The 121,896-nt window shown below is 35.8% G+C and overlaps 3 protein-coding genes and 1 non-coding gene across 6 annotated transcripts in view; 2 read left to right on the plus strand and 2 right to left on the minus strand.

Annotated features, from left to right (window-relative positions):
• Miga (mitoguardin) overlaps positions 1–22,718 on the minus strand; it is a 30,492-nt gene extending 7,774 nt beyond the window's left edge. The window contains exon 1 of one of the 3 annotated variants that reach the window (XM_089091433.1): positions 22,681–22,718. The gene's annotated coding sequence lies outside the window, so the exon portion shown is untranslated. Of the gene's footprint in view, positions 1–6,716; positions 6,731–6,811; positions 6,912–22,680 lie in introns of those variants that run through there. The other 2 variants (XM_089091434.1, XM_089091435.1) reach the window with 2 other exon arrangements.
• The window catches only part of Naxd (NAD(P)HX dehydratase), a 45,038-nt gene extending 22,264 nt beyond the window's left edge, over positions 1–22,774 (minus strand). The window contains exon 1 of the mRNA XM_089091436.1: positions 22,681–22,774. The gene's annotated coding sequence lies outside the window, so the exon portion shown is untranslated. The remainder of the gene's footprint in view (positions 1–22,680) is intronic.
• An 11,840-nt stretch (positions 22,775–34,614) lies between these two features.
• On the plus strand, positions 34,615–121,404 carry LOC148950069 (apoptosis-resistant E3 ubiquitin protein ligase 1-like). The gene is made up of 15 exons (XM_089091438.1): positions 34,615–34,679; positions 39,961–40,131; positions 47,547–47,764; positions 56,793–57,033; positions 61,831–61,994; positions 66,041–66,203; positions 70,858–71,066; positions 77,801–77,942; positions 88,665–88,786; positions 101,056–101,125; positions 102,286–102,569; positions 106,609–106,734; positions 116,737–116,970; positions 118,625–118,842; positions 121,150–121,404. The coding sequence occupies exons 2-15, from the start codon at positions 40,038–40,040 to the stop codon at positions 121,250–121,252; spliced, it is 2,388 nt and encodes a 795-aa protein (XP_088947564.1). The 5' UTR covers positions 34,615–34,679; positions 39,961–40,037; the 3' UTR covers positions 121,253–121,404.
• LOC148950070 (U6 spliceosomal RNA) lies at positions 74,571–74,673 on the plus strand. The gene has a single exon (XR_016142060.1). It is a non-coding gene; the product is annotated as a U6 spliceosomal RNA (small nuclear RNA).
• Positions 121,405–121,896: the final 492 nt, after the last annotated feature.

Genomic DNA, 121,896 nt, shown 5'->3' on the forward strand with positions numbered 1-121,896 from the left:
GCATAAAGTGTCTTTGAATTTAATTCCATCTTAGTGTTCCCTGAAAATTTCAACTCAATACCTGTAGCTGTTCCAGATATTAATATAGATGCACCCAGATATGTCCTTTTGACAACATGAATGCACCTAGTGTTTTATTTTTATTTTTATTTAGTGCTGCATCACTCTCACCATTCTTGGATAATTTTAACTTAATATCCTTAGCAGTTGCTGAGATATTGTAAATATGCCCTAGTGATCACGTAGATGCATGTAGTATTTTGGTTTTTGAATATCCCTCATCATTCCCATAAATTTCCAGCTTAATAACCTTAGCCAATCCTGGAATATTCCAGATAAACAATTTTAACAACCCGGATACACTTAAATTCTTTTGGTTAGTTCAATAATAGTAGCAGTCATGGTAGTATTACCAATAGTAGTAGCAGCAGTAATACCAGTCACAGTCGTAGTCGCAATCGGAGTAGAAGTAGTCACAATCACAGTCAGACTTAGTGAAGTCACAGTCGTAGTCTCTTAATTGCTCACAAAAGTAGTCGCAGTTACAAGTTGTTGCAGCAGCAAGTAATTGCAGTTGCAAGTTGCAACAGCCACTAATAGTTTTAGTCCTATTCGTCAATAGTCGAAGTCACAAGTAGTCGTCATTGCGGTCACAGTGATAGTAGTAGTGGCCCTGAAAGTTTCAAGTTAAAACCACTAACTGTTGGTAAGATATTTCAGATGAACCCTTTTGATAATCTGGATGCACATACTGTCTTCTGATTTAGTTCAAAATCCCCCCTAAAATTCCCTGAAGTTTCACTTTAATATCCTTAGTCTCTGCTGACACACCCAGGATCAAACACTCAGTCCTTTTACCAATAACACATCCTATATGTAGACAATGGGCAAACTGCAAAATTTACAACCACTGCCCTGGGAGTTGTGAGGGGTCGTGTCTTCCCTGGAGCCATAGGTATTGGACTTTTTAACTATTTTAAACGAAATGTCTATCTCAAAATTTTGATCAGTGTTGATCAATTTTGATTATTTCATTCCTAGAAGCATATTTATTTGACCTTTAGACTATTTTGAACAAAATGGCTATCTAAAAATTTTTAATAGATGTCTTTGGAGGCATGGCTGTTAAAAGGGGAAGGGGGCTGTTTACACTTTAATCACTTTTGACTTGTAAAAGAGAACCAGGACTTTCAATTTCCAATCAAATGAGCCCCTCCAAAATTTATAAGATCACCCATTCAATATAAAGTGGCTCTAGAAAAAAAAATAAAACATTAAAGCCTTATGGCTCTTTACTATGGGCTATGCTAGAGCACTGTCTCTGGCGAATAAAAAAACTAGTAATGTCTAATAATGATGCATATATTGTATTTTAATTTAATTTAGCATAACACCTTAGCATTCCTTGAAAATTTCAACTCAATACTTGTAGCTGTTCCTGAGATCAAAAAAAATACTTCCAGATACATCCTCTTGACAACCTGAATGCACCTAGCGTTTTTTTATTTAGTACAGTGTCCCTCTAAAAATTCTTGGAAATTCTTAACTTATTAGTCACACTCACAGTCACAATTACAGACGCAGTCACAGCTGCAAGTGGTTGCAGTCGCATCCACAAGCAGTTGCAGTCACAACCACAAGTAGTTGCAGTTGCAGTCACAAGTGGTCACATTCACAAGTACTTGCACTCATAAGTAGTCACATTTGCAGTAGCAAATAGTCTGAGTTGCAAGGAGCCACAGTCACAAGTAGGCGTAGCCACAAGCATTTGCATTTGCAAGTTGTTGCAGTTGCAAGCAGCTACAGTCGCAGTTACAAACAGTCTTAGTCACTATCACAAGTAGTCTTAGTCACATTCTCAAGAAGTCACAGTCGCAAGCCGTCGCAGCTGTAAGTAGTCGCATTCACAAGTAGTCAGAGTCACAAGCAATTGCAATCACAATAGCAATCACTAATTGTCAAAGTCGCAGTCACAAATAGTTGCAGTCACATCCACAATTAGTTGAAACCGCTCGCAATTGTAGCCTCAGTCACAAGTAGTCACGGTTGCAAGTTGTCGCAGCTACAAGTAGTTGCAGTTGCAAGCAGTCACAGATGCAAGTTGCCGCAGCCACAAGCAGTTGCAGTCCTAGTCTCAAGTAGTCGTCATTGCAGTCAGTGGTAGTAGTAGTAGTAATGGCCCTTAAAGTTTTAAACTAAAACACTTAGCTGTTCATAAGATATTGCATATAGGTTATTTTGATAACCTGACTGCACATAGTGTCTTTTTAGTTCAAGATCACCCTTATAATTCCCTAAAGCTTTACCTAAATATTCTTAGCCTTTCTTGACACACCAGGATCAAACAGTCCTTCCTTTCCCAATAATACATTCTTCTTGTAGGCTATTAGCAAATTGCAAAATTTACAACCCCTAAACTGGCGGCTGTGGGGGTCATGTCTTCCCAGGAGCCAGAGTTATTGGATCTTTTAATTATTTCAAACAGAATGGTCATGTCAAAGTTTTGATCAGTATTATTCAATTTTGATCAGTTCATCCCTGAAGGCATAGTTGTTTTTTTTTTTTACCTTAAGACTATTTTTAACAATTTGGCTATCTTAAAATATTGATTTGATTCTTTGGAGGGATGGCAGCTAAAAGGGGGACTGGTTGCCCTCTGATCACTTTTGACTTATAAAAAGGGCACTAGAACTTTCAATTGTCAGTCAAATGAGCCCCCTCCAAAATTTCCAAGACCACTGAATCCATTTGAAGTGACTCTAGGAAAAAAATAAATCGAAGCCTTATGGCTCTTTACTACAGGGGCAATTCTCTGAGCATTGCCCTGGCAAAAAAAAAACTAATGAAGTACACATTTTTCTGTGCAGAGTATGAAAGATACACTCTCAAACTGCACTTAAACACAAACCATTTTCCAACTGAAACAAGTATCATAGGCAGCGCGATTGCGCTGCCTAAGTAAAGAACGATGTTGGCACAATGTATTATCTGTTGTTTTTTTTTGGTTTTAGACCAGGGCACTTCGTATCGAAGGAATTGTCTTAGAAACTTCGAAAAGGGCTCAATCGATTGGAAATTGAAGTTATCAAGTATTTTGCAATAGGTTGCATCAAGACGCTGGGTAATTGTATACAGAGAAAATCCAAGACAGATAGTCCAAGTAATTGAGAGGCAAATGTTTAAATGGCTGGGTAATCAGACGCTCTAATGCTCTTTTTAAGAGTCAAAGTGATCAGAGAGCAGCTACCCTCTCACCCCTACACACACGTCATATTGTCCCAAAATGCATCAAATAGAAATTTTGAGATAGCCATTCTATTCAAAATAGTCTTAATATCATATAACAAGGCTTTTGGGGTTGAAACAAACTCCAGAGATTAGAGGAAAGGGTTGTAAGTTATGCCCAAGGGTATTAAAGGTTTTTATGGAAGGAATGGCTGTTTAACTTCAGAAGAGACTCAGTCTTTCTCCCTTAAAAATACTATGTCAACGAACAGAAATTAATCCGAGCAGAGCTCTAAATCCTATTCTTTCTTAAAGCAACTATGTCATTTTCACTTTACTGAAAAAATTATTTTAAGTGTTCTCACTTTTTTAACTTTAATAAATCAAAAAAGAATTCAAAATTTTAGAAATAAATATCAGCATATGTATATTAAACTGAAAATGCACTTTTTTTCAGTAGATTCATTTGAATTTTTTCAGTCCTGTACAAGTCATATTCTGGCTTTTAGGAAGCATAGAGTTTAGAACCCTACTCAGATTAATTTCTGCTCGTTTTGAGTTTCTTTTATTTTAATTTCTGTTTGTTTCGGGTTTCATTCATTTATTGACACTGACCTATGGTAGTTGTATGCTTGGTAGATTATTTGATTCTATTTTTGTTCATTTTTGGTTTAATAGAGTTCTTTACTTTTTTTTGAAAAACTTATTTTACAGAAAAAGTTTTTTGATTAATAACAATAAAGCAACCTCTTATTGATTCTTATGTTGAGCTTATTTGATCAAACTTTTAATGTTTGTATGTTGCAAATTAACCAACTTACTTCTCCCATAATATCTAAATAATATATTCTAGCATAAAAATTAAAATATCTTAGCAAATTTTATTTGGAAGAGAGAGGAAGTAGTCTGAAAAAAATCTGTAACTGGCCAAATAAGGACTTTGCTGAATTATAAATTCAGAGTATAGCTTTATAGCAGCAATAACATTAAAAACATTCCTTTAATTGTTCATTTTTATTTTACAATACCAAGCTACTTTCTGAGTAAACTTTGCAGTATAAATATTCTTGCAAAATCTTTAAATCACATAATTCAAACTAGCAGAAAATTGTAAAATCTTAGAAAAATGAAACAGATGTAACAGTAAAAAACAAGTTTTCAAATAGAAAGGTATCTCAGATCTAGGTTAAGAAGACGCAAATCAGGACTAATAAAATGTGGTTAAAGAAAACCACATCTATAGCTGGTGTTAAATATAAAGAAGCCATTTAACTTCTTTTACCACCATTTCTTTTACCGCTTCTTTTTACATTATTTCATGTAGCAATACCACTACATGAAATACAGCTCAAACATCTTGCTTTAAGTTTTGTTTCCTTTTTTTACTTGTCAAATCATTTTGAAAAAAATGACAAATGTTTTTGGATAGTTGGACCAAGTTTAAACAACAAACTTTTTTGATCTTCCATTCTTAATATAAATGGAGACAAAAAAGGAAAGAACTCTTTCTAAGACCAAAAAATAGAAGAAAAATGAATGTTTTTATATTCAGTTACTACTTCTCTTCAGAGACAACATAAAAATCCTTTAACATTTAATTTATTTCTATTTTTTCCACTAGGCCAAAGCAGCTAAGATTTCATTTCATTCATTAGTTACAATAGAGCTGATAGAGCTTTGTTACAATACATTGGAATGCCTTTGTTACCAATTAGACCCTCTTGCCATATACTTTGCAAGCTCCTTTCTTGAAACAGCTTGCCCAGTGCACTGTTTGCTGGTTCAGCCATATCCTTTGTCTACCACATAATGCACCAGCACAGGTTGTTTTGGCTTTGATCACACCCTGCACAGATGAAAACGTCCCAGAGAACACCCCTCTACTAGGTGGAAAGGCAAAGCCAACAAACTTCCTGCTCAAGCCCATATCTCAGTGGAAGAAGCTGCAAGCATGGCAAGCAATAGATCAACCTGGAGGCACCTGGTATCATTGTTCTCTATGACTTCGTGGCAAGAGCCATAAGTCAAGCCAGTTGAGTAAGAATAAAAAAAAATTTATTCCATCTACTACTGATCCATGTCCATAAATATATAGCTTAAGTGAAATATTCAGTTTCAGAGTTTGGTGTAGTTTTATTTCTTTGTCTTGAAAATCAAATATGTTAAAATGTATTGTTTATTGAGAACCCATGAATGTAATAGTGAAAAGAGAGAGCAAAAAAAAGAAAGACAAAACAACATACAAAATATGACGCACTAGATAACACAATACAAACAAATTTAAAAAGAAAATAAATGCATAATATCATCCCCAAATGTAGATAACTGGCGTTAAAAAAAAGTGAAGCATAATAGGGATACCAATTTCACTCACTTTTCTTATTATGCTTAACTATGAATTGAGCAATAGATCAGAACTAGTAACTTTCAATTTCCAAACCATCTAGTGCTCCAGTGCCATGGGAGGGGGGGGGGCAAACAAAGTATCCTAAATATTTTGCAAAATGGAGAAATAGGATCCAAATATTGAAATGGACAGCTTTGATCAAGGTCTTCCAGAAGAGTACAGCATGCAAAACGCCATGGATGGTCTGGCACATACACGAGCACATACACGTGGTCCAGGCCGAAGGCCTCGACCGAGTCCGTTGATTTTGAATTGAAGTTATCAAGTATTTTGGGCAATAGGTTGCATCAAGACTGGGCTGGGTAATTGTAGACAAAGAAAAGCCAAGACAGATAGTCCAAGTAATTGAGAGGCAAATGTTTAAATAGCTAGGGCACGGGTAAATGGCAGGAGTATGAATGACTCTCTTATTGCACACATACTTGTCAGGTTAGTTTTTGGAAAGGCATGCCTGCCTAGAATCTTAGGCATGCTGATCAAGAATTTAAAAAAGAGGCAAACAAGGAACACCCACCTATGGTCTTAAGAAGGTTGACCAAGAATTTAAAATTGACATAGGACCATAAATTTGCTTGAAATAACAGGCAAAACAATCGTTTAAGGGTTTTTTTTTAGGGGGAAGGTTTTTTTTCCTTGCACAATAACAAAAATTAGACTGTATTTAACAATTTGAGCAAGAGCTGCTCAGAAATTCTGGACAACATAGGAGCGGGGGGGGGGGGCGTCCATGCCACAAGGCTCTTTCCCTATATATGTCCCTAGAGAGGCCTGTTTAAACTATCTAAGAGCAGGTAATCGAAAAAAGCTTTTACATGGCAATGAATGTGCAAAAAGCTGAAATTCAACATGTGTGGTATTCAATTAGAGTGAACACATGGGACAAAAGGAAGATCTGCTTGGAAGATGTAATATGCAAGGTGATCTGCAGGTTGAGTGTCAACATTGAATTCAAGGTCAGGCTTATACTGCCCTGACTGGATTGTGCAAAATATTACCAGAGACTTGCAAAGGGTACTAATATTGTATTTGTGTAGGAAACAATATACATTAAAATCAGAAAGAACACAGATCATCTGACACTAACCTTGAGCTTCGAAGCTTCATAAAGAAGGGAAAGGCACTACATATTTAGTCAATATATCTGAAACAAATTAACACTATTGAAAAATTTGGTTTTACCTTATATAAGTTGCCTTGTATAACAAATCTAAATAGAGATACTATTTTTTAAATGTCATTTATTACCAAAGATGGAGCAGCACCTGGTCACCAGTGATCCTTGAATACAACTAGTCATCATTCCGGAGCTCTACAAGGAGAAATCCTTAGAGCCGCAATTTAAGGTAATTACTTTTTTAGGCTAATATTAATTAGTTCTTAATTTTTCCTCCAGAGAAACTCACATATTATATCTGCCCCCTCTTTTCCATTAATTTGGTTTCTGCTTTTGTCCTTTAAACTTGCATTAATACTTTTTTCCACAATCCTTTCAACAAATTTTGATGTCAAGTTGTTCAGGCTATCTTCATGAATACCACTTTTTATTGTTGATGCTATGTACCTAGATGGGGGCCAGCACTGATGAACTTAAAATAAGCCTAGATAGTTGCTGAAAAAATCCAGGTTGTGAAAAAACAAGGTTTCTATAACAATTTTTAGCTAGTTCTAGGGAAAATATAAATGTGATAACACCATGTAACAAAACTAATCTACAACCTCAAATTTTCTTCTTCTTCTATTTCACAGCAGGCGGGTTTTTCAGTAATATTATTTAGCCCTTTTCCTTTTGCTTCACTCTGTGGGCTACAGAGGTACTGGATTGATTGCCTCTTATTTATTAGATATTTTCAGATATCTTTCAGTAGATCTTTCGACTCAAGGAGTTCAAATATAAGATGATAGATTTCGATTTCTATGCTCTGTGTGCAGGTATGGTTAGCTAGGCTCTTGGCTGATAGTGAGATTTTGTGATGTTTGAAGTATTTTAACAGTTTACAAAGCAAGGTATGTTGTGCAGACGTCAGCATATTACATTCAAATAGGCAGTGGTCAATTGTTTCAATATTCATATTACAATACCTGCAAAGAGGGGACAGGGAAACTGAACCACTTGAATTAGGAAACTGGTACGAGAATGCAAGAAAGTTTAGTCCATTTGTTCCAGAACGAATTCTATGATACATTTTAGAAAAATACTCACTCGGAAAGGGGAAAAGGCTAGGATTATTTTTATTAAATGTAGTATCTGATAGTCTCCATCGGTAAATATCTCTAATGGGGATTGGTCTCCCACTTAGCTGGTCAATATTTTTAGCATTTTTTACTATTTCATCAACCTGATGATTACCACTTGTACCAGAGTGGCTAGGAATATACTGGAGATGAGATCTAATGCCACTTGAAGCAAGATTATCTATAATACAAAAGACAATGATAAGTGTCTATGTCCAACTTATACTGAGGAGCTGAAGACAGCAACTCAAGGCTTAATAAAGAGTCGGAATAAACTTTAATATTATTTGAATTAGCAATCAAAGGTTGGTTTTCCATAAGGTGTTCTAATGCAATGATTATGGCATTTAACTCACCAGACATTATGTATACATTCTTATACAATCTCTCACCCATTGCAATTTTCAGGTGAGGAAGGAAAGCACCACTTGCTACCTTCTCATTCATTTTTGACCCATCAACAAATATTCGAAAGTGTTTTTTATAAGTAAATGTATTAGTTTCAGCAAATTTTTTCTGGACAAAAGCAATTGGGGTTAAATCTTTATTCCACTTAGAGAAATCAGTATTTATTATGGGGATTGATCAATTCAATGGGAGGGGATTGGGGGAAAATAGGTGTAATAGACTTTGCAAGTACAAGGAACTTCTTATTGCCATACTCATCTGCAATGCCTCTATACATGGCTGGATTTCTTAGCCAATTATGTATGGTGTGTGAGCTATTTGATTCAATTTTTGTAAGATGTTTTGTCAAGAGAAAGCTACGTCTCTCCCTTATTGTTGTTAATCCACTCTCGATAAGCAGAAACTTGGTGCTTGTGGGTTTCCTAAGACCAAATATGAGACGTATTATATCATTTTGTATTGTTTCAATTTTTTGCATCTGGGTCTTTGCACATGCACCATAGACGATGAGCCCATAGTCAATGTGGGGTCTTATATGTGATTTATAAAACCGGATTAAGGTTTTCTCCTTACAGCCCCGTGGTGTGGAAAGAAGTCATTTTAGTATATTTGTTTTTCTATAGCATATTTTTATTGTGTTTGAAATGTGGAGGTGGAAATTAAGTTTTTGGTCAAGCATGAGACCTAGGTAATTAATATGATTATCTTCTGGAATAGTTGTTCCATTTAAAGTTAATCTTGCATTAGCATGATTTCGCTTTCAGTGAAATTGGATTATTTTTGACTTGGTAGGTGCAATGGGTAAACCTTAATGTTGAGAGAATTTTTCAAATTGGAAAATTGACTTTTGCAGCTTTGACTGTGCTATCTCAAAGGTGTTGCCAGATAACCATAGCACCAGATCATCAGCATATTGTAGATTCGTGTGGGGGAGGTTCATGTTGCAGAGATATAGGGCGAAGAGGAGGCAGCTGAGGACTGCTCCCTGAGGACGGCCTTTGGTTATTGTCTTTTGGGGTGAAGAGGCTGAACCTACACAAACAATGAAACTTCGCAATTCTATGAAAGATTTTATGAAAGATACTAGCTTGGGAGGTAGTCCAAGGTTCGCAAGTTTGTTTAAAAGGATTTGGTGGTTCACATTGTCATATGCCCCTTCAAAATCTAGGAAAGCTGCAACTAGGACATTTTTTTTGAGAATGATTCATTTATTGCATCTGTTAACAAAATGAAAGCATCTGTTGAGGAGTGGCGTTTCCTGAATCCAGTTTGAGTGTGAGGTATCATATTATTTTTTTCAACAAATCAGAGGAGTCGATGATAGATCATTTTCTCTATTATTTTCCCCATCACAGGAGTAATCATTATAGGCCTATAAGACTCATGGTTATTTTTGGGTTTATTTTTCTTTAGGATTGGTAGGAGCGACGAACATTTCCATATATTGGGGAACATAGAAGATGCCCAAGCATGATTATAACAATTTAGAAGTTCCTGTTTGTATGAAGGGGTAAGATTCTTTATCCATGTAGGGTGTATATTGTCATAGCTGCCACTAGTCTTGGTCCTAATATGATGTATTGCATTATTCATTTCCTGGATTGAAAATGGGCTAGTTATATACGCGGATCCTGGGCGTGGTTGGTAACTTGGGTTCATAGGAATAGGGGACATTTTGCTGCAATTATTTGATGTTAGCTTATTAACAAAAAGAGTGGCAAATAGCTTAGCTTTTTCATTATCATTGTCATAATGGGTATTATTATGTATAAGCTCATACAGAAGTGGGTTGGGGGAAGTCTTTTCCCCACAGATGTGGCTTATGACTTTGTGTATAATTGGCTCATGTGTTTCTCTGGAGATATTATTTGCAAAATTATTCCAGTAGTTATATTTAGCATTTATTATTGCCCTTTTCAGAATACATTCTGTTTGTATTTTTTTTATATATGTAGTAGGTGATGGTTTTTTTAGGAATGCTCTCCTAACTGCCTTTTTAATGGGCTGGTTATATACTCGGATCCTGGGCGAGGTTGGTAACTTGGGTTCATAGGAATTGGGGACATTTTGCTACAATTATTTAATGTTAGCTTATTAACAAAAAGAGTGGCAAATAGCTTAGCATTTTCATTGTCATTGTCATAATGGGTATTATTATGTATAAGCTCATACAGGAGTGGATTGGGGGAAGTCTTTTTCCCACAGATGTGGCTTATGACTTTATGTATAATTGACTCATGTGTTTCTTTGGAGAGACTATTTGAAAAATTATTCCAGTAGTTATATTTAGCATTTATTATAAATTAAGAATGTTCTCCTAGCTGCCTTTTTGTTCTCCATTTATTTTGGCACTCATTTGTCCACCATGCTTTGGGAATGTGTTTAGGGAAGGTTTTCCTGGGTGTTGTCCTGGGGATAGCATGATTAGCTTTATTTATTAATAAAGAGGCCAAAGCTTTAGCATGTGTGTCCAGCTGTTGTGTTTGAAATGCATGAATTTTTGGTGAAACTTGTAATTTCATCATTTAGCTTATTTTGGAACATAGGCCAATTTGCTTTAGTGTTGATATACTTGGAGGTATATGATAGGGTTTCAGCAGGTTCGTTTAGGGAGCAAACTACGGCAAAGTGGTCAGCACATAGACTATCAATCTTATTTATATAAATTTTATTCAAAATATTTAAAGACACAATTTGTAGGTCAATTGTAGAGAAACTGCCCCTTTTGGGGTTAAAATATGTATTCAGGTTTGGAAGGGTAGCAACAGCTAATTCAGTATTATTTGAAGTCATACACTCAGTGAACTTACCAGCTTTGTTTTCTGGTTTATTCCCCCACAAAAGGCTGTGGGTATTAAAGTCTCCACAAATAATGATATTTTTCAACATATTAGAATTATTTATATAGCTGAAGAAATCCATGGCATCTGTAGTTTGGCCAATAGGGTTAAAAAAGCTTAATATGTAAGTTTTTGTATTATTCAGCCAAACACTGATACCAATTGCATCAACATCATTCACAAAATCTGCAAATTTGATGCCATGGGATTTTATATTATTTTTAACTATTAAAGCTACTCCACCTCCTTTTCTCTCTGATGATCTATCCTTTCTCAGGATAGTATATCCCAGAGACTCAATTTGTTGATTTTGGGTTAAATGAGTTTCCTGGAGGCAAGCAATATTGATGGAATTATATTCATAAAAGATATTAGTTCATTTAGCTTATTTTCTGTAAGTGATCTTATATTCCACTGGAGTATTGATATGTGTTGTGTTGTTGACTTAATTTTTATTTGACTGTGTATCAATGTTCAGCTTTTTTAATAATAGAGCAAGATCTTTTTTCGCTTGAATGAGCATATGATTAGGGATATAGATTTTTGCCAATTCTGCAATGATTTTTGTTTTCTGTAGTTGATGTATATTCATGGCCTGAACTGCATTACAGTTTAGAATGAATAAGCATATATTTGGGGATTGCATGTTTAGTTGTGCATCCTGTTTGTCAGTTAAGGGATTGATTCTTGGTAGTGTTTCTGGTTTGTTTCTTCTTGGGAGAGGGTGCCAGGCCAACCTCATCTCACTAGACAAGGAGGCTTGTTGACTTGGTGGTTCATTCTGATAGAGATGTGAGCTAGGGGGCTTAAAGGATGGTGTTTTGTAAGGGGTGCTTGTCTTGTAAGGGGTATTTGTAAGGGGTACTCAAGTTTTATTTGATTTCATTATAGGTTTTATTTGGTGTTGTTGGACAGCATTTGGTTCCATAGCTGCAAAAGGGTATGGAATGGCCTTCTCTATTGCTATTTTAAGTGTTAGTGTTCTTTTCTAATATGCAGGGCATTATGATTTATTGGTAGATTCACGTGGGCCTTTACAATTGATACATGTAGGCTGAGTGTTGTTGCAAGTTGTCAACCCTTTAGGATGGGAGCCTTTACAATTACTACAGGCTAGGAGAATTTCATTGCATTTATTTGTTGTGTGTCCCAGTTTCAGACACTTCTGACACTGGATAGCCTTTGTCTTGTATTCCTTGTGCAGTTTGATTTGCCCAAATAGGAATAACTTTTCTGGGAAATTAATTTTTTCCTTCAGTGTAAATAAAAAAGATCTACTTGTTTTTAATCCATTAGAGTTTGGTTTACCCAGTTGAGTGACATCTTCTACAGGGATTGCGTTACCAGCCCTATCTGAGAGCCCTTCTTTTAACTCCTGAATTAGTATTTCTAGGGGAACATTATAAACTACTATTATTGTTGGGGATTCTTTTGGGTTCCATTTAGATGAATTAAATGGGGTGTTCAGAAGGGATTTTAGATTTAATATTTGATCTGCTGATTTCTGATCTTGGACAGCTATTAGCAAGGATCCATCACAGTGAATGTTAAGAGAAAACATTGATTTTAACATTTTGAAAATTGCAACCCTTATTGTAGTAATTGTTGTTATTTTGAAGGGGGTATTAGGAGAAATTTTTAGGTAAATTCCTAAGTTTTGGGAAGGAGAATCTTGGACTGGGGTAGGGGAAATACTTTTGATTGGGGACGTTTTTTTACTTTTTTTGAGCTCCTAGAAAGGACCTCTTGAAACCCATTATCATCAATTGTGACATTAGCTCCAACACTGATCATTGTCTTATTCTCAGAATTTGAGCTTTCATGTGAGCTTTGTGATAGAGAGCTTGACCAGGGCAAAAATGGATCAATTTCATTAGTATTTGGGGTGGGATCCAGAGGGACTTTTTTTTAGGGGGAGTTCTTTGCATTGCCTATTGGAATAAGCTATAAGCTAAACAGGAAAGGATAATACTATGATACCAGGCCGTCTGCATTCTACTGTGGGGAAAACTTCACCATCCACAAAAGATACACCACAGTATGGCCCTGAGGAGGATTTTGAGCACGATTGGCTCAGTACAACTACTGATAAATCAAGACAATAATTCACAAGAAATTTATTTGTAAATTTCTTAAAGTGTTGCTGTTGTTGTAATCTGTTGCTGAAGCTTCAACTAATTCTCCTTCTTCTGAAATTCATTCCTAAGTCACTTTTTTTCTAAGGAATCTATCTGATTCTTGGAAAACTATATTACTAAAAACTACTGTACACATGTAAATAAGTGCTGATTATTGATTTGTGGCTAGAGCTTTACCGATTTCTTCTTTTCCTACAAATCCTTTTTATGTTCAATTTTCTGCAGAATCTATGTAACTAAACATGGAGACAGAATTTTTACAGTTGAAATAAGATGAATAAAGTTGAACCATACATATCTTTGCTACAAAAATTATAAACATTTGCATTGATGCTCTTTGCATACCAGTTATGCCTTAACTTTGTTTTAATATATCTAGGTATTCAAGCATAGAGACACTTTAACATAACTTGCAAAATATTTGCAACTATCTTTGAAATAAAAATGTTTATTTAAATAGGTCTTTCAGTTATTCAGCTTAATTGAAAAATATTTCAGATGATTAATAACATGCTTGTTTTTTAAGTGACCTTAGCCACAATTAGCTGTAAAGTAGATTTTTTTTTTTTTTTTATAGTCTTGCACTACAGTACTGTTCTTTTGGTTAAGAAGAAACAATTTAGAAGCATCAGATTTCTTAAGAGCTATCTTGAAGGAGCAGAATTTCCAAATCTTTTAATTCTTGAAATACATATCTGCCCCAAAAAATTAGGAATAAAAACAATAATTGTGTTGTATTAGAACAGTAAGCTCTAGAATCATGGTACTGATCTTAACTAAAATAGCAAGAGGAAAGACCCTTCCATCTTTATTTTTGGTTAAGCTTGTATTTTGAAAATTTGTACTTAGCCACATAAATATTGACAATTTTATAGTTTAAGGTATAAAACTGTCATCATATAATCATTTAAGTCTTACCAGCAGGGAAGGTGAGAGTATAGGCACTCAAAGCACATTTTATGGCCCTAATTTTGGAAACAGACCTGTTTGTGGAAGATTCATTGTGTTACATAGCCCTTTTTGAGACAATGAAACTCAAATAATTTCTTAGACCATATTGCCTTTCCATCTAGTTAAAATGACACAAAAATACTGAAAACTGGTAAAACCTCAAATAAGACAGTGAACTTGAACAAAAAACTCTAAATAGGCCTAGTAATAATAATATTATTAATGCTCATTTACTAATGGAAAATGGGAGAAAATAAGAAGAAAAAAACTAGCTAAAATAAATCAGCACAAACATAAAAAGACAAGAAAAAACATAAACTTAATAAAAAAGAAAAACAGAAATAAAGTTTAAAACCAAATGGTTAAACAAAGATGATTAGCTTTTCTTTCTTCTTGTTTTTTCCCAGTGGTAAAGGCATCTGGAAGTGAAGCCAAAATATTCAGACTTTTAATATTATTTGCACAATAAGTTTTTTTTTTTTTTTCCTTTAAAAGTTCACTGTCTTATTACAGCTTTTACCTGCTTTTAATATTTTTCCCTTCATTTTAGCTATACTGAAAAGCAGTTAAACCATGATTTTACCCAAATCTCAATAAGCAGAATTAATGTAGAAACAAAAGCATAAAACCATACTGAAAACAAATTTGGATTTTATTTCAGTTTTTACAGTCTAAATTTATCCAGGAAGGACTTTCCAAGCCCTTATATCTAATCATTATTTTATATTATTTCTTACACACTATAGGTCTTGGGTGGTTCTTAGCATTTGAGGTGGATTCTTGGCCAAATTCAGATTTTTGTTGAAAATTTTCTCAAACCATACCTGCAGGGATGGAGTGAAAGTCCATCACTAAAACATAGTGTTGCACATAAGTGAGGTACAGATACAATATTTCCAAAGGGGAATTTTCTGCAGGGGGTGGGGGATTTCCCACATTAAAATGAATTTAATTCACCTATCCTTTTCCAACTCTTTGCATATTTAATGGCAAAAAAAATTAAATAGGTAATTTACAGAAATATAGCATAAAGGAGGCATGAGGATTTGGCATGGGGGAGAATTTTCTACAGGGTAGGTTTTCCTTAAATTTCCTTTTTTTAGGTTGCAGCAACACACAAGAGGTAAGCTAGTCTCAAAATATGATTTATATAGTAGGGATTGGGAAGTTAGGATTGACTGACTACAGTCCAAGGGAAAAAAATTAACATTCAAATTAAACAAAGTTACCCTTGGTAAAATTCTACTTTAGCTACTTTTGGCTATCTTGGAAAGGGGTTAGGCTAGGAAAATGAAAATTTCAGGGATGGGTCTACAGGCTAAAGTATGTCTGGGAAGTTATTTTGAAGTACCTATCTCGACTCCTTCTCACTCTAGAGGATCCTGAAATTTGCCTATGTGACAGTTCTATACCTTTTGAAATTTTGACAAAAAACATTTTTCCTTAATTTTCAGTTATCAGTTTCTTTTTCTCTGGCTTTAGTTCTGAAAATATGATTCCTGTTATTTGAGTAGAATTTTAAGCCATATCTGTTTTGTTTTCAAAATATAGAAGATGTATTTGCATTAATACATCACCATTGATGTATTAATGGCATAAAACCACCATTGATTACGTTGGCTCGTCCGTTCTCGCGAATTTTTTGGTGGATAATTTGTGCAGAAGGGAGCAATAGCAAACAAACAAGAGGCCGAATTGGTACCAGCGGGATTTTATTCCTTAAACTGCTGGGAATAGGTGATTTGAGTATTGCAATTCCCACATTCTTTCTACCTCAAAGATTGTCAAGGCAATAATGGCACCAAAAAAGAGACACCGTGAGAGCCCCGTAAAAGGACAAGATAAGTGCCCGGGATGTGCAAAAGGCCTGGACGAGAACTCGCAAGCCGTCAACTGTGACAAATGTCCTAACTGGTTTTGTATTGAGTGCCTAGGATTAAGTGATGAACAGTACGTCCTGCTAGAGAAAATGAATCGTACTATGAAATGTGAATGGAGCTGTCCCCGGTGCATCTTGAACAAGCCTGTGCGCGACGCCGACACTCTAACCAAAGCCATCGAATCTTTCAAATCAGAGGTGCGAGAGGACATTGCTAGCATAACGACCACAGTCAACAAGGGTCTCAGAGAGATTCACAATGAACTTGCCACAAAATGCAATATTGTCAAGGTAAAAGCAATTGTTGAATCGGCACTTACTGCTCAAGTGACGGGGCATGCACCAGATGCACTTAACGAACATATACGGCGTACAGTCAGAAGTGAGCAAGACAGGCAGAGACGCAAACTTAACGTCGTCGGATACGGGATTCCGATCCAAGCAAGTGACGAAGACTTCCTTGCTAAATACTTCAAGGACAACTACAAACTAGCGACCAAAGTCTTCAACGTGAAAAGACTACCAGCCTCGGCCCCCACGGCCGGACAACCACTGCGACACCCACCAGTCCTGTTCACGGTAGCCAGCTTCACAGACAAGAAGCATATCCTGGATGCGTCCTACCAGCGTAAAGACCCGATTCGATTCTATGGCGATAGCTCCAAAGAAGATCGCAACGCTAGAAAAGCCTTGTTGGAAGAAATGAGGAAAAGACAGGCAAACGGAGGAACAGACCTAGTAATAAGAAAGGGCAAAATCACAAAAAACGGCCAAACTCAAGCAATTCCGATGGAGAGATGCTCGAGTATGCAAAAATAACCACTATCTCCAACCGTCTCGTCCCCCTTGTAAATAGTTCATGTGTGAGTGATAATAACAATGTAAACGCAAGTTTGTGTAAATGTATAAACAGTGAATTAACAGTTACGTCCCCATGCCATTCTGCCTCGTCCCTCATTAGCAGCTCTGTGTACCTAAGCTGCAATTCACCCACTTCAACCGAAAGCGAGAATATTAGTGAGCAAAATAAAAACTCGCCCAGACACACCCAAAAACTTGTGAACATTATGACGGCAAACACTGATGTTATTACCAACAAGATGCCGGAACTGGCAACAGTGCTCCAACTAAGTCAGATAGACATTGCAACTCTGACAGAAATTTGCCCCAAGAACTCAAGATTTCAAATGACAGAAGACTCAATCTGCCCCTCTGGATACAACATCTTCAGCAATCTGTCTGATCCAAACTGCAGAAGAGGAGTGGCTGTTTTAGCTTCCAAGGAATTCCAGGTAAAAGAAATTTCTGTCCCAAATTCTTACTTACCTTGGGTTGAAGCTACATGGGTCTCCCTGTCCCTACCTAACGAAATTTTTGTCCTAAGCTCAATTTACAGGAGCCCCAGCAGCCCTTGCCAGCTGTCCTCTGAAAGAGCAATTGCCGAAATGATGCAATTCATACTATGCAATTACCCAAAGGCAACCTTGCTCATGACAGGGGACTTTAACCTCCCAAACGTATCTTGGGTAGATGGCCAAGGTATGACCAAGTCAAGCCTTGAACAAAACCCATTAGTACAAGCCCTCTCTGACAACTTTCTATACCAAACAGTAACTATGCCCACAAGAATGCGCCCAGGACAAAATCCCTCCATACTCGACCTAGTCATAACGAATGACCCAGAAAAGGTGAACAACACACACACTCTCAGTCCAATTGGCTCAAGTGACCACATGCCAGTTCTCTCATCTATTCAACTCAACTCCAAACCATCAAAATATACCAAGCAATCCTTTACAAATTACAAGATGATGGTGAAAGAGCTGTTCGATGCTAACCTGGAAACACTTATATCAGAAGATGTCGAAGCCTCATGGCTAACTCTAAAAAAGACCTTACTAGAGAGCCAAGCCAAACACACTAGCGTAACATGGAAAAAGAAACCCAAAACTCTACCTTTCCTCACCCCAAAAATCAAGAAACTCTACAACATGAAGAAAAAATTTTGTGAGAAGTAAACGAAACAGAAGACTACAGCTATGTACAATCATTACAAAACTGCAAGGAACCTCATCATAAAATAACCCCGAACACTGACCAAACACTCCAAAGAACAACTGGCCAAAACCGTCAAGAACTACCCACAATTATTCTGGAAATACATCTCCTATAAGAAGCCAGGCAGACACACCGTACCAGACCTGGTAAGCAACACCTCTATATCCTCTTGCCCCTCTGAAAAAGCAAACCTGCTTAATCAGCAGTTTGCCTCAGTGTTCTCCATGGATGACCCCCAATCAACCCCCCACCAGCAGAACAGGCTCACACTCTCTTCCCGATGGTACACTCACCAGTCACAATCAAAGAAGTAACCAACCAGCTTAAGGACCTCAATCCCAATAAATCGACGGGACATGATGGTCTCAGCCCACAACTGATGAACGAATTAAGCCCTGCAATATCAGCCCCACTGGTAAAACTATTCAATCTGTTACTGGCACAAGGAAAGCTTCCTGGGGACTGGAAAAAGGGAATAGTCATCCCAATTCACAAGAAGGGTAGCAAAACTTCTGCAGCAAACTACAGACCTATCAGCCTTACATGTTTGGCATGCAAGGTCATGGAGAGAATCATAAACAAGCGTATCATTAACCATCTTGAGGCCAACTCACTTATCAGCAGTAGTCAGCATGGTTTTCGCTCAAAGAGATCGGTGGACAAAAACCTTCTTGAGTCATATAGTCTTGTAACTGACCTACTAGAGAGAGGATTACCTGTGGATATTATATTGTTAGACTTAGCCAAAGCATTTGACAAGGTTTGTCACCGATACCTCATTCACAGGCTACTTACTCTATCTGTTAGTCCACAAGTGGTCAGTTGGACAGAGGACTTTCTGAGGGACAGAACACAGCAAGTGAAAGTGATAACTGGACCAAACAGCCATGTCCTTTCTGACGAAATCAAAGTCACTAGTGGGGTTCCCCAGGGCAGCGTCCTGGGCCCCACCCTGTTTAACATCTACATAAATGAGCTACCCCTCATCACCAGCAACAAAACCACCCTATATGCGGATGATTTGAAACTCATAGGTCCTGCCAACACCTCTTCTTCCATCCAATCCCTCCAAACTGATCTCAACCACATGTGCTCCTGGGTCAAAAGATGGCTGCTGGAATTCAACGCAGAAAAATGCAAGGTCATACACTTCGGACACAAAAACCCCAAACCTCAGTACCTCATGACCCAAAATTCTGGAAGTCACCACACAATTGAGCCTGTCCAGGAGGAGAGTGACCTTGGCATCATTGTTGACTCCCAGTTGAAATTCAGCTCCCACTCACAGAAAATCTCAGCCAAAGCTAGTAGAGCCCTAGGCATCATCAAACACAGCATCACCAGTAGGAGTAAACACGTACTCACCAAACTCTACAAAGGATTAGTAAGACCTAGACTGGAGGTGGGGATGATACTGGCCACCCCTCGATTCAAAAAGGACAAGGCAGTTCTTGAGCAAATCCAACGAAGGGCCACTAAGATGATTGTCGGCATGGAAAACAAGACATACAGTGAACGGCTGAAGGAACTCAACCTCCCTCCTTAGTATACAGACGGAAACGGGGAGACATGATCCAGGCGCACAAACTCCTCTCAACCAATCGAGAAAATGAGATCCTGGAGATCGACACCTCCCACAAAACACGAGGACACCTTAGACGAATCCGCAAACATCACGCTACAACTGGAGCAAGATGCAATTTTTTCTCGAATCGGATTGAGAACCTCTGGAATAACCTCAAGGAGGAAACTGTTGCTGCTGAATCAACAGATGCTTTCAAACGCCATCTGGATGCTGAGTGGAAAGATACACCATGGAAGTTTGACTGGGAAGCACCAGAACTTAACCAACTACAACAGTCATCATAAGGAGTGATTCAACAGGATTAAAAGTCCTTATTTCACTCCAAGCTGTGATTTAAGGTAATTTAAGGTAATGTCTTTTAAACCTTATAAATTGGGATTGAGCAAAGTTGCGAAGTTGACATTTTTAAAGTTCATCAAAGATCAGAACCCTCTAGAGGGAGAAGTTGTAGAGGTGGGTACTTCAAAATACCTAACCAGAACATACTTTAGCCTGTATATCCATCCCTGAAAGTTTTATTTTCACAACCTAACCCCTTTCCAAGATAGCCAAAAGTAGCAAAAGTAGAATTTTGCTATTACCCTTGTATGTTACCTATTTATATGTAATTCTCCTTCTTTATTTGAGTTTTCTGTCAATTAGACATATTTTCCAACTTTAAGATCTCACATCTAAGATTGAGTGACATTGCTAAGTTAAAGCTCAAGCTTAGTTTATGTCTCTGATTCAGCTCTACTGTTTACTCTCAGTGTATTTAAAATTGCTAGTATTGTAGAAGATGCCTAGTTGGAATTACCTTAAATTAACTTAAGTCACACTTGTCAGCATTAGGATCATGGGTGCCCATAAGGGCGAGGGGGGCAGGAGGGGTGCCAGCCCTCTCCTGGCTGAATGATGCTGCCCTATTTTTATATTTTGTTTTGAGATTTCTATTATATAGTATGAAAAGTGCCAACTATACCAGGTAAGGCCCCCCCTCCTGGAATTCAGCTTATGGACACCCATAAATAAGATGATGATTTTGCAATTATCTCTAATCTCCACTAATGTGCAAATATATAGCCCAAATCATATATTTCTGGTGTTTCCTTTTCTTGAGTTGACTGACTATATTTTTGCATATTAGGAGAGGTTGGTGGGTAATTATAGTGGAAGCTCCTTCAAAATGTGCTAACTACAAGGTTCTTTTCATATTATAAAGTAAGAATTATTTTCTTAACGTTTTTCCTTCTCAATAGCCTAAACAGTAGATTAATACTTAGCATGTTCCTCTAATGTTTTTTCAGTAAATCTTACCATTACTATTGTCTTACTGTAAGAGAATTGACATCAGGTCAATAAATAAATTACTTATACAAGATTTTAAAATGAAGATGACAGTCAAAACCTCATTAATAGAAAAATACTACAAATTATAGGCTAAAGTAGACATTTCCTAGGCCAGGTTTTTTTTATGGTATAAATTTACAACTGCAACTAATGATAAGGAGACATGTTAAGAAAACAATTCTTACTTCAAAATATGTATAATGATCCTAGTTAACATATTATCCAAGGAGAGAACCTTTATCCTCAAATCTTTCCTTTTTTTCTTTCTTCTTCCAACTTAAAAGAAAAAAATTAAAATTTTTGCAATGCTTTCAAGAAAATGTTTTTATATGTTTTGATATTTCTGCTATACATTTTTTTATAGATGGCATTCATACCAGTCATTGTTAGTTCTGTTTTAAAAAAAATTAAATACAGTTGTAAGACATTCACAAATATCTTAGAACCTATATATTAACAGAGTATATACCCCCACCCCCCTAATGTGCAAATATATACCCAAAATTGCATTCTGAATGTAAATATAACCAAATAAACTTTACCATGACCTCTAAATATATTCAGAATGCAATTCTGGGTATATGCCTATATTTTGACATTAGGGAGGTGGGGGTATTTGCTCTTTTAATATATTGTTGCTATGATATTCATGAATGTCTTAGAACCATATTTAAAAAAAAAAAAAAAAAAAAAAGAACTAATGACCAGGATGAATGCCATCTATAACAAAAGGTAATTTTTTTGCATTTCCTATTATTGACTTACAAGTAAAGTAAACATATCACCCAATGCCTTTTTTATGCTCTTTCCTAATATAATAATCATTTTTGTTGAAGATGAATTTTACCCCTGCCCCTATATAGGCTATACCAATTCAGGATATATATTTGCAGATTAGGGGGGGGGGGGTTAAATTTTATTTCTGATGTAAACGAGAGGTAAGTTTAAACTTTACCCCACCCCCTTAATGCGCAAGTATATACCCTGAATTGGTATATAGGCTATAGGGGTGGGGGTAAAATTCATTTCTGACAAAACTGATTATTAAATTTGTAAAGAGCATAAAAAAGGCATCAACTGGTATGTTTACTTGATTTGTAAGTCAATAATATGAACTGCAAAAAATTATCAAAAAAAAATATAGCAGAAATTTCAAGACATATAATCATTTTCTTGAAAGCATGGCAAAAATTGTAATTTTTTCTTTTAAGCTGGAAAAAGGAAAAGAGGAAATATTTGAGGATAAAGGTTCTCCCCTCGGATAATATGTTAACTAGGATCATTATACATATTATAAAGTAAGAATTGTTTTCTGAACATGTCCCCTTATCATTAGTCACAGTTGTAAATTTATACCATGGCCTAGTAATCTTCTTTATTTTACTTAATTGTTACCTTCAGAAGAACTTCTCTCCCAGACTGTTGTCTACCAATAGCCAAAGAACATGCTTTATAAAGTATACAAACTAAAATTAGGAAAATTCAAAATTTCCTCTTGGTCTACAGCATTAGGTTAACTGGCAAATTAGCTTATGTTTATTTCAGAAACTCACATTTTCGTGCCAGTGTTTAAGCTTAATTATGAGCATTAAGTAGCCAATGTAATACTTATTAATAAATAACTTTACCTTCCTTAACTTCACTTTAGATATTTTCAGCCAGTCAATATTTAATTCTTCTACTTCTTCACTTAAACATGGTATTGCACCAGGCCACTCACGCCAGAATCATTGAATAGCAAATCCAATTCAACGACCCTCTCAAGTCAGATAAAAAACTAAACATGAGTTTTATCCTTGTTTTACATCCTTGTTGAATTTCCCCTTAGTTTACAAAATTCCTTAATGGAATATAATTATTTCATTTTATGCAATGATTTTATTTTGCGCCACAAAATTGTACATAAGCAAATTAAAAAGATGGAGGCTAAACCTTTCAGTACTTCACCTTGTAACCTTTTTTTGGGAATAAAAACCTACCATATTCATATAGTACATTTGCAGAAGGTTTTTATATTCTTTGAAGTTTTCGCGCTTGTCTAGATTTTTACAACTCAAACTTTAATAAGCTGTGTTTTCATTTGACGTTTAACGATGGGCCTAATTTCAGTATTTTGATTGGAGGGGGGGGGGGCAATATCTGAGGGGTTTGGTACCCTTCAAGGGAAATGGACATACCTTACTAGGGGATATCCCCGGAATTTATTTTGTAAAAAGCCAATGGTCTGCAAACTTGTTTTTGGAATGGATAGATACCAGTTTAAAATAGACACCAAGTAGTAAAAAAAAATAAGGTCGAGTATACCTGGCTTAAGTCTTCAATTGCACCTTTGTATTCATGCGGTAACGAAAAAAGTTACTATTTAGCAGCGACACTGCATGGTTAACATCAAAAATATTACACATTACATGATAAAAATACACACACATTAAACAAACATAAAATTAAGTTGTCAGTCCTGCTTTCACGCTCGTCCGGTGGTAAAGACCCACTGGTGGACTCTTGGCACACGACAAGCATGGTGTGCACAAGCCAACGGGGATCCCTTTGTCTCTAGTCCCGTGACGTTGGGCGTTCAAAAACCGAGTAACACCACACTGGAACAAGCTCCCCTTCGAAGTTGTTAATGCCAACTCATTAAACTCATTCAAGCAGGAATTGGACAAATACTACGGTGAAAGTGCCTACAATATTTTTCAATTTAAAAGATTTTTTTAGAGGCCCTGTGGCCCATTTGTTTCGCATTGTATTATTATTATTATCAACAAGAAATCCAGCTGCGTGGCCTCACCTTGGAAGAAGGGTGGCAGCTGTTTTGTCAACCTATCCTTTGACAGATGCCAGCTAACACTCATACGTGGAGCTTTCTCAGATTAGGAACCAGACGGTTAAACATATCCGCATGAATTGTGTGGAAATGACATATAATGGTTATAAAGATATCACGTCTATGGCATCCCGTGCAAGCGATGCGGCAGAGGCTCCACCAACACCAGCAAAAAGTCAATGAGCTGATCCTCTATTTAAATGATGGCAATCAGGATAAGATGCTAGACTTTTTACTTAATGTTGAACAACAAGAACATTTACTGGTCTAGAATCCAAACGCTACTACTTGGACATTCTTTGCCTATTTGAAACCAGAGTAAACAAAACCACGCAAAATGAACTCGTCTTTACTCCAGATGAACATGACTCTTTCTACTTCTTTAATTCGGTCCAAACGATGTTTTGGGTCAAGCCAGTGTAGAACTCCTCCTGAATATCAAAGCCAAAATTAGCCTCCTTGAATAACAATTTTTTTTCCTCGCGATTGGACGTGGTTGGTCTTAAGAGCCACTTATTCAATATTACCGTTATTTTCACACAGGCTCCCATGAAAATCTCTGAAAAATTCATAATAGACGAGTTCTTTGATATTCTAACAGATTTAGTTGGATCCATACCGACTTATGACCTTCTGATCATTGCAGGCGATTTCAATGCCTATGTCGTAGCTGTCAAGCCGACAATGAATGAGCTATAGATAAATTTAGATGCAATGATAGATGCGAACGAGGGAGAAGACTCGTGGATGTGACTGAACTACACAACCAAATCATATTATATACCCTGTTTTAAGCAGAAACCTTTGCATGGGATTTCCTGGATATGCGAAGATGGGAGAACATGATCTCAACTCCAGTATATTCTAATATCTGGGTATTGGGTGAAGTCTAGTATGAATTACATAGCCTTTAGAAGCGTTGCTACTGGATCCAAAACGGGTCCAGTCACAAACTAGTGAAGTCTATCCTAGCCATCGAACTAGCAGTAAAGAGTTTTTCCCTCTCCCTCAATGGAATAAGTAGGGCACCTCGAAGACAAACAAATCCTGGAGCAATTCTGCTTAAAACTATCTATTTGGTTCATCATCCTGGTTATGCATCCTGGTTCTGGGTCAACGAGCAATATCGAGGACGAATGGAGGTCAATCAAAGAAAACATGGAAGAGGCAGTGGAAAATATTCTTTGGAAAAGAAAACGAAAATACAAAAACTGAATCTTTGATGGGATCATCAAACTGGCATCGAAGAAGCAGCTACTAAGCAGCAAAAGAGCGTCAGCCAACTTTGAGTACTTCAGAAAGGACTGCCACAAATCAAGCCTCCATTACAGCTAGAGATATCGGATTCAAATGGCAACAGATATTGAATCTTATCAACGCAATTTAAACGCAGTAATTACTGAATTGAGTAATTGAAAGCAATTGTATTGAAGGCAATGCTGCGAAATGGAATAAGGCATGCCACACATACAGACCCGCATCCAAGTCAACGTGGAACTGTCGTCTTGGTTCGATACTTATTTCAGTGTGAGACAAGGTTGTATCCTCTTAGAACATTTTATTTTTGTAACGGACTGGACTTTGAAAAATCTCTGCAAGCCTGCGCTGGAATTGACTCACATTTCGTTAGTTCGGATTTCAAAGTCACCGATTTGGACCATGTGGAAGATGTTCCGCTACCGGGTAGTTCTTCCCTTGAAACATCAGACCTGCACCAGAGAGTATTTGTTGCAGCTGCCTCGATGGGATTGAATATCTTGTATTGACAAGACAAAAACGGTGACAAACGATGATTCTTACCCATCCCTTTTACTGAGACACCGGAAGATTAAGCTTGTCAACAGATTTAAATGCCTATGTTCAATCAAAGACATTGGTAGTGGATGCAGAGATGAAATCGGCTCCATAAAATCAGTAGCATCCGCTGTCTTTTCACAACTACGTAGACTGTTCTGTAAAAAGAGGGGGACCCGTATTAAGCCTGAAAGCTGAGTGTTTAAATCCCTTGTTTGCCCCATCCTTCTATAAGGATGCAAAGCATGGCCAATAAAAATATTCGAAACTCCGGCTCTGAATTTATTTGATTGTAGGTGCATAAAGCACATACTCAGACTAAATATACATGACCACGTCCCGAATAGAATAGTAAGACAACATATTTAACAAAAGATTGACATAGAAACCATCATTTTCACCACTGTTTCTCCTGGTTTGGTCATACTTTTTGCAGGACTTATAAATGCTTTGGTTCTGGGCACATAGGTACAAACTACTCCTAGTCAAAATCCTGGAAGAACACCATCACATCCAACATTGAATCAATTAGGGGATTTAAGTTACACGGCTGCCAATGGGACCCTTCCTGGCTGAAAATTATTAACCCTCTAATCCTTAAGAACACCAAATGGATTGTGACCGTCCGCCACCTCCTAGTGTAAGAAGAACTGCATAACTTATGTTCTGATTCAAGTCCAAGCATCAGTATTTGCCTTACCCTGTCAAACTTTGAATAAAACTAGCATCATCGGAATTTTGCCGCATCAACACTAATTTAATAGAACGCTAATTTAAAATGTACATCTTAAATTTCTAAATTTCAGCCCATCTCATACATTGGTTTACCATCCCAGACCCCAGTTTGCCCCCCCCCACCAGCCGAAATTTAGTTTCTTCAAAAATCCTGTCAAAACTAAGATAAGCCTGTATAATTCAAACATCCACAGAAACAGGTGTGTTTTCATTAGTATATCTTTACCTTTATGGTAGTATATGGCTCATTTTTCATTATTTACTGTAGTTATCAATTGACTTATGAAAATTGGCTCCAGCTCCCCCTCCCCCTACACTCCCCCAGGATTTTGAAGAATTTACACCACTGCTTGTGAGGAAGGTAAGCTGTAATCAAACATAGTAAGTCAGTTAAAAACGGGAGGCACCAAACACTTACACGTTTTGAAGGCCGTAAAGGCTTTCGGTTCGAATCAAAACCAGAAGGAACCACCTATTTACAATTTGTAGTGACCTTCTAGCGCTTCATCTTGTTCAATGAGAGAAACACAAAAGCAAAAACATACTTTCATTAAACGAGTCAAGTAGGAAATCACAAGTTCACGCGGAAGGATGAACTTTGTTTAGAATCAAATGTTGAACTTGATGGGAAACGCAAAAATAGTTGATTTGACAGAAAACGCAGTTGTATCAACCTTAGGCTAATATTTTTCCTTTGGCTAGGTAGGTTTGTTTTCCTGCAAAAGTAATAAACTTTGGCTAGGGAAACATACCTTTAAAAATAATGTAATTTTAGATCATAATCGTTATTTTTAATCATCTTTAGCACCATTTTGGAAGTTAAATGCAATCTATTATTCTCTACTTTTCCCTGAAGATCACAGTCAATTTCAATAAAAATTACAACATGGGGTAAAGCTTATTTAGACAGTAGCTGCAAGAAAAATGCTAACAGGTTAGATCATGAAATTAAATATTTCAGCAAAGCTTTTATTTCACGGAGCAAACATTTTAGTTATCATGCTTCACTTTCCCCTAAGATACTGGCAATAGTGGGGAAGGGGCTGTGTAAGAAACCAAGGCATATCTGACTACAGTCTGAAAATTCCTACCTTTATGCTAAAATCTTGCTGGTTTGGATCGATAGTGGTGGGTTGGCGACTGGTCTCTTTCCTCTTTAGGATCGTACATTTTAATCAATCGTTATGTTTTTCTGGTTCAAGCAAAATGAAAAGTACCTGTTTTTTCTACTACACAGCTGGTGATGTGAGGAACAGGTGGTTGGGAAACTCATGGGCCTATTTGCTGCCTCCCAAAATTTAGAAGGAAAATAATTGCGTAATTTTGTTTCCAAGAAAGTCCAAAATGCTTACCTTTTCTTTAAAAACTTGATGGTAAGAATAGAGAGGTACTTAGTGGCCACCTACTCTGTGCCCCCGTCACACAAAATGAAAATAATGTTATGTTTTTAGTTTTAACAAGATTCTACCTGCGAACATTTATGCTAAAAAGTTGACAGTGGTTGAGGACAAAGCACAGCTTGGACTTGCCAAATTTTTATAGTGGTTTAGGACTTATTTCTTTTTTTCACCGATTCAGCAATTGGTTGATTTTTCGCCGCTTGAAGAATTAGCTCGTTCTTATGCCTAAACAAGAACTAGCTAATTTTTGGCGCCAATGTGAGACTTTTGCGCCGAGTCGGTCTGCTGACATGTCTTGAAATTCCACAGTTTGGACTTTGCTTCTTTTGTGACGTGACATCTATGCCACCCATGGTTGTGAAGCGTTATCTATTGCCACTAGATGTAGTGAAGTTAATAGATGATAGTTAGCTCAAGGTAGTGCCTTCGAAGCTAACAAGTACAACCAGAACAGTTATAACTAGGCGAATAACCTGCTGAGTCTTAGAGAGGAAGAAGTAGACTAATTATTGATAACATTCGTTGGTTCTAAGCATACAGACGGTAATAGGGCTGGATTAAAAAGTTTAGAGTTGAGAGCATCAAAAAGTAGTTAGTGCATAAAATAATAATAAAACAAATAACACTTACCATACCAAAAAAAAACTGGTTAGTCCGATTTTCGGTTATCATTAAAAAGCTCAAGGCTGAAGAAGAGCAGCTTATGTTAAGAAATGGGATATATGCCTGATCCCCTGGCAGCACTCCCCGCATTATATCAGGGAAGTGCATATTCCAAATTTTCGTGTCTAAACTACACATCCTGTACGCTCTCAGTAAAGTGGTAATTTCAAAACTCCGTATCTGAGTAGAGTGGTTATTTCGAAACCTTGTTATTAGAGCAATTTGTATTTTTTGTATTTTAATTTGTTTAATTACAATCAGTTTGTTACTCTCGATATGGTCAGCTTCACTGCACTTGCTATCGTATTGAATCTGTCTTCAGATTATAGCACGAAGTTACACATAAGCTATATGATAGCATTAAGTTGGGACATATCTAGTTTCAGCTCCTAGTTTATGTGGGTTTCATTTTTGATCTCCAAAGTTAAAGGTTTAATTTTCTTACTTAATAATAGGTTAAATGAGAAGCACTACTCCGTCCTTTCTGCTGAAACTTTGGCACTGGAGGAATTTTGAAGTGGCATCGGGCTCAATTTCCGTCTACAATAATGCACGTTTAAATTTCGGTGGCAAATTCAAAGTGTGACCTATACATTTTTGATGCTAAAACACTTTTTCAAAGACCAAAAGTTTTTTATTTCAATCAGGGCCCTTGCCACGGGTGCTTTATAGATGAAGCCATTCTCTTGGACTCATTTCCTTTAACCTTGATAATTCAAAATATAGACCCAACGCTTTTGGGGGCTATAGGGATAAAAAAAAGTTCAAAAGGGAGGGTGGTTGACCTCCAAACAGTTTTAAATTTTAAATATAGCATTTAAAATTTCAATTTCCAACGAAACAAGACCTCCGCTATATTTTTATGACTTTGTATTTTTATGATGTATTTTTTATGAAAAAATAGGACACATACCTTTTCTGACTTATCCCACACTCAATAGAGCCTGTTGCAGTTAATTAGATTTACCTACAGAATACTCTCAATGATTTTGCTCTATTGAATACAGTTCTCATGCTTCTTCTTACTTCAATTATTACGGATAGGCTTTCGCATTGTCCTATAACTGGAAGAAAATTATAGACCCTGTGGGAGGTTGCAGGAGTTGTGATCCAGCTTTGGATTCCGTATTACCCAGCAGAGATCTGTCCCATTGTGCCACCACATGACTCGCATAGTTCTAGTAGACTATTACGCAAAAAAAGTTTCGATTTTTAAAAAAAAGACCCTATTAAATATGAAGCACCCTATTAAATATAATAAACTCTAATTAGTCGCGACAAGGGCTTTTGGACACAAGCCAAATAATTAAAATTTATTATCGAACACCATAAATTATTGAAAATTAATTGAAATAAGGAATATTTAAATTATGGTAAATCTACATTAACATACAGACTATAAAAAGGCATACTCAAGCTCATTTCATATTTTGCTGTTCTTTTGTTTCGACAAAATCACATGAGTGCATGCCGCGTCGGTTAATCAGAGGCAACGCTGTAGCTTTGCCTATAGTAAAGGCCATACGGCTCCAATATTTTATTACTATTATTATTATTTATTATTTTTCCCCAGAGGCACTTCATATGGAAGGGGTCGCCGTAGAAGCTTCAGAGGGGGATCATTCGATTGGAAATCGAGAGTTCTAGTGCCCTTTTTAATATTCAAAAATGATTGGTGGGCAACTAGCCCCCCCTCCCCCCACCCGCCCCACATTCCCCCCAGCACATCCAATCAAAATTATGAAATGGCCATTCTGTTCAGCGTAGTTGGTTTCCAGATAGAAAATATGTTTTTGAGGAGGATTCTCCCCCACAACTCTCAGGGCAAGGGTTTTAAGTTATTCCCTGGGGGCAAATAAGGTTATTATAGAAGGTGTTGTCGTAGAAACTTCAAAAAAGGCTAGGCTCATTCGATTGGAAATTCAAAGGGCTAGTGCCCTTTTTAATAGTCGAAAGTGATTTTAGGGCAACTAAACCCCCTCTCATGCCCAACTTTTCCCCAAACACATTCAATCAAAATTTTGAGACAGCCATTTTATTAAACGTAGTTTTAAGTTCTGGAAATTAGGTCTTTGAGGATGACAACTCCCCCACAGCCCTCAGGGCAAGAGTTGTAATTTAAGGATTCATTTCCCCAAACACATCCAATAAAAATATTGAGATTGCCATTTTGTTCAGCGTAGTTGATTTCCAGATAGAATATATTTTTGAGGAGGACACTCCCCCTCAACCTTCCGGGGAAGGGTTTTTAGTTATACCCTGGGGGCATATAAGGTTTTTATAGAAGGCGTTGTCGTAGAAACTTCACAAAAAGGCTCATTCGATTGGAAATTCAAAAAGCTGGCGCCCTTTTTAATAGTCGAAAGTGATTGAAGGGCCACTAGCCCCCCCACCCCATTATTCCCCCAAACGCATCCAATCAAAATTTTGAGAGAGCCATTTTGTTCAGCGTAGTTGATTTCCAGATAGAAATTTTATTTCTGTGGAGGACACTCCCCCACAAGCCTCAGGGCAAGGGTTTCAAGTTATGCCCTGGGGGCATTTAAGGTTTTTATATAAGGCGTTGTCGTAGAAACTTCAAACAGGCTCATTCGATTGGACATTGAAGGGCTAGTGCCCTTTTAATAGTCGAAAGTGATTGGAGGGCAGCTAGGCCCCCCCCCACGCCCATCATTTCCCCAAACACATCCAATCAAAATTTTGAGATAGCTATTTTGTTCAGCGTAGTTGATTCTCAGATAGAAAATATGTTTTTGAGGAGTACACTCCCCCATAACCATCAGGGCAAGGGTTTTAAGATATGCCCTGGGGTCATATAAGGTTTTTATAGAAGGCGTTGTCGCAGAAACTTAAAAAAAGGCTCATTCGATTGGAAATTCAAAGGGATAGTGCCCTTTTTAATAGTCGAAAGTGATTGGAGGGACCCTAGCCCCCCCCCCACGCCCATCATTCCCCCAAACAGATCCAATCAAAATTTTGAGATAGCCATTTTGTTCAGCATACTTGATTTCCAGATGGAAAATATATTTTTGAGGAGGACAATTCCCCACAACCCTCGGGGCAAGGGTTTTAAGTTATGCCCTGGGGACATATGAGGTTTTTATAGAAGGCGGTGTCGTAGAAACTTCAAAAAAGGCTCATTCGATTGGAAATTCAAAGGGCTAGTGCCCTTTTTATTAGTCGAAAGTGATTTGAGAGCAACTAACCCCCACCTCTCACGCCCACCTTTTCCCCACACACAGCCACTCAAAATTTTGAGACAGCTATTGTATAAAACGTAGTCTTAAGTTCTGGAAATTTGGTCTTTGAGGATGACAACTCCCCAACAGCCCTCAGGGTAAGGGTTTTAATGTAAGGATTCTCCGAATCCTTCCCATTATTTCTTATGGAAGGGATGGTTGCATAAACTTCGAAGAGGTCTCATTTGACTGAAAATTGAAAGTTCTTGTTCTCTTTTTAAGAGTCAAATGAGATTGGAGGGTGATTTACCTCCCCCCCCCGTCCTCCACGCCCTAAATGCATCAGATAAAAATTTTGAAGACTGACATGTTGTTAAAATAGTTCAAAGTTCTGATGACAAAAAACTCCGGTGTCGACACAGCCCACCAGGGCCCGGGGGTAGGCGTTGTAAGTTATGCCCTGGGGCATAACTTATTAAAGGGGGTTTTTAACTTATGGGAAGGGGTTTTGTGCGGGAAGAATACTTAGGAAATCTATTATAATTATCCAATTATAAGGTTAAAATACATACTCTGAGATAGATGTAAAATTGCTTTGGCACACAAAATCCTGTTAAGGTCAATTCCAAACAGTCGTGATCCCTTTGTGTCAGCAAGTTAAATGGTCTAAACCTTTTTTTCAATCCATTCATTGTTGTCAATTCAACATGTCCACAAGTTATGCAAGCTGTTTATTGTTCATATATAAGGTTTTCGTCAAAGAGGTAATCGTATAGACTTTGAAAAAAGCCTCATTCGATTTAAATTGAAAGTTCTAGATCCGTTTTTTAAAGTCAAGAATAATCGGAATCAAGTTTTAGGCTTCTGCAGTGAGGCAATACCCAAACTCTTGTTTGTAGTTATTTTTATTCGATTCAAACTTGATTTGCATATTCAATTTAAGTTTCACTCGTTTTAAGATTTATTTATTCATTTACATTAATATATATTGTATGTTTGTTCACATTGATTGTTATTTAATTTCTGTTCGTTTTAACACATCCAGGACAAGAATCAGGCTTGATTCTTGTCCTGGTAATGTCTTCAATACGTCTAAGCCTTGATTCTCGCTCCTGTGTTTTCATAGGCAGCGCGATAGCGCTGCCTAAGTAAAGAACGATGTGGGCACAATGTGTTTTTTCTCCACCCGGGCACTTTTTATCGAAGGAGTTGTCGTAGAAACTTCGAAAAGGGCTCATTCGATTGGAAATTGGAGTGGCTAGTGCCCTTTTTAATAGTCGAAAAATATTTGAGGGCAACTAGCCCCCCCCACGCCCATCATTCCCCCAAATACATCCAATCAAAATTTTGAGATAGCCATTTTGTTCAGAGTAGTTGATTTCCAGATTGAAAATATGTTTTTTTAGGAGGACACTCCCCCACAACCTTCAGGGCAAGGGTTTTAAGTTATGCCCTTGGGGCATATAAGGTTTTTATAGAAGGTGTTGTCGTAGAAACTTCAAAACATGCTCATTCAATTGGAAATTCAAAGGGCAAGAACCCTTTTTAATAGTCAGAAGTGAATGGAGGGCAACAAGCCCACCCCCCACGCCCATCATTCCCCCAAACACATCCAATCAAAATTTTGAAATAGCCATTTTGTTCAGCGGAGTTGATTTCCAGAGAGAAAATATGTTTTTGAGGAGGACACTCCCCCGCAACCCTTAGGGCAAGGGTTTTATGTTATGCCCTGGGGGCATATAAGGTTTTTATGGAAGGCGTTGTCGTAGAAACTTCAAACAGGCTCATTCGAATGAAAATTCAAAGGGCTAGTGGGCAGCTCTATAACAGGTTTACCGAGGAGCTTACACCACAAACGTCAAGTGAGCAAAAAACTTAACTGGAGCTGTTTTTTTTTTTAATTCAAGAATCTGTAAAGATAAAGGTGCAGACTAGTTCCCCCTGACGAAAACAACTTATTTTTAACTGTAAATTGGGCTGTAAAGTTGCATAGATACTTTTCAGTAGAAGCAGAATACAAATGACTCACTTTTTACTGTTTATCCTAGTTGTGTTGGAGGGTCTCTGCACCCTCCCTCTAGAGGGGGAACAGTAAAAGTTCAGATTAGCTACCCTTGATAAAAACAACCTATTTCTTACTGTATATTATCCAGTAAAATAGGCTGTAAAGTTGCACAGATACTGTCCAGTAGATGCACAACGTAAATAAATTGATAATGGTGTGGAATGGCTACCCCTGTAGTGTAGGGTGCAGAGGCTCTACCAATAGAATCAGGATATACAGTTGGAACTGATTTGTTTAAATTGTGCTTATACTGGACAATATCAGTGCAAGTTTACAGGCCAATTGTCTGAATAACATACAGTAGGAAATAGGTTGTTTTCATTAAGGGTAGCTAATCTGCACCTTTACCAACAAATCAGTTCCTATTGTATATCCTGATTCTATTGGTAGAGCCTCTGTACCCTACACTACAGGGATGCCTAATCTGCACCTTTACTGGGGGAAATAATCTGCAATAATTCACCAAAAAGTCTAGCTAGGCTAGACTTGCCTAGTAGAATTTTCTTTTTTATCTTTTAAACCAGCTTCCACAGCAACTTTTCTCCAAGCTTTTGTCAGCAAATGGCGCTTACGGTAGTCAGGATGCTTTTTATCATAGATAATTGGCTTGCATCTTACTGCTAAGATAAGTTTCTCAGTGAATTCTATCTTTGAAACTTTGTAACTTTGCCGTTTGCGTTTTGCCAGATGAGTTGAATTATTTTAATGCATGCGTCAAGCCGTCATAACGCAGAAATGGGCATTGGACAACGCATGAAACTTGACGGGTCGCGCAAAAAATCGCATGTTTTAGTAAAAACTCAAATGTGTGAAACTAGGGATATTTTTGGATTTGTCTATTTCTTTCTGGACCATGCCGAGTAAAAACACTGTTTCTATGGGCATAGCGTGAGATTCAAATTTTAAGAACCTTGTTGTTGTTGAAAAAAATATGTTGATACTCCACAAAAGGAAGTTTCTAATAGTAGGCTTAAACTATTTAAAATTTTCAGATGTCTGAACCTGGTTTGACTCAATAGGCTAGGCCTATATTAGATTAGTCAACAACAAAAAAGGGTAAAATTCTACTTTATCTATTTTTTGCTATCTTGGAAAGAGGCTAGGTTAGGAAAACAAAACTTTTAGGCATGGGTCTACAGGCTAAAGCATGTCCCAGGAAGGTATTTTGAAGTAGCCTACTGGTAAATATATACCAAATCATATTGTTGAGTTAGGAATAAAGTGAATACACCATTTGATGCCTTTTTTGTAAATTTCTACCAAATCATATTAGGCTATTGAGTTAAGAAAAAAGTGAATACACCATTCAATGCCTTTTTTATGCTGATTACAAATATAATAATCATTTCTATCAGAAATGAATTTCAGCCCCCCCCCTATATATGCCAATTCAGGGTATATATTTCTACATTAGGGAGGGGTAAAGTTTAAACTTACCTCCCATTTACATCAGCAACAAAATTTGCCCCCACTCCCCTAATGTAGAAATATATACCCTGAATTGGCATATATAGGGGGGTTGGGGCTGAAACTCATTTCTGATAGAAATGATTATTATATTTGTAATCAGCATAAAAAAAGGCATCAAGTGGTATATTCACTTTATGCATAAGTCAATAATATGATTTGGTAGAAATTTACCACCTTTTTTATGCTTATTACAAATATAATAATCATTTCTATTGGAAATGATTTTCAGCCCCCCCCCCCCTCGAACCTAACCCCCACCCCCATATGTGCAAATATATATCCTGAATTGACATATATATAGGGGGCAGGGCTAAAGTTCATTTCTGATAGAAATGGTTGTTATAGGCCTATTCATAATTAGCATAAAAAAGGTATCAAATGGTATATTCACTTTATTTGAAACTCAATGATATGATTTGGTATATGTTTACCAGCCTACCTACCTCCACTCTGCTCTCTAGACAGTCCTGAAATTTGCCTACATGACAGGTCTATACCTATTGAAATTTTGACAGAACAATATTTTACCTTGATTTTCAGTTATCAGTTTCTTTTTCTCTGGCTTTAGTTCTGAAAATGCAATTCCTGTTATTTGAAAATAATTTTAAGCCATATCAATGTTTTTTTTTCAAAATTTAGGAAATCTATTTACATATATTTAAAGCCTTATAAATTGGGATTGAGCAAAGTTGTGAGGCTGAAAACAGAGTCAATATATACCAAATCATATTATTGAGTTTGAACTAAATTTAACACACCAGTCGTTGCCTTTTTTTTATGGTTTTTGAGAATATTAAAATAAATTCTATTGGTAATGACTTTCAGCCCCCCCCCCTCGGAAGGCCCAGGCTGGGGGAGGTTAGGGTGGGTATAGCCTGTATAGGGGGGGGGGGCTGAAATTCATTTCCGATAAAAATGCATATTATATTTGTAATCAGCATAAAAAAAGGCATTGAATGGTGTATTCACTTTATTTGAAACTCAATAATATGATTTATATAATAATATGATTAATATGATTGGTATATATTGACCGAAAACAGTTTTGTTTTGTTTAAGCAGAAGATTTATTTTGCAAAGTTTCACTTTTATAACACACAAATTTCTAACGGTCATCAGAGGTCAGGACCCTCTAGAGGGAGAAAGAGTGGAGGTAGGTACTTCAAAATACCTTCCCATGACATACTTTAGCCTGTAGACATATCCCTGAAAGTTTCATTTTCCTAACCTTACCCCTATCCAAGATAGCCAAAAGTGGCTAAAGTAGAATTTTACCTGGAATTTAATAGGCTAATAATTCATAGGCTAGCCTGCTTAAAAAAATAAATCAGATTTTAATGTAGACTACAAAATATAAGGTAAAGGCTAAGAATAGTGGATCTCTAGATGGATACATGCTGGAATAGAAAGAGAGATAGGCTTATTTTTAGGCTGCTAGTTTTATGTTCTTGTGTGTATTTTTATTTACATTGTAGACAATTCACCCCCCCCCCCTAATGGTCTCATATAGGCATAGCCCTAGGCTACATTTAAAGCTAACATAAAAGCAATGAAGTTCTGACTTTATAATATACAGCATGTTTAGGCTACATTAATCAGAATAGCCTAGGACCTATCATGTTTCCTTCCATTTTTATTCATATTTTAACTCATTTAATGTGCAGTAGTATGTTTTTATCCAATATTTAGCCAAATCACTGAAGCTAAACCAAGGATCTCTGAGTCCACACACAGTAATGATTTATACAATGCATCAATCAATAGAAAGAACATGTAAACAAATATAGCCTATTATTAGAGTCATATATATGTCCACTTCACTAGGAGGGAGGGTACATTATCAGGGTAATTACTATTATGGTGAAAGGGAGTATAAAGTAAGAAATCTAATGGTAGGCCTATAATTTTATTTTAAGTTTGTTTTGTATATAGCCTACAGCTATTTAGAGGAGGCCAAAAATGGTTTGTTAAAAAACTCAAACAAAACCATGAAAAAAAAGCATAAAACTAGCAATATAAAAATTTCTATTTTTGCTCTAGCATGTCATCTTCTAGGGAGCTGCTATTCTTAACTTTTACAATATATAAAGTTTGCCAAGTTTAATGTTACCCATCAAATGCTATGAGCCCATGAAAATTTGCCTGATTTTTGAAAAAGCAGCAAACCACCCTTTAAACAGTCAAGTCATCTTAATAAAAATCATACTGTTAAATTGGCTATATCAGAACATTCTTCCAAAGTTTAGAAGCTCTAATGTACAAAAAAGTAGATTTTTTTTTTGAAGAAGTCATAGAATCTTAATGAAAATCACACCATCAGATTCAGCATATCAGAGAACTCTACTGTAGAGGTTTCAAGCACCTATCTTCAAAAATTTGGAATATTGAATTTTTTGCCAGAAGAAAGATCATGGATACATGTTTATTTGTTTTTTTCCCAGGCTTGATTGTGTCAACCCAGTGGTCCTAGAATATTGTGAGAGGGCTCATTCATATGGAAATTAAAAGTTCTAATGCCCTTTTTGAGTTACCAAAAATTGGAGGGCAACTAGGCCCCCTTCCATGCTCATTTTTTCCCCCAAAGTCACCAGGTCAAAAGTTTTGAGATAGCCATTTTGTTCAGCATAGACGCAAAATTAAATAACTATGCCTTTGAAGATGGCTTAGTCCCCCATAGATCATCTTTTGTTGGATGCTTTCTTTCTGATGGATATCCTGACTATAAGAACTTAGAGCCTCCCACTTGGAACCACAGAGGAAGGACTAGCTCAAAAGACTCCCAGAAACCCAATTATTACATATATTTTTAGTTTTCACAAAGTTTGACAGAGATTCAAAGATCATCTAATGCTAGATGCTTTCTTTCTGATGGATATCCTGACTATAAGAACTTAGAGCCTCCCACTTGGAACCACAGAGGAAGGACTAGCTCAAAAGACTCCCAGAAACCCAATTATTACATATATTTTTAGTTTTCACAAAGTTTGACAGAGATTCAAAAATCATCTTTTGCTGGATGCTTTCTTTCCGATGGATATCCTGACTATAAGAACTTAGATCCTCCCACTTGGAACCACAGATGAAAGATTAGCTCAAAAGACTCCCAGAAACCCAATTATTACATATATTTTTAGTTTTCACAAAGTTTGACAGGGATTCAAAATGATCTTTTGCTGTATGCTTTCTTTCTGATAGATATCCTGACTAATTAGAGCCTCCCACTTGGAACCAAAGTGGAAGGACTAGCTCAAAAAACTCCCAGAAACCCAATTATTACATATATTTTTAGTTTTCACAAAGTTTGACATAGATTAAAAAATCATCTTTTGCTGGATGCTTTGTTTTCGATGGATATTCTGACTATAAGAATTTAGAGCCTCCCACTTCAAACCACAGAGGAAAGACTAGCTGAAACGACTCCCAGAAACCCAATTTTTACATATATTTTTAGTTTTCACAAAGTTTGACCGAGATTCAAAGATCATCTTTTGCTAGATGCTTTCTTTCTGATGGATATCCTGACTATAAGAACTTAGAGCCTCCCACTTGGAACCACAGAGGAAGGACTAGCTCAAAAGACTCCCAGAAACCCAATTATTACATATATTTTTAGTTTTCACAAAGTTTGACAGAGATTCAAAGATCATCTTTTGCTAGATGCTTTCTTTCTGATGGATATCCTGACTATGAGAACTTAGAGCCTCCCGCTTGGAACCACAGAGGAAGGACTAGCTCAGAAGATTCCCAGAAACCCAATTATTACATATATGTTTAGTTTTCACAAAGTTTGACAGAGATTCAAAAATCATCTTTTGCTAGATGCTTTCTTTCTAATGAATATTCTGAATGTAAGAACTTAGAGCCTCCCACTTGGAACTGCAGAGGAAGGAGTAGCTCGAAAAGACTCCCAGAAAACCCAAGTATTGCATGTATTCTTAGTTTTCACAAAGTTTGACAGAGATTCAAAAATCATCTTTTGCTAGATGCTTTCTTTCTAATGAATATCCTGAATATAAGAACTTAGAGCCTCCCACTTGGAACCACAGAGGAAGGAGTAGCTCAAAGACTCCCAGAAAACCCAAGTATTGCATGTATTTTTAGTTTTCACAAAGTTTGACAGAGATTCAAAAATCATCTTTTGCTAGATGCTTTCTTTCTAATGAATATCCTGAATATAAGAACTTAGAGCCTCCCACTTGGAACCACAGAGGAAGGAGTAGCTCAAAAGACTCCCAGAAAACCCAAGTATTGCATGTATTCTTAGTTTGCACAAAGTTTGACTAAGATTCAATAATCATCTGTTGCTGGATGCGCCGATGAGTTACTACTATTGAACTAAAGACAGCTGATCAGAAAGAGAAAACTCCATTTGCAACGATGTTTCCCTGCAACATAGATATCACTGTTCTATATATAATTCAATTATAATATAATTTGTTCTATATTGTAGAATAATTTAAATTATCAAGTCTAATTAATAAGTTTATATGTAATTTTCTGAAAAGAGGTGTGGTCAGCTCTTTAGTTGATGACCTTTTAAGTAGCAATTCAACCTTTTAGGCAACAGAGGAATCAGTTGGGAAAGCAATTTACATAGGCTTCTTATTCTAAGGTCTATAAAGTCATCTTTTAAGTGACAATCCTATGTTTTAGAATCTAGCCATTATGCACTTTTGGAGAATTGGTCAATTGCCCGTAATTTAGGCAATAATTGTTCGTTTCTTTTTTTTTTTTCTTGCTGTTTTAAGCTTTTAGTAACACTTTGAATTTTTCAGACTTGGTAAAAAAAAAACCTGTTATTTTAATGCTCAAAGATTTCTTTGGTGTCTAAAACGTCTGAAAGAATCAACCTATGATGCTACAAGAATTGGGAAATATGAATAGAGCTCTATTGGGAGAAATTGTTCAAGCAGTGGAGACTAGAAGTTGGCTCTATATCCGAATCTGTATGTAAACCATTTCACATCTTTATATTTTTCTTTGTCTTTTGCCTGTTGTAATATTCTAAGTTAATTTTTAAGGCCTTGCCAATGCTGGAAAAAAGTTGATTATTTTTGTATTTTAGTTTTATATCTCGTTTTTCATTATTTCCCCTTTTTGTTCATTCTTCCATCCTTCTCTTTAATTGTGATGCGTTTTTGAAATAAATTAAGTTCAATTCATTCAATATTTACAGAGTTCGTAGGAATTTTAAAATAGCTTCCATATATTATTTGCTTTTTAAATATAACCTTGCTTGAAAAGATAACCCTCTTTTGAATCAAATTTAAAGGGTTCTATTTTCATAGGGTCTATCAATGAAGCTTCTGTTTTAACATCTTTCTCTCTCTTGGAGACAGAGTCTGTATTTATTCTTAATTAAATCTGGGCAGTGTATTTTGTCAATAAAGTAAGCTTCTTGTCAATGGTATTTGTGTTGTGAATAGTTAACCAATGTTTTCGGTCAACTAATAATCGAAAAACCAGAAACGGAACGCCCAGAGTCAGGTCCAGATGTTGCTAACAGCAAAGATTTGTTTAAATTTTAAACAAGAGACGAAAAAAGGGTTACTGTGATAGCTGCCCTCCACAGGGTGAAGGATAGAAACTGATTTTTAGAAGTCAGGCACACATATGTATACAAATCAGGTAAGGGGTCGTGGTGCATACATTAACCATTTGTTTTAAATGGAAAAGGCAGCGACTGAAAATCTATTTTAAATAGTTAGCATCATCTAATAGGACAAGCTTGTTGGCATTTAAGAAAAGAAAATCTACATAGTTGTGTTTTTCTTTTACAAAGTTGCTCTTTTCATAACCTTATCTCGGGTAAAGTAACAAAATTTTACTTTGCCATAATTTTTACTTTGCCATAAACTTCGCCATAATGGGTAAAGTAGCATTTAGTAATAAAAAACAACTAGATTAAATTACGATTAAAACTAGATTAAAGTAAGGACAATTAGATTGAAAGGGGATGGAATAAATTTAGGACGAACACCTTACCAGACTGTTCTCTGGCTTGTTCCAGACTTGCTATTTGCTAAGACTGTAAAATCTTCATTCAAGGTCTCAGAAAAGGTTTGTAATTCCTTTGGTTTTCAAGTTGAAACATTCAGCATTTCTTAACAGGCGTTTGGAAGGCTGGATAGGTTAGTAAAGGCACTGATTTTTGCTGAAGTTTTTGTGGAAGCCTATAAGACATGTCTTACGACAGTGTTTCTCCACCGATGAAAAATTGTGTATCTTAAAACCCCTCCCCTCCCTTAAAGAGAATCACAGCTATGTCCATGAATTAAAGTATATTAGTTCTTTTGAGAAATTTTTTTTCTTTTTCAGGGTAATAAAAGAAGAGTAGTCTCCTTGAGATGAGTCTAGAGGAGAGTTGAGTGACTTGAGTTGAGAGTTGAGTCTAGTTGAGATGAGTCTGGGAGAAAATTAACAGTTGGGGTCAAGAAATACTTTTCTAAGTAAAAAAGGCAACAAGTGAAATCAATTTTCAAATGACTAATATTTATTAAGTAATAATTTACTAATATTTAAAGTAACATTTGCTTTAACGACAATCCAAGGGTTCGAGTATTTTCTTAGGTCTGCACTGGTGTGGACTTTCTTAGAGTTGGCCGAATTTTGCCTTGAGGAGTAATAAAAAAAGAAACTGACAATCATAGGCAGCACAATAGCGCTGCCTAAGTAAAGAGCGATTTTGGCACAATGTATTATTTATTTTTTCCTTTATACCAGGGCACTTAGTATCGAAGGAGTTGTCGTAGAAACTTCAAAAAAGGGCTCACTCGATTGAAAATTGGAGTGGCTTGTGCCCTTTTTAATGGTCGAAAATGCTTGGAAGGCAACTAACACCCCTTCCACGACCACTATTTCCCCAAACATATCCAATCAAAATTTTGAGATAGCCATTTTGTTCAGCGTAGTTGATTTCCAGATAGAAAATATGTTTTTGAGGAGGACACTCCCCCACCGCCCTCAGGGCAAGGGTTTTAAGGTATGCCCTGGGGGCATATAAGACCGACGTTGGCACAATGTATTATTTATTATTTTTTTTCCTTTAGACCAGGGCACTTCGTATCGAAGAAATTGTCGTAGAAACTTCGAAAAGGGCTCATTCAATTCTAAATTGGAGTGGCTTGTGCCTTTTTTAATAGTCAAAAGTGATTGGAAGGCAACTAAGATCCCTTCCACAACCACCATTTCCCGAAACACATCCAATCAAAATTTTGAGATGGCCGTTTTGTTCAGTGAAGTTGATTTTCAGATAGAAATTATGTTTTTGAGGAGGAAGCTCCCCCACAGCCCTCAGTGCAAGGGTTTTAAGTTATGCCCTGGGTGCATAGAAGGTTTTTATAGAAAGTGTTGTCGTAGAACCTTCAAAAAAGGGCTCATTCGATTTGAAATTCAAAGGGCTAGTGCCCTTTTCAATGGTCGAAAGCGTGTGAAGAGCAACTAACCCACCTGCCATACTCATTATTTCCCCACTCGCATCCACTATTAATTTTGAGATTACTCTTTTCTTAACAGCAGCTAACAGTTTTGAACTTGAGGTGGTTAAGGATGACAACCCCCCGCAGCCCTCAGGACGTGAGTTATAAGTTATGTCCTGTGGGCATATAAGTTTTTTATAGAAAGTGTTGTCGTAGAAACTTCAAAAAGGGCTCATTCGATCGGAAATTGAAATGGCTAGTGCTCCTTTTAATAGTCAAAAGTGATTAGAAGGCAACTAACACTCCTTTGACACCCACCATTTCCCCAAACACATCCAATCAAAATTTTGAGATAGCCATTTTGTTCAGCGTAGTTGATTTCTAGATAGAAATTTTGTTTTTGAGGATGACACTGCCCCACAGCCCTCAGGGCAAGGGTTGTAAGTTATGCCCTGGGGGCATATAAGGTTTTTAGAGAAAGTATTGTCGTAGAAACTTGCATAAAAGGCTCATTCGATTGGAAATTCAAAGGACTAGTGCCCTTTTTAATAGTTGAAAGTGATTGGAGAGCAACTAACGCCCCTCCAACGCCCACCATTTCCCCAAACACATCCAATCAAAATTTTGAGATAGCCATTTTGTTTAACGTAGTTGAAAGTTCTGGAAACTAGGTCTTTGAGGATGACAACCCCCCTCACAGCCCTTAGGGTATGGGTTGTAATTTATGCCCATGGGGTATATAACGTGTTTATAGAAATCGTTGTCGTAGAAACTCAAAAAGGGCTCATTTGATTGGAAATCGAAAGGCCTAATGCCTTTTTTAAGAGTCGAAAGTGATTGGAAGGCTTGACATTTTTATAATAAAGATCGATCTGGGTACAATGTATTATTTTTTTTTATTTTTGTTGTTGTTTAGACCAGGGCACTTCGTATCGAAGGAGTTGTCGTAGGAACTTCGAAAAGAGCTCATTCGATTGAAAATAGAAAGGGCTGATGCTCTCTTTAATAGTCGAAAGTGAGGGGATGGCAACTAATCCCCCTCCCACCCCACCCTCTCATTTACCCATTATGTTTAAAAACTAAATGTTGTCTGTCTAAATGTAACCAAATTAAAATAGTGTAAGTGTATCTAAGCTATCAAAGAAAGTAAACAGATTTTTTTGGCGAATGGTATCAAGTTTTCCATTTCAGGTCAACTAGAGGAGGTATGAAACTAAATTAAACACTAGTTTTTGTGTCCAGATTTTTAAAAGGGTGTAGGCCTATGTTGTTAAAATTTGCTGAAAAATTTTTCCAGCTTACAAATAGCAGGCCAAACTATAAAGTCTTAAAAAACGAAAAGATTTAAAGTATTATCTTCTTTTTCCCTGAAAAGACTATGTCAATATAAAACGAACAGAAATTAATTAAAAAAAACTTTTTACACTAAATAAGTTTTTCAAAGAAAAGTAAAGAACTCCATAAAAACCTTATATGCCCCCAGGGCATAACTTACAACCTTTGCCCTGGGGTTTCTGGGGGGTTTGTCATCCTCAAATACATAATTTCCAGAACTTTCATCTACGTTGAACAAAATGGCTATCTTTGAACTTTGATTAATTAAAAAACTTTTTCCACAAAATAAGTTTTCAAAGAAAAGTAAAGAACTCCATTAAAAAAATAAACAAAAATAAAATCAAACAATCTACCAATCTTGAAACAACCACAAATCAGCACCGGTAAAAAAATGAAACCTAAAACGAACAGAAATTACAATAAATAACCGAGTCAAACTCAAAACGAGCAGAAATTAACATGTTGGGCGCAAAACCCCTATGCCTTCCCAAGGTCGGAACAAAATTTGCACTTTACTGAAAAAAATTTAGTCTTTTTACTTTTATAACTTTAATAAATCAAATAATATTAACTTTTTGATTACTAAATATCAGTATATGTATATTAAACTGACAAAGCACATTCATTTGTATTTTTTCAGTAAAGTGTAAATTATGTTCTGACAATCAGCCCCTTTCGAAGTTCCCACGACAACTCCTTCGATACGAAGTGCCCTGCTCTAAACAACAACAACAGAAAATATCACTAACACTTTCGACAATTAAAAAGGGCGCTAGCCCTTTGAATTTCAAATCGAATGAGCCCTTTTTTGAAGCTTCTGCAACAACGCCTTCTATAAAAACCTTACATGCCCCCAGGGCATAACTTAAAACCCTTGCACTGAGGGCTGTGGTGGAGCTTCCTCCTCAAAAACATATTTTCTATCTGGAAATCAACTATGCTGAACAAAATGGCTATCTCAAAATTTTTATTGGATGCGTTTGGGGGAGTGATGGGCGTGGGAGGGCTAGTTGCCCTCCAATCACTTTCGACTATTATAAAGGGCACTAGCCCTTTGAATTTCCAATCGAATGAGCCTTTTTTGAAGTTTCTACAGCAACGCCTTCTATAAAAACCTTATATGCCCCCAGGGCATATAATAACATATTTTCTATCTGGAAATCAACTACGCTGAACAAAATGGCTGTCTCGATGTTTTGATAGAATGTGTTTGGGGGAATGATGGGTGTGGGGGGGCGAGCTGCCCTCCAATCACTTTTGACTATTAAAACGGTCACTAGCCCTTTGAATTTCCATTCGAATGAGCCTGTTTTGAAGTTTCTACGACAACGCCTTCAATGAAAACCTTATATGCCCCCAGGGCATAACTTAAAACCCTTGCCCTGAGGGTTGTGAGGGAGTGTCCTCCTCAAAAACATGTTTTCTATCTGGAAATCAACTACGCTGAACAAAATGGCTATCCCAAAATTTTGATTGGATGTGTTAAGGGGAATGATAGGCGTGGGGGGGGAGGGGTAGGTAGTTGCCCCCCAATCACTTTCGACTATTCAAAAGGGCACTAGAACTCTCGATTTCCAATCGAATTTCTAATCTCGATTTCTTTTTGAAGTTTCTACGACGACCTATTCCATATAAAGGGCCCTGCTCTAAAGGAAAAAAATAATAAATTATACATATGTGCCAACATCGTTCTTATATGCCCTCAGGGCATAACTTAAAACCCTTGCCCTGAGGGTTTTGGGGAAGTGTTTTCCTCAAAAAGACATTTTCTATCTGGAAATCAACTACGCTGAACAATATGGTTATCTCAAATTTTGATTGGATGTGTTTGAGGGAATGATGGGCCTGGGGGGGGGGCTAGTTGCACTCCAACCACTTTCGACTATTAAAAAGGGCACTAGAACTCTCGATTTCTAATCGAATTTCCAATCTCGATTTCCTTTTGAAGTTTCTACGACGACCTATTACATATGAAGTGCCCTGCTCTAAAGGAAAAAATAATAAATGATACATATGTGCCAACATCGTTCTTATATGCCCTCAGGGCATAACTTAATACCCTTGCCCCGAGGGTTTTGGGGGAGAGTTCTCCTGAAAAAGATATTTTCTATCTTCACGCTTGGTAGATTATTTGATTTTACTTAAAGAGTAGGGGGTTCACAAGATTCTTGGGATTGGGATACTTGTACACAGATAAACCTGAGTCTCTAATACCTGAAAACTTTGGTTGAAAGAAAAGAAATTAACTTTACTAGAAGCGGCAGTATTCATTAAGAAGGAAGTTCCGATAAAATTTTTTAACTAAAGGTTGTGTGCCCTGTACCAAGAAGAGGGAGATTGGTGTAGGTAGAAAATAGGCTTAGATAAAGGTGCTCTCACTTTTGCTTCTCAATCTTTCTAATGAGACAGGGGGGATTCTTGTGGTTATCTCTATGATGCACTTCCCCCCCCCCCCCTATTCACAGGTATGGTTATAAAAAAAAATGAATGTAACTTTGCTTAATTCTTTACGTGCCCTGTTGTGAGAGTATCTGCAAATATATTTCATTTTTGTTACCTTTTATACGGAAAAGAGATCTATTTTCATCGTCACACATATTTTTTCTGTCGAGGAGGCAATGAGGAGACTCTAAAAGAAAGAAAACAAAAGCTTACTATGGTAATAAAACTAACGTTCTATGTTAATAATGGAAGATAATTAAGCAACAATGGGGTTTGTATTCTTCTCTATTTTGCGTGGATATAGTGAGACAGATTTGCATATAGCGGGCTTTACATTGCTTTGAAAATTAATTTATGCTTCGAAACTATCACATTCTAGAACATTGTCTTCATTATTCAGCATGAGTTTGGGTGGTCTCATTTGGCTCGTATCCAGTTATCCACAGGGGGAATCCTGTAAAGAAGCATCCTTGTGCTGAAGCTACTTTGTTTTATACAGGCGAAATATCCGCGTTGTTTTACATTTTTCGTCTTTTTACTCCACTGGCCGCAGTCTCGTTTGTTGTTGTTTTTTTCATTGTTATTTTTCTCTCTGTTGGTTTTTTGTCATGGCTGGCGGGTTCGGCTTAAGATCTTTCAGAAGTTCTTAAGAGTGGGGCGGAGAAAGAATTCGCGCAGCTACTTTGCCCTCAAGAGGGTTGGTAGTACGATAAGTTGCCTGTAGCAATACTTATAGTAAAGCTAATCGTAGTCGTTTAGATCATGAATAAACAAAAAAATATTTATGTTTTAAATATCTAATGTTTTAAATTGTTCAAATATTTAATGTTTAAATTGTTTAAAATTTAAATATCTAAAATATTAAAATATTTCATGGCCAAAAATTCCATTGCTACCCAGTTGTCTTTTCTTTTTCTTTTATAATCTCTATTCAGCGCTAAGTCCTAAAACTGCTCTCGCTTGTAGTAATGGACATTTGTCTGGGCTTTTTTTTTTTTTTTTTTTTTTTTTTTTTTTTTTTTTTTACTGAGAGAGGAATGATTTTGAATAAAAAGGGACTTGTTCGACTTTTTGTCGAACTCTCCGTATTTTAATTCATCGATTAATAGAAGCACTATAAAATAATGACTCGTTGACAAAATCATTTCATTTTTTTGGATTTCTAGGTGGTGGAGTATTGCTAATTTTTGGAGTTCGATGGCTTTATACAAAATTTTTACATCTAAACCGTTTTAACCCAGAAAATTCGCTTTCCGCTTTGGATGTCTGTCGTGCATTTGCCCGTTATTTAAATCCCAGTGGAAGTCTAGCTGAATCAGCAAAAGTTCAGTTCACCTGGAATGACCCCCATCCTGTTGGAAATTCCATGAAGTTACATGTTAAGGTATGTTCCTACTTAAATATTCACCCCATCCCTCCTAGGTTTTCAAAAATATATTTTTTTTGGTATTTCTGTTCAAAGAATCGAAAAAACAACATGATTTCCCCGTCCCCGATTTTCAAAAATATATCTTTCCCCTCGTCCCACTCCCAAATTTTCATTAATTGACGCCCCTGTATGTCAAAAATTAATTAGGTCATATCCAAAGATGCATGCCTTAATAAAGTGAACTCGGTCATGCCATCTATCATGTGCATCACTGAGACCAACCTAAACCTAGAAATTCAGAGCAGCGAGGTTGCCATACAGGGATACACGCTCCTCAGGCGGGATCGAGAGCGTACTGACGGCGCTAAATACGGAGGAGGAGGTGTCACTGTTTATATACAGAGCCATATACCTTATTCACGCCTGAACATACCAGATTCAGCAGGCAAAGAAGCTCTGTGGGTCAGGGTGACCCTCCCAGATAAATCCGTGATTGTCGGTACCGTGTATAACCCTCCAACTTACCAGATTACCAGCTACCTTGAAACCTCCCTTGAATATATTCGGGGCAAGTACACTAAGTCTGCCATTATCCTTCATGGAGACTTCAGCGTCCATCATAGCGTGTGGCTTCGCAGCAAAAATACTGATAAGGAAGGGTCGGACTTGTATGATCTATCTCTCTCTTACAGACTGGAACAACTTGTCGATTTTGACACGTATCACGGCCCAAACGGATCATCTCGTCTTGACCTATTCCTTGCAGATCACCCTGACTCCTTTAAGGTTGACTCTCATGCTTTCACCAGTGACCATGCTGCCGTCGTTGCACGTGGAAACCTACGTATTCCGCCTCCAGTAAAGCATGAACGAACAATCTGGCTATACATAAGAGGTGATTTGGACGGTTTGAGAAACACTTTTTTTTCTCTGCAGTGGAGAGCCTTCCTCCTGGAAGGCCTAGAGAAAGCTGCAGATAAGTACCAGCAGCCCAGAGTTGACTCTGTCGAAAAGCATATCCCTTCAAAGCTGATCGAGGTGTCTAGTAAGGACAAACCTTGGTTCAACGCCCAGTGTAAGAAGACAATCCGAGCAAAGCAAAAGGCACACAAGCAATGGCTACTTTCGAATAGCGAAGAGGACAGAATTGCATCCTTAAATGCACGCAAAGATGCAGTTCGAGCGATTCGGCAGTACCGGGTTCAGTATAAGGAGAAATTCGCCACCAAGCTTCAACTTGCTTCGGCAAAGAATTGGTGGAAAATTGTCAAGGAGGCTTTACCGTCGTCCAAGGGGACCGCAATTCCTTCTCTCCAGAGTAACGGGACACTGGTACAAGATCCACAGGCAAAGGTTGAAGCTGTTGCTAAGGCTTTTGCCGAATTCTCCAATCTAGACGATGACGGTAGAGAAGTGCCAAAATTCTCCGACCGAACCGACACTGTCTTGGAACGCGTGAATTTTTCTGCTCCCAAGATCCTTCGCATTCTGCAACATCTGGATGTGACGAAAGCCACGGGTCCTGACAACATACCAAATGTTGTCCTCAAGTCCTGCAGTGCCGAACTAGCTGGACCCTTGTCATTGCTTTTCCGGCTGTGCTTTTGCTCCGGTACCTTCCCATGAACATGGAAGTTGCCCTTGTTATACCTACTCTAAAGCCAGAAGGCGAACCAACGAGCTTGGGCTCCTACATACCTAAACGCTCAACATTAGACTGCCTAGTGGCCCAGTATCAGGAGTGGATAGAACTACTGGCAATGGGATACGACATCCGGCTACTATTTTTCGACATTGCGAAAGCTTTTGACAGAGTATGGCAGCGTGGCCTGCTAAAGAAACTCTATGTGTAGGGTGTTCGTGAATATCTGTTAAAAGTGATTGAGAGCTTTCTTTCCGATCGTTCACTGTGGGTTGTTCTTGACGGGTTTATTTCCCGCGAATATCCAGTGAAAGCAGGGGTACCCCAGGGCAGTGTCTTGGGACCTACGCTTTTCCTTATCAGAGGCAACGCTGTAGCGTTGCCTATAGTAAAGGCCATACGGCTCCAATGTTTTATCATTTATTATTATTTATTATAATTTTTTTTCCAAGAGGCACTTCATATGGAAGGGGTGGTCGTAGAAACTTAAAAGGGGGCTCATTCGATGGGAAATCGTGAGTTCTAGGGCCCTTTTAATTATTCTAATGGTATTTGTTGGAATCAAGCCCCCCCCCCCCCCCACGCTCATTATTCCCCGAAATACATCCAATAAAAATTTTTGGATAGCCATTTCGTTCAGCTTAGTTAATTTTCGGATAGAAAATATATTTTTGAGGAGGATAATCCCCCACAACCCTCAGACAAGGGTTTTAAGTTATACCCTGGGGGCATATAAGGTTTTTATAGAAGGCGGTGTCGCAGAAACTTCAAAACAGGCTCAATTGATTGGAAATTAAAGAGCTAGTGCCCTTTTCAATACTCGAAAGTGATTGGAGTGTAACTAGCCCCCCTCCCCCCCCCCTACGCCCATCACTTCCCCAAACACATCCAATCAAAATTTTGAAATAGCCATTTTGTTTAGCGTAGTTGATTTCCAGATAGAAAATATGTTTTTGAGGAGGACACTCCCACACAACCCTCAGGGCAAGGGTTTTAAGTTATGCCCTGGGGGCAAGTACAAAAGAAATCATTTTTAATATAATTCGTTTTCAGTAAAGTGCCAATGACGCAGTAGGTTTTAGGCTTCTGCAGTGAGACGATACCCATACTCTTGTTTGTAGTTATTTTTATTCGATTCCAACTTGATTTGCATATTCAATTTAAGTTTCCCTCGTTTTAAGATTTATTTATTCATTTACATTAATATATATTGTATGTTTGTTCGCATTGATTGTTTATTTAATTTCTGTTCGTTTTAAGTTTCATTTATACTTTAATAGCAGAATATTTGTTTTCGTCTTAGGCTTGATTTTCATATTCAATCTAAGCATTACTCGCTTTAAGATCTATTTATTCATTTATATAATTACTTGTTGTATGTTTTTTCCTATGATTGTTTATCTAATTTCTGTTTTTTTTGGGTTTCATCTCTTCTTTCATAGTAATCTCTGATCGTTTTGAGTTTGAATTCTAACAGGTATTTGTATCTGCTGACCTTAAGTTTAAAATGCCCTCTACTTTTTTTTGAAAAACTTATTTTTCAGAAAGTTTTTTTTTAATTAATCTACATAAACGACATGGGAGACAATCTTGCAAACCCTCTGCATCACTTTGCCGACGATACCACGACACACTCAGCCGTCCCTAAACACGAAGACCCAACACAAGCCTCCCTTTCCCTACAGATGGATCTTTTGAAAATTGAAAAGTAGTCTGATGCATGGATGATCAACTTCAATGCATCGAAAACAAAGGAGCTTCTAATTACCCGATCAAAGGTGCCACGTGAATACCCCAGTTTCGTCTTCAAAAATGAAGCTATAAAGAGAGTCGACGAACTTCGTCTACCGGGGATTCATTTCTCCACCGATATCTCTTGGAACAACCACCTTGATAGTGTGAGAACCTCCTGCGCAAGAAAGCTGGGAGTTACTCTTCTCTGCAAAAACCTTCTTCCATCAAGCTCGATCATCCCACTCTACAAGTCTTGCATCAGACCCATAGCTGAATATGGATGCCCGCTATATGCTGGTGCTCAGAAAACGCTGTTGGCACCACTTCAGAAGATCCAGAATAGGGCAAATAGGGCAGGCTGCGCCTCTACACAAGAATCGCTCCAGCCTCTAAATGAAAGGTTTGATGTAACGTCAATGGCTGTTTTCTACAAGTACATGAATTTGCCTCCCTCAGACGAGCTCTCTCGAATTGTGCCCCCCCCCCTTTGTCCAGCCGACAAGGCAGACACGAAGGCACATTGCTCGGTCCAATTATCTAAAGGAGGATACGCTGAAAACCAAGTACTTGAGGAACAGCTTCATCCGGCGTTGCACTTCTATCTGGAACGATCTTCCTGGGGATATTACCCTGCAAATCCCTCTGTTGACACCTTCAAAAGAAGGTTCAATAGACATTTAAAACTTCGAGGCCATTGAACGAGGTAATTGAATAGCGGCATATAAGATACTTTGAAGTATCTGGCGCCGTGAATATTGGAATAAAAAAAAAAAATAAAAAAAAATATAACGATACTAAAATTTTACAAAGTAATTTTTGTTTTTGTCTCCTCAGGCTCATAAATCTTAGAATTCTATCTAATTTTCACGTTTTATATCTACTTTATTTCACGTTTTATATTTCACGTTTTATATCTACGTTTTATATCTACTTTACCCTACTTTTGCCTTTCTCTCTTACTCTCTTTCTTCATCTCACTTTCTCTTTATCATTCTATCACCTTTTGAGCATTTCTTTCTGTTTCTGTCTCTACATTATGAAACACTCCCTGACGGTACTCGTATGATATAGCGCCGACCTAAGTTACAATCCAGAAAAAAGCTTATTCCACCTTTACCTCTCTCTCTGACTATCTGTCTAGCTTATGCAAAGCTGGCATAAGCCTTTTCAGGATTGTATTAAAATGAATATCATTTGATTTTTAAATTAAAATCAAGTTTGGTTAGGTTTTGTTAGGTATTATATTTTCATCATACTTTGTGATATTTCATTTGGATTGAGCGTCAGAGAAACAGGCTCTACTTAGATGAAGAATTTGAGGTTGGCGCTATATCATACAAGTACGTCCCTGACAATAAACTCTATGTAAAGAGCAACTCCTAGTAATAATTTCTTGGATCGCGCTACTATTCCATTTATTATTAAGATGATTTGAAAATGTAATAGAATACAAATATCAATTAGTGGAACAGTTGCATAATATTGATTATTTGATTTTTAATCTATAATTGTTTGATTTTTGATTTTTAATAATATTGATTTTTATTGTTTTGATTTTTAATAATATTGGTTTTCTTACGAGACTCTAACAAAAGAAAGCAATCCATTTATTTTAAAATCTTAGGTATAACCTAGGTTAAATTAATTTGTCAAAACAAATCAAAGGTCTTTAAATGCTATAATTTTTTAAAAATTCAAAGAATTTTTTCTTTGCTTTCAGTTTAGTGGAAGTACATTGACATGTCAAATCCGCATTAATATCCCTGAAGTTTATTTTGTTTTGACCTTTGTTTTTTGAAATTCAAACTTTATTTGGGTTTGAGTGTCCTCTTCTTCATTATTAGAAATATAAAAAGCTCTGGCTTATTTTTTCAACTGTTATAAATAGGATTTAATCTGTGTTCTCCCAAATCTCTATTTTTACTTATCGCTTTATTGGTAATTTTTCTTATTTATATGAACTCTCTAACACTTTGTAACCGTCTAACGAGATTATCTTTTATTTCTGTTTGGTCAAGTATTATATTATGGCGCGAGTGGTCAAAAATTGCTGAATCGAAAGTTTCTGTTTTGTTTTTATTTTAGGGAGGGATCTATTGCTTTTGGATCCTATCTTCTAAATTTGTTCGTGTTCTGCCCACTTGAAAATCTTGACACGAGCAAGGTAATCTACACGTACACTTTGTAATTTTTTGGTATTACATTTTTTCTGATGTTTAGTAAAGATCCTGCAGTAAATTCTTGTATTTTTTAATTTGTTTATATTTCTTTCTCCTTTTTTCTTTCCTGTCATCAGAAATTGCCTTTTTATTATGGTTCCAAAAATATTTAAATTCATTAATTTAAAGACTACTCATAAAAGCTATAAGCCTGAGAAATCTTGCCTAACTTAAGAAAAAAGGGAAAAACATCCCCAAAATGCGGAATGATCTTGATGAATGGCTAGATAGATCATAAATGATGGAATCTAAAAGTAGTACCAGTGCATATGCGGTGCAAATGAAAGTAGAATGACTTCTGAGGTGACTCCTTTATAAAAATACCAAATATATCCCAAATCATCAAATTAACTTTTCAACATTTGGGACTTCTCCCGTATATAAGGTGAAAGACGAAACATATTGCTCTATTAAATAATTATTATCAGTCAGTCAATCAATCAATTTATTTAAAAAAAAACAGAGAAAAAAATAACATAACTTGAGACCCCCTTCGAATTAACATTATTTGTTATTGTAGTCGTATTAAGTTATTATTAAATTAGTACCTACTATTGTTGTCTTATTAAAACGAAACAGCTAAAAGTAAATGGCCCTAAAAAGATGCGAGTATTTTCAAAAGGAGGTAAAGACTGTACTCGGACGAGAGGTAGATTTAGGATTGTCAAATACTATTCTTGTACCCCCTCGGTTCCGTTTTCATCGGAACACTCAGTTTTGGTATATCAGAGTCAACGCTATAGCGTTGTCTATACTAAAGTTTGACTCTGTCTCACAACTTTATTTTTTAAAACAATAAAAAACTTTAGCGTAAAGAGCGAGGCGTTGAGGAGGGGACAGCCCCTTTCATATACGGAATAATTTCTGTTCGTTTTAAGTTTTAATGTCGCTCCTTACTTTCAGTTTAAAAAACTTGTTTTTTTTATTTAATCTATACTAAAGAGCCATAAAGCTTTAATGTTTAGTATTATTTTTCATATCTTTCCCAGAGGCACTTCATATGGAAGGGATGGTCGTAAAAACCTCGGAAGGGCCTCATTCGATTGAAAATCGGAATTTTTATGGCCCTTCATAAGATTCAAAATGGTCGAAGGGCAACTAGCGTCCTCCCCCCGCACCCACGCCCTCTTTTTCCCAAATGCTTTTGAATGAAATTTTGAGATAGCCATTTCATTTCAAAATAGTCCAAGTTTAATATAATTATGCCTCCGGGGTTGACAAAGCCCCCTAGATCCCAGAGTTAAGGGTTGTAAGTTATGCATGTTGCTCATTGTTAACATATAAGGCTTTTAAAGAAGGGGTGGTAGTATAAACTTTTGAGGAAGCTCATATGATTGGAAATTATAAATCTAATTCTCCTTTTAAGAGTCAAAATGATCGAAGGACAACCAGCAAATTCTCCCACCCTTTTCCCTCAAATGGATCCGATAAAAGTTTTGAGATAGCCATTTTGATAAAATAGTCCAAAGGCAAAATAATTATGCCTCCTTGGTTGACTATCCCCCCCTCCCCAGCCCCCGAGGCAAGGTCTATAGTTTATGCTGGTTGCCTATTATTAGCATATAAGGTTTTAATGGAAGGGGTGGTCGTATATACTTTGGAGGGGGCTCATTCGGAAATAGAAAGTTCTAGTGCCCTTTTAAGATTCGAAAGTGACTGGTGGGCAACTAGCACCCCCACGCCCTTTTCTTCCGAGTGAATCCGATCTAAATTTTGTGATGGCTATTTTGTTATTAAAAAAAAGTCAAATGACGATAATTCAGGGGGTTTACAAACCACCTACAGTCCCTGTGGCAAGGGCTGTAACTTATGCAAGTTCCCATTTTTAACGTATAAAGTTCCTAAGGAAGAGGTAGTCGTGTAAACTTTGAAATAGGATCATTCGATTGGAAATAGAAATATCTTGTTCCTTTTTAAGAATCAAAAGTAATCGGAGGACAACTAACCCCCCGTGCCCTTATTCCTTTTTTGTTGTGAAATCCGGTGCCTCCTTCATGGAAAATTCCCCATGAAAAATTCCTCCATGGAAAGACCCTCCCACGTAACCTTTTCCCACGATCCTCCCCCCCACCTGAAAAAATCTCCCCTGAAAACGTCTGTTGACTACCAATAACCAATACTAAATGTAAACAATGGACAAAGTTCATAACTTGCAGCCCTTCCCCCGGGGACTTTGGGGGATTAAGTCATCCTCAAAGACATAGTTATCAGATTTTTAGATTATGCTGAACAAAATGGATATCTCAAAATTTTGATTGGGTGAATTTGGGGGAAAATGAGCAGGGGGGGGGACCAGGTTGCCCTCCAATTTTTTTGGTCACTTAAAAGGGGCACTAGAACTTTGAATTTACGTTCGAATGAGCACTCACACGATATTCTAGACCCATCGGGTCGATACGATCATCCCTGGGAAGAAAAAAAAAAAAAAAAAACACGCATCCTTGATTTTTCTTCTGGCAAAAAATACAAAATTCCACATTTTTGCAGATTGGAGCTTGAAAAGTCTACAATATGGTTCTCTGATACGCTGAATCTGATGGTGTGATTTTTATTAAGATTCTATGACTTTTAGGGGGTGTTTCCCCCTTTTTTAGAAAACAAGGCAAATATTCTCAGGCTCGTAACTTTTGATGGGTAAGACTAAAGTTGATCAAACTTATATATTTGAAATCAGCATAAAAAATCGATTCTTTTGACCAATTGGTGTCAAAATTCCAATTTTTAGAGTTTCGGTTACTTTTGAGCCGGTCACTCTTTACTTACAGTTCGTTACCACGAACTGTTTGATTATAAATTGCCAATGGAATTTATAAAATTTTTTGTTTGACATACTCTATTGAAGTACTGAAGTATTTGATAGGTTTTTAATTCGAGTATATAAAAGTCACTAAACAGTCTCCTAAAATGTTATTTGAATTTTTATGTTATGAGTGAAAAAGAAAAGAGTTGAGAAATTTTTCTAATAAAAAGGAGGTTTCTGTCGATCAACCTACATCTAGGAAATCTATCAGAGGCATAGCACAAAAAAGCCATAATATTGATTAATACTTCTATTATACTTTAATAATAATTATTATTTTATTTAAAATTATTTAAATATATTTATGCGTTTTATTTGAAATTAAATTAAAATTTATTTTAAATTTGTTTAAATATACAGTAATAATATTAATGCTAAATTACTTAATTGTTTGAAATAAATCTATATAAAAGGCAACTCCGAATAATAGTTGTACATAGTTGGAATATGGAGTAGGTGACTCTGAAAAACATCCGAGGAACTCCTCTCTCGCAGGATCACAGATGAAAATATGTAAATCTTCGGGTATATAGACCTTTAAAAAGTGAATTTGAAGCAGATAATCTCCCCAGGAAAACATCTGACCCAAATCAGCTTTGGTTGGGTATATCGTATGCCCTCACTAATGCTCGTTTTATTTTCTTCTAGTTGTATCAGAGAGGAAAGCCGTATCTATTACATCATGCGGAGGATGTTAATTTTTCAATAAGGGCGACTTGTGGTGGAACGTCAATCGATGTTGCTGTTGATGTTGCGAAAGAAAATTCACAAAAGTCAAACGTTATTTCTTTATCTTTCACTGCCAAAAGAGCGGGTGTTTATGTTTTTATTATAAGGATATCAGACAAGCTTGTATCTGGTAGTCCGTTTGTGAGAACTTTCCTGGCAGGTACGTCACAATAGTACAATTGTTCGCTAATTGTGATATTAGATTTAATACATAGGATGATTTCACGAAAATTGGAAAAGATTGTCAAAAACTAAGTATAAAAATTCATTGTCTTTGTTTATTCGCTATTACGGCAGGATAGTTTTGTGCGATCGTTATAGTGGGCCAAAGCTGAAATATCGAAGTCAAAAAGCATTAATTATGTGTTTATTCTCTGCAAGAGCACAAGTAATTCAGGCAGTAATTGGAGATTTTGGGAATTTTGGAGAGAATAAAGGAGGGAGGATGGGTTTAATGGGGTCGTGAAGACTGAGGTAAATGGGAATGGCCTTTGTCTCATTTTCCCTTTTTTCTTTGAGGGCTGTATGGTGCGTTTCTTTGAAAAAAAAATATGATATATTATAATCGCTATAGATAATTCTTAAAAACCTCTTCTGGATTGTTTTCTCACTATCCAGCGTTTGTGTATAAAAAATTCTAAGCATCTAAAGCTCGCAAACAATTACTATTTTTTTTAGAGAGAAATTCGTTTTAATTAAAAGACCAATATTCACAAAAAAAAAATCATATCAAACAGACCTACCACGTAAAAATCTATACAGATTTGTTTGTGGCAGGACTCAATCTTTTACTCACTTACTACATATATATTGAAAAAAAAGAAGAAAAATGCAATTTTATAAATAAATAAAAATATACCTCGTGGGAACCGCGAACCAATACTTACACAGGACAGAAGACAGCCCCTCCCCTCACCCATCCTTATTCATCAAGAAATTCTTTATCTTATTTTTAAAAGAGGACACACTCTCAGCCATCCTATTACTTTCCGGAAGACTGTTCCATACCGAAACAGCCACATGCCTAAATACAAAACTAGACCTAGCAGTGTGTTGTCTCTAAAATTCTAAGATGGAAAACTTTGTGTTTGTAATCAGAATCTGTAAAGTGTCTGATAAAATTCCGAAAATAATTTATTCCTTCCTCTGATTCTGAATCTAATACAAATTAGTATTTAAAATCTATTATAAATCTAATACAAAATAAATCTAAAATCTAATACAAAATAAATATTTGATTTGGTTTGATCAACATCGTCACGACCATATTATTTGCTTGTGAATAAATTATACAAACAAAGCTGCTTTGGGTCTTGCTAGTACATAGATGAATGGACTGTGGAGGCATAAGTTTTGCCCTGATTTGGTATACTCTGTGGGTCCATAGTTCATAGTCCTTGATAGTCCTTGGTCTTTCTAGTCCATTGATGTATGTACTATGAAGGTATGAATTGTACTCTTATTCGTTATACTCAATGGGTTCACAGTACATCATGGTCCTAGATAGTCCGTGGTCCTTCTAGTCCCTATATGAATGGACTGTGAAGCTTTGAATTTTACTCTTATTAGGTACATTCTACCAGTCTGTAGTCCGTGATGATCCTTCAAGGTCTTTGATAGTCCGTGATACATTTAGTCCATAGATGAATGGACTACGAAGATATGGATTTTGCTCTTATTATATGCTCTTTGGATTCAGTTTTAAGTTTTCCTTTTCAGAACGTCTGTTTTAGTTTAACATTAAATTTATAAAGATCAAATATTCCTTTACAATTAAATATATTGTTGTTGGTTTTTAAGAAGAGGTAGGCGTGGTCTGTTAGTATCTGAAGTTGACTTGCTGCTTTATTGTTGAATAGTTAATGGTGTTGATAGGCCCTTTAATAGTTACATATTGTATATACGAAAATTATCTAAATATGAAAGGCATGAAATTGATTGCAAGATATATGGAAGAATAAAATAAGTTTTGGAAAACAAAACTTTCGTGTTCAAATGCACTATAAAATAAATTTTTTTCCTTGCTATCCGAAAACCTGAAAGCGTAAAATTAAACTAAAAATTTAAGTAAAGTAAAGGTCATACCATATTTTATCGGAAGCATTGTTCTAGCATTGGCCACAACAAAAAACCATGCGAATTTGGATATTTTTTCTCATGGCCACTTTGTATGGAAGTTTGTTCGTAGACTTTGGAGGGAACTCATTTGATTGAAATCAGATAGTTCGAATGCCCCCCGACTGGGTTGGGTTGAAAAAGTGATTAGAGGGCGAACAGCCCCCTCCCGTCCTTTTTTGCCGTTATTTTAGTTAGCCAATTTGTTCAAAATCCTGAAAGGTCCAGTGAATATGGCTCTAGGGATGATATGACCCCCGACTTGGGAAAAGGGTCATAAAATATTTGCCTGGATTAAGAGGATCAAAGAAATTTCAAGGGAAAACGGTGTTAGGAGTAGGCTTCTCAAAATGAACCGAAAAAATAGTTGTCCCTGATCAGTTTAAAACTCCCAGTCGTAAGTCCTTGAACCAAAGAGAGACTAATGTTAAAAAAAAAATTAGGGACAATGTCCGCCCAGAAACGAGATCCAAAAAGGGTCAGAAACTTTTTTTTCTGATCTGTTCCAAGCTTATATCCTCAAGTCCTTGGGCCCCAGAGGACCCCAATGCACGAAAAAAGGGGGAAAATTCTGATTTTCTCTGAATTCCATCCGAACGGCTTGAAACTTACATCCTTAAGTTCTTTTGCCTAGGGAACCTTTTGTTTAAATAAATGTATGTCAAGGTCAATTGTAAAAAAAGGGTTCTGTTTTGTTTTTTTAACAAATGATGAATCAATGTAATCAATGAAAAACCATGAATCAGTGTAACTAGATTTGTTTACTTAATTTTTTCTCTTAATTTTTAATTTCTTAATTATTTGTCTTAAGGTTCCTTTGACCCTCTTTACATGCCTTAACATTTTCCAGCGGATCAGCGAAAAAAATTAAATGTTCTTGTTACGAATCGATACAACCAAATTTTTCTTCCAAATTTTTTTGTCATCTGTAAAGAACACTTTGTCAAAAAAAAGTTATAATCAAATAGAACATGAAATGATTCCTTTAACAGAATGGCCGGTTGAGATACATGTATATTCAAGAGTGTTACGAGTGGGCGAGGAAGTCAGGGCGACTTTTAGCCTTTTAGAAGACCAAAAAATATGCAGATTTTCAGTTCATATAAATAAAAATCCCCCTCCCCATTCACTCAATAATTTATAATAGTAATAGTATCATTAAAAAGTATTGCACAAAATTACTGCTGATCAAACATTTTGACTGATTCAAATTTCTCCTAAAACTTTAAATTAACAATCCAACATTTTAATTTTCAAGCAGAAAAACTGAAAAAATCTTTGCAACTATTGTTACGATTGACCATTAAGGAAACTGTGGCAAACTGTGGCAATATAACCGAGTTTTAATTTTAAGAAATGCTGTAAAAAAAAACCTTTAAAGGAAAGTAAATAACCATATCAAAAGCTAAAAAAAGCAGGAATAAAACCCTTCAGTAGTTCGATCTTAAAAGTAAAAAATTACTGTGAATGAATAAATGAAACGCAAAACAAATAGAAATTAATAGGAATAATATCAGATATAAAGATATCAGATAATGCTATGGATGAGTAGATGAATCCTAAAATGAATAAAAATCAATACGATTGATTTAGTATATATTAAAACGAACAGAAATCATCTCAAATAAGAACATGGTTACCGCCCCCTAAACGTTCTGAAAGCTAGAGTGTCATTTTCACTTTATTAAATCAAAACATATTATAAACAGTTTCTGTATTATCGTTATAAAATTAAAAAAAAATCGCAATAAAATTAGAATTTATGCAGTTTTCAGGAAGTAAAATTATTATAATTTTGAAAAATTAATCTAGTTTTATTGATTATTTTTGGTGATCTTAATTTTCATCGGATTTTTTTTTCTTTGTTTGCTGTTGGTGATTTGACAAATAAAACCACACTGTCCAAGATATAGTTTTTAGAAAAGAATCAGGATCAGTTTAATGAAAACAGCTGTCATAGACACATTTAAAAAAAATTCATTAAAAGGCGCTGTTTTTTACATGAAAAACAGTTCACTACATTTTATTATAAGTACTTAAAGAAAGGAACGAAGGAGTTACTGAGTCTGTTTGTGCGGCATGAGACGGGCATAAGCTTGCTCGTGATTCTGGTATTTGCGCGGACAGGCATTTCAGGTGGTAATATTGTTCGATGTACAGGACTAGACAATAAAAACTGGCCAAAACGAATCATCAGCTGAGAACGGCGATCACGAAGGCTTGGTATTTCAAGTGACTTCAGAGCGGAGCTGTAATCTATGTAATTGTCACAAAGAATGACCTTTACAGCTTGTTTCTGGATCCCCTCCGAATCATCACTTAAATAATGTATGTGATGAACTTGCGGGCCCCAGACGGGACACGCATATTCAAGGATGGGTCGAATAAAAGTGAGCTACGCCGTTTTCAGTTGATATATTGGAAAACCTAGGCGGCGCATCACCACTAGTGTCCGCATAGCATAATGCCCTTCTTTCCCAGCTCTTGTACGTGAATAGAGAACAAACAGTCCACGCTAAAGGTGACGCCCAAGATAGTCGCACACGAAGCAGAAGGGAACAAAGTCACGGGGCAGGTAAAATCGTGTTTAAGTGGGTCAAACCTCAAAAACTTTGATTTATTCTCGTTAATTTGAAGACTGTTAGCAGTACACTGTGATTCAAACTGATCAAAAAAAAGCGCATATGACACTCAAGACGTTCAGAAGCCTCGAGCATCAAATTTTTGGTTATATGCATGGTTAGATATCTTATATTTTTAATTGTTTGAAGTTTGTTATATTCTGTACATCATAATGTTAAATTTGGTTATGCAGAAAAAGTTTAATATTTTCTTTTTTTAGGTTCACCGGATCCGGAAAAAACATCAGTTGTTCAAAAGCTGTCTACGATAGTAACTAGCAATCAAGGTCACACACAGGTTGCATTGGACCCGTTTGACGAATTTGAAAATCGCTGCTGCGTTGATAGTTTATGTCTCGAGGATTTTGAAATGACAGTAACCGAGGTATTTGGAATCGAGTTTTGCTACTTTAAAAACAAGTTTAAATGTGGCAGTATGTTAGAACTACTATAAAAACGAAAAATAAGCATAGTTATTCCCTGGAATTCTATCTGGAGGGGGCTAAGATCAAATTGTTGCCCCGGTGAGGGAGGGGTCTTTACTTCTGTGTACTTTGTTTGTTTTTTTCTCAAAGGTCAAGGTAAAAAAAAAAAGGTTCAAAGGTTTTTCGAGCCTTTTTTTATTGATCAAAGTATAGTATTTCAATAAGCTAGTTTGGGCCACTGCTTGTATTTTGCCATTAGTCATTGAGTCATTGAAGTGCTGTTATTGTGAATTTTTTTTTTTTTTTTTTTTTTTTTTTTTTTAATATATAGAATCGATTGCATTTTAGTGTGGTGTTGATTGTATATACATTAGTAGTATTGATTGCATTTTAGTATAATAATAAATAAAAGAACTATTTTTTTCAGCTGAAAGTAAGGAGCAACGTCAAAACTTAAAACGAAAATAAATTATTTCGTATATAAACGGGAGCTGCCCCCTCCTCAATCCCTCGTTTTTTGCACTAAAATCTTGAAGTTCTTAAAAAATACTTCTTATTCAAAGTGTGTTTCAGAAGTCGTTCCTGAAGAATTGTGACAAAAAGTCAGTGTTTAGCATAAAAAGGGCAAGAGAATGAAGAGTGGGCAGCCTCCCTTATATACAGTATTTATTTTATTTGGAAAAAACAGTGCCGTTTAGTCTAACCTCGGTCGTGAGTATGATTGTTGTTTTTAGTAATAAATGATTATGGCTGCGATAACAAAAGAAGACATTAACCAAAGTTACTGAAAATGTAGGCTACTTTTTAAAATAAAAAAAAAGTTAAGATTTTAGTTTGGACGCAATTCTGGGACTAAGAGTGCTATATTAAATAGGGTATTTATTTAAACCTATTTGATTATTTAAAAATAAATTAAATTATTTAAACCAAAAAAATAAATTATTTAAACCAAAAAGAGTATTTGTAAAAAAAGGTCAGTTTTAGTTGACTGTATGTATATTATCTCTTGCTTAACGACTAATTTCATGCAACAATGTCAAGTTTTGACCCGGGCAAACTCTTAGTTTGGATACAACAAGGAATGGATATAGTTCTTGAAACAAATGGTATATCACTTAGGTTGTATAATCAGGGCCATAACTTATAGTGCAGTTGAAGTTGCTGGTTTGGCACGTTTTGAAAACTGCTTCGGGTGCCAGCTATGGGGGATTCAAGAATGTTTATTATATTCCTAATAAAATGTTGTAATCCGTCTGCAGTGTGAACAAAACTATGGTTATTTCTAATCAAATTGTTAGAAATCATCAAGACATCCAAAAAAATTCTTTAAAGAAAAATTTTACGAAAACTATTGCTACCAGAGAGAATTTCGATTAGATCTTTGGATTCAGTTTAAATATTTGTATTAAAAACATTTGAAAAAATATATTTATTGAAAAAGGGTATTTAATCCTAAAAATAATCAAATTACCAAAAGTTTGGAAATAATCGGATTAACGACGCTCTTTGACTACTAGGGTCTCTGCGTTGACCCTGCAGTGCGCTGCCACAACTGTGTTCGATCTCTGGGTCCCGTATTACCTAGTTACGGTTAAAGCCACTGTGCCACCACAGGACAGATATGAAGAAACACGATTCTGAAGTGTTTACGGTTGAATAGTATAATCCATACGTTACCGTAAAGTGGCTTGAACTCAGAGCCTTCGATTCTGAAAGAGAGTCTCTTAGCCACCATGCTACGGCAATTGCTTAAGTTACTGGAAATTCCGTGACAATAGAACTTAAACAGTTTTACGCGGAACTATACGCGGTAACGATCTTAGGTTAAAATTGGGTTGAAAGTAAATCGATTTTACATGGAATTAAAGCCTCTCTGTTAAAGTAATGGAAAGCACAAATAAAAAACGGTGTGATTGTGGCAAAGAACCTAAACAACTAACCTTTAACCTAAATTAGCCTCCTATAAAAACCGCAAACGACTTAAACCGCCACCTTAAATATTTATTTCCGCACCCGCACCCGAAAATTTATGAAGTACAATTCAATGAACCGGTCTGTAACAAGAAGATTGCACCCAATAAAAATTCGCCTGAACTGAAGATTCAACCCATGAAAATAAACAACAATTTGCACCAACGGTAGATTATAGGCTCATACTTTACGAGCACCCGGAAAGTTACCAAGTACAATTCAATGAACCAGTCTGTAACGTTGAAGAATTTGCAATCCATGAGAATATTAGGGCATGTGGAGAGATTAACCACACTTTTCCGGTCCACCGATAACACAAGCATACCGATCCTCATGTGAACGTATCCAAGCTGTCTCCGAGATCCCTTTCTCTAATTAGATCTCTATCCGCAGATGAATTGCATAAATAGCGGTGCCCCCATGATTCCAAAATAATTTTTAGGTGGGATATTCTCATTAAAAAAAATCCTGAAAAACAACTCTTTTCGGATACAGCATATACTGTACTAAATTCGTTCGGACCGTCTGTGTCTGGAAGTTCCCAAGGACCAATTAGGCGTGTATATAAGCTATTGAACCAATATATAATGCTCGCACTACACTGTAAAACTTTTCACAGTAGCATAACTTAAAATTTTACGATACGTTGAGTAACATAAGAGATCGAATTTTTCCGTTAGACGTGCAGTAATAAGTAGACTCGAGCTCTGCTTAAATAAATTTTCAAAACAAATTAATAAACTTTTCCTGGAAAGTCAATTTCAATTTTTGAATACTTTGCTTATGATGATCGTTGTGAAGAGGATTATTATGATGATTTGATGGGTTTTACGGTAGCTTAGTGTGAAAGGTCTTGTTATGTTTAAAAAGTTGTACTTAACGTGAAGTAACTCAATCACTTAGCAAAGAAAATTACGTAAGTAGTGTGAACACCGCTTAACAGTCATATTAATGCTACCTGTTTTAGATTTGTGTTTGAATGTGCATTTTTTTTTCTTTTAATGGTTTTATTTAAAACAAATGAGAAAAAAAAATTTTTGACAGCTAAAGATTATTTGTTTTTAAATTTCCTTGCTTTTCACTGCAATAGGAACCGTTTTCTTATACATTTCTGCCTAAGTATCTGATTAGAAGAAGATCTCTCCTTGAAATTGAAATTTAATTTCTTGGTCCTTGAAAGGTACCCCAGTTCAGTTTTTATTATTAGGCAAATAAACGTTTCCTTGGGATATGTGAAGGTAAGGATTAATTTCGTAGCAAAAAAATTAGGGTCATCCTCAGCCATGCTGCAATTTGTTTACTGATTTATAATTAATATCCTTATGGATGGAAAGAAACATGCACTTTGTACGTATTATTTTCTTTTTTCTTTTTTCTTTGTTTAGTGGCTGAGTGTTCTGCGTGTTGAAAGTATCTGATTAGAAGGAGGTCTCTCCTTGAAATAGAAATTTAATTTCTTGGTCCTTGAAAGGTACCACAATTCAGTTTTTATTATTAGGCAAATAAAAGCTTCCTTGGGATTTGTGAAGGCAAGGATTAATTTCGTAGCAAAAAAAAACTAGGGTCATCCTCAGCATTTTCTTTGTTTAGTGGCTGAGGGTTCTGCGTGTTGAAAACACCTCGGTCCTATAAACTGATCATGTTGCATCGATTGGTCCACTTGTTTAACAATGTCTTGTTTGTCACTCAAATTGCTTATTGTTTTTCATTTTTGTTAAATATCTTTTTTCACAAGCTTTTTTTTGAAATTTTCAGCAAAATGTATTAGGGTGGGGGGGGGGGTCAACAATTTCTGATTTTTCAAAGCGAAACATTACTCCCTCAAATTTGGTTATGATCATGAATTAGAACTGCACAATCGCTTTGTTTTGCATTCTTTAAAAAAGGACTGCTTTTTAACTTTTATGACTGAAGTTAACCTTTAGCTAGTATAAAATTTTTTGATATTCAAAACGTTTCTGATTTGTTGTTTAGCAACAGTGTCATATATATTTAGTTCATTGACTCAGAGGTTTATAATGATCAAATATTATAGCTGGCGAGAGATTGTATACCTGAAGCTGTACAAGTTCGTGCTTCAGGACTACTCAACACTCTGTTCTTCAGTAAGACATTTGCTACTGGAATATATGTAGCATGTGTAACGTTGAAAGGAAGAACAATTAGTGGAGGCAAATTCAAAGTTATTTCTCTATCAGGTAAAAGGTTTTCGTCAGCTTTTCGGACAGAGAAATAAATTTATTGAATATGCGCCCTTCCACTTCCCCTCAATCCTGGGAAACTCTTCTGTAGGTTTTCTGTCACAGCTGTTCTGTATTTTGTCCTCTTTTTAAAAGGAATAGAATGTACACCTACTGAATGAGCCAAGGTACAAATCATAAGGATTGCTATGCACATTTTTAGAAGAAGTGAAACTCTCTTCTTTTAATTTTTAGGTTACTTTATTCCATGAAAGAAATTAATAATTTCAAACATTGCATACATTTCTCTAACTAAGTTAGTTCTTTTGCAGTCGGTCTGTATGGTTTATCCACAAGGTGTTGAGTAGAATTCTAGGGGAAACATATATTTATATTTAATTATGTTTATATTAATTATATTTTATATATTTACATCACATATTCATTTTTTATATTAAATATATTTAACCCTCTCAAAGAATGCAATTCACAATTATTAGAAATAATGTAATACAAATTAGGAAATTTTATATTTTCAATTAACGTATAGTTAGATTATATTTGAAAATAATGAACAAGAAAGGGGAACGAGGGAAAAGGCTGCCAAACAATTAAAACATCGTTCCGATCCATCCCTTAACGTATCCAAGCTGTCTCTGATATCCGTTTGTCGAATAAGATCTCTATCTGCAGATGAATTGCATAAATCAGTTCAGAAGTAACCCTGAAGGCTTTATTATAGTCATGTCCTGTACTTATGTGTTTGGATAAATATTTGATAATTTATTTATTTTATTAACGAATTACTAACTTTCTTCAGGTAAGTTTTATGGCCATTTTAAGTGAACCCACAAATTAGTTTAATTACGTATGAATAATTTCTGAATGGAAAAATTTTTTTGGTACTTTTGGGTTTCGAAGAGTTTTTAATCCAAAATTTTTTATAAAGTTTTATATTCCGACCGTTTCCTTCCGTTTACTTTGGTGCACTATCTCTATGTTCAAAGGCCAACGTTACGCCTATATTTTTAAGTTTGATAAAAACTAGCCTCTCGATGTTAAACTGAGAAAAAGCTATAGCCCTACAACCTTCTGTTATGATACCTGGCTTCCTAACTCAATTAATAAAAATTGGGCTCTCTAATAATGTTTTTTGTTTAGTAATTCCATTCAACTTTTGTGGAGCTGCTTACCTGTTGTAAAAAATTTTTTATTTTTGTTACTACTCTAGAATACTAGAATATTTTATGACTTCTATTCTAGATAACTCGGTTTGCGAAAAAAAGTCTATTGGAAAAGTATGTCTTTTGGGCGGAAAAAAGTAATGTTTATGCCGGAAAAATAGTTAGTACTAAGAACCGTATACAGTATTATTAATTGCAGAAGGTATCTATGTAGGGTATAGCTGCTTAGGTACGACCTATCCCCTACCCTCTCTGCGAAACCTTATGATTTTTTACCATGCTTTCCTATATTTCTGTACAATTCAACGGTTCCAAATTTCGTTTCAAATTAGAAACATGCCTCCTCCCCCAACAGGAATTGTTTCAGCAAAGGTGGAAAAAAAGGCTAAAAAAGAGTAAGTAGGATTCTTGCTCCAAAACCTCACCCCCAATTTTTTAAACCTATTAATTTTATTTTTTGACCCCTCCCCTACCCTCTGCGAAACCTTGTGATTTTTTTAACCATGCTTTTCTATATTTCTGTACAATTCAATGGTTCCATATTTCGTTTCAAATTAGAAACATGGCTCCCCCCCCCTACCCCCCACGAATTGTTTCAGCAAAGGTGGAAAAATCATAATGATGAAAAAAGGCCTAAAAAAGAGTAAGCAGGATTCTTGCTCCAAAACCTCATCTTCTACTTTTTAAACCTATTAATTTTATTTTTCGACCCCTCCCCTACCCTCTCTGCGAAACCTTATGATTTTTTTCACCATGCTTTTCTATATTTCTGTACAATTCAACGGTTCCATATTTCGTTTCAAATTAGAAACATGCCTCCCCCCCCCCCACCCCACACGAATTGTTTCAGCAAAGGTGGGAAAATGATAATGATGTAAAAAGGCCTAAAAAAGAGCTAGCAGGATTCTTGCTCCAAAACCTCATCCTCTACTTTTTAAACCTATTAATTTTTTTTCCTCCCCTACCCTCTCTGCGAAACCTTATGATTTTTTTTACCATGCTTTCTTATATTTCTGTACAATTCAACGGTTCCATATTTCGTTTCAAATTAGAAACATGCCTCTCCCCCCCCCCCCCCAACCCCACACGAATTGTTTCAGCAAAGGTGGGAAAACGATAATGAGGAAAAAAGCCTAAAAAAGAGCAAGCAGGATTCTTGCTCCAAAACCTCATCCTATACTTTTAAACCTCCTATTATTTTTAGTTTTCGCTCAAAAGCTGAAAATTCTCTCCTCTTCCCCCTCCCCTGCGTACTTGCGTGAGTACCTGCGTTCTTTGGAATAAACTAGACACCTTTAACAATAATAATAATAATAATAACAGGATTTCACATTAAATTGCAGTAAAAAAAAACATATTCTGCAAGTTAATTACTTTAGATGAAAATAAGAAGGGAGATGACTGTAATATCGCTTTGTATAAAATAGAATGTAGTCATAATTTTCTTTTCTTTTTTATTTAGCCGCTTATTTTGAGGAAGTCTTTCAATGTGTTGGACAGAAAGAGAGTGAAGATTACAAATCACATATTTCCATCTTTCCTCTTTTTTTATCATTTTCTTCTCTATTCATTTAGCCCCTGAGTTTAAGGAGGTCTCTCAGTGGGTTGGGCAGAGTCATAGGTTCATATCTTTTCTTCTTTTTTTTAGCCTCTGAGTTTGACGTAGTCTCTCAACGTCTTGGACAGAAAAAGAGTGAAAATAACGCATCATATGTTTTTATCTTTTCTTTTTTTTATCTTTTTCTTCGCTTTTCATTTAGCCCCTGAGTTTAAGGAGTTCTCTCAGTGTGTTGGACAGAGTCATAGGTTTTTATCTTCTTTTTTTTAATTTTTTTTATTTAGGCTCTGAGTTTGAGACAGTCTCTCAATGTGTTGGACAGAAAAAGAATGAAGATCACGAATCATATGTTTTTATCTTTTCTTTTCTTTTTGTCATTTTCTTTGCTTTTCATTTAGCCCCTGAGTTTAAGGAGGTCTCTCAGTGTGTTGGGCAAAGTCATAGGTTTTTATCTTCTTTTTTTTATCATTTTTTTTTATTTAGCCTCTGAGTTTGAGATAGTCTCCCAATGTGTTGAACCGAAAAAGAGTGAAGATCACGAATCATATGTTTTTATCTGTTCTTTTTTTTCATTTTCTTCTCTTTTCATTTAGCCCCTGAGTTTAAGGAGGTCTCTCAGTGTGTTGGGCAGAGTCATAGGTTTTTATCTTCTTTTTTTTATCCTTTTTTTTATTTAGCCTCTGAGTTTGAGACAGTCTCTCAATGTGTTGGACAGAAAAAGAATGAAGATCACGAATCATATGTTTTTATCTTTTCTTTTCTTTTCTTTTTGTCATTTTCTTTGCTTTTCATTTAGCCCCTGAGTTTAAGGAGGTCTCTCAGTGTGTTGGGCAAAGTCATAGGTTTTTATCTTCTTTTTTTTATCATTTTTTTTTATTTAGCCTCTGAGTTTGAGACAGTCTCTCAATGTGTTGAACAGAAAAAGAGTGAAGATCACGAATCATGTGTTTTTATCTTTTCTTTTTTTTATCGTTTTCTTCGCTTTTCATTTAGCCCCTGAGTTTAAGGATTTGTCTCAGTGTGTTGGGCAGAGTCATAGGTTTTAATCTTCTTTTTTTTATCATTTTCTTTTTTTTATTTAGCCTCTGGGTTTGAGGAAGTCTCTCAATGTGTTGGACAGAAAAAGAGTGGAGATCACGAATCATATGTTTTTATCTTTTCTTTTTTTATCATTTTCTTCGCTTTTCATTTAGCCCCTGAGTTTAAGGAGTGGTCTCAGTGTGTTGGGCAGAGTCATAGGTTTTTATCTTCTTTTTTTTATCATTATCTTTTTTTTTTATTTAGCCTCTGAGTTTGAGGAAGTCTCTTAATGTGTTGGACAGAAAAAGAGTGGAGATCACGAATCTTATGTTTTTATCTTTTCTTTTTTTTATCATTTTCTTCGCTTTTCAATTAGCCCCTGAGTTTAAGAAGTTGTCTCAGTGTGTTGGGCAGAGTCATAGGTTTTTATCTTCTTTTTTTATCATTTTCTTTTTTTTATTTAGCCTCTGAGTTTGAGGAAGTCTCTCAACGTGTTGGACAGAAAAAGAGTGGAGATCACGAATCATGTTTTTTTTTTTTTATTGTTTTTTGATCATTTTCTTCTTTTTTATTTGCCTCTGAGCTTAATGAGGTCTCTCAATGTGTTGGATAGAAAAAGAGTGAAGATTACGAATCATATATTTTTTTTCTTTTTTTTATCATTTTCTTCATTTTTATTTAGCCTTTTGAGTTTAATGAGGTCTCTTAATGTGTTGGGTAGAAAAAGAGTGAAGATTACGAATCATATATTTTTTTCTTTTTTTTATCATATTCTTCTTTTTTATTTAGCCTTTTGAGTTTAATGAGGTCTCTCAATGTGTTGGACGGAAAAAGAGTGTAGATTTGGAATCGTACATTTTTATATTTTCCTATTTTTTTTTTTTTTTTTTTTTTTTTTTTTTTTATTTAGCCTCTGAGTTTGAAGAAGTCTCTCAATGTGTTGGCCAAAAAAAAAGTGAAGATCACGAATCATATATTACATGTGTTGGCTCAGAAGAATATAGTAAGCCAAAGAAGGTCTTTGCTTATATTTCCTCGAAACAGCTTGTTCTTCGTGAATTCATACTAGGACTACTTCCAGTGAGATTTAGAACTTTTCGGGTTTCCCTTGCCACCACGGTAAGTACTCAAAAACTTTTAATCGTTTACCACAGGCTTAGATGTAAATATGTTATGAGACCACATTGGCTCTGCATAATGTAGGGGGCGTTATTTCACCAAATTATAGGGGGAATGTATTTATTAAAGTCTATGGACGCGCTACTGTTGTTTTTTGACTATTTTCAATAAAAATACCTTTAAAAAATATACTTTTCTATGAAAACGCACACGCACATAAAAATAAAAATATGGGGGGGGGGGAATTGACAAAGTAGGTATTTTGACGAAAACCTCCTCTAAACCGTCCTTAGTGCAGATCCTTCCTGACAGACCACAGATAGCGCAATAGCGCTGTCTAAGTATACAGCTAGAAGACTTCAATGTGTTTTTTTTCCAGAGCGCTTTGTATGGAAGGAGTTGTCATCTTAATTTCAGAAGGGCCTCTTTCGATTCGAAATCCAAAGTTCTAGTGCCCTTTTTAAGAGTTAAAAGTGATTGGATGGCCACCACCACCAGCTGTCATCTCCACAAAGACATCTGATCAAGATTTTAGACATGGACATTTTTTTTTCAAAATAGTCGAATGGTCCAGTAACTATGCCTCTGGAGATGACATGGAACGGCCTTTGGGCAACGGCTCTAAGTTAAGCATGTTGCCCATTGTTTACATTTAGGTTTTGTTATTTGGAAAGTGGGGGTATGTTAGATTATGTCTCTCCAAAAAGGCTAAGGGTATTAAGGTGAAACTTTCAAAATTGCCGAGGAGGATGTTGAACTAAACCAAAACACACTATGTACATGTCAAAATGGCACATCAACCATATCTCAGGATCGGCTTAGAGTATTAAGTTGGAACTTTCAGGGCATGTTGAGGGGGATTTTGAAATAACCAACAGAGACCGTGTATACTATTACGAACGCTACTACTACGACTGTGACTATTACGTTACTACTACAACTATTGAATTAAATCAAAACAGTTTAAGTGCATCCAGGGTGTCAAAATGGCCTATATGCAATATTTAAGGAACGAAATAGCGTATAAAGTTGAAACTTTCAGGTAAAGTTAAAGGGGGTGTAGAACTATATCCAAAGACACTAGGTACGTCCAGATTGTCAAAAGGTCGTCTGTGCAATAGACCAGGATCAACTAAGGGTATTACGTTGGATCTTTCAAGGCGTGTTGTTGGGGATGTTGAACTAAATCAGAAGACGCTATCTGCCTTTAAGGTTGTCGAAAGGGCGCATCTGCGATATCTAAGGAACGTTTGGATTTATTAAGTTGATATTTTCAGGGCATATTGAGGGCATGTTGAACTAAATCAAAAGAAACTATGTGTATGCAGGTTGTGAAAGGGGTGCATCTGCAATATTTGAGGAATGGCTAAAGGAATGGTTGAAACGTTTAAGGCGTGTTGAGGAGGATGTTGAACTAATTCAAAAGATACTATGGGATTCAAAATTGTCAAAAGGGTGTATCTGCAATATTTCAGCAACGACTATGGTAATTAAGTTGGAAATTTCAGGGCATGTTGAAGAGAATGGTCGATTAATGTTTGTATATGTCAACGTTGTAACTTGATGCAGGTCAGAATGGCTTCAGTCCTATAGAGGCCCAATGATTATGTAGATTTTCAATCCATTTATTTGAATTATATTCCAGGCACCCATCCATCCAAATTTCTAAAGTACAACTATTATTAAAAGTTCGTCAAAAATATCAATAACTATCCAAAATCTTTATACTTAAGGAGAAACACCGAGTAAAGCTTCACAAATATTCCTTTTATTAACCAAAAAAAAAACTATGTTAATTAAAAGCGAACAGAAATTAATCTGACAAAGCTTTTTCCACAAAAGAAGTTTTTCCAAAAAAAAGGAAATAGCTGTATTAAGCCTAAGACGAGTAGAAGTAAAGTCAAATATTAATTCAAACGTAAATGACAACCAATAAATAAATGAAACCCAAAACAATCAGAAATTAAAATAATAATCAGGTTAACTTAACTTCTGAACTTCTCCAATTTTTGGTGAAGTCCTCCAATTTGGCGGACGCCAAATTCAAAAGAAAAAGAAGGAAAAAATTGAGGCGAAAAATGATCAAAATTATGCTAAAGACATATGACACCAAAAAGTTTAAGAAGGTTTATCTCCATTGAAAGCAGAATTGGCTTTGGGAACCAACAAATTCTTATTGTTTAAGTTTTACAGACTAAAGCGTTGTCAAATTCTACAAGCTAGTTTTTCTTATCTTCCAAGTGTAAAACTACCACAAATCACCATTAATAAATAAATGAAATCCAAAACGACCAGAAATTACAATAGATAACCTAGTCAACCTCAAAACGAGCAAAAATTAAAATGAGTAGGTCTGACAACATCTATGTCTTCTCAAGACCAGAACACACTTTACGAAAAAAAAAATCCTAACTGAAAGTAAGGAGCAGCATTAAAACTTAAAAAACTTAAAGAACTTTCCCCTGGGGCTGGGGGGGGGGGGTCATGTTGTATCCAAATACATAATTATTAGGCCTTTCAACTATGGTGAACAGAATGGTTAATCTGATGGTGTGATTTTCATTAAGATTCTATGACTTTTAGGGGGTGATTCCCTTTTTTTAGAAAATCAGGCAAGTTTTCTCACGCTCGTAGCCGTTAATGAGTAAGACTAAACTTAAACAAACTTAAATTCAACATAAATTCAAACAAACCTAATTCAACATAAACCACCACAAACAGGAGTAGGGCTAATCCCCCCTGAGCCTCCTAAAGACCAAAACGTAATTTGCACTTTACTGAAAATAAAACACTTTTAAAACTTTTCACTTTTATATTGCTAACAAATCCAAAATGCTGAGATTTTCAGGAATGAATATCCATGTGTATAAAACTGTCAATCTACATTTCACTAATTCTTTTTAGTAATCTTGTTTTTTTTTTGTGATTCTCATTCTGTTTTTGTTGATATTATGGCAATAAAACCAAATAGCTCATAATAGTTTTAGTTGTTTTTTTTTTTTTTTTTTTTTTTACTTTGAAGACGCCTTGTTATATACGGGCGAAATATTCGTTGGATTTTTGTTGTTTCTCTTCAATTTCATTTACTGGCCATAGACCCGTTTGTCGTCTTTATATTCATTTCTTTGTTTATGTTCGTTTACGCTTGAATTACTATTTTACTTTATTTCTACTCGTCTTAGGCTTAATGTAGCTCTTTTTACTTTTTTTTTAAAAACTTCTTTTGTGGGAAGGTTTTTTTTTCAATTATTACTTTAAAATGTTAGTTTTTCTTTGGCACTGAAAAATAGTTTGGGGAGGGGTTTCTGTTTGAAGTACGGTCAGTCAGCCGGGTACCCAGAACAATCCGTAGGCAATTTCTCTGGAAAACATCTAGCGAATCTTCATCCGCTTTTCGGAGCAGCTTCACTGAGAACAAAGAGTAAGCTGATCTGTACCCCCTCCCTCCCCCAAAATCTAGACATGTTTACATGTTTAGTATACACAAAAATTTGGTATCTTATATAATATCCTACAACGGGTATTCACATACTAAAGTTGGAACAATACAGAGAAGATTAGCATGGTCTCCGTCCAAAGATGATGTACAAAATTGTTCCACATTTTTTTTTTCAAATTCTATTTGATTTATCATAGTTTCATTTTTATTTGTTAACTATTAATAAATTGAAATCTATTCAGAATTTAAACTCTTTTTCAAGCTTTTGGAGCCTCACCTCAGTTTACTCATTCGATAAACAATAATAATATTAATATAATATGATATTATATATTCATAATTTTATTTATATCATATCAATAAATTATCATAATATCAATATCATATCAGATCAATATATCATATTATACATATATCATATTATATAATAACATTAATATAATATCAATAATAATATCCTGACAATTTGACTCAATTTTATACTGCAGCCGAAATATAGGAGACACAGAGGGACATCAGGAGGAGCTACCAATCATTCCAATGGTTTCCTGCTGCCAGAATATCCTCCCACTTTTTTTTCTAAATTTGATATTTTTCTATTTATTGAGGAAAAATCCACTAGAAATAGAATTATTCTAAATGGAACTATTTGAAACTTTTAATATTTTAAGTAGATTACAAAGAAAATAATAGATCGTCAAAAGAAGGGGCACGGGATTTTCAAATCGATTTTAATTACATTAGCGTTGCTGAATGATGTTAATTCAGTTTTTCTCTATCAGCTCTATGATTTTAGACATATTTATTTGTGTACCAATGTTTTTTTCTGTCAAAATTCAGCTCATTTTTCCTAAAAACTTTAATGAATTATTATATTGCTTCAATGCATATTTAGGAATGTTTATTACAGTCTCACATGTTCTCCATATAATTTGTCTGTCTTTGTTTTTGTTTGAAGCTAAGTCGAGGGGAAGGGGGCAAGTTATTAGTACGTGCTACAGTATAAATAAAATATCAGATAAAATATTTTGTGAAAATTCAGAACAGTGGATGTTACAGTAACCCAGAAAGGGGCCGTTCAACGGAAATGAATATTTGGGATTAAATCTACCTCTCAAATTAGGCCACTGAGGGCTGACAGCTTTCCTTCTATTGTGTAAATGGTTTTTTTTTTAACGGGAAATGTTTTAAGTTTTAATGGGTTTTTAAATATCTAAAGTACTGTTAAAGGCCTGTTAAGCGTTTTTTGGTATCTGTAGAACCTGTTTGTAAGAACCCGTTAAAGAAGTTCTTAACAGGTTTTTCACGAATCTAAGTGCTGTTATAGAAAGCTGTATTTCAGTGTAAAGACCGGGTGTTTAATGGGGGCGACAACGTCTCTTAAGAAAAATAAGAAAAAAACGTTTCGAAAAGGAAATGAATCTAATTGAGCCCGTTGTACTGAAAGCTAAATTTTAATGTAAAGAATTTGTGGCTGCGGAGATGGTAACCCCTTATAATTAGCTTAACACTGAATCGTATTTGGAAATGAACAGAAAATAAATAAAAAGACAAGTTTTTTTCTAATGAAAGTAAAGAACAGCATTAAAGCTTTAAAGGAGCAGAAACTACCCTGTGTTGTATGTGAGGGGGGCTTTTGCCCATCCTAGCTCCTTTTTTTACTCTCAAATTTGATTTTTTTTTTTTTTTTTTTTTTTTTTTCTTATTCTTGAGGCTTCAACAATAGATGCCCTATCACAAAATCAGTGTGATAGAAAATGTGATATTCTATCGCAATGACTTGAAATTTAAGGGGCTTATTTATTTTCATTTGCTTCAAATATTGAAATCCTCAGTTGAAATGTTTTGAAAGGCAGTGGATAAATATAACACTTGCAATTACCTGTTAGCTGTATTTTCTGTACTCGAAAAATGCTTGACGTAAATTTATAATCAAACTTCGGCGCAAAGAATGGGTGTTAGAGGAGTGGTAACCCATTATATATAGGATAGTCCTGTTTGTTTAAAGTTTTAATGTCTTCACTGTCAGCTGCGAAACTTTTTTTATGTATGAACATGGGAGACACATTGCTTTACGCTGATCTGAAGATCCTGCTGACACGTAGACTGAGACTTCAAGTGCACTTTTCCAATTAGTTTTATAGATGGTTCTTACCGTATCAAATCTGGTGTGCGTGACGTGCCACTGGGTGTTTGTCAGATGCTACTATAGGTACTACTATTAACAACTCACTGTAGCACCAAGCCGTTTGAGGCCAACACGGCCACGCACGCTCGTCCTCCATCCCAATCTGTTCAAAGCCTTCCTCTTTACACCCTGCCAGGAAATTCCCATCTCCCTTAAATATTTTCTTACGGCTTCCTCCAACCCCGACCGAGGATGACCTGCTTTCCGTTTAGCCCTAGACGGTTGGTCGAAAAGGACAATCTTCGGCAATCTGTCATCTTCCATTCACAAAACGTGCCCTAACCATCTCCACCTTTCTCTCATTATAGCCCTAGAATGCGGGATCGAACCTCACTTTTCGCACAGCCTACTGTTTGAAATACGGTCAGTCAGTCGGGTACCCAAACAATCCGTAGGCAATTTCTCTGGAAAACATCTAGCAAATCTTCCTCCGTTTTTCGGAGCGCCAGTGCTTCAGAACTATATTTGACCACGATCATTTCTTACCTTCCACGGACTTATCTTCCTATTCTTCTAAACTTCTTTCAACTGTGAAAAAACACCCTGGGACTTGATTATTCTACTTCTAAAAACTGCACTGCACCCACCGTTTTTACTAATAATGCTACCAAGGTAAGCGAAAAAGCGAACCAAGGTGCTATGTTCTTATCCCTTGTCCATTCTATATAATAGTTTCTTGTGGGAGGTGAGGTCCCCTCACATGTTCCCTCATATGGGGAGGCTAACCTCCCCACCTCATCTTTTCTAAAGGCTAAATAATTGTAAAGATTATTGTCACCAGCAACTATTATTACTTTACAGTAATTAGCATTGAAAATATTACTAGCAAACACTACACGGTAAAAAAAACAACAGTACACAGCAGAAAATAAACCCTTAAACTAATGATAATGGACTTAATTTCCTTTTGGGGAAATTCTTGGAAACACCAAAGGATTCGGGAAAGGTGTGTAAATATATTTTATTAGGAAGTTTCTAATCTTTTGTATCTAATATAAAAATTTGCTGGATACCGCGTAAATCTGTGGCTAGTTGTTTCTTTCTTCCCCTGTTCCTACTTTCCTCTTTCTCTTTTTTCTGCATTTCACTTTGTTTTCTAATTTTTAGTTTGATTATGTTGGCATGAATGACAAGCTTGGCTTTCCAGCGGTTACCTTTAAAGATGACCATCAAGACAGTGTGACTTTTGTGTCGAAGAATGCAATGAAAATTTTGTCTATATTTGCAATGCATCTTTCAAAAAATATTGGTAAGCAAAATCAAAGTTTCTTACTTTAAAGCTTAACCCTCTAGATCCCCTGAATATAAGGCCAGTGATAATTTTTTAGACCACTTACATTTTATACTCATACTATTTCATGAGAAACTTTTATTGAAAACAATGTTGAAATCAAATTTTAAAATCCTCAGTGAGCAAAATTTAGTGCCGACATTTTTTTTTCAATTTTTCCAATTAAAATAGCAAAAAGGACATTTTTCAGTGGAAATACCAAAATAAATATAGTTTTCAAATTGTAAAGGGGTAATCCCTTCCCCCACGAATTAACTCCTGTTTGTGGTCAGACTTGACAGTCCGAAAAATAATTTTGTATGCTTAAGTAAATAAACTAATAAATAAGTATTATAAATAAGTAATAAATAATAAGTAAAAATAATAAGTAATAGTAATAATAAGTAAAATAAGTAAGTAATAAATAAGTAAATAAGTATGTATAAGTATGCCCAAGTAAATGAACTAATCAACAGCAGGTAAATTTTCACCCTCAAACCTAAACCCCTCTTTCTCTCTCTTCTCACTTTTACCAAAAACCAAACCATTGCTTTACTAACATTAACTACTAAATTTTTCTCTTTTCTGTTTCTTTCTCCTTTTTTATAACTCTAAAATATCCAAAATTCACTGTAGGCTCTTTGCTTACTCAGCCAACAGGACAATGTCATGAGCAAAAAATAAAGCAAGGACCGTGTCATCAAATTCGTGGTCATCAATTCGTGGTAACGAACTGTAAGTAAGGAGCAACCCGGCTAAATAGTAACCGAATCTCTAAAAAACGGAATTTTGATACCAATTTGCACTTTACTGAAAAAATATAAATGTTTTTACTTTTATAACTTTAATAAATCAAATAATATTAACATTTTGATTACTAAATATCAGTATATGTATATTAAACTGACAATAAACATTCATTTGTATTTTTTCAGTAAAGTGCAATTATGTTCTGGCCATGGGAAGGCATAGGGGTTTTAACCCTTACTCATGTTAATTTCTGCTCGTTTTGAGTTTGACTCGGTTATTTATTGTAATTTCTGTTCGTTTTGGGTTTCATTTATTTATCGATGCTGATTTGTGGAAGTTTCACGCTAGGTAGATTATTTTATTTTTGCTCATTTTTGGTTTCTACGACAACGCTTTCTATAAACACCTTATATGCCCCCAGGGCATAAATTACAACCTTTGCCCTGAGGCCTGTGAGGGGGTGGTCATCCTCAAAGACCTAATTTCCAGAACTTTCAACTACGTTAAACAAAACAGCTATCTAAAAATTTTGATTGGATGTTTGGGGAAATGGTCGGCGTGAGAGGGGCGTTAGTTGCTCTCCAATCACTTTCGACTATTAAAAAGGGCACTAGCCATTTCAATATCCAATCGAATGAGCCCTTTCGAAGTATCTGCTACAATGCTTTCTATAAAAACCTTATATGCCCCAAGGGCACAACTTACAACCCTTTCCCTGAGTGTTGTGGGGGGGGGGGGGGGGTTGTCACCCTCAAATAGCTAAATTCCAGAACTTTCAACTACGTTGAACAAAATGGCTATCTCAAAATTGTGATTTGATGTGTTTGGGGAAATGGTGGGCGTAAGAGGGGGGTTAGTTGCCCCCAATCACTTTCGACTATTAAAAAGGGCACTAGCTCTTTCAATTTTCAACCGAATGAACCCTTTTTGAAGTTTCTACGACAACGCTTTCTATAAAAACCTTATATGCCCCCAGGGCATAACTTACAACCCTTACTATGAGGGCTGTGGGACAGTGTCCTCGTCAAAAACAGAACTTCTATCAGGAAATCAACTACGCTGAACAAAATAGCTATCGCACAATTTTGATTGGATGTTTTTGGGGAAATGGTGGGCGTGGAAGGGGTGTTAGTTGCCTTCCAATCACTTTTGACTATTAATAAGGGCACTAGCCGTTCTAATTTCCAATCGAATGAAGTTTCTACGACAACTCCTTCGATACGAAGTGCCCTGGTATGGAAAAAAACAAAAAAAGAAAAATAAATAATACATTGTGCCAACATCGTTCTTTACTTAGGCAGCGCTATAACTTTAACGTTTATAGAAAGCGTTTTCTATAATAACGCTTTCTATAAACCTTATATGTCTGCAGGATATAATTTACAACCCTTGCCCCGAGGGCTCTAAGGGGGTTATCATCCTCAAAGACCTAATTTCTAAGACTTTTAACTACGTTGGACAAAATGGTTTTCTCAATATTTTGATTGGATGTGTTTGGATAAATGGTGGGCGTGAGACGGGGGTTAGTTGCCCTCAAATCACTTTCGACTATTAAAAAGGGCACTGGCTCTTTGAATTTACAATCGAATGAGCCCTTTATCAAGTTTCTACGACAAAGATTTCGATAAACACCGTATATATCCGCAGGGCATAACTTATAACCCTTGCCCTGAAGACTGTAGAGGGAGTGTCCTTCTCAAAGGCATAATTTCCAGAACTTTCAATTACGTTGAACAAAATAGCTATCTCAAAATTTTGATTGGGTGTGTCTTGGGAAATGGTGGGCGTGGAAGGGGGGTTAGTTGCCCTCCAATCACTTTCGACTAATAAAAAGGGCACTAGCCCTTTGAATTTCAAATCGAATGAGCTTTTTTGAAGTTTCTACGACAACACTTTCTATAAAAACCTTATATGCCCCCAGGGCTTAACTTACAACTTGCCCTGAGGGCTGTGGGAGAGTTTCCTCCTCAAAAACATAATTTCTGTCTCGAAATCAACTACGCTGAACAAAATGGCTATCTAAAAATTTTGATTGGATATATTTCGGGAAATGGTGGGCGTGGAAGGGGTGTTAGTTGCCTTCCCATCACTTTGGACTATTAAAAAGAGAAATAGCCATTTCAATTTCCAATCGAATGAGCCCTTTTTGAAGTTTCTACGACAACGCTTTCTATAAAAACCTTATATGCCCCCAGGGCATAACTTACAACCCTTGCCCTGAGGGCTGGGGGGACCATCATCCTCAAAGACCTAATTTCCAGAACTTATAACTACATTGAACAAAATGGCTGTCTCAAAATTCTGATTGGATGTGTTTTGTGGAAAAGGTGGGCGTGAGAGAGGGCTAGTTGTTCTTCAGTCACTTTCGACTATTAAAAAGGTCACTAGCCCATTGAATTTCCAATCGAATGAACCTTTTTTGAAGTTTCTTCGGCAACGCTTTCTGTAAAAAACCTTACATGCCCCCAGGGCCTAATTTACAACCCTAGCCCTGAGGGCTGTAGGGGAGTATCCTCCTCAAAAATATAATTTCTATCTAGAAATCAATTACGCTGAACAAAATGGCTGTCTCAAAATTTCTATTGGATGTGTTTCGGGAAATGGTGGGCGTGGAAGGAGTGTTAGTTGCCTTCCGATCACTTTCGACTATTAAAAAGCGCACAAGCCACTCCAATTTCCAATTGAATGAGTACTTTTCGAAGTTTCTACGACAACTTCTTCGATACGATGTGCCCTGGTCTAAAGGAAAAAAAAAAAAAATAATTCATTGTGCCAACGTCGTTCTTATATGCCCCCAGGGCATAACTTAAAACCCTTGCCCTGAGGGCTGTGGGGGAGTGTCCTCCTCATAAACATAATTTCTATCTGGAAATCAACTACGCTGAACAAAATGGCTATATCAAAATTTTGATTGGATGTGTTTGGGGAGATGGTGGGCGTGGAAGGGGTGTTAGTTGCCTTCCAATCACTTTCGACTATTAAAAAGGTTACTAGCCGTTCCAATTTCCAATCGAATGAGCTCTTTTCTAAGTTTCTACGACAATTTCTTCGATACGAAGTGGCCTGGTATGGAAAAAAAATAATAGTAATACATTGTGCCAACATCGTTCTTAGGCAGCGCTATTGCGCTGTCTATGATAAAAAACTTTAGCGTAAAGAGCGGGGCGTTGATTAGGGGACAGCCCCTTTCATATATGGAATAATTTTTGTTCGTTTTAAGTTTTAATGTTGCTCCTTACTTTCAGTTGGAAAAACTTGTTTTTTTATTATTAAACATGGAGCCCGGTTTTGCTCAAACTGTTCTGCTATATCATTCAGATACAGTGGAAACAATCTCCGGGAACCAAGCATCCTTGCTTTAACCTAAGCCTTCTTACAATAACTTCAGAAATAGATGTCCTTACCCTTACTACCATCTTAATATGAACTAAATAACCCTTATCCTTTTAAGGGTATATATATATACCCTTAAAGTATCCAAATGCCTCTGTAGGCTCTTTGCTGAGTCAGTCAACAGGTTAATGTCATCAGCAAACAATAGGGCAAATTAAGTTGTACCGCGTGAGCCGGATTTTACTATAATCTGTCCACTATATTATTCAGGTTAATGAAAATAATTTCAGGAAAACTGGGCACCCTTGCTTTACTTCAAGACTACTTACAGTAACTCTAGAAAAAGATTTCCTTGCCCTTACTCTCGAATAACTTGCTTTTAGAGTCCCTTACCTAACTCCAAAAGAGATTATCTTAACTATCAAATAAATACAAATTAATATTTCTACAAAACGTACCGGAAGACCTAAATCCAATATACTGTCTATTAATAAATCCCTTCTAACACGCTCCAAAGATCTAGAAACAGAGACCCTAATCTGCCATCCTTCCTCCTAGCATACTTCTTAGCTAATGAATCCACTATAAAAGTATGATATACAGAAGAATAATTCTTCCTAAATCCTGCCTGTATTTTAATTGGTTTCCCCCCTTTTTCCAACCGAACATTTAATCTTATTCATCGAATCTTACCAAAGCACTTACCTAGACTGTTGCCAGAGTGAATACTTCTATAGCTTACATGTGAGGACGGGTCAACTTTTTTGTAACCAAAGCACTTACTCAGACTGTTGCCAGAGTGAATACTTCTATAGCTTACATGTGAGGATGGGTCACCTTTTTTATAACCAAAGCACTTACCCAGACCTTGGCCAGAGTGAATACTTCTATAGCTTACATATGAGGAGGAGTCACCTTTTTTGTAACCTAAGCAAATACCCAGACTGTTGCCAGATTGAATACTTCTATAGCTTACATGTGAGGACAAGTCGCTTTGTTTTGTAAAGCGGTTCTACAATTAAGGTTTACAATTACAATGACCCCTGGGCTTTGGAAAATAACAGAATAAATACTGTAAATAATCATGACAGAATCCAAGTCATGGTCCAAGCCCAGAGACGAATGGGAGTGCCATCTGTTCCAGGTGCGGAAGATTCCTTCGTGTTCTTTAAGTCCTTCCAAATTTCCTTCTCTGAGAAAATTTTTACAAGCTCTAGATAATCTTGGTTAGCTGATGCTTCTTGGTTGGGTTAGGTGGTGGTGGTGCTTGGTTAGGTGGTGCTACTTGCTTAGGTTAGGTTAGGGGGTGATGGTGCTTGGTTAGGAAGAGCTTCATAATCCTCTATTAATTTGTACATATAATTTTGTACAAGCTCAAGATCATCTTGGTTAGGTGGTGCTTCTTGGTTAGGTTAGGTGGTGATGGTGCTTGGTGAGGAAGAGCTTCATAAACCTCTATTATTTGGTGCATATAATTTTGTACAAACTCAAGATCATCTTGGTTAGGTGGTGCTTCTTGGTTAGGTTAGGTGTTGATGGTGCTTGGTTAGGAAGAGCTTCATAAACCTCTATTATTTGGTGCATATAATTTTGTACAAACTCAAGATCATCTTGGTTAGGTGGTGCTTCTTGGTTAGGTTAGGTGGTGATGGTGCTTGGTTAGGAAGAGCTTCATAAACCTCTATTATTTGGTGCATATAATTTTGTACAAACTCAAGATCATCTTGGTTAGGTGGTGCTTCTTGGCTAGGTTAGGTGGTGATGGTGCTTGGTGAGGAAGAGCTTCATAAGCTTCTATTATTTGGTGCATATAATTTTGTACAAACTCAAGATCATCTCGGTTGGGTGGTGCTTCTTGGTTAGGTTAGCTGATGATGGCGCTTGGTGAGGAAGAGCTTCATAAACTTCTATTATTTGGTGCATATAATTTTGTCCAAACTCAAGATCATCTTGGTTAGGTGGTGCTTTTTGGTTAGGTTAGGTGGTGATGGTGCTTGGTTAGGAAGAGCTTCATAAACCTCTATTATTTGGTGCATATAATTTTGTACAAACTCAAGATCATCTTGGTTAGGTGGTGCTTCTTGGTTAGGTTAGGTTAGGTGGTGCTGGTGCTTGGTTAGGAACAGCTTTATAGACCTCTATTATGCGCTGAATTTCTATTGTCGAATCCTTGCTCCAAGATAGCCTTTCTTTATTTTCTAAATGCTCTGGCCAACTTTCCACAGGCAGGGGCGTAATTTTCTATGGGTTAGGGGGCAACTGCCTCTCCCATAACTTGGTTAGTCGCCCCCCCCAGCTGAAATTGAGTTTCTTCAAAAATTTTGTCAAAACTAACATAAGCCTGCATAATTCAAGCATCAACAGAAGCTGATAAGTTTTCTTTAGTATTAATTTAAAAAACTTTTCCACAAAACAAGTTTTTCAAAGAAAAGTAAAGAATTCCATTAAACCAAAAATGAACAAAAATAAAATCAAATAATCTACCAAGCGTGAAACAACCATAAATAACCGAGTCAAACTCAAAACGAGCAGAACTTAACATGAGTAGGGCTCAAAACCCCTATGCCTTCTCAAGGCCAGAACATAATTTTCACTTTACTGAAAAAAATATAAATGAATGTGCATTGTCAGTTTAATAGACATATACTGATATTTAGTAATCAAAATGCTAATATTATTTGATTCATTAAAGTTATAAAAGTAAAAACCTTTATGTTTTTTCAGTTAAGTGCAAATTATGTTCTGACCTTGAGAAGGTATAGGGATTTTGGGCCCTACTCATGGTAATTTTGGCTCGTTTTGAGTTTGACTCGGTTATATATTGTAATTTCTGTTCGTTTTGGGTTTCATTTATTTATCGATGCTGATTTGTGGTATTTTCACGCTTGGTAAATTATTTGATTTTATTTTTGCTCATTTTTGTTTCAATGGAGCTCTTTACTTTTCTTTGAAAACTTATTTTGTGGAAAAAGTTTTTTAAATTAATTACTGTTCGTTTTATATTGACATAGTCTTTTCAGGGAAAAAGAAAATAATACTTTAAATCTTTTCGTTTTTTTAAGACTATAGTTTGGCCTGCTATTTGTATCCTGGAGAAAATTTTGTAACAATTTTTAACAACATACACTGTTTTAAAAATCTGGACACATATATTAGTGTTTAGTTTAGTTTCATACCTCCTCTCGTTGACCTGAAATAGAAAACTTGATACCATTCGCAAAAAAAAATCTATTTGCTTTCTTTGATAGCTTGGATACACTTAGGCTATTTTAATTTGGTTAAATTTTAAGAGCAGAAGTAGCCCCGAAAGTTTAAACATAACACCTTCAGTCGTTCTTGGGATACTGCTGAGATATCTTATGGGGAATTAGCTTTAACACAGTGCATTTTGATTTAATCTTAAGGCAACATTTCGTTTGTAAACATAATGGGCAAATGGGAGGGGGGCTAGTTGCAATCCAATCACTCTCGACTATTAAAAAGGACATTAGCCTTTCTATTTTAAATAGAATGAGCCCTTTTCGAAGTTCTTATGACAACTCCTTCGATACGAAGTGCCATGGAAAAAAAAAAAATAATGCATTGTACCCCCACATCGATCTTTACTTTAAAAATGTAAAGCCTTCCAATCACTCACGACTATTAAAAAGGGCACTAGCCATACCCTAAGGGCTGTGAGGGGGCTTTCATCCTCAAAGACCTAATTTACAGAACTTTTAAGTACGTTAAACAAAACGGCTATCTTGAAATTTTGATTGGATGTGTGTGGGGAAATGGTGCGCGTGAGAGGGGCGTTAGTTGTTTTCCAATCACTTTCAACTATTAAAAAAAGCACTAGCTCTTTCAATTTCCAATCCAGTGAGCCCTTTTGAAGTTGCTACAACAACGCTTTCAATAAAAACCTTATATGTCCCCAGGGCATAACTTACAACCCTTGCCTTGAAGGCAAGGGGGGAGGGGGCTTGTCGTCCTCAAAGACCTAATTTCAAGAATTTCAACTACGTTGAAGAAAATTGCTATCTCAAAATTTTGACTGGATGTGTTCGGGGAATGGGCGGGCGTGAGAGGGGGTTAGTTGCCCTCCAATCACTTCCGACTATTAAAAAGCGCACTAGCCCTTTCAATTTCAAATCGAATGAGCCCTTTTTGAAATTTCTACGGCGACGCTTTCTATAAAACCTTATATGCCCCAGGGCAGAACTTACAACCCTTACCCTGAAGGCTGTGAGGGGGTTGTCATCTTCAAAGACATGATTTCCGGACCTTTCAACTACGTTGAACAAAATGGTTATCTCAAAATTTGGTTGGTTGTGTTTGGGGAAATGGTGGGCGTGAGAGGGGGGTTGCTTCCCCTCCAATCACTTTTGACTATTAATAAAGGTACTAGCCGTTTCAATTTCCAATCTAATGACTCCTTTTTTTAATTTTCTACGACAACGCTTTCTGTAAAAAGAAAAAAAAACTTATATGCCCCCAGGGCATAACTTACAGCCCCTTTTTCTGACGGCTGTGGGGGGAGTGTCATCCTCAAAAACATAATTTTCAGAGTTTTTAACCACGTCGAACAAAATAGCTATCTCAAAATTTTGATTGGATGTGTTTGGGGAAATGGTGGGTGTGAGAGAGGTGTTAGTTATCCTCCTATGACTTTCGACTATTAAAAAGGGCACAAGCCCTTCTAATGTCCAATCGAATAAGCCCTTTTTGAAGTTTATACAACATCACTATCTATAAAAGACTTTATTTGCCCCCAGGGCTTAACTTACAACCCTTACCCTGAGGGCTGTGTGAGAGTGTCATCCCCAATGCCATAATTTCTAGAGCTTTCAAATGCTTTGAACAAAATGGCTATCTAAAAATTTTTATCGCACACGCTTGAAACATTGGTGAACGTGGAAGGGGTGTTAGTCGCCTTCAAATCACTTTTGACTATGAAAAAGGGCTTTAGCCATTTCAATTTCCAATCAAATGAGCCCTTTTTGAAGTTTCTACTATAACGCTTTCTATTAAAACTTTACATGCCCCCAAGGCATAACTTACAACCCTTGCCCTGAGGGTTGTGTGTGGAGGGAGGGGGTGTAGTCATCTTCAAAGACGTAATGTCCAGATTTTTCAACTACGTTGCACAATATGGCTATCTAAAAATCTTGATTGGATGTGTTTGGAGAAAAGGTGAGCGTGAGAGAGGGGTTTGTTGCCCTTAAATCACTTTCGACTATTAAAGAGGGCACTGGGCCTTTGAATTTCCAATCGAATGGGCCCTTATCGAATGAGAAACATAATTTCTATCTGGAAATCAACTTCGCTGAACAAAATGGCTATCTCAAAATTTTGATTGGATGTGTTTGGAGAGTCTTAAATCACTTTCGACTATTAAAGAGGGCACTGGCCCTTTGAATTTCCAATCGAATGGGCCCTTATCGAATGAGAAACATAATTTCTATCTGGAAATCAACTTCGCTGAACAAAATGGCTATCTCAAAATTTTGATTGGATGTGTTTGGAGAAATTGTGGGCGTGGAAGGGGTGTTAGTTGCCTTCCAATCACTTTTGACTATTAAAAAGGGCACAAGCCTGTCCAGTTTCCAATCGAATTAGCTCTTTTCAAAGTTTTTACGACAACTCCTTCGATACGAAGTGCCCTGGTCTGAAGAAAAATAATAAATAAATAAGTAAATCATAAGCAGCGCAATTGCGCTGCCTATGAGATCTTATTGAAGAGATCTTATCCCTCAGGCATAATACATTGGCATAATACATTATACCAACATCGTTCTTTACTTAGGCAGCGCGATTGCGCTGGCTATGATATTCACTTTTATAGTACTATAAAGTATCTTTATAGTATTCCATGAATATTTTCATGGTACCAAATGGCTCATTTTTCCGTTTTACTGTCATTTTCACTTGATTTGGGAAAGTTAGCTTCAGCTTTGTGCCCCACCCCAGGATTTTGAAGAAATTACGCCACTGTCCATAGGTGGTGTTATTTGTACTGGCTTTTATTTTCCTACATTTGTTGAGAAGGTCCTTTTCATACCAATAAAATAAATCTGGCTTCAAATATATAGTCAGAGTATTAGTATGCAATAGTTGGGATCAAAGGGACGTTGATACAAGCTTTTCGAACGAACTTATTGCCCTTTCAATTTTCTTCTTCTGTAGTACAAGTATGACGTGAAAATCGAGGAAAAGCACATGTCATTCTTAAATATCAAGCTTTTGTCGAGAGGGGCGTCAATTCACGAAATACAGGGGGAAATTTATTTTTCAAGATCTAGGGGGGGGGGGGGGTGGATTTTTTTCTTTTGATTTTATCATTGAAATTGTAAAACAGAAGAATTTTTCATAGCCTTTTCTTATACATCCAGGTGGTTCAGAGACATTTGTTGACAAGCAAGAATTTTTCTATTGTGCTATGAGGAGGCATCACGATATATCTTTCTTTTTTCTTTTTTTCTTTTTGTTTGCTTGGTCATATTATTGTAGCTCATTGGCGCTCCTGGGTTTGACTGTGGCGTGGCCCGTGAAGTTTAATAGGTACTATTGAAATATTTTATTGAACCTATTACTGCTAATTTGATTGTTTATTTTTGTCTGTTTTTTTAATACTTAAAGGTGGTTCAGAAACATTTGTTGACAAGCAAGAATTTTTCTATTGTGCTATGAGGCGGCATCAGAATATTTCGTATTTAGGCGAAATTCATATTACAGTGGATCGGTCAAAGTTGCTCCCATCGGTAAGTTGTAAGCTTCTATTATGCTATTATTACGATTCTTTTATTATTATTATGCTATTTTATCTTTGTTTTTAAAAAAATTCTAAAATGCCATACAAATAAATAACCAAAAAAAGCAAAAGCAAAACCGGATCATCTCTTCTCCAATTTTTAGCAAAATAATGCACTGAACAAAATGATATTGGCAATCATTTGGCCGGGGAAAACCAAATAAGGAATTGCTTAAAAAAAATTGATGGAAACAGGATTTTTAACATCTTTTGGTTTTACAATAGACTCAGTAAATTTGTACCAGTTTTTTAAGGTTTATTGAGGGTTTTCGGAGGAGATTAGTATCTATGAGGTGAATAAGAAAGAGGACAAATTTGTACCGTTTAGTGGGTTTTCCATGCTTTTTGTGAGATAAATTGCAAGCACAAGTCAAATCTTCTCTTGACAATTCTTTATTCCACGGTTTCAATCCTTACTCACGCCTCATTAAAATTAAAAGCCGCAAACTAAGTTTAAAATATGACTTTGCTAGTGCTCTTTAACGTTTTCGTAGAAACTGGTAAAAAAAAAGAAAAAAAAGCTGAACTTTAGTTTTCTATAAAAAAAAAAGAGTCGTATATATAGCAATATATCATCCAAAAAGCCTTTGTTTAGCTGTGAATTAACAAATTGACCCGTAGCAAATTTGACTAACTTTATCCTAAAATGCTGACTCTTATAGACTTCCCCGTTTAATAATAATAATATAATGCGAAAACAGGCTTGCACCTCTATCTACAAAAATTTAAATAATCAAATGCTTTTTTACTATAATGATTGTGAATCTTGTTCTGAAATGCATTGACTGAATCTGAATTGACAGTGTCTGACGGTAGTGCGTTCCACTCGGAGACAATGCGGTTGCTGAATGCCCATCTACCAACATTTCCTCGGAAACGTTCTTCGGTTAGCTTAAACTCATGACCTCTCAGGTTATTATTCTTGAGTGTTATTATCTCTTCTGGAGGGATGTTGTCGTCTGTTGCATATCTTGTATACTTCAATAAGATCTCCTCTCAAAAATCGGTATGTGAGACTTGGGAGCAAACGGTCCCCAACGTAATTGTTTCAAACGGTCTTGGTATGATAAGTCTCTAAGTGATGGAACAAATTTTGTAGCCCTCCTTTGGATTTTTTCTATTGCATTGCTGTCTTTTTGAAAAAAATGGTCTGGTTGTTGTATGACCGTATTCGATCATTGGTCTCACTCACGATTTGAAGAGTGTAGAAAACAGTGTTGAGTCAGTAAGAGAGAAATTTCTTCGAATAATTCCCAAGACTTGTGATGCCATAGAGATGATTGATTCGTAGTGCTTGGTGAAAGTCATGTCTCTGTCTATTGTCACTCCCAAGTCTCGCTCTTCTTCTTGTATCTGTTGTCCTTCAAAGCAGTAGTGCCGAGAAATGTGTTTTGGGCCTAGTCGAACAGGACAACTCTTTTCTGTATTCACTTCCATGCTCCATTTTTTCATCCATTGTGCTATTTTGTTTAGTTCTTGCTGGAGTATTTATGTATCTTCAAAGCTTGTTATAGCACGAAAGATTTTCGTTTCATCTGCATAAGGCAGTATCTCAGAATCAATGTTATTTAGGAGATCATTTATGTAATTATTGAATAGTAAAGGCCCCAGAACACTACCTTAAACTACTCCACTTGTCACTTTTGTCTCATTGATGCTAAGATATCCTTCCAGTCTCAGTCGCTGAGATCTTCCCCTCAGGAAGTTGAGAACCCACTTTAGAATAGTATAGCCAACACCAATAGACTGTAGTTTTCGAAAAGGTTGAATTTGTGAGACTTTATCAAAGCCTTTTCTGAAATCTAAGTATAAAATATCTACCTGCATCCCACTATTCATATATTTTCTCCAGGCGTTTGTAGCGACAAGTAGCTGGCTTTCTGCTGATCTTTCCTTGAGAAATCCAAATTGTGCAGGTGAAATGAGGCTTCTTTCGAGTAGGTACTGTAATATACCATCGTGGAGTAAAGATTCTAGTATTTTGCATGTGATACAGGTTAAATTGATAGGTCTGTAGTTACTTGGATCTGATTTGCTTCCTTTTTTGAAGAGTATCACCGTTGCTTAATTCCATGTAACAGGCAGGTTCCCTATTTGTAGCGACTTGACAAAAATGTAGTGCAATGGCGTTGCAATTTCCTGTGCCAGCTCTTTGAGTACTCTGGGATGTGTAGGCCATCTAGACCTTCTGATTTGTAAGGGTTTAAATTTTTTAGTTTTTGTAGACCATTTGTATTTTCAGTTCTATTTCTTCAAATTTGTCTGTGACTAGTGGCTGCAATTCCTCTTGCCTTTCATCTTTATTACTCTCTGTTGTGAAAGCTGTGGAAAACTGCTGATTTATTAGGTTGGCTTTAGTTATTCGGTCACTGATTGTTACATTTACGGCTGAGTTTCTAAGATCGGGAATAACCGGCTGTTCTTTTCTTTTTGAATTCACGTAGTTCCAAAACGCCATGGGGTTGATCTTTGAGTTTTTGGCTACTTTCCTCTGCTTTTTGCTTGTTTCTTGTCTAGTGGCTTTCCTCGCTTTGTTGGCGATTCTGCGATAATTTATACAATTACTTTCGGTGTCTGTCTGCTTGAGCATCTCCCAGGCTTGCCGCTTGGTTTCTATTGGGTCAAGGATCTCTCGCTTTAGAGGCGGTCGTTTTAAATATTTTGACTATTGGTACATACTTCTGTGTGAGGTATATGATTACGGATGCAAACTTTCTGTAAATGCCATCTACTAGATCTGTGTTGTTTAGTATTTCAGTCCAGTTAAAAACTTCTAGCTCTGTCCGCATGGTATTGTAATCACCCCTTGAATACATTTACCTCTCTTTTTTCTCATAGTTTCGCAACTTATAATCGCCTCTAAGTAAATTGTAGCGTGGTCCGATTTTCCAACGGGATGACCTATAGTAAGTTTTCTTATTAGTTCTGTATTACTGCATAGAACTAGGTCCAGCAGTGTTGGCTTGTCGCTTCCTCGGATTCTTGTTGGTTTTTTAATAAGCTGTTCTAGGTAATTATCATTCACTATCTTCAGAAGTTCCCTCTGTGAGGGTGACCCGCTATGCTCTAGGAGGTGTGGAAGGTCCCAATCTATATTAGGGTAATTGAAATCTCCAATGATGAGAGTTGGCTCTGTTAATCTTTGACATATGGCGTGAATATCTTTAAAGAGTACTTGATCATTCCCGGCTCTGCTATTTGGACTTCTGTATACTACAGCCAAATTTAGAGTTGCTTGGTTTGTGTTTGATATCTGAAGCCAAATAATTTCCTTTCCATTTATTGTTGATGGTACTTTCTGGACCGATAAATTGTCTAAGACATAGCAAATAATTCCCCGACTTTCTTCTTGATCTATGTTCAAGGTGTGGCTTTTGTAGCCGTTGATGGCCAACTCTGGTAAGGTTGGGAGATCGACAGTGCTTATGCTTAGCTTCGATCACTGCTACTATGTCTGGGTTCTTTGCTGCAATTTCTACTTTTTATTCTGATAATTTGTTCGGTAATGAATCAGCATTTAGATATAGTATCTTTAATGTTTTTACTTTAGTAGCTTTTTTGTTAGGCTTGGAGGATGGCTGCATTTGTTTAGCTTTGGTTATTCTACTTCATATTTGCCGTTGCTCTTCGTTGGAGTCTTTACCTCGCCTCCAATGGCTCTGCATCTCCATTTGACGATCGCACTGGGTGCGGGCATTCATCTTCTGTTGTCTCTTCGCGGCGAGCATTTGTCTCTTCATAAGCGTGAGATCTGGGTTTATATATACTTTGGTACGAGTTTCTTCAGTTGATGATTTTCTTAGATTTGGAGCTGTCCTCAGGATTGTTTGTCTTTTCATCTCAAGCTCTTGTGATTTTTTTAGCTTAACTAACAAAGTGCGTGGATTACCATCTTCTTTTGGTCTTTCAATCCGGGCAGTTTCTAGTATCTTTTCTTCAGTGATATTTGCCCCAAGCTCGTTTTCTTGAGTCAATTTGACAACCTGTGTAGTGTCATTGACAGCAGTAGATTCAGGTAGCCTCATGACTACAAAATTCATCTATTTCTGTTCCCTTAGTTCCTTTTCTACTTCTGCCTGAATAATTGCATTTATAGTCGGCTGGATGTCGTGAGGTGAGGATTTTTCACTATGATTCGAAGGTGTTGCCTCATGAGGTCTATGAGGTTGAGCTTCTGTTAGCTGTCGCACTTGAAGCTGTAGAAATGCTACTTTTGGCTTGGAGCAGGAGATGCATTCGTATTTAAACAGGAGACACTCGTTGTCTTCTCTCTTCATGACCAGCACGAGATCGGCATTTATACCTCGGCACGAGGCATGCTCCCACTCGTTGCAGAAAAAATAGAGGAAATAGGTGGCAGTGTCAAAATCTTTGTGACAGTAGCTGCATTTTGTGTTGCTATCTGGAAAACTAGTGCTCTAAGGAATCTTTTTGGTTTTTGGAGGCTGGCCTACCGAGGGACCTTGGCTATTGTTAGATTCTTCTCTTGGAGTCCCTCTAGTATTTTGTGCTTTTGGTGGAGGAGTTGCTTTATATTGGTCATTGCTAGAAGATTTGCAACTACAGTATTGCAATTGTCCTCGGAGTCTGTCAGCAGCTTCCTTATTATACGCAAAGCCTGTGCAACCAAAGTGGAGCCATTTTAGACAGTCTCAGAACTGAATTCCTCCTTGAGCTCTTGTTACATTTTTCTTGCAACGTGTGCAGAGTTCTACCATATTTATATTATTTATTTTGACAAAGATTTTTTTCAGCAAACTTTCAATTCTTTAGCAGCAATACCGCCAATAGCTCAAATAATTATTGCCTTGAAAATTCTTGAAGTAGACAGAAAATGTGGGAAGTGCAATACTCAAATCACCTATTCCCAGCAGTTTAAGGATTAAAATCCAGCTGATACCAACTCGGCCTCTTGTTTGTTTGATATTGCTCCCTTCTGCACAAGCTATCACCCAAAATATGCAAAAAACAGATGAGCTAACGTAATCTGTGGCGTTGTTAATATTTAGCGTTTGGCAACTGCACACTATTGATGACTGCAAATTCGGAAGAAGAAGAAGAAGATAAGATTTATTCTTCATTAAATACACATACAATGATACACGTTATTGTTCCCTCAAAGGCTCGTTGGCCTGTAAAGAAGGGGGAGGACAAATGAGTTACTTACTCAGAGATGAAAAATAAAACAAAATTTAAAATGATCACTTATTCACAAACTGAAGAGCAAAAGGAGAAGAAAAGAAAACATAGATAAAATAAAACTATAGGAAAAAATACAATAAATAAACTAAATTAATGAAGTAGATTGAATAGACTAAAAAAAATAATAATAAAAAAAAATTATAATAATAAAAAAAACAGATAAAAATAACTTCTATGAAGCCAAAGAAATTTTAACATTTTTTTTAAACGAACCAAATGAGTGGCACCTTCGAGCCGATTCAGGCAACTTAATCCAAACAATATGACACGCCATTAATGGATTAAAATTTGGCCTTATACAAGGGGTAAATGGAACTTGAACATGATTTGTCATATTGCAAAGATTTTAATTATTATCATCAGAGGTAAAAGATAGCGGAACACTTATGGGCCGGGGGAGGTCACCATGAAGCTGAGAAAAGTAAAGCATGGGCAAGCAAGAATGCATAGTGACTCAATATCAAGCACTGGGATTACTAATGAACGATTAGTTTCCAGAAGGATATTTCTAGCTTTACTTTAAATTTTAAAAGGTGGTTTTAATAGAGAAGGAAAGGTTGAGATCTCTACTATTGATCAGTAAAAAACGTAAGATTGGATCAAACAGTGAAAAAGGATTTTCAAAATTGATCCAGGAAAAGTATGTCTAAGTTTCCTTAAAATACCGAGACTCCTGCATATCTTTATTTTAATTATTTGAAAAAAACTACGTTTTCTAAAGAGTTAAAGAGGCTGAGTAACGAGTTTAAACCATAAAACGCACCAGGTTTAGAAGGTGCAGTTGGGGGGCGTGCCCCGCCCAAACCCCCACCATTCTCATCCTATAAAAAAAAAAAAAAGTTTTTTTTCAACTTAAAGTAAGGAGCGACATTAAAATTTAAAACGAATAGAAATTATTCCGTATATGAAAGGGGCTGTGCCCTCCTCAACGCCTTGCTCTTTACGCTAAAGTTTGACTTCTCACAACTCTTTTTTTTAAACAATAAAAACTTTGGCGTAAAGAGCAAGGCGTTGAGGAGGGCACAGCCCCTTTCATATACGGAATAATTTCTGTTCGTTTTAAGTTTTAATGTCGCTCCTTACTTTCAGTTTAAAAAACTTGTTTTTTTTTATTGGCTACAAAATGCAATCATCGCTGTCTCTCTGAGACCGCTAGGACCGGATATCGCTTAACATTGTGGTGGGTCGCCTCTTTAAAGAGGCACAAGTGTGCCTCTTTAACACGCGAAAAAATCAAAACTTACTTAGAAAAATTTAGGGTAAGATAATTAGCATCAAGCCACAAAATTAACCTCCCAAACGAATTTTCCAAATTTAATTGAAGCTCTGATTCGCAGTTTCCGGAAGTGCCAGGTGTGCTGTCATCAGCAAAACGAAAAAGACATCAGTAGAGGGTGAACTATAACTGCCACTATGGGCACGGGAAGGCTTAGGATGACAAAGTCCACAGCAATTAATAAGTTTCTGCTTTTTTACAACATAAGAAAGATCATTTACATAAATCAAAATAGCACAGGCCCTAAAACTGATCCCTGGAGAACGCCAAAATTCACTTGTGAGGGTGACCGGAAAAGTGGATCACAGAAATTAACCTATCCTTCAAATAAGACTGAAACCAAGAAAATACATTCCCCCTTATACCAAAATGAGATATCTTCGATAGAAGAATTTCATGGGTTAAGGAACGAAATTACGAATATCCAGGTACATTACAGCCGAAATCAAACACAAAACTGGAGCTGAGAGAATAAAATTTAAAACGACCATAGATACATGTTAATTAAAGTGCTGGGTTTAGAAACCAAAGTTAAAATTATGACAAAATCTGTTTGGATTTTAGGAAAGTAAGGAGACGAGAAAGCATAGTCTTTTCAAATATTTTAGTGAATACAGATACAATAGAAATAGGTCGATAGTCTACCGGATCATTTCTTGGTCCACCCTTATACAAAACGATAATCCGAGCACGCTTGAGAGCATCCGGGAAAACTCCACATTCAAATGAAAGATTAACAAGTTTTGTTAGAGGCAAAACTATTAGTTTTGTTAGATGCAAAAGTTTCGTTAGAGGCAAAACAATATTAGCGAAGAATGAAGTGAATGCCTCTTGGACATTAAGCTCACCCTCCACAGCTTTATCACCAATGACCAGACTCATAGGTAAAGAGCTACATTGAGAGCCGGGTTCAAGTACATAATTTATTACCTTTCAGGTTTTGCGAATATCATTGCCACACGCAGCAAAATAATTTAGATAACAAAAAGATTTGGCTTTCCTACACAAAAAATTATATATATTCCGGTAGATCTTGAATTGACAAAGACGAATAGCACTTGCTGAAAGTGTAGTGCATTTGTAAGCTCTCCAGAGATTATTTTTCCTTCTCCACCTTTTGAGAAGTCCGGATGTCTTCCCTGGGTTTAGAGGAACAATCCTTTTAGACCTATTATTAGAAGGTGGTACTTTACAAATGCTAAGAATAGCCTCTTTTATGGTTCCATAAAAAAGACTCAAATAAACAAGAAAAATCCTTATCATTATCAAGCAAGGTCCACGAATTTTCCGCTAATTTGGACCCAAGAAGAGATAACTCTTTCTCGCCAAACCTAATAGTATAGGAATCAAATACCTGAGCCCGGTTACTCTTCCCCTGTTTAAAGCTGAATCGAGAATATATTGGAAATTGATCAGAGATATCACTAATTAAAATTGAATTTTCCTTTAAACTAAGCATAGAGAAGATATTGTCAATCAAAGAAGCTGTAACATTAGTTACTCGCGTGGGGATGGATGTAGATGGTAGAGTTTCTGCGGCAAGCATGGTTGAAAGAAAATCAAATAAGCCGAAGACTTTGAATCCATCAAATTTATATTAAAGTCACTCATTATGATTAACTGATACGGACGTTTCAGTATTATGTCAAGTATTTCCTCAAGATTCCGAAGAAACAAGGGAACAGCCCCACTAGGAGAACGATAAATATTGCCTATGATTAGATCAATACCATTAGATCTAATTTCTATAAATTGTGACTCGAAAATACCTTCAAAATTCCTTGATAAGTCATCACGCAAGCAATAATGCAAATTGACAGATATATACATGGCAAGACCTCCTTTAGCCATCTTGTAGCGGTTTATACGTTCCATTTTGTAACCAGGGTTATTCAGTAGAATTTCATTACCAGAATCCCAAAACGTCTCACATAAACCCACAACATCAGGCTGTCCATTCGAAACAATTTGTCTTAAATTATGTATTGCCGAGGAGAGACCCTGAATGTTAAGCTGAACTCCTGTCAGAGAATAATTTCCTTTAGTAGACTCCTCCCCTCCCAAATCCGAATCATATTTATTATAACAAATAGGGTTTATTTTAATCGTATTCTGATTAGCCTGACCCAAATAGTTATTTCCGGTAATAATTATACCGCGAGGATTATTTTCAAGCTCGCAAAGGCGAATCTCATGCCTTAAAATATTCACAAAAGCAGGTTTTACTTGGAGTCCATTTAAGTCACCAGATGAACCAAAAAGAAATCTTTACTTAAATCTATTGCAAAAGAAAAACCAGCCAAAGGATTACAAACACATAAATAACTAATTGTACAGCAGGTATTATTGGAATAAACCTTGAGCACGGAAAGAAAAACAAAAATCAAAAAATAAATAAATAGAAATAAAGTAAAAAAATGAAAATCAATGACCTGTGGAAGGCATTTACAAATTAAGAAAAATACTAACAGTCACATACTAATGCATTCATGCAAAAAGTTTATTTTACGTATTCGAGTTTCACCCGGAACTTTGGCTAGAACTTGTCCATGATCAGACCAAACACTTCTTGGGCCAAAGGTGCTGTGAACCACGTTTAATAGATCGCGACGCTTAAAAGTTAGGTTTTCAGACACAAATACACCTGACTTAACCAACTTACTTTTTGCTGCAAACACTTTTCGAGCAACATCCAAGTTTGAAAATTTTACCAGGACGGGGGCAATTTTCACATTCTCAGTTTGTGTAGCAGGCATACGGTATCGATTAGCCTTTAACAGGTCCATTTTTTTAGATCTTGCAAGCCCATTATTTATGTTATCACTTTATTAAGATTATCCATCAATTCCACATTGGGGTTTGGTTTCACAGAAAATTTGGGTACCAAATAAGGTATCCTGCTGAAGTTGGTCAACCCTGTCCTCCATTTTAGAAATCTTATTTTCAAGCAAGTTCACAGCATTATAAAGTCTTTGAAGGGTTGTTTCAATTTTTTCAAATTTTGCATTATATCCAAGGGAAATAGAATTATAAACTTCGTTCACAATATCTTCACTGATAACTTCCGAAGCTCGGCAATCTTTCATTGTGTCTGATACGACACGAGAAATGTCATTCATTAGGTTGGACTTAGTGTTCATTAGTTCCTCTTGAGTTTCATTTATTATTTCCTTTAAAGTTGATGCTGCTGCGGAAGTCGGAGTTGACGGCGCTAGGCTGGATTTTACTTTAGTTTTAGTGGGTACAGACAAGTAGGTTTTACTCTTAGGCTTGAAAATATCAGGGAATAGGCGCTGCTCTTCAAAAGCCTTATTTATATCTTTATCTGTCCTTGTGCAAGCTTCTTTAAAGTGCTCATTCCAGTTGCGTATATGTGCTTCAGCTATGTTATGCTCAGAGTGGGTACCGTAGCAAAAGACTAGATATCTAGCTTGATTTTTCTGGTCTTTGGTGGTTTTAATAACACTACTGATGGCCATAAGGGGTATCCCTGAAATGAAGCCAGGACAAGATCGAACTGTTTCTATTTTGCCATTTTACAATCTGCAGTCACGAGGGGGGGGGGACATTTCAGGTAATAAACTTCAACAACTAAATGTTCCAATCTTCCACCCCAAAGTACTCACGTTTGTAATATGTGCTTGGTTCCTTACACAAGTTCAACAAATTTCAGCAAGGACTATATCCGATTCAATTGAAAACTTGTTTAGCTCTTCACTCGTTGAACTCTGAATTTAGCCTGGCTTTATTTACAAAACAACAGCTGTTTTTTGTTTGTTTAAATTAGTTTAAATTACAATTTGAACTCAAGCAGACAAAGGATCAGTCCTATGGGAATAGGAAAAATAATTCACTAGCTTCAAAATCCAAGTAAGTAAAGGAAGCCACTTGAAATGACACTTAGGTATAAATATAAGCAGAGAATGATAAATATGGGTAGAAATAAATGTTCTATCTCACAAATTTGGCCAATAACCCTTTATTTAATTTCCCACCAATTTAACGATACATTGAAGATTGATTTGTATGCACTGGAGATGGAAAGTGTTTGATTTGTTGGAATATTATAATCAAATAATTTCTTAGACCACACTGTCTCTCCATTTACAAATTTAAACTATTGAAAATATATAAAATGGGTATAATATTTAAAATAAGACAGTGGACAAAAGAGAACACGAATTTTTAACAATATGAAAAAAATCTGAAGTAATGATTCTGGGATTGTTTTAATTTTTCTTTTAGTTTTAAATGATCAAATTTTATTGCAAGTCTTATTTTATTTTTAAATGTTCTTTGCTAAGGACGGCCCTTGGATAAAGAGCCGAAATATTCATTTACGGTTAAAAAAATTCACTGTCTTGGATTAATTCCCCATTGTTTTACCTGTTGTTTATATTTCCGCTTCACATCGGGAAGCCTTCGCAGATGTAAAGCCATTTGGCTTCTGGATGCGATGATGTACACGCTTTTTTTCACTGTCTTATTTATTACTAATTATATAATCATTGCTAATTAGACCTATTGGTTGGCTATTGTCGTACTTATTTCAGTTACTTTAATGATTCAGCCCTAGCTCTGTGATTATAAAACTTTTGATAATAAAACCTTTTTTAATCTCGCACTAGTGTATTTGTTCTAGAAGTTAACTGGTTTTTTAACTCTCGAATCTTGATTAGTATTTTGGTTTTTTAACTAAAAAAAAAGCAATGTTCAAAATCTATATTTTTATCAAAACATAAATGCTGGTCTAGTGTTTTTGAGTTTGCAAGGGAAAAGAAAGAGATAGTGACCTATTAAATTGAAAAAACTGAATTGATTATCACAAATGTATATCTTTTAATAAATTATTTCTAGAAACTTGATTAAAATTTTATTTATTTTATTTTCAAATTAAATGGTTAGAAACAGCTCTGCTCAAAATATTGTTTTTTTTTAAACCGCAAATGACACTATTCCGTATTGGGATTGACTAGGTGGAATCCAAACTGTTAGCTATGGTATTTTCTGTTCGCTTTAAGTTTGAAATTATTTTTATTTTTCATTCTGTAGTTTTAGAATTTTTTAATGGATTCATATTGGTGACTGTTCGTTTAATGTTGGAAATATTATACATCCGTCTCTACGTTTCAGTTTTTGCCATCTTCCTTAAATTAAAAGAAATTTTATTTGAGAAGTGTTTTGATTAAACTTATGTTCGTTTTATTTAACTGAAAACTAAGAAACAAGGGTCCAAATCGACAAATGGATGATCTTATATTTTCCACTGGTCTTTAATTATTCTTATCACTTTTAGAATAAAACAAGAATAAAAACGAATAAATGAGAATGAAAAAAAAAGTTAAGTAAAAAACTAGAAGGGAGTATGGTAGTACTATTCTAGGTTGGTATTACTACGAAAGCAGGGGTGAGAGTCAGAAAGTTTCGTTGGAGAAGTGTACGAGCATCTGAAGAGCTCTTTTATGCCAGGTTTTGAGAAAATGCTTTAGTTTTATGAACTAAACCATTTATTTAAAACTTTAGTATATATGAACTTTCGATTTCGGAGTTCCTGAAAAAATTGCATTTGAATTCCCTTGTTTTGACCATGATTGATGGTAATATAGAAAGTACCTAGCAAGATGCCATATACTCAAAGGCCTTAAGATGAACGTAATTTTATTAGCCAATACAAAAAAAAATCTAATAGCTATTTCAGTACATTTCAAATGCTATTCTATGCTAATTTAAACTCTTTTCAGTCTATGCAGGCCTTACGGGGATCTTGTGCGTGGTTCAAGAAGATTCGTGTGATTTTTTCTGGGGAGCCTGGTGAGTGTTATTTCTTTCTCTCTCTCTCTCTCTCTCTCTCTCTCTCTCTCTCTCTCTCTCTCTCTCTCTCTCTCTCTCTCTCTCTCTCTCTCTCTCTCTCTCTCTCTCTCTCTTCCCTCTCTCTTCTCTCTCTCTCTCTTCTCTCTCTCTCTTCTCTCGCTCTCTCGCTCTCTCGCTCTCTCTCTCTCTCTCTCTCTCTCTCTCTCTCTCTCTCTCTCTCTCTCTCTCTGGAGCCTGCATAATTTTTTTTATAATATTGGACGGAACTCTGTTTTTGTTCGGAAACTCAGTTCTTTTTTATATAGAGAACAGGAATATATAGATATATAGATTATATAGAGAATCTCTCTCTCTCTCTCTCTCTCTCTCTCTCTCTCTCTCTCTCTCTCTCTCTCTCTCTCTCTCTCTCTCTCTCTCTCTCTCTCTCTCTCTCTCTCTCTCTCTCTCTCTCTCTCTCTCTCTCTCTCTCTCTCTCTCTCTCTCTCTCTCTCTCTCTCTCTCTCTGGAGCAAGCATAATTTTTTTTATAATATTGGACGTAATTCTGTTTTTGTTCGGAAACTCAGTTCTTTTTTATATAGAGAACAGGAATTATTCCTGTCATTATAGTGATTACACTAGGAAGTAAGTGGGAGAGGATACATTACCTGACTTTTTTTCAGGTGATTCCTCCAAAGGGTCAGCTCTGAAAAGTTATGTATGTTCCATAATTTTTCCAAAAAGTCATTTTTGTTTCTGTGTTGCTAAAAAGTTAGAAACTTTAGAACTTGTCATTTGAAATTTGAAACAATTTGGATCTTGGTCTTTTGGGTCTGGGCTCCAGAGGCATAGTAACTGGGACATTTGGACTAAATTTTCTTTCCCAGAGTAATAGGACAGTTGTACTAGAAACAATTAAGTGGATGAAAATACTATATTAAACTACTAATTTGGATTTATGAAAGTGTTTCTATTCTTTTTTTTTCTTTTTTTTGTATAACTACCACAATAGCTGTAGTCAAAGATTGCCGAGGCTCTTGTATTGAGTAAATTATTCAGTTTTATTCAGTTTTATCATTCATTGACTATACTGACTTAGTTTTCATTTTTAGTAAATTGTTTCTTTATCTATATATTTTTTGCAACTATTGTTCGCTCAAGTTTTCTTAAATCATTTGTTAGGTTTGGATCATGGCGGTGTATCCAGAGAATGGTTTGATCTTCTCTCTTCAGAGATTTTTAGCCCTGAAACTGAGCTTTTTGTGCCGTTTTCAAATAATCCTCAAGCCTTGGTTCATCCAAATCCAAACAGATCTCCACTGATGACCCTCAAGTTCTACGAATTTGCAGGAAAACTTGCTGGAAAGTGCCTTTTTGAATCATCACATTCATCGAAGCAATTCATCAAAGCCAGATTAAGTAGATCTTTTCTTGCCCAGCTAATTGGGCTAAGAGTGAACTATAAGGTATTTCTTTGGTCTAAAACAAATTAGCATTATATGTTACCTATTAAAAGGAAATTTTGGTTTAATGATTGATTATATAGTAAGATATGATAATAGAAAATACCATAAAGAGTTGGATGATTTTAACAGCTGAAGAAGATTCCAAAAAAGAAAAGAATTTCTGCCCCTGCTGATAATTCTACTGTACCCTACCATTCAAGGGTGCACCTTTAAACAAGGGCATACCATTTATGATTGCCCAATGTCAAAGAAAATATTCAATTGTATTTGTCACGTAAATTCTACAGAAAAAAATAGTAATATGTTAGGGTTTTTATTGGTGTTAATCCTTGTTTAAAACTTGGCACAGCGTTGAACTGCCTGAGTCCAACACTGACAAACGCTCTTCGAATACCCCATCCTATTTAAAGCTTCTAAGTCACATTTAAATAATACCCCCAAAAATTTAAGTAATCTGTACAAGCTTCACGCAGTCTAATCTTTAGCTATTGGCATTTTTCTTGTCCTTTTACAAGTTATTTAATAAGTTTGAACAGTTGCCCGTGCGTGACTATCATGGAAAATAAGATCGTGGACCAGCTTAAAGTTCTTATCTACAATTTTCATATTTCGGAGTTAATAGCGGAAAACCATTTTCTAAGCTGTTCTCAAAGGGAAGACTAGTAAAGCAATGTATGTTCAATAGCACCTTGATGCTCTATATCTACATCACCCTACTGATCTTTCCTTGAAGAAGAGCTTCGCAGGCGTGTTTTGGAAAAAGCATGATTGAGATACAATGTATCGTTTGATATAGATAATTTCGGAGACCACACTGCCTTTCCATGGCGATAAATAAAATCAGTTTTACTACTGATGACGGTCACTGCATATGTGGCCGAAATATCTGGTATTTTTTATGAATTTCTATCACTGTTTGTGAAACACTGTCTATTAAAAGGATTTTATCCCTATTTGAACTTGAATTTATCGTTTAATATAGGCTATAGCCTAAGAATGTCCACGGTAAGGCTTTCTTTTAAATCTCTATTTAACGAAGTTTACAACATAGGGCGGTGATGGATTGATGAAAATTTAGATTTAGTCATTTTAATCTGACGAATTCTTTTTAATGCATGTAGTAAAATGATTATCCAATCACTGACTTAGTTGTAAACTAATCAATGGCTTATCTGTTCGGCATCTCTTAATGCTTTTCTTAAGAGCATTAAGTGTCTTAAAACTGCATAGTGGAAGCAGCAACAAATACTTTGAACAGAATTTTTTTTTTTTTCGCTTACACTTTCTACCGTCTCGAGTTGGGAATACTGAAAGAGTTCTAGAATTCTAGCCTACTTTTTTTTATCAAAAATTCTAGTGACGAAGTTGCAAGCAACACCTTTTCAGTTGACAACTTATGCCTAGGAAAACCCTAAGCATCTCTGCTTTGCATTCAGTTTCATTATCCAATCTTTCAGCATTGTTATAAGTTTTGGTTAATTAACTTCGTCAATATTGTTGTAGTTTTTTAATTAATGTAAACATGCATGGTTTTTTTCTTACAAATTACATGCGATGTCAGCACGCCGGATGCAACAGAATCCCTGGTTTCTTCAGGGGACCCTAGATGGACCATGCAAAACTCTGCAGAAAAATCTAGAGAGCCAATTTATTCCCTGAAAATCGGAAGGTTTTATGCATATTGTTTCATTAGTATTAAACTGATTGGCTATTTATATATTCCGCTCGGTATTCCTATTAGACTTTGATCCTATTCGGTTCAAGACTGTTATGTGGCACTCGATCAACGAAAAGTGGCAGTTTGCTTTTTTGTCATCTTTTTTGTTGCTGAAGTGGGACACTAGAAATTTTATGAGTGACCTGCCATTTTCTTTTATGTTTTTCCGTCAGTCTTGAAGCTGAGATTTCTGGGTTGGCTAAGCTATGTTTGCTAATCAATCTTCAGTTTCGTGTCCATGGTAGTATTTGGGAAAACGGAAGAACATGGAGCGGGAATTTTACCCTTTCTGTTTTTTGAAAATATGCCGGAAAGTGATAACACAGAGAATATGAGGCAGCACGACAGCGGTATAAAGACTGGTAAGGTATAAATGGATGAAGTGATGTTTCTCTGAAACAATTGAAGCATAGGAGGCAGATAATTGGTGAGAAATGTGAGTGATCAGAAGCCTGCGAGTGTGGGGAATAGAGGTGCCAACAGGGAGACCTAGGTACGAGATACGATTACCAGTCTTATTACCGGAGATATCAAGGGATATAGCCTATGATGAGTTATCACAATGGCAATTTAAAAGAACATTTTCTGTTTTTTGTTAATTGTATTGTCGGCTGAGATTACGGTATTGATCATATAAAAGGGAAAAGATTTCTGTGATACGATCAGTGGTACGACTCATATTTAAAATATTGTCAGCACATGAGATTAACGATACGGTGGTGTTGTGAAGAATACAAGATGAATTTTCCCTGGTTGTCCAAAATTTAATTATTAAACAGGGTAGGAGAAAGAATATCCGCCTGCCTGGCTACTTTAAGACCGTAAATGTGTCTCTTGGAGGTAAAAGGACTATTGCTAGTGTGTGGAATCGTGAGACGAATATTATGACTCGAGTACGTATTTCTTAATAGTCTTATAATTGTGGGATAGACTCCTTTTTTTGCAGCTTGGAGCAACATAGGAGCATGAATTAGGGAATCAAAATTGGGCCTAACGTCATGTCCAGTCTGGACCAAATGAGAACCAGGAGCATTGACATCAATCTGTGTAGACAATCTGTGTCGACAAACGACTATGCACACGATACCCTGCCAAAAATCAAATTGGTAGGAAGGGGGGGGGGGGTAAACTATTCTTCCAACTCATCAATAAATAGTAATTTTAAAAATTTGCAGATCATTGTAGGAACAGTACTAGGGTGGATGGAAGTATTCTGGGATACGTGTTTACCTTTTTTGGGTGGTTGGGTTAGGATCTCCTTCGAATATAGAAGGAATTGTTGTATGCAGTCTTTTTCTTTTCCTCGATTTTTTAGTGTTTTTGTTTGGCCATGTTTGATTAAAGCAGTTATGGGGTAGAATTTTATCTTGAATTCCCTATAGATGTTCTGGCCTTTTCTTTCTTTCTCGATTTTTTTGAAACTTTATTTTACTTGTTGTATCGGTTTTGAAGAAAACATTCCTTGCCCAGCAATCTGAGATAGGAGAAACAAGTTCTCTTGCTAGTACCGGCTATGAGAATAAAGTGCCGCTTGTGCTGAGGGCTGGTGAATGTCAGGTGACTTTCCCCTCACGTTTGAGTGTTGCCTGCCCAAGCCGGTCTAGAACTGACGAGTGGGGCTCTCGGGATGGCTTTGAGCAATGATGGAAATCTTGAAACTCTGAAGGAAGGAGCTCTTCTGCATAAGGAAAAAACAGATAGGCGAGCCCTTTCTCAAAATGGCACGCCCGACGGGGGCCCCTATAGCTAGTGGTACAATGTTGTTAAAATGTTAGGGGATGGGGTGTGGCAAGCGGCCTATGAGGCTGGAGCCTTGACTCAGCCTTCTTTTAGTCTGTCCAGGGGAAAAAAAGATAGGCGAGCCCTTTATCAAAATGGTACGCCTGACGGGGACTATAGTAGCTATTGGTACAATGTTGTTAAAATTTTACGGAAGGGGTGGTAAGTGGCCTTTGAGGCTAGAGCCTTGACTCAGCCTTCTTTTAGTCTGCCCATGATAATAATAAATAGCGTAATGAAACTAAAAAATAAAAAAATTGATTGGTTTGAAAACTATTTTTCAAAAGTCAATCAATCCGTCTTCGATATTGCAAATTATTTATATTACAAAATTACTAATTTGATATTACAAAGTTAGTTATCACTTTCTAAATATCTGCTTTAATTTATTCTTGGATACTGCTAGATAGAGTTCCTTTTATTTTAGAATCAATAACCGCACTCCCGCACTATAATAACCGCACTATATTTCCCAGTGTCTTAGGATAGTTTTTTTTTCAGTTTAATTGTTCAAAATTACTTTTATATAACTTTTCATTGCAGTTCTTCGAATACGATGACCCAGACTTGTATGTATCAAAAATCAAATACATCCTAAATTCGTCGGTGAATGACCTGGACTTGACTTTCACTGAAGAAGAATTTGACAAGAACGGAAAGCTAGTCAAGGTAAAGTATAAACCGTTTAACCATTTGATTTAATTATTAAGTACTAGCCAAATAGCCTACAGAATGGCCTACTAAATAAAAAAGCTGTAGTGTACAATTTTTGTGATAACTGGAAAATCATATTTTGCCCCAGTCTTTTCCTGACAGTTTCAACTCGACCACCCTCCCTCCCCCCCCCCCGCCAATTGACTGAACAGGGTAGATTCATAAAAATATAAATATGTCACCTAGTATGAAACCTGGGGGTTTGCATAATAAATAGTTTTATATTTTATATAAAATATATGCATAATAATAAAAATATGTAATAAAATTATATCATAAAGTATATAAACTAGAAATTTTATGTTAAATTATAAAAGTACTGAAAATATTAAATTAATATATCTGCTCTGTTCAAGCAAGTAATAATTGTGCGTGTTTATATCTATGTATTTTTTAGGAATTGTCTCGATAGTTCTTTCCTACAATTGACTCAATAACGTCTTCTGGCCTAAAAAAGGAACTAGATCGGTCAAGACTTTGGGAAAATTTGTTTAGAGCCTTAATTTTTGAGAAAAATATTCATATGAATAGCGTCCTAGGGTGATCCTATCGAACCAATGGTTCTATAAGTCCGGGAGAGGGTTCATTCATGACAAAATTCCCATGAACAATAAATTATTTTATTTAGGAGAAAGTGCAAAAAGATTTTTTTCAGTCGATTATTCTGAATTAAACTATAGTGCTTCAACCAACAAAAATAAAAAGAAAGAAAAAATGTCATATTTGTAATCAGCTTGGAATTGATGTGTTGAATGTGGGAAGGAAAGAGCGCTATTGGAAAAAGAAAGACACTCTCGAATCAAGGGTTAATAAAGGATCAAGGGTTAACATTACTATCAAGGGTCAATAAAAGATCAAGGGTACAATGAAATCTGCGGCATCACAACGAATTGCAAGCAAAAATGATACACAGGGAATTCTATGGTTAGAAGACAGGTGACAACAAGCATCAATTATTCATAGTTAATGAATAATTTGGTAATTTATAATTAAATAATTGAGCATCATCAATAATTCATTTGCTGGATGCTGAAAAAACGATCCAGCTAGGTCACGACTTGGGGAAAATTCGTTGCTTTTTTTGCAAAGGTGATCGTATTGAACCTATGGTTTTATAAGATCAAGAAAAGCCTCATTTGTGACATCTTGCGAAATTCCCGTTAAAAATAAAGACATGCCACAACGAGCAACAATAAGCAAGAATAATTGGATAACTAATAACTGAATAATTGAACTAAAAAAATGAATTCAATGAAATCAAGTTGTTTGAGCATATAATTGTCATTGGTAATTTAATTGAACAATTATTTGGAATTTGCTATGTAAGTAAAAATTACGACAGAATAAAGAAACGTGTTATCTTAGCGTCGTTCAACTAAGAAGTAATTAAAATTAATACTGATATTGTTGATCGCTTCCCAGGGTAATACAAATCCTATAAAACTTATGATTCTGTAAAGAATAAACTGGAAGGAGGAATTGAATTCACGCTAATAACGTAATTAAAGCAAAAATAATTATGGGGGAAAAGCTGGAAAAGAAAGACAAGTGACAGCGAGAATCGCATATTTACCAGCCTGCTGTGTGCCGAGTGCCAAGGACCAAGCGAGGCTCGGGCTTCTGGTACTATACATAATATGTATTTAATTACGGTAAGACATATTTTATATAATAAAAATATATGATGATAGCGTAAACTACTGACGTTTCAGGTCAGGTTGTGGTAACTTTGGAGAAACCTCAGTTACCATTTGCCCTGAATTTTTGCTGGAAGTTTCAATTCGATCCTCCCAGCCGTAAGACAAAACGGGGTACACTCATAAAAATATAAATATTTTGCCTTTTAATGAAACCTGGGTTTTTCCATAATAAAATATAGTCATATATTTTATACAATATGTGAAATATATATGGTAATAAAAATATAAAATAAGAATATATATATATATATAAGTTTAATCATAAAATACGTATTAAATTATGTTAAATTTAGGTAAAAATATATTTTATATAATAAAAATGTATAATTATTGTCGGAAACTACTAGCGCTTCATGTCAGGTTGTTGCATCTTTGGGGGACACCTCAGTTACCCATTTTATAACTTCATGTGGGCTATAAGTTACTGTAATACCAATCACATAAATAATGATTTCGCTGGTTGTTTTTTACCTGCAGAGTAGATGACATTATACATATTTCGCTGAAACTGAAAGTGCCTGAGCATAAAATCTCTCTGTAGGATTAAAAATGAAGCGCAAAATAATCTTGTATTTTATTTTTATATACAATTTTGAGATAGTTTTATGTTGTAATTTATCTGTGTTTGGTTAAAGCTTCTTACAACCAGTAGGCACCATAGCATAAGTTTACGTGAACAAGGAACATCTTTGAAAAGAATTTAAAACAGAAAAAAGTATCAGAGAGAGTGTTGTGGTGCTGCCTAATTAATGAGCCAATGGCCTCCATGTGTTATTTTTATTTGATTTTCTTCGGACATTTCATTTGGAAGGGGTGGCCCTAGAAACTTTGGAGGGGGTACCTTCTATTGAAAATAGAAATTCCGAGTGTTCATTAAGAATCTAAAGTGATTGAGGGTGACTTATCCCTCTCCTTTGCCCTTTTCTGGCATTTTGTCGGGTCTTTTTTTTGGGGGGGGGGGATATTTTATTCTCTATTTAACCTTCTTCATTATGGTTATGCATTTTACTTCTGTATTTACAATTAAAATTCTAAGTTGTAGTGCGCTTTTCAGAGTCAAAAGTGATTGGAAGGTGACCAGTTCCCCACCCGTGCCTTTTTTTTTTTTTTTTTTTACCCTTTTCTGGCATTTTGTCAGGCCGTTTTCGGGAGGAACCAAACTTTTTTTTTTGTTATATGCATCTGAAAGCTACACTTATATTTCAACAGTGTTCCTTCAAGCACCTCTGCTTTTTTTTTCAAACAAGCATTCCTCTATTCATTACTATTCAGCTGTGGTTACAAGTTCTTTTTTTTTCACGGTCAAGGGGGAGGGGCGAAAATTTTCCATAGAAATCAAGGATGTATTTGCATACGTCAATAAAAAAATATAGTCAATTAGTTTTGGGGACACTGAAATTTCCTTTTGGTTGCTGACTACACACTGAGTGGGGAACAAACGCAAATGGGTTAGCACCAACACAATCCATCCTGCCTCTATGCCAAAATAAAGTGGTTTAAGTCTATGATTGGAGCATTGAGTTCTGGGTATCGATAATTTTTCGCACTGAAGTAGCAGATCGATCAAAGCGGAAATTGATCGGTTGAAGTCATACCTAAACGTCCTTGTATATTAGATAGGGTACTAACTTATGTTCATCTTTGGTGACATCAGTGACCTGGAAGTGTTGTAAATGTTTCGAAAGAAAATCCATATTCATTTATCCTTTGGAATTAATTCTGGGGTCTTTTTCATTCAAATGCTTTCGAAAAAAAAGCTTACAGTAACATAACTAGAACCTCAGTCATGGGATCCGCATCCCCCGAGTGTTTTTTTAAAAAAATTTTCATTAAGTTTTCAATCAGTTATGTTAGATTAGTCAATTCTTATGTGTTTTATGCATGACAGAAAACCTAAATTTTTGTTGTCGTCCGAAGTTAAATTTGGATTGAAATTTTTTAATTAAAAGCAGTAAAACAAATCGCTGTTATATTTTCATTTAGTTTTAATTACAAATGAGTAGACCTTTAAGATATCTTTCTTCATCTATTTCTTCTTCCATGCAGTGACCACACATTCTAATCAGTTTATCTAGCTTATTGACACTTGAAATAATTTTATTAGGCTGCGGAATGTTTAGACTAGTGATCTTCCTATTCTATTTCTTCTTCTTCTATGGAGCGTTCACACAATGTATTAATTTGTCTAATGATCTTGATGCTGGGAATTCATTTTTGATTTTTTCTTCTTCTTCTAATTCACAGCAGGCGGGCTATTCAGTTGATACTATTTAGCCCTCTTCTTTTTGATACACTCTGTGGGCTACATAGCTACTGTCTTGGTTGTCTCTTATTTATTAGATATTCTCAGATATCTTTCAGTAGATCTTTTGACTCAAGGAGTTCAAATAGAAGATGATAGATATCGATTTCTGTGCTCTGTGTGCAGGTATAGTTGGCTAAGCTCTTGGCTGATAGTGAGATTTTGTGGCGTTTGAAGTATTTTAACAGTTTACAAAGCAAGGTATGTTGTGCAGACGTCAGCATATTACATTCAAATAGGCAATGGTCAATTGTTTCATTATTCATATTACAATGCCTGCAAACAGGGGACAGGGGAATTGAACCACTTGAATTAGAAAGCTTATATGAGAATGCAAGGAAATTTAGTCCATTTGTTCCAGAACGAATTCTATGATAAATTTTAGAAAGATACTTATTGGGAAAGGGGGAAAGGATAGGATTAATCTTATTAAAGTTAATATCTGATAGCCTCCATCGGAAAATATCTCTAATTGGGATTGGTCTCCCACTTGGCTGGTCAATATTTATAGCATTTTTAACTATTTCATCAACCTGATGATTACCACTTATGCCAGAGTGGCTAGGAATATACTGAAAATAAGTTTTTATGCCACTTGAAGCAAGATTATCAATAATACTGAGACAATGATAAGTGTCAATGTTCAACTTATATTGTGGAGCTGAGGCCAGCAACTCAAGGCTTGATAAAGAGTCGGAATAGATGATAATATTATTCGAATTTGCAATCAAAGGTTGGTTTTGCTTAAGGTGTTCTAATGCCATGATTATGGCATTTAACTCAGCAGACATTATAGATAAATTATTAAATCATCTCTCACCCATTGCAATTTTCAGATGAGGAAGAAAAACACCACTTGCAACCTTCTCATTCATTATTGACCCATCAACATATATCTGGAGGTGATTTTTATAGGTGAATGTATTAAGTTATGCAAATTTTTTCTGGACAAAACAAATGGGGGTTAAATCTTTATTCCATTTTGAAAATTCAGTATTTATTATGGGAAATGACCAATTCCATGGAGGGGATTGGGGGAAAGTAGGTGCAATAGAATTTGCTGGTACAGGGAACTTCTTTTGAATATTGGCATACTCATCTGCAATACCTCTATACATGGCTGGATTTCTTAACCAATTATATACTGTGTGTGAGCTATTTGATTCAATTTTTGTAAGATGTTTTGTCAAGAGAAAGCTAAGTCTCTCCCTTATTGTTGTTAATCCACTCTCCATAAGCAGAAACTTGGTGCTTGTGGGTTTCCTAAGACCAAATATGAGACGTATTATATCATTTTGTGTTGTTTCAATTTATTTGCATCTGGGTCTTCGCACATGCACCATAGAAGATGAGCCCATAGTCAATATGGGTTCTTATATGTGATTTATAAAACTGGAGTAAGGTTTTCTCCTTACAACCCCAGGGTGTGGAAAGAAGTCTTTTTAGTATGTTTGCTTTTCTATAGCATTTTTTTATTGTGTTTGAAATGTGGAGGTAGAAATTAAGTTTTTGGTCAAGTATGAGACCTAGGTAATTAATATGATTGTCTTCTGGAATAGTTGTTTTATTTAGTTAGTTTTGCATTAACATGGTTTCGCTTTTGGTGAAATTGGATTATTTTTGACTTGTTGGGTGCAATGGGTAAATCTGAATATTGAGAGAATTTTTCGAACTGGAAAAGTGACTTTTGCAGATTTGACTGTGCTATCTGAAAGGTGTTGCCAGATGACCATAGCACCAGATCATCAGCATATTGTAGATTCGTGTGGGGTAGGTTCATGTCCCAGAGATATAGGGCAAATAGGATGCAACTGAGGACTGCTCCCTGAGGTAGGCCTTTGGTTATTGTCTTTTGGGGTGAAGAGGCTGAACCAACACAAACGATGAAACTTCGCACTTCTATGAACGATTTAATAAAGGATACTAGCTTAGGGGGTACTCCAAGGTTTGCAAGTTTATTTAAAAGGATTTGGGGGTTCACATTATCATATGCCCCTTCAAAATCTAGGAAAGCTGCCACTAGGACATTATTTTTTGAGAAAGATTCATTTATTGCATTTGTTAGCAAAATGAAAGCACCTGTTGAGGAGTGGTGTTTCCTGAATCCAGTTTGAGTGTGTGGGATCATATTTTTTTTTTCAACAAACCAGAGGAGTCTTTGATAGATCATTTTCTCCATTATTTTCCCCATCACAGGTGTAATCATTATGGGCCTATAAGACTCAGGGTTATCTTTTGGTTTATTTTTCTTTAGGATTTGTATGAGGGACGAACATTTCCATATATTGGGGAACCTAGAAGATGCCCAAGCATGAATATAACAATTTAGCAGTTCTTGTTTGTATGAAGGTGTGAGATTCTTTATCCATGTTGGGTGTATATTGTCATAACTGCTGCTAGTCTTGGTCCTAATATGATGTATTCCATTATTCAATTCCTGGATTGAAAATGGATTGGTTATGTACTCGGATCCTGGGCGTGGTTGGTAACTTGGGTTCATAGGAATTGTGGACAGTTTGCTTTGATTATTTGATGTTAGCTTATTAACAAAAAGAGTTGCAAATAGGTTAGTTTTACCATTATCATTTTCATAATGGGTATTATTATGTATAAGCTCATACAGGAGTGGGTTGGGGGAAGTCTTTTTCCCACAGATGCGGCTTATGACTTTATGTATAATTGGCTCATGAGTTTCTCTGGAGAGATTATTTGCAAAATTATTCCAGTATTTATATTTAGCATCTATTATAGTCCTTTTTAGATTAGATTCTGCTTGTAATTTTTTTAAGTATGTAATCGGTGATGTTTTTTTTTTATGAATTCTGTCCTAGCTGCCTTTTTTATCCTCCATTTATTTAGGCACTCATTTGTCCACCATGCTTTAGGAATTTGTTTAGGGAATGTTTTCTTAGGTGTTGTCTTGGGGATAGCATGATTAGCTGTATTTATTAGCAAAGATGTCAAGGCTTCAGCATGTGTGTCAACTGTTGTGTTAGAAATGCATGAACTTTGGGTGAAACTTGTAATTTCATCATTTAGCTTATTTTGGAACATAGACCAATTTGCTTTAGTGTTCATATATTTGGAGGTATGAGATAAAGTTTCCGCAGGTTCATTTAGGGAGCAAAATATAGGAAAGTGGTCAGTACATAGACTATCAATTTTATTTATGTAAATTTTGTTCAAAAAATTTGATGACACAATTTGTAGGTCAATTGTGGAGAATCTGCCACTTTTGGGGTTGAAATATGTGTTCAGGTTTGGAGGGGTAGCAACAGCTAATTCATTATTATTTTAAGTCATATTCTCAATGAATTTACCAGCTTTATTTGCTGGTTTATTCCCCCACAAAAGGCTGTGGGCATTGAAATCACCACAAATAATGATATTTTTTAACATATTAGAATTATTTATATAATTAAAGAAATCCTTGGCATCTGTAGTTTGGCCATTAGGGTTATAAAAGCTTATTATGTAGGTTTTTAAATTATTCAGCCAAACACTGATACCAATTACATTAACATCATTTGCAAAATCCGGAAAATTGATGCCACAAAATTTTATATTATTATTAACTAATAAAGCTACCCCACCTCCTTTTCTCTCTGAAGATCTATCCTTTCTCAGGATAGTATATCCCAGAGACTTAATTTGTTGATTTTGGGTTAAATGAGTTTCCTGGAGGCAAGCAATATTAATGGAATTATTATTCATAAATGATATTAGTTCATTTAGCTTATTTTCTGAGAGTGATCTTACATTCCATTGGAGTATTGATATATGTTGTGTTGTTGATTTATTCTTCATATGACTGTGTATCAATGTTCAGCTTTGTTAAAAGTAAAGCAAGATCTTTTTTTGCTTGAATGAGCATATCATCAGGGATGTAGATTTTTGCCAATTTTACAATAATTTTTGTTTTCTGTATTTGATGTATGTTCATGGCCTGAACTGCATTACAGTTTAGAATGAATAAGCATATATTTGGGGATTGCATTTTGGTTGTGCATCCTGTTTGTTGGTTAAGGGATTGATTCCTGGTAGTGTTAGTTGTTTGTTTCCTCTTGGGAGGGGGGCCCAGGCGGACCGCATCCCAACGGACAAGGGGGCTTGTTGGCTTGGTGATTCCTTCTGATAGGGATTTGAGCTAGGGGGCTTAGAAGATGGTGTTTTATATGGGGTGCTTGATGCATTGGGGGCATTTGACGTGGGGGTTTTGGTTGGTTTCATTACAGGCTTTATTTGGTATTGTTGGCCAGCATTTGCTTCCATTGCTGCAAAGGGGTATGGGATGGCTTTCTCTGTTGATATTTGGAGTCTTAGAGCTCTTTTCTTGTATGCAGGGCATAATGATCTATTTGTAGATTCATGTGGGCCTTTGCAATTGATGCATGTAGGCTGAGTGTTGTTGCAAGTTGTCAGCTCTTTAGGATGGAAAGATTTACAATTACTACACTCTTGGAGAATTTCATTGCATTTGTTTGTCGTGTGTCCCAGTCTGAAACACTTCTGACACTGGATAGGCTTAGGTTTGTATTCCTTGTGTGGTTTGATTTGCCCAAATAGGTATGATTTTTCTGGGATATCAATTTTATCCTTCAGTGTGAATAAGAAGGATCTACTAGTTTTTAGGCCATTAGAGTTAGGTTTTCCAAGTTGGGTAACATCCTCAACTGGGATTATGTTTCCAGCCCTATCTGAGAGGCCTTCTTTTAACTCCTGAGTAGATATCTCTGGGGGAACATTATAAACTACTATTTTTGTTGGTGATTGTTTTGGATTCCAATTAGATGCAATAATTGGGGTATTCAGAAGGGATTTCAGGTTAATTATTGTATCTGCTGATTTCTGATCTTTTACAGCTATTAGCAGAGATCCATCACGGTTAATGTTAAGAGAGAACATTGATTTTAGCAATTTAAAAATTGCAACTCTTATTGCAGAGATCATTTTTATTTCAACGGGGGGAGTGGGATTAATTTTAAGGTAGAGTTCTAAGTTTTTGGAGTGATGTTAGTGGGCAGGAAGAGCGGACATTCTTTTAATTGGGAGATTTTTTTCCTTTTTTTAGAACTTCTATAGAGGATCTCTTGAAACCCATTATCATCATTTATAGTTACATTAGCCCCTACACTTATCATTGTCCTATTCTCCGAGTTGGAGCTATTATTAGAACTTTGAGATAGCATGCTTGACCAGCAAGGATGGGTATCCTTCACTATGATACTTACACTGGAATTTGATTTGGGATCTGGGGGGACTTTTTTTTTGGAGGACTTCTAATCATTGCCTATTGGAAAAAGCTTTAAACACAACAATAAAACCAAAACAAGAAGGGAAAATAGAATGATATCAAACCGTCTGCACTATACTATGGGGAGGATAAACACCACAGTATAGCTCTGAGGATGAGTTGAGCAGGATTGGTTTGGTACAACTTCTGATTAGAAGCGATAATAATCACAAGAAAATATATTTCGATTTTCTTGTATGGTTGCTGTTGCTGTTACGATTGGGCGAATGTCCAAAAACTACGATTTTTTACCGAATCCTTCTCAATTTTATTCTTCTTCTTCTGTACAACGATGATGGTTTATCCAACCTTTTTGTTATTTCTGACTCCTTTTTGTAAGTTGGGAAATTAGCAAGTGGCTTTAGGACAAAATCAGTCGGTGGCAAATATAAAACAGAGTATATCAATGCATTAGCCCGGCATAGACTCCTCATTTTGTCCTCTTCTGTTTTATTTATAATTAAGATAGAATGAATACACAATAACGGATAAAACTTTTAATGGTATATAAGGAAATTTGCTTATCTTTGATTAGACACTAAAGAAAGGCCAAAGGAATGCGTATCATTGCACAATAATTATAGATTAAATATAAATTTTTTAATTTAAAGTTAAAATTTGAGGATCAAATTACCATAATTATTTTTAACATGTCTTTTCAGGTCGTGGAATTAGTACCTGGTGGCAAATCAAAGCCAGTTAGTGATGAAAATAAAATTGATTATATTAATGCGCTAGCCCGGTACAGGCTAGTTACCAAAGTAAAAAGCGAAACTCAGGCTTTCTTAAAGGGCTTTAATGCACTTGTACCTGAAGACCTTATTATGATATTCGACGAGAAAGAATTAGAACTTTTGCTTTGTGGAGTTAGTGAATATGACGTCAAGGAATTCCAGGTATGAATATTTCTCTGCTAAATAATTTGTATTTAATCATAACGAATTCATTGTCAATAGTAAACAATTAGAAATCCAACTTTAAAATTTATTGGTACAGGAATGTTATTTCGGAGTGGACTAGGGGACTAAGCCCTCTCCCATTCAAGGAATGTGTATCGTAAAATGTCTTTTAAACTTTTTTTCAGTATTGCCCCCACCCAATCATTGTCCTTTGCATTCCTCTCTCCCTCAAAGGACAATTACACAACATCTGTTGGGATACTGCATTGAGATTGCTAGACTTAATACCTAAAAAACATAAAACAGACTTAATATTTAAGTATTAAAGTTTTAAGAAAACTGACCTTATTATTAAAGACAGATAAAATTCTGAAATTAGTAACATTTTTAGACAAGTTTTGAATTTATGGCAAACGTCGCAAATGACAATGCTGTAAAAAATGGCTTACGTCAGACCTTAGTTCCTCCAGAGCACACTGTGCGTCAGTAAGCATCCTCCTATCTTCCCTCAAATGGGCCACTGATTAGATGTCCTACCAGTCTGGGATGAAACTCGTCTGAAGGGCTATTCTGTCACTTACGTATCTCCCGCGGAGTGTGTTCTTTGGTCTTGCTCGGTGACGGATGCCTTTCAGTTGCCAGTGGAAGAGCCTGTTTTGAAGTCAATGATCTGGTAGGTGGAGGGTATGTCCAAAACTAGCTAAGTCACTCTTTTTGATTTTACAAACGACTATCTTAATTCTCTCACCAAATTGTGTGTATAGAACACAGAATGTTTAAATTAAAGTTAGTTTAAAACAAACTGTTGCTGGATTTACTTCAATCTAGAATAGATTAAAGTATAAAAAAGATTTGTTTTCCCTTCAGAATGTAGACTAGATCGTATACTACTGTTGAGGGTCGAACCTAAAAACCTACTGTTATCAATGGCTAAAAATGGTAAAAGATTTGTCAAGACTAACCTGACTTTTAATCCACTGAAAATGCTGGTTTTAGGTTTTGTTGATGCAGGTACGACAATTCCTATTGGGTGACAGAAAAGAGTTTGCACCTCCTGAAAAACTATTAGCCTTATTTGAAAGGAGAATTTCCATTTCTGGAGCAAAAATTAATCAGTTGTGGAACATAGAATAATCAGAGCTAGTTATTGTGTGCTATCAAAGTGTATATCCTGGATACGAAATTCATAACTAAATACATAGAAAATACTATAAAATGCTATAAAAGGAAAAAGACTATTTTTTACATAGTTAAAATATGAAAGATTTTTTTTGGGTTAACAAAAAATGCATCAAAATTTTGTTTATATGCATTTTTTTTTACGTTTTACCCGTCGAACAAATATTTTTGAGGGGGGGGGTCAAACTCCCTCCCCCTCCCCTGGATACGGCCTCAACGCTATATTGAAGGAGTTCGGGATTAGATATACTTATTAGTATACTGATCTGTCCAGTATTTAAAACTCTCCATCAGCTTTAAGCAGTTTAAAACCACCAGTGCACCTTTAGAAATAATACTTAGAGATACAGTCATATACCTTTATAAATACAGAATACCTTTAGAAATACAGAAATACGTACCAAATGTACCTTTAGAAATACAGTCATAGTGGTCTATTGAAATGATGACTAGTATTGTTTTGAATTTCTAGAAAAATTGCATCATATCAGGGCGTTCACCAAAGTTCCAGAAAGTTCTTCGTTGGTTTTGGACCATCGTTGGTAATTACACACAAGAGGAAATGGCAAGACTTGTACAGTTTACTACTGGATCTTCTCAATTACCGCCTGGCGGATTTAGTCAGCTGATACCGAAATTTCAAATAACGGAAGATTTCTCCTATAATATATTACCCAAAGCCCATACTTGGTAAGCATCTAATATATTTGTGCTTTGCTGAATGAATCTGAAATTTGTTTGTGTGTAAGCTTATGTTTATATTTATTCGCTGGAAAATCCGTTGTTGATGCTTAATCAATTGATGGAATCAGGTTGATGGAAAATTCACTGTTGGTTGTTAATCAATTTTTATTATTTGTGTTTTTTACCATCGCTAATTGTTAACATTTTTTACAGAAGTAAAGATATAATGTATCTAAGCATGCGCATTTTTTTTTTTTTTTTTTTTTTTTATAAACTTGTTTTTATTCGTTGGGAAATACGTTTTTTTCGTTGTTGATCCTTAATCAATTGATGTAATCAGGTTGATGGAAAATTCGATGTTGGTTGTTTATCATTTTATATATATATATATTTATATATATATATATATATATATATATATATATATATATATATATATATATATATATATATATATATATATATATATATATATATATATATATATATATATATATATATATATATATATATATATATATATATATATATATATATATATATATATATATATATATATATATATATATATATATATATATATATATATATATATATATATATATATATATATATATATATATATATATATATATATTGAAGAAACTTCATGTTGTAAACTTATAGGTATATTTATTAGTTGGAACATTGTTGTTGGGGCTGGACCATCGTTGGCTGTTACTTAAATTAAAAAAGGAAGTTTCTATTACGGAAGAAAAACACGATGTAGAAACACAAAATGAACAAAAATTATTGCTTCGCAGATAACGAAAGATATATTTACAAAACTATCCCAAATAAACTGACAAGCTCTTTACTGAAAATACAAAAACAACCTATATAAACAGGATATTTTCTCAGGATCGGAAATTGTCCCTGAGTAACACGTAGAAAATAAAAACTAATTTACAAATCTTTCAATTGTATTTCATTAATCATGGCTTCGATCAATTTTAGTTTAGCCTACAGTTATAAGTAAAAAAAAAATACAATCAAACTCAATTTTCAGTGCATTGCTGAAACGTAGGTATGAAATTAATTAATAACAATTAATTACTACTACTACTAACAACTCGCCGCAGTACCAAGCCGTCTGAGGCCAACACATACACGCACGATCTGCCTCCATCCCAGTCGTTTAAAATTATTCCTCTTTTCACCCTCCCAAGACGGTCCCACGTATCTTAAATCCGTCTTTACGACACCTTACCACGCCAACCGTGGACGAACTACTGCCCGTCTAGCCCTTGATGGTTGGCCGAAAAGGACAACCTTTGGCAATCTGTCATCCTTCATCTTCAGATGATGAATTAATAAATAATGAGCAATTTAATACTTCTCTTGAACTATCATAAAATGTAGAATGTTTGTCTACTTTCGACTGTTTTTACATGTTGAAATAAAATAGTACTGTAAAGTTTAAAAATTTTATTTTGCAGCTCAAATATCCAAAATGTAATATTTCCTTTATTTTATTGTGATTTTCACAAATTATTCTATAATTTCCGTAATGTCACTTCATAAAAATGTGTATTAAGTGATATCTTATCACTTAATAAAACCTTATTTATGTATTAACATATTTTCACGTTTCTAGTTTGAATTGTTTACGTGTTCTATTCCGCGCACAGAAACACATACAAACATACCTGATTTAATAATGTCATGAAATATTAGACTAATAGAAACGTGAAACATGTTGTTTGAATGGAACTTGATGATATTGAATGTTTACACTGTTATGTACAATATGCTAGTCTATTCGTCTCTTTATCTTTAATGCTGAAGTTAATAAGTAGATAAATTTTTTTTTCTAACATCTAATTTTGAATTTCATTTAATAGATTAAATGAAGACCTATACTAGGGTTCAAATTAAAATTCTACTTTTACTTCTTTTTTTATGCTGAATACCAGTTACTGTAGAAACATTCAGAATTTTGTCTGCAGTTTTCAAAAGCCCGCTCTTATGAAAGTCTGTTTTATATTTCTTGAGAAACTTGATTTTATTATCCCTTTCTCAGAAATTATAGCAAATAGAAAAATTCTGACGTCGTCATTGAACTCCCTCTGTTAATATTAGGGGGGGGGGTCCATCCTTAACTCATTTTTTTAACATGCTAGGTTTTGGCAAAGGACAACAGAGCTTGTATGTTTTATCTTTTTTTTTTCTTTATTTTACAGTCAAAATTAAAATGAAAGTTGCAGTTTACTGCAACTATTAATTAGTTATATTCAAGATTACCATCTTTACTTATTGCTTCCTATTTTTCAGTTTCAACCAACTTAATCTCCCAGATTATGAGTCTTTCGAAAAGATGGAAAGATGTATGTTAGTTGCTATCAAAGAAGGCTCAGAAGGATTTCTACTGGGATAGATAAAGGTAGATTGATACGCGATCCGAAGGATTATATTGGCGCATGACTGAACCTACAACCCTAGTATTTGGTAATTTTTTTACGTCCAGACGTCTGTTTTTTACTATTTAAAGCTTATTTTATATATGTTGATTGAATATTAAATTTTTTAATCCAATTTTGTTCCACAAATTTTGAATTAGTGTAGTAACTGTTTTATGTATTTATTGCAAATCTGGTTGTGTTTTTTTTTTTTTTTTTTTTTGTAACCTTGTATTATTTTTTGTTTGGTGAGAAGGGGTCATAAGTTTGGTTTCCAGGTGGTTTATTCAAGAACAAATTTTATTGATTTTATTATCATTAATCTTAAAAATGTTGTTCAGCAAATATTTTTGAAAAAAAGTAAAGAGCAATATTAAAACCGGTACCAAGCCAAAAATAGAGTCATACAGTAATTCAAACTTTAAAAGGCCAGAAATTACCAGAAACAACGCTGGTTCCGCCTCCCACTCGTGTTTCCTTAAGCCTACATTGTCATTTACACTTTACTTTAAAAAAAGTCGCATTTCGAATAATTCTTTTTTTTTTATCTTAACACAAAGAATAAATCTTGCTCAAACTTCCAGTAACTCCTTTTTATACGCATCATTTGAAACAATCAATT

This window comes from Artemia sp. Qi Xiang Cuo, chromosome 7 (genome assembly GCF_049724085.1).
Source record: "Artemia sp. Qi Xiang Cuo chromosome 7, ASM4972408v1, whole genome shotgun sequence".
Taxonomy (NCBI): domain Eukaryota; kingdom Metazoa; phylum Arthropoda; class Branchiopoda; order Anostraca; family Artemiidae; genus Artemia; species Artemia sp. Qi Xiang Cuo.

Bases quoted from the DNA above. Each gene is read 5' to 3' on its own strand.
- LOC148950069 (XM_089091438.1), top strand. From the start codon at position 40,038: ATGATGCTACAAGAATTGGGAAATATGAATAGAGCTCTATTGGGAGAA. The intron at 40,132-47,546 runs GTATGTAAACCA...TTGGATTTCTAG, and splicing joins TTGGCTCTATATCCGAATCT to GTGGTGGAGTATTGCTAATT. The intron at 47,765-56,792 runs GTATGTTCCTAC...ATTTTCTTCTAG, and splicing joins CCATGAAGTTACATGTTAAG to TTGTATCAGAGAGGAAAGCC.